General features: G+C 36.5%; 1 protein-coding gene and 1 long non-coding RNA gene across 9 annotated transcripts; one reads left to right on the forward strand and one right to left on the reverse strand.

Moving 5' to 3' along the window:
• Nucleotides 1-42,251: 42,251 nt before the first annotated feature.
• On the reverse strand, nucleotides 42,252-112,351 carry TMEM161B (transmembrane protein 161B). 8 transcript variants are annotated; one of them, XM_079918772.1, is made up of 12 exons: nucleotides 112,227-112,351; nucleotides 91,522-91,625; nucleotides 79,992-80,075; nucleotides 77,779-77,876; nucleotides 74,159-74,315; nucleotides 54,848-54,999; nucleotides 54,343-54,403; nucleotides 53,703-53,843; nucleotides 50,345-50,458; nucleotides 46,242-46,416; nucleotides 45,144-45,240; nucleotides 42,252-43,975 (listed from the first exon to the last, which is right to left on the reverse strand). In XM_079918772.1, the coding sequence occupies exons 1-12, from the start codon at nucleotides 112,227-112,229 to the stop codon at nucleotides 43,698-43,700; spliced, it is 1,464 nt and encodes a 487-aa protein (XP_079774898.1). In that variant the 5' UTR covers nucleotides 112,230-112,351; the 3' UTR covers nucleotides 42,252-43,697. The 8 variants fall into 8 exon arrangements, with proteins under 8 accessions (XP_079774898.1, XP_079774900.1, XP_079774901.1 ...); XM_079918774.1 differs by lacking the exon at nucleotides 112,227-112,351 and adding an exon at nucleotides 82,770-82,835; XM_079918775.1 differs by lacking the exons at nucleotides 77,779-77,876; nucleotides 112,227-112,351 and adding an exon at nucleotides 82,770-82,835.
• A 3,276-nt stretch (nucleotides 112,352-115,627) lies between these two features.
• On the forward strand, nucleotides 115,628-143,761 carry LOC307185097. Its single transcript, XR_013827882.1, has 6 exons — nucleotides 115,628-115,989; nucleotides 136,087-136,234; nucleotides 137,451-137,482; nucleotides 138,056-138,174; nucleotides 140,158-140,529; nucleotides 143,630-143,761. It is a non-coding gene; the product is annotated as an uncharacterized lncRNA (long non-coding RNA).
• The last annotated feature ends 418 nt before the right edge of the window (nucleotides 143,762-144,179 follow it).

Raw genomic sequence — 144,179 nt, forward strand, 5'->3', positions numbered from 1 at the left:
TATATGATAGTTTGCTTTTTCTAGAATTTTATATAAATGGGATTATACAGCATGAACTCTTTGCTTTTGCCTGGTTTCTTTCACTCAGCTTAGTTTTTTTTTTGACTTGAATAATATATACATATATTTTTATACAGCAGGTTCTTATTAGTCAACAATTTTATACACATCACTGTATACATGTCAATCCCAATCGGCCAATTCATCACACCACCATCCCCACACCCCCGTGGCTTTCCCCATGTATGTTTGTTCTCCACATCTGTGTCTCAAATTCTGCCCTGCAAACTGGTTCATCTGTACCGTTTTTCTAGGTTCCACATACATGTGTTAATACATGATATTCATTTTTCTCTTTCTGACTTACTTCACCCTGTATGACAGTCTCTAGATCCATCCACATCTCAACAAATGACCCAATTTCATTCCTTTTTATGGCTGAGTAATATTCCATTGTATATATGTACCACATCTTCTTTATCCATTCATCTGTTGATGGGCATTTAGGTTGCTTTCATGACCTGGCTATTGTAAATAGTGCTGCAACGAACATTGGGGTGCATGTGTTTTTTTGAATTATGGTTTTCTCTGGGTATATGGCCAGTAGTGGGATTGCTGGGTCATATGGTAATACTATTTTTAGCTTTTTAGGGAACCTCCATACTGTTCTCCATAGTGGCTGTATCAATTTACATTCCCACCAACAGTGCAAGAGGGTTCCCTTTTCTCCACACCCTCTCCAACATTTCTTGTTTGTAGATTTTCTGATGATTCCCATTCTAACAGGTGTGAGGTGATACCTCATTGTAATTTTGATTTGCATTTCTCTAATAATTAGTGATGTTGAGCAGCTTCTCATGTGCTTCTTGGCCATCGGTATGTCTTCCTTGGAGAAATGTCTATTTAGGTCTTCTGCCCATTTTGGGATTGGGTTGTTTGTTTTTTTAATATTGAGCTGCATGAGCTGTTTATATATTTTGGAGATTAATCCTTTGTCCGTTGATTCATTTGCAAATATTTTCTCCTATTCTGAGGGTGGTCTTTTTGTCTTGTTTATGGTTTCCTTTGTGTAAAAGCTTTGAAGTTTCATTAGGTCTCATTTGTTTATTTTTGTTTTTATTTCCATTATTCTAGGAGGTAGATCAAAAAAGATCTTGCTGTGATTTATATCAAAGAGTGTTCTTCCTAAGTTTTCCTCTAAGAGTTTTATAGTGTCTGGCCTTACATTTAGGTCTCTAATCCATTTTGAGTTTATTTTTGTGTATGGTGTTAGGGAGTGTTCTAATTTCATTCTTTTACATGTAGCTGTCCAGTTTTCCCAGCACCACTTATTGAAGAGACTGTCTTTTCTCCATTGTATATACTTGCCTCTTTGTCATAGATTAGTTAACCATAGGTGCCTGGGTTTATCTCTGGGCTTTCTATCCGGTTCCATTGATCTACATTTCTGTTTTAGTGCCAGTACCATATTATCTTGATTACTGTAGCTTTATAGTGTTGTCTGAAGTCAGGGAGTCTGATTCCTCCAGCTCCATTTTCTTCCCTCAAGACTGCTTTGGCTATTCGGGGTCTTTTGTATCTCCATACAAATTTTAAGATTTTTTGTTCTAGTTCAATTCCTTTAGCATTTGTTGTAGAGCTGGTTTGATGGTGCTGAATTCTCTTAGCTTTTGGTTGTCTGTAAAGCTTTTGATTTCTCCAACAAATCTGAATGAGATCCTTGCCGGGTGGAGTAATCTTCGTTGTAGGTGCTTCCCTTTCATCACTTTAAGTATATCATGCCACTCCCTTCTGACTTGTAGAGTTTCTGTTGAGAAATCAGCTGTTAACCTTATGGGAGTTCCATTGTATATTATTTGTCATTTTTCCCTTGCTGCTTTTAATAATTTTTCTTTGTCTCTAATTTTTGCCAATTTGATTACTACGTGTCTCGGCGTGTTTCTCCTTGGGTTTATCCTGTATGAGACTTTCTGCACTTCCTGGACTTGGGTGGCTATTTCCTTTCCCATGTTAGGGAAGTTTTTGACTATAATCTCTTCAAATATTTTCTCTGGTCCTTTCTCTCTCTCTTCTCCTTCTGGGACCCCTATAATGCGAATGTTGTTGCATTTAATGTTGTCCCAGAGGTCTCTTAGGCTGTCTTCATTTCTTTTCATTCTTTTTTCTTTAGTCTGTTACACAGCAGTGAATTCCACCATTCTGTCTTCCAGGTCACTTATCCGTTCTTCTGCCTCAGTTATTCTGCTATTGATTCCTTCCAGTGTAGTTTTCATTTCAGTTATTGTATTGTTCATCTTTGTTTGTTTGTTCTTAATTCTTCTAGGTCTTTGTTAAACATTTCTTGCATCTTCTCCATCTTTGCCTCCATTCTTTTTCCGAGGTCCTGGATCATCGTCACTACCATTATTCTGAATTCTTTTCCTGGAAAGTTGCCTATCTCCACTTCATTTAGTTGTTTTTCAGGGGTTTTATCTTGTTCCTTCATCTGGTACATAGCCCTCTGCCCTTTCATCTTGTCTATCTTTCTGTGAATGTGGTTTTTGTTCCACAGCCTGCAGGATTGTAGTTCTCCTTGCTTCTGCTGTCTGCCTCTGGTGGATGAAGCTATCTAAGAGGCTTATGCAAGTTTCCTGATGGGAGGGACTGGTCGTGGGTAGAGCTGACTGCTGCTCTGGTGGGCGGAGCTCAGTAAAACTTTAATCCACTTGACTGCTAATAGGTGGCGCTGGGTTCCCTCCCTGTTGGTTGTTTGGCCTGAGGCAACCCAACACTGGAGCCTACCTGGGCTCTTTGGTGGAGCTAATGGTGGACTCTGGAAGGTCTCACACCAAAGAGTACTTCCCAGAACTTCTGCTGCCAGTGTCCTTGTCCCCACAGTGGGCCACAGCCACCCCCCACCTGTGCAAGAGATCCCCCAACTCTAGCAGGTAGGTCTGGTTCAGTCTCCCCTGGGGAGTCTCCTTCCTCTGGGTCCCGATGTGCACACCACTTTGTGTGTGCCCTCCAAAAGTGGAGTCTCTGTTTTCCCCAGTTCTGTCGAAGTCCTGCAATCAAATCCCAGTAGCCTTCAAAGTCTGATTCTCTAGGAATTCCTCCTCCCATTGCTGGACCCCCAGGTTGGGAAGCCTGACGTGGGGCTCAGAACCTTCACTCCAGTGGGTGAACTTCTGTGGTATAGGTGTTCTCCAGTCTGTGAGTCACCCACCTAGCAGTTATGGGACTTGATTTTACTGTGATTGCACCCCTCCTACCATCTCACTGTGGCTTCTCCTTTGTCCTTGGACGTGGGGTATCTTTTTTGGTGAGTTCCAGTGTCCTTCTGTCGACGATTGTCCAGCAGTTAGTTGTGATCCTGGTGCTCTCCCAAGAGGGAGTGACAGACGTCCTTCTGGATGCTGAATTTCATCAAAAGTTTCTTCTGCATCTATTGAGATGATCATATAGTTTTTAATCTTCTATTTGTTAATGTGGTATATCACATTGATTGATTTGTGGATATTGAAAAATCCTTGCATCTCTGGGATAAATCTCACTTGATCATGATGTATGATCCTTTTAATGTATTGTTGGATTCAGTTTGCTAGTATTTTGTTGAGGATTTTTGCATCTATGTTCATCAGTGATATTGGCCTGTAATTTTCTTTTTTTGTGATATCTTTGTCTGGTTTGATATCAGGGTGATGCTGGCCTTAAAGAGTGAGTTTGCTACCTGAGGAGACAAAAGACCTGTATGCAGAAAACTGTAAGGCACTGATGAAATAAATTAAAGATGATACAAACAGATAGAGAGATATACCACGTTCTTGGATTGGAAGAATCAACATTGTGAAAATGACTATACTACCCAAAGCAATCTACAGATTCAACGCAATCCCTATCAAACTACCACAGGCATTTTTCACAGAACTAGAACAAGAAATTTCACAATTTGTATGGAAACACAAAAGACTCCAAATAGCCAAAGCAATCTTCAGAAAGAAAAACAGAGCTGGAGGAGTCAGGCTCCTGGACTTCAGACTATACTACAAAGCTACAGTAATCAAGACACTATGGTACTGGCACAAAAACAGAAATAGATCAATGGAACCGGATAGAAAGCCCAGAGATAAACCCACGTACCTATGGTCACCTTATTTTTGATAAAGGAGGCAAGAATATACAATGGAGAAAGGACAGCCTCTTCAAAGTGGTGCTGGGAAAACTGGACAGCTACATGTAAAAGAATGAAATTAGAACACTCCCTAACACCATACAAAAAAATAAACTCAAAATGGATTAAAGACCTAAATGTAAGGCCAGACACTATAAAACTCTTAGAGAAAAACATAAGCAGAACACTCTATGACATAAATCACAGCAAGATTCTTTTTGACTCACCTCCTAGAGAAATGGAAATAAAAGCAAAAATAAACAAATGGGACCTAATGAAACTTCAAAGCTTTTGCACAGCAAAAGAAACCATAAACAAGACGAAAAGACCACCCTCAGAATGGGAGAATATATTTGCAAATGATGCAACTGACAAAGGATTAATCTCCAAAATTTACAAGCAATTCATGTAGCTCAATATCAAAAAAAACAAAGAAACCAGTCCAAAACTGGGCAGAAGACCTAAATAGACATTTCTCCAAAGAAGATATACAGATTGCCAACAAACACGTGAAAGGATGCTCAACATCACTAATCATTAGAGAAATGCAGATCAAAACTACAGTGAGGTATCACCTCACACCATTCTGAATGGCCATCATCAAAAAATCTACAAATGCTGGAGAGGGTGTGAAGAAAAGGGAACCATCTTGTACTGTTGGTGGGATCGTAAATTGATACAGACACTATGGAGAACAGTATGGAGGTTCCTTAAAAAACTAAAAATAGAACTATCATACAACCCAGCAATCCCACTATTGGGCATATACCCTGAGAAAACCAAAATTCAAAAAGTGTCATGTAGCACAATGTTCACTGCAGCTCTATTTACAATAGCCAGGACATGGAAGCAACCTAAGTGTCCATCCACAGATGAATGGATAAAGAAGATGTGGCACATATATACAATGGAATATTACTCAGCCATAAAAGGAAACGAAATTGAGTTATTTGTAGTGAGGTGGATGGACCTAGAGTCTGTCATACAGAGTGAAGTAAGTCAGAAAGAGAAAAACAAATACCATATGCTAACACATATATATGGAATCTTAAAAAAAAAAAAGGTTCTGAAGAACCTAGGGCAGGACAGGAATAAAGACACAGACGTAGAGAATGGTCTTGAGGACACAGGGAGGGGGAAGGGTAAGCTGGAACAAAGTAAGAGTGTGGCATGGATATATATACACTACCAAATGTAAAATAGATAGCTAGTGGGAAGCAGCCACATAGCACAGGGAGATCAGCTCGGTGCTTTGTGACCACCTAGAGGGGTGGGGTAGGGAGGGTGGGAGGGATGCAAGTGGGAGGAGATATGAGGATATATGTATGTGTATAGCTGATTCACTTTGTTAAAAGCAGAAACTAACACACCATTGTAAAGCAATTATACTCGAATCAAGTTGTTAAAAAATAAAAAATTAGAAGTTAAAGAAAAAAAAGAGTGAGTTTGTAAGTGTTCCTTCCTCTGCAATTTTTTGAGATAGTTTGAGAAGGGTAGGTGTTAACTCTTCATTAAATGTTTGATAGAATTCACTTGTGAAGCCATATGGTCCTGGACTTTTGCTTATTGGGAGTTTTAAAATTATTGATTCAATTTTATTACTGGTAATTGATCTGTAATAAAATAGAAGAAAAGTAATAAAATAGAGGAAAATAGAAAAAATATTTTCTATTTCTTCCTGGTTCAGTCTTGGAAGATTGTACCTTTCTAAGGATTTGTCCATTTCTTCCAGATTGTCCATTTTATTGGCATATAGTTGTTTGTGGTAGTCTCTTATGATCCTTTGTATTTCCGTGGTGTCAGTTGTAACTTCTTTTTCATTTCTGATTTTATTGATTTGGGTCCTCTCCCTTTTTTTCCTTGATGAGTCTGGCTAATGGTTTATCAATTTTGTTTATCTTTTCAAAGAACCAGCCTTTAGTTTCATTGATTTTTTTTTTTTTTTTTTAGTCTCTTTCATTTTTTCTGCTCTGATCTTTATGATTTCTTTCCTTCTTCTAACTTTGGGTTTTGTTTGTTCTTCCTTCTCTAGTTCTTTAGGTGTGAGGTTAGGTTGTTTATTTGATATTTTTCTTGTGTCCTGAGGTAAGCTTTTATCACTATAAACTTCCCTCTTAGAACTGCTTTTGCTGTGTCCCATAGGTTTTGGATCATTGTGTTTTTGTCATCATTTGTCTCTAGGTATTTTTTTATTTCCCCTTTGATGACTTCAGTGATCCATTGGTTGTTTAGTAGCACATTGTTTAGCCTCCACGTGTTTGTGTTCTTTGCAGTTTTTTCTTGTAGTGATTGAAAATAAGGAAACACAAAAGACCCTGAATAGCCAAAACAATCATAAGAAAGAAGAACAGAGCTGGAGGAATCACACTCCCTGACTTCAGACTATACTACAAAGCTACAGTAATCAAATCAGCATGGTACTGTGACAAAAACAGACACATAGATCAATGGAACAGGATAAAAAGCCCAGAAATACACCCACACACTTATGGTCAATTAATCTATGACAAAGGAAGGAAGAATAAACAACGGAGGAAAGGCAGTCTGCTCAATAAGTGGTTCTGGGAAAACTGGACAGCTACAGTACGTGTAAAAGAATGAAATTAGAATATTCTCTAATATCATATACAAAAATACACTCAAAATGCATTAAAGACCTAAATGTAAGACCAGATACTATAAAACTCCTAGAGGAAAACATAGGCAGAACACCCTTTGACAATCACAGCAATATTTTTTTTGGATCTGTCTCCTAAAGTAAACAAAATAAAAGCAAAAATAAACGAACAGGACCTAATAAACTTAAAAGCTTTTGCACAGCAAAGGAAACCATTAACAAAACGAAAAGACAACCTACTGAATGGGAGACAACATTTGCAAATGATACGACCAATAAGGGATTAATATCCAACATATATAAACAGGTCATACAACTCAACATCAAAAAAACAAACAACCCAATTTAAAAATGGGCAGAAGCATTGAATAGAGACATTTTTACCAAAGAGGAAATGCAGATGATCAACAGGCACATGAAAAGATGCTCAACATCACTAATTATCAAGGAATGCAAATCAAAACAACCATGAGAGGGACTTCACTGGTGGCACAGTGGTTAAGAATCCACCTGCCAATGCAGGGGACACAGGTTCGAGCCCTGGTCCAGGAAGATCCCACATGCCGTGGCGCAACTAAGCCCGTATGCCACAACTACTGATGCCCATGCACCTAGAGCCCATGCTCTGCAACAAGAGAAGCCACCACAGTGAGAAGCCCACACACCGCAACAAAGAGTAGCCCCTGTTCACTGCAACTAGAGAAAGCCTGTGCACAGTAATGAAGACCCAATACAGCCAAAAATAAACAAACTAATTAATTATTTTTTTTAAAAGTCTGGGAGTTAAAACTTCATCAGGGACCAAAATTAAAAACAAAAAACAAAAAAACAACACCATGAGATATCACCTCATACCTGTCAAAGTGGCTATCATCAAAAAGAACAGAAGACGGGCTTCCCTGGTGGCGTAGTGGTTGGGAGTCCGCCTGCCGATGCAGGAGACGCGGGTTCGTGCCCCCATCCAGGAAGATCCCACATGCTGCGGAGCGGCTGGGCCCGTGAGCCATGGCCACTGAGCCTGTGCGACCGCAGCCTGTGCTCCGCAACGGGAGAGGCCACAACAGTGAGAGGCCCGCGTACCGCAAAACAAAAAAAAAAAAGAAAAAAAAAAAAAAAAAAGAACAGAAGTAACAAATGTTGGCAAGGATGGGGAGAAAATGGAACCCTTGTACACTGTTGATGGGAATGTAAATTGGTACAGCCACTATGGAAAACAGTATGGAGGTTTCTCAAAAAACTAAAAATTGAACTTCCATATGACCCAGCAATTCCACACCTGGGTATAGATCTGAAATAAAAAAAACAAAAAACACTAATTCGAAAAGATACATGCACCCCAACGTTCAGAGCAGCATTATTTACAATAGCCAAGATATGGAAACAACCTAAGTGTCCATCAACAGATGAGTGGATTAAGAAGATGTGGTATATGTACACAATGGAATACTACTTAGCCATCAAAAAGAACAAAATTTTGCCATTTGCAGCAACATGGATGGACTTGGAGGGCACTATGCTAAATGAAATAAGTCAGAGAACGACAAATACTGTATGACATCACATATGTGGAATCTAAAAAAATATAACAAACTAGTGAATATAACAAAAAAGCAGACTCACAGATAAAGAGAAAAAACTAGTAGTTACCATAGAAGGGGGACAATATAGGGACGGGGGAGTGGGAGGTAAAAACTATTGAGTGTAAGATAGGCTCAAGGATGTCTATTGTACAACATGGGGAATATAGCCAATATTTTGTAATAACTGTAAACGGAAAGTAACCTTTAAAAATTGTATAAAAATTAAAATTTTTTAAATTATATAAAATGTGTAAAAGCTTCAGTACTTTTCATGTATTCAGAGAGAATTGTCTTTTGAATAGTCCTGTTGAAAAGCCTTCCCATATTTCTCTATGTCCCCTCATCCTTCTAATTCTTTTTTTTTTTTTTAAGGGAAATAAACATTACTCATAGAGCAAAAACCCCTATGGTTAAAGGATCCCTCTCCCCTCAGGGGTAACCTGCATCCCGAAATTGGCATGCATCCTTCCCTGACATGTTTTTATACTTTTACGATGTAGTTATGTACCAACAACTTTTGCGTTTGCAGAGCTTTTTAAAAGAGATTAACATTACATTAATATCACAGTTCATTTGCAATTTGTTTTTTTCATCCAACATTGCTTTCAAAACAATCCATTCATTTTTAACTGTTGTAGAGTATTTCATTGTAGGAATATGCCAGTATATTAATTCATTGTAGTCCAGACAGATATTTATGTTGTTTCCACAGCCCGTGTTACACTGTACCACATTTATCTGTTATATCTCTTCTCCCTGCAAGATCATGAGCAACTCTAGGACAGAAAACTTCCAGAATTCCTGTTCCTCTCCCTAACTTCCAGTACACCTGAGAATCACGGTGCACATAATGTGCTTTGCATGTAAGACGATGCTGTGTACCTGGCATGGAATAAGCACTCCGTATAAATGTGTTCAATGAATAAATGCTGACAAGATATTATTTCATCTTGTGCTCTGTACTTACCTCTCCACAGTGTTAGATTTGAGGGGGAAGTGACTCAGTTTTCACTAGAAATTCGTGTCGAAGTAGACATCTATGAAACAAAGTCACTTCACAATTATCCTGCTTTCGCATTAGAGGATCTCAAAGCACTACATAAACCGCGATTTCCTCCAGTGACACTTTTCCCTTCAATGTGCCTCAAGGTCAGTTCAGAGCAGTATTCAAAGCCTGAATATCCTTTTCCGGTGGCTGGCTGGCTGGCTGTAAAAGACCGGTAAATCAGAGTCTGGATGTAAGTTAACAGTAACAACCTACTACTCCCAGGTCTTGTTTTTTCTTCGAAGATTTGGTTTTTCTTTTCATGGGTCTTGTTTGCGCTCTAAGCGCTCAGCTGTGCCACTGGAGGCGCTGACTTTAAATGGCACACCTCAGCAGGCCTTGCGCCCCCAAGCCCTCTCCTCCACGCGCCCGCCTCTCACTCTCCCTGATTCTACTAAGCAGCTCTAACGCTGTTTGATCTCACCTCCAATTCTTTGCGGTTTAAGGAGCTGTGTAGCCTTGATGCACAAGACAAATACGCACTGTAGCTCTGGACTTACAGAATCATCTATCATTCTGCCTTTGGACATAACCAGTACATTGTGTGTTTCACAGAAATTAATCTGGTGCTTAGGAGGAGAAAGGCATTTCAAAATCAGTCTGCGTGCAGAACCTTCCTGCAGACCCTGCAGAGGCATTTTCAACGCCTTTCGCCCCGCCCCGGCTCAGCAAGTCTCAAACTTGACCTTCGAGAGGATTTCAAGGGTAGTGCTTTCCTCCCTTTCCCTCGTAGGCCTCCTTCTGGGAAACAGCTGCCCGGGACCAGAGCTCTGAGAACCGCCCGTCTAGGCGCTGGGACACGGCAGGGAAACCAGAGGAGGGGCGGGCGGGAGGTGGGGAGGGGACTGAGTTGGGGGAGGAGGACGTTGGGGGGCTGGAGAAGATGGAGGGAGGAGGAAGATCATCTGCATATGCATGAGGCACCCAGCACTGCCCTCTTCCCCGGCAGCTGCTCGGGGCGGGAGCAGAGGAGGGAGGGGGTGGAGAGAGGAAGAATGAGGCGGGGGCGGGGCGGCAAGAGTAGCGGCTGAGGCGGACTCAGGTTTGGAGAACGGAAGAGGTGATTTGCATGGAGCCTGGTGATTGGCTGTGGGCTGGAGGTTGGGCCTGAGAGGCGGCTCCTGAATGGTTTAACGGACAAATTACAGGATTCATTTGGCTACAGAAAAGCCGGAGAGGGCCAGGTCTGCGCAATATGAAGCCTGGCCGCGAGGGGGCGAGATGTCCCATCTTTGTTCTAGTTAAAGGCTCCTTTTCTCTCCTCCCCACAAGCCCTCCGCCCATCCGTGTCCCCACCCCCCACACACACAGACACGCAGAAAGTGCAGAGAAATCCTGTGATCCAGTCAACTGGCTCTGCCCCGTCTATTAAGAAAGATGAAAACTCCTTTCTCTTCCATCTCCTTCATGGGAGACCACTTTTCATTTCAGACTATCACAGCAATAAATATTCCTCAAGGAATAAAAAAGGCACTTCGCCAAAAGATAAGAGAACATATATGAAACGGGTGGATTATAGAGACAGACAATTCATGTAGGCAGGGGAATAGGCACACGTATGTAAATATGCACATAATCACCCTCAGAACACAAAACATGGAGGGGGGCAGAGACATACAGGAGAGAACACACATCACTCACAAGGTGCTCACAGGTTGTACACACTCTCCCATACACCCACTGACCAGCACACCACCGCACACACACACACACACACACACACACACACACACAGACACGGACCTCAGAAAAGGCATCCAAGTGAATTCACATGCAGTGGAAAGACTGCCGACAAAATATGAGAAGAATTTAAATGGCTCATCCCCTCCCCCTCCAAAAAATACTCAAGCGGAATGATTCTATTTGCATAATACTAATATACACAGGACGCAGACACAGGCAACAACAAAAAAAGGCTCCATTTGAGGCACACACCAGAGAATGCGTGTACACACGCGCGCGCGCACGCACACGCCCGCGCAACTGTGGGCGGGACACACCCACAGCCTGTGTCCTCCGCCCACGGGCACAAGCAGAAGGCAGATGCCATCAACAGCGCTCAGTACAGTTTTCCAGAAAACACTAACGCGAGAAAAACGTAAGAAACCCACCCTGCTCAGCCACAGAAGCACCATTAGTGAACCCAGGTTTTCTAAATACACACACACACATACACGCTTGTCAGACGAGAGTTGGGTTCAAAGAAATAGTGGATGCACAATAGATAACAGAGCTAGAGCATGTCATCAGGTTAAACAATACTTTGAAATTACTTCAGCCTGAGATGGCTTTCTGGGATGCTCCTGAAAAATCATACCTAAGAAAAATCAAACATTTTCATTTATTCTGCTTTTCCTTTATTCTCCTTTCCTTCTTATTTTTAAGACAGAATAGGAGAATCCCCCTTCCGCAAAGGAGGATAGCCCCTGTTTTTGTTTTGCGAGCTCCTGAGCTCTGCCGTTGATTTCCCTGGGAGGAGAGTGCTAGGGAGCTGTCCTCTCCGCAGCCTCCCAGCCAGACAGCACCACAAAAGGCATTATTACACATTCCAAATAACAAGAGCTGTCTATATATTTACAAATCTGTTCAAATATTTAACCTCTTAACTTGCTAAATATCCCCTCTTCTCCCTTTCTCTCTTGCGCTCTCCCCTCTCTCTCTCTTCCTTTTCCTTTCTCTTTCTAAACAGGCTGGAGACGGGGAAGTGCCCTTCTGGGGTCCAAAATGTGGCCAGGGGTGCTGGGCTTTACCTGACCCTCTATGAATGCCAATTTCGTTTCCAGGAAATTGCTCCTTTGCCTGCCAAAAGATCGGGTTCGAACCACCAGAGCTACCCTTTCTAAAGGACAAGTTTTGATGTTGCCTCTCAGTTTTTAAACTGCCGCCAAAAGACAGCTCCTAAATAGGAGGGATTTTCCTGACCCTTTGGAGTTGCCAGTGCCTCCAATCTGGGAAGTTTTCCTCTACACTGTACCTCAAACCCATCGAGGAACTGGTTAGTAGAGGGGCAACTTGTATAATCCAGAACCTTCTAAAGACAGCCAGGGAGTTTCAACAGTATTTGGTGACCCAACCAAGGCCAGGGTTTAGGCACATGCCTCTTGCAGGAACCAAACTGGAATGCCACCGTTGAGAATTTCTTACTGCCCAAATCTTTCTTCATGGGGCTGATAAACTCACTCATGAGGGCCAATGTAGAATGTAAAGTTGTATAGTAGTGGGCCTTTAATGCAGCATAAACCTTAGATTAAACCAAAATCCAGGTGTTCTTACTTTGATGCATAAAGGGAAAAGAAAAGTTGTGTGTGAGCTCAGCGGGAAAGGAGCAGGCGACCCGCTGGGGCAGGGACGCTGTTCACGCCCTACCCTCCAGGCAGGTGACCTGGGTAGACTTGCCTTTGAAGGACCCACAAGTACCCTTACTCTGGAGTGTTCCGGCTTCATCCAGGACCCTGCTGTGACACAATTTAAAGTGCCCTAAGGGAGCTTCTCCGCGCCATTCTGGGGTTTTCTTTTCGTAAAAACAAAGAATTGCAAGGAAAATCCGGTGCCTTTAAAGTTGACAGCAAAAGGACCACTTCCTCTGGGCACATTTCCTCTGGCCTCAAATAACTTTTTTATGTATTTTGTTTGTTTGTATGGGGGTAATGCAAAAAGTGAAAGTGCAGTTTGGCGAGATAATGAGATGTATGTCTCCATGTCAGATTTGTTCGGTTGACCATATTTCAACTTCACCATCTTCAGACGTCTGTTCACCTCTGAGGCGCCCTACCCACCAGTGGCCAGAGAGCACCTTAGACAAACCAGCCTTCACCTCGGACCCTAGCCCTCAGCGGACTCAAGTTGGGGATACACCTCTGAGTGGTCCAAGAATTCCTTGCCCTGGGTATCTGCCAGTCGCTGACTCTCCCAAAAAGCTGAACCGCGCCCGCCTGCGCAGTAATGACCTTTGCTCGCTGCTGTCGCGGCTGGCATGCCGAGCCAGGGGCACTCAGGGCCGCCCAGGGCTTTGGCAAGGGGAAGGCGGAGGGAGGGAGAAACTAAGGTGTACTTTTGTTTTAAAGAAGTTTGCTGAAAATCTTTACAAATGCTAAATAAGAGAAGGAGAAGGCTGAGTTTTGTTCTTTTTGTTTTGTTTTGTTTTGTTTCTGAAAAGTATGCTTACTCTTTGTGCCACGCCAAACCCGGAGGAAAACGTTGGCACTGCATTATTATGCTGTGTATTCTGTAAAATGCCATCTATTTGCATGATCATGAGATGGTCAGGACATTTCTCCCCTACTGCACAAACCCCTTAGGAAAACTGTGGGCAGTTTAAGAGTTTTCTAGTTTTACCCTGATTGGAAAAGATATTCATCCAGAGACATTATCTAAATCTGCGAAAGAATGAGGGCTGCTTGTTATGCGTCCTTCGTCTCCAGTAACGTGTGCCACCCAATTAGAAGCAATTTAAGCAATCAAGGCCGTTATGAGAGAAGGGGGTGTTAAAAATAGGTTTTCTATAGCCTCAGCACTCTAATTCGTAAGAAAATCTAAAATTACATATGTATCATTTCTTATATGAAATAAATATATAATTCCAGTGTCTCCTGTTCGCTCTTTTTTCCTCCATGGTCCCTCCCCCATCGCCTGCCTTCCTTTTGGAAATTCATAACAGAAGCGAAATGTAAAGCTCCGATGAAGAAAAGAGACTAGGGTTTCTAAAAAGTCTTTCTGAGACCAAAAGAGAGGTTCTGGTTGGGTCTTGGCCCAGACTTTCCCCGGGCTCCTCGCTGTTGTAGCGCCCTTGGTAGTGGTTGCTCTCTGACTTCCAATCCGTGGTGAGCGGAAAAATCCCAGAAGTAATGCCCAGAGCGGAGGGATCCCACTCCTGGAATCGAGCTATATGACCCCAGGGCTCCCGGGGGTCAAGGGCTGGCCGACGGAGACGGTGCGCTCTGGTCACTCGAGGCAAATCAGGATAGATGCTGACACACGCGTACATCTTGGGCGTTAGGGGTGCAGAAAAAGGGCAAAGAGCGTGTGTTGGGATACAGAAGGTAAATAAAACAGGTACATGTTTCCAAACAGAACGGGAAAAGTAGAAATCAAAAAAGTAAATCAAAACAAAAGATAGACCGCAAAGCAATGTCCTCTAGCAGACGCAAGAATGCAGAAGTAGGGTGTGCCACTTCCCACGCATTTCCCGCGTTCCCACCGGGCCTGCGCGGGAGGAGGGGGTCCCGGACCAGGGGCAGGTGCGGGAGTGGCTGACTCTCGCGCCTCTTCCCCACCCCCGCCGAACCTGGCCCTCCCAGCACTTCGATTTGAGAGGCAGTTTTATCCTCCCCAGCTCTCCCCAGAGAGCTTTAGAGAGCCAGAGAGAGCGGGTCAGGAAACGGACAGAAGCGAAGCTGTCAGAACTTCCAGGAAGCGAAGGGCCAGTCCCCGTGCTTCCTGCAGGCAACGGGTCCGGAGTTTTTTATACCTTTGGCCACGCGGGCCCTAAATTCTCTGCAGCGAGTTGTGCTCAAAGCCAAACGTCTAGGACCTGAACCCTGAAAGCCCTGGCAGGGTGTGGGGGGCGGAGAAGAGTAGCACCCTGAGCCTAGCTCTGGGCCCAGAGTGGCAGGAGGTCGCCCCTGCACTCAGGAGCGTACAACAGCTGTCTCCAGAGGGCTGAAGGCCTCCAGAGTGGGAATTAATCACGTGGTAGTAACACCCTTCAGAACCCAGTCTTCTGGAAGGAGCTTAAGGTCAAAATAACATTCCCTTTCCAAAACTTCTAAGGGTAGAACATGAGTGAAATGCGGACGGTTCTTGTCTCAGAGGTGCCACTGTTTTCCAAAACAATAGAAGTTCCAGAGGAGGCAGCGATGCCTCAACAGGACAAGCTGAGGATCAATGTCTGGGTTTGTCAGAGTGTGAGCCACAGACCAACTACCACAAAAGCAGAGGCAGCCGCCAGGGCCCCTCTCCACCCGCGGGCGATTCTTCACAGAAGGTTCTCACACACAGCTATGAAACTACTGCAATATCAAAATCCTTCATAATAGCACCTAATTTATTTCCTATTTGTTCTGCTTGTTGGTATCTGTTTCATGAACCGAAACCATTTGATTTTTAGCAAATTGATCAATTTAATAATTCATAAATTATTTCTATTTTCAAATAATCTTCTCTGGAAAGTAATGATGAAAATTTTTTCTTGAACTTAAAGCTTCATGAAAATTTCTTTGAAAAAATAAATATACTCTATTTCTACATAATTGAATTAGAAATAGGTGACATTTTAAAATGTATAGATATTAAGAATATTTATGCTAATGAGGTTTTCTGATTTGATAAATATAGTTACAAGCATTTCTTCATTTAATTCTTCCTTTTGCTACCTAATGCCCTAATATGTTAGGGTAGAAATCAGAATAGATATTATTGACAAGTAATGGTACCCTTTAAAAAGTTAAATTTGTCCTTTAAATCTACTCTTTTCATATACCAGTTTGAAAGTTTAGTACACACATACACTTATATGCATAAAATATAGCATTTTCTCTGCTATAAACTAGCTGGGTGAACTTGATGAAGTCTTTTGTCCTTACTGGGTCTTGGCTTTGTTAATTTTGGGAGATTGAACTAAATAATCTACAGTTCAAAAACTGTAGAGTTTATGAAATATTTTACTTCAATATATTTTGCAGTTATATAAAATTATAGGACAATATTAATATCAAAATAAATATTTTCCTATTTTATACAAATAGTCTATATTTAAACTGTCTACTCTATGTAATACTCTATGTTTTAACTGTCTAAGAGAACTTTCTAACCTGATCCATCACCCCTAACAGTCTAAGGGTCCATGAATGTACAGGAAGGATCATAAAGAATTTTGTATCTTTATGCATATATCTACACTTCTGTAAATGAGGTCATATCTTCACTAAATTCCCAAAGTGATTCATGATTCTAAAAAGTTTAAGAACAAGTGATCTATACTGGAAGATCTATACTGAACAAAAACACAACCACCACCCCAGCAATCCTTGCATATGCCTTCCTTTGCATGTACGAAAGGGTTGGTTCTTAAAGTAATTTAAGGGCACCAAATGTTATGTGAACTTCTACAATAGCACCTGATCTAGTTGTGGAAATGAAGATCTCAGGAATGGTGTTATCTATAAGAATTGTATGCCCCTAAAAAGAGCTTAAATTTTTCCTCCAGCTATTAAGTTAGTGAATTAATACCTTTGATAATTTTACAACTTTCTCTGGAAGACAGCTAGTTTATTTCAGCAATTATGAGAATCAGAAACTATGCAGAGAATGTGGTCTCTGAGACTGTCCTTGAAATTTCTTTTTGTCCAATAATAAAGAATTTTTTCTCAGTTCTTTTCCTCCTCTCCCCCCATCCCTCCTCTATTCCCAATATCCAGTCCACATTTAGGACCATTTTTCCAGACTGACATGAGCTTATTTAGTCTGAGCAACATTTTCAGGGCTCATCAGCAGCAAATTACACCAACAAATTTTTTTTTTTTCAGTTTGGCCCGAAGTCTATGAAATTAATTTCTATGTCAACCATTACAACACTTCCCTTGGAAATATCAGTGACTGCACAAGCCACAGACAGATCAAGTGTAGGTGCTCCATCATCTGAATGGGGTTGGGTTATGTTTTCAATTGGAACAAGGTATTAAGTGATTAAACTGTGCCAGCAGACATAGCACTTTTATCAAGTCCTTTTCTTTCCAAGCAGGCACAGGGATAGTCAATCTCTGGCCCTGAAAGTCTCCAAGGAAAACTTGGAATGCTTCAGGAAATCATGTTTGCAATTAAAGCACGGCATTTTTCTCCTCATCACAGAATAAAAGCTGAATACCATTTTTGAAACTTTACCTTTTTTTTTTTTTTAATTTCAATAAGCTGCTTAAGATCCTCCTATTCATTGACAGGATTTTTGGCACTATTCTGCTGCACTAGTTCACAACCATTTAATTGCTAAATGTTAACAGATTACAAGTGACTTAACAGAGGCACATTCAGAATTCCAGACATCATTATCTTAATTCCTACCACAGCCATATTCACACAAGACAGAAGATTAAATACCAATTTGGGCACCATATTTTGCCTGCCCTTTTGTTGACAGAGGTAGAACGCTGGAATGTCTTCACCTTATTTCCATCAGCATACCTGGCACAAGGCTCAGAGAATAAGTGAATTAGTAAATGAATGAATGAATATGCAGGCTACGGACTTCCCTGGTGGCGCAGTGGTTAAGAATCTGCCTGCCATTGCAGGGGACAAGGGTTCGAGCCCTGGTCAGGGAAAATCCCTCATGCTGCAGAGCAACTAAGCCCATGTGCCACAACTACTGAGCCCATGTGCCACAACTACTGAAGCCAGCAAGCCCAGAGCCCATGCTCTGCAACAAGAGAAGCCACCGCAATGAGAAGCCCACGCACCGCAACAGAGAGTAGCCCCCGCTGGCTGCAACTAGAGAAAGTCCGTGTGCAGCAACAAACACCCAACGCAGCCAAAAAAAAAAAAAAAAAAAAAAAAAAAATACAGGATACCTAATGTCTATTTGACTACTTGGAACCATAGGAGAAGTGGCAGTTTTTTAGTGATTCCTATAATGGGTCCTTTATTATAAGTGCTCTTACATGAAAAATACAAAACGAACACAACAAAATACTAAATACATATCATAAATCTGAAATAAAATTGTTAAGCTGTTCATTATCATAAAATTCTTTTTAAGTCTTCCAACCGATGGAAATGGGGTAAGTAAAATCTAAACTTCCTTGGGAAGATCAGGAGGTTATAGTGTCAGGCATTGTTCTTAGTGCTTTGTGTGGATTATCTCATTCCATCTCCCAGGAAAACCTCTGAGATATGGACTATTATGACCATTTTACAGGTGAGGAAATTGAAGCCCAGAGCGGTTAACTTACTGCTCAGCATCGTATGATGCTGACGACTGGTCTATGTTGGAGCCAAGATTCAAATAGAGGCAGTTTGATTACAGAGACAGAGCTCTTAACCATTAGATGGTACCTAACACAAAACAGTGTTAAATTGATGCTCATATAATTTGTTGAAAGAAATATACAAACATGAGAACTAAATAAATACTCAGAAAAATAGCAGGTACTTGCTTCCAAGAATCCAAGGATTACACTTATATTGCTAATGGCAAATAGGTAGGTAGGTAGGTAGGTAGGTAGATAGACAGGCAGCATAGCATGGACTGGAGAGTCAGGTGAGCTGGGTTCACATCCTATACCCCCCATCCTCCCCACAGCATGTGGGATCTTAGTTACCCCCAGTGACTTAACCCATGCCCCCTGCAGTGGAAGTTCAGAGTCCTAACCATTGGACCACCAGGGAATACCCTGGATTCACATCCTTAACTCCCCATTTTTTGACTGTGAGACCTTGGGCCAGTTACCTGACTTCTCTGAGCCTCACTTTTTCAACTGTAAATTGGCATTAAAAATACCAAGCCCACGGAATTGTAATGAATAAACATAATGGATACAAAGTACTTGATATGAGTATATAATAAATGTCAGTTATTATTATGTAGACATAAAAGACTGAATTGTATCCTAATTGCAGCTCTATTTTGAAAATTGAAATGACAATATTCAGTTAGGTTAGGCTCCCCTAGCTACTTCTACAATATCCCATGTTTTTTTACATTCTGATATTTTCATAGAATGTTACACTTAATATGTTCTGTTACACTTAACATGAAACCAAACAGTTATGTTCTTTGTATGTCAGAGATAAATTTGCAAACAATCTCCCTGCCTCCTACTAAAAGTACTGTCTTGGAAGTGTTAAGAATATCTCATCTGGAAGAGGCCTGAAATATAAGGAAGATTTGTGCAAGGGCATGAAGGAGCTTGAAAGGAAAGTAGACAGTCTTCTTAATCTGGTCATTAATTTTCCTGTAAGAAGAGCTCTCTCTGCCCCTTATTTTTTTTATTATATTTATTTAATTATACAATACTTACTTATTTTATTTTTTATTTATTTATTTATTTATTTTTTGCGGTACGCGGGCCTCTCACTGTTGTGGCCTCTCCCGTTGCGGAGCACAGGCTCCGGACGCACAGGCTCAGCGGCCATGGCTCACGGGCCCAGCCACTCCGCAGCACGTGGGATCTTCCCGGACCGGGGCACGAACCCGCGTCCCCTGAATCGGCAGGCGGATGCTCAACCACTGCGCCACCAGGGAATCCCTATTTATTTATTTTTTTGCCATATGGCAGGGCTCGTGGGATCTTAGTTCCCTGACCAGGGATTGAACCCGGTCCCTTGGCAGTGAAAGTGCCGAGTCCTCACCACTGGACCACCGGGGAATTCCCATATTTTAAATTTTTAATCAAAGTAAAGCATATGCATGGTTTTAAAAAATAGTATATAAAATGAAAAGCCACAGTCTCCTGCACTAACTTTCTCTACTTCCATTATAGCCCCTCATAAAGAATAACTTTAAATATTTTAAGCTCTTTCTGGTTGTTCTTTTGCTGGTGATTACCACCATATTGTTAAATGTTTATACATCTACCATGGGAAATGTAGATATAGGTTACTATCCCACACCTTTTCCCAATATAGTTTCATCACTATTTTTTAGTTTCTACATTGTTTGCCTTTTAAATTCTAAATAATACATTTTCACCTGTATTTCTTGATACAACAACCTCAGACAATATCCTTTCATTTCACACGTTAGCTCTCCTCCCATCTTTCACAACCCAATTAGCATTCTTTGTATTTACCTTAACAAAATAGATGACATTACATTCTGCTTTTTTATTTTTTATTATTTTTTTATTTTGCAGTACACAGGCCTCTCACTGTTGTGGCCTCTCCCGTTGCGGAGCACAGGCTCCGGACACGCAGGCTCAGCGGCCATGGCTCACGGGCCCAGCCGCTCCGCGGCATGTGGGATCTTCCCGGACCGGGGCACGAACCCACGTCCCCTGCATTGGCAGGCGGACTCTCAACAACTGCGCCACCAGGGAAGCCCTACATTCTGCTTTTTTAATTCATAAAATTAAGTTTATGAACATTCTTTTTTTTTTTGCGGTACGCGGGCCTCTCATTGTTGTGGCCTCTCCCATTGCGGAGCACAGGCTCCGGACGTGCAGGCCCAGCGGCCATGGCTCACGTGCCCAGCCGCTCCGCGGCATGTGGGATCTTCCCGGACCGGGGCACGAACCCGTGTCCCCTGCATCAGAAGGCGGACTCTCAACCACTGCACCACCAGGGAAGCCCTAATTGTCTTTTTCTGTTTCTGAAATTCCTATTTGTTGGGAAAAGATTAATTCTTTCTCCCTCACATTTTCATTATTTTTTTCCATTTATTTTTCTACTTGTTTTACTTTCTTTTAAATTAAATTTACTTAATTTTATTATTCAACCAACTGATTTTTTTTAGTCTGATAATCACATTTTTAGAATTTTTTAAATTTTTATTATTATTTATGTATTTATTTTTGGCTGCGTTGGGTCTTCGTTGCTGTGCGTGGGCTTTCTCTAGTTGCAGTGCACGGGCTTCTCATTGCAGTGGTTTCTCTTGTTGCAGAGCACGGGCTCTAGGCGCCGGGCTTCAGGAGTTGTGGCTCACGGGCTTAGTTGCTCCGCGGCATGTGGGATCTTCCCTGACCAGGGCTGGAACCCGTGTCCCCTGCATTGGCAGGTGGATTCTTAACCACTGCGCCACCAGGGAAGCCCTGATAATCATATTTTTAAATAGCAAGAACACTAACTTGATCTATAATTTCTTTTTCATAGCATCCTATTCTTTTATGGATGCATTATGTTTTGTAATCTTTCCGTGGTATGAATTAGAATTTTTAAGGGTTTTTTTTGTGGCTTTTCTTCCTGAATTATCTGTTTCCTTCAGAATGTTGCCATCTCCCTGCCTGTTTCTCTTTTTTTTTAATGACTGGTTTTCTTGGCCTTTGTCACTTATATTGCTGGCTTTTCTCAAATGATTAGAGATACTTGTTTCTGTTTATTACTAGGAAATAGTAAAATGGCTCACTGGTAAGCTCTCTGAACACTGGTAGAACCCTTTTTACTAGCAGTTCAATAAATGAAATGTGATTGGGCAGCTGGCCATTTTATTGAAGAACACACTCTTGCCATAATTCAAAGGCCTTGTTCTGGGGTGTCACTGCCTGCACTTTGACAATTTCTCTTGTGGAGGCTCTTCATTGTATTTGCATGAGAAAGGTATAATTTCCTGTACTCTATACACTGGGGTGGGGGCTTTGATGGTATATATAATCAATTAAATGCCTGTTTTTAGTCACACATCTCACCCCCATCCTCCCTCACACCTGAATTTCTGAGTTCTGAGCCTTCCAGGGTTCCACAGGGCAGACTGGCCCCATCTTTGCCTGATTCACTTCAGCATATATTCTAGGTAGTGGATGCTTCTTTCCTGGTACATCAGTTGCCACTCCTGCATCTGTTTTTCAGATTCTAGAACATTTCAAAATCTCTCTTTTGCTATTAGACTCTTATGTTCTTTAGTTTATACTTTTAAAGATGATTTTCTATAATTTATTAATGTTTTAGGAGGGTTAGACTGCCATACTGAGTCAGAAGCTTATGTTTAAAAAGTTAAAAGCTTTTTTATATTGCTTATACTTATTTCATACTACACCTGATTTATTGCTTTTTATTGGCAGTTTCTATTTAATCATGAACCCGAGTTTAATTTACAGTATAAATTGGAAAGAAAGTTAGTTCTAAGACACAATCTCTGATGATTTAAATGACCAAACATAACTCTTTCTTTTTCAAATTTATGCTTCATAATATAAAATGGATATGAAATATTTATTTCTAGGGGGTCCTATGTTAGTGTTAAGAGCCTAGAAAAGACAATGTTGGATTTATTGAAATTTAGTTATACCACACATATTTCAAAAGCTACTTAAAGAAACTAGAAAATCCTACTTGTAGCAAAAGCATACACACCAACAGTTGGCATTCCATTACTAGACAGATGTAAGTCTGCTTATCAACAAACAGAGAATACTGGATCCTTCCTCAAAAGTAACTTCAGTACCATGACAATGGTCACAGCAGTTTACTTGATACTACAAATGACACACATTCTTTGATCCTCATTCACTTATTCACTTTATAGATCAGTTCCACAGGGATTGTGGTCACATCTATTTTTCACTTGTGCATCTGCAGTGCCTAGCACAGCTCTTGCACATTGTGGTCAATTGATAAACATGCATCAAGTAAACGATGAATGAACTATGTGTCCAGATGAGATCCTAAAACTGACAATCCGTTTTGGGAAACTAGATGTATTAAGATGTATTAGGAATAAGAGTCTGCAGTGTGTGATATATGTTATAAGGGTCACCTGAGCAAGTGCAATAATAGGCATTCAAAGAAGGGAAAGATTGCTTTAAGCCAGGATGATTGCAGTATCAAGCAGAAAATGAGGGATAGGATTTTGATAGGTAGAAATAAGAAGGGAAGAGCTTTACATGGAATAAAGGGTTTAAGTCAAAATAATATCTAGCTTATAAAATGTTTGTAGTCATTCAATATATTTAACTTAAAAAACAAAAGCCTGACTTACAGAATTCAAAAGTAATAGTTTCATAAAGAAGCACTGAATACAGATTAGATTTTCTTTCTTAGATCAAAGTTACTGAATCGACATTTAGACATAATCATCTTGGTATATAAAACCACATTCCTGAGGCAAGGTTAAAGAGCTTCATACCACATCTGCTTGGCTTTGGGGCCGAATTAAAATATACTGCTAATTCAATATGCAAATGTCCCTTATAGTTTTTTTGTCTGCTTTTGAAAGAAGGACAAAATCTCTCATTCCTGATTATTTTACTAAGTTTTGGCAGTTTCAATTTGTAGCTCTTAAATTTTCTTAATGAAAACAGAATGCCTGGATATTTTAATATTTGTTTACAAACATCCAGGTGCTTGCACGTTAATCATATAAAACAGAGTGGATCAGGCAGAACTAAATGAATCTGGCTGAAATTCCTCAACCAAGCACTGCCCACAACAGACTGAAATTCCTCAACCAAGCACTGCCCACAACGTTCAGCTGGGTGGGTGCACACACTTGCAACAGTATTTATGATCTGGGGCCCATCTGGAGCAGAGTTGGGAGTCACCATCAATTTTGATTTTCTGATAAGAGAAAGCACATCTCAAAAAAGCTATATTCTAACATGTTAAGCCCTCTCCTAAAAGGAGTACATCATGCTTTTAAATAAAATGAATGATCAACAGTGTGGTGGTAAAAAGCATACTGGTGAGATAAGTCTTGAAAATGTGGACTCTAACCTCAGCTCTGGCAAGAATCACCTATGTGAGGTAACCAAGATTTTTCAAGCACTCTTAATGTTACCAACTACTCACATACTAGACAGCTACCAAAGGCCACCCTCCCCCCATCCCACTGCTGAACTGGTTATGCCTTGGAACTCACTTCTCTGCATTTAGTTTTTCCTGATTTAAGATTACCTTCTCCTTAATGAACTAGCTGAGTTCTATCAATACAACTCTAGCTCTAAATAAATTAAATGTTGTCCCATTTACAGCCATCACATGGAGAAGTCATGTACTTTTCAGGACACCTCAGCTGTGTAAATCCATTTTAAAAGGCAGAATTATACACGTGCTTTAGCGGAATCCCACATTACAAGTCAACATCTAAAGCACCTGGTCATTTTAAATTTCAAAGATTATGCCTATTTTTCCTATTTTACATAAGCAGGGCTTACTGTTGCTCTAAGCATGTAAATCAAAGTCCAGCAAAATAGTGTAAGCTAATGGCAAAGCAGAAAATTATCATTAAAACCTGCTATTACAAAGTTACTGACTCTCTCAAAAGTACCAACTATTTAAACATTAGTCTCCATGCGCCTCAAAGGGACTAAAAAGGTCATCTTCTCATCTTTCAGTGTCTCAGCCACCTTGCCCACTCTTATCCCGCTTATTTTCCACTCCACATATACCTACACCCATTCAGACACTAGTATTCCAGTGGTTTTTTAGACCAACAGTTTATAATTCTGGCAAAGCCATAAAACAACAGAAGGCTGCTCTGGAGTTTGCAGCACTGCCAAAATGACACCCATGTGTGAGCTCTTCTTTTGTGGCATGCAAGTCTCCAGAACAGAGGCTCTGCTGCTGTTAGCAATGCAGTATCTCTGGGGGGAACACTCAGAGCCCCCAAGTGTAAAGGAGCTACACCTGGGAAGATTATGAGAGCATTTGGAGGCTGTGCATAGTACTAAAAGCTCTGCCGAATTGTTCCACTGCAGCTGCAGTCAGCAACAAATTGAAGCACTTTATAAAATTTGTAGCTCTTCAATAATTTTGAATCACTTTAAAGTGCTCATGCTCCAAACCATAAAGTCTTTCTTAACCATTGCAAGCTTATGAAAGGCACATCATCAAAATGACAGTAATCAACTCCTTCAATTTTAGGTGTGAAATTGTTCTATGTTTTTTCTCCTTGTTTTCGTTGTTCACCAAGTGCCAAAAGAAAAAAAAAAATGGTCATAAGGACACAATGTAAAAAATCTCCATTTTTCAACAGCACCAAGTAATCAAAATTCTAAGAAGTTCTCAGATTAAGAAATATTCAATTTTAGGTAAGATCCCTAAGGGGGGAGAAAGAGAGACAGAGAGAGAATTATATCTGTCCAGGATCCTAAATGAACAGAAAGAGGCAATTCACAGGTACAAAGAAGACTGTTGATGCAAGTTTTGGGGAATGCCCTTGAAATAACATGCTCCATTTGTCAGGGAAAGTAAGAGGTGGGATGACAAAGGAAATGGATTATGCACTTTATAGTGTATGAGTTTCTTCTTGAGTTAAAATAAATTTCCTATGGCTTAAACCACCAACTGAAGAACACTAAAACTCATGTTGACGCAATTTTCTAGTTTGCTTTTGTCTTTAAATTATTGAATTGATCCCATTCAGATTACGTCCTTCTAGATAATGGATTATATCAGCCCTGGTTCAAACTTGTTCACTACCAAACCAAGTAAATCCACACATTACTTTCTAAGTGAAGGTGTTGCACCAGACTAGTGTAATAATGTCTTCCATTTCCTGGGACAGCTAGAAATTATCTTAGAAACATTCTATGTCCAGTTTCAGCACAACTCAAATTTAGTTCACTTGAAAGCATGTATTAAAATGAACATATCCTTACAAATATGAGGTTGCAGTGACACATCACTTCTGCTCACTACTCTAGCTCACCCTAGTTGGCAGAACGAGTCACATGGCCCTGCCTAACTGCCAGAGAGCTGGGAAGTATGGGAGAGCACTTACATAGTTGAGAAGCAGTAAATATCTCTGCCATGGGTTCTACCCAAAACAGAGCAGATGTACCCTACTAATTTTTAAAATCATACCAAGTTTTTATACAGAGCTTACTCTCAAGTCTATGATGACCTTTTTTTTTTTTCCAAACATAACATTTGTTGAACCTTATTTTTCCTTCCTTTATTTATATAGTTGGTGGAACTAGGAGCAGGTTCTTTCTCATCTAAACAAGAGCTCAAATTCATTAAGGGCAAAACACAAGCAACTTTTATTCTTTTGAGTCCCAGTGTGCAATGGACTAACTATGTCCTTCCCCAATTTTATGTAGAAATCCTAACCCCCAATGTGATAGGAGGTGAGGCTTTCGGGAGGTGGTGATTAGGTCCTGAGAGTGGAACCCTCATGAATGGGATTACTGCCCTTATAAAAAAGATCCCAGAGAGCTCTCTTGTCCATTTCCTCCCAAGTGTGTGCTAGGACACAACTCAAAGACAGCTGCTTGCAACACAATGTGGGCATTCTGATCTCAGACTACCAGCCTCCAGAACCAAGAGAAATAAATTTCTGTTGTTTATATATGGCCACCCAGTCTATGGCATTCTGTTATAGCAGCCCAAACAAACTAAGACACAGTGGGAAAGAAACAGATCTCTAGCTGAAGGGTCTGGCCTCTTCCCACTGCACGTCGGCTGGTGTTCACACCAGTGGTAAGAAAGGGCGATGAACTTCTTCCACAGCCTGTGGAGCCTGAGAGAACATGACCCTTCCTTGTCTAATCAGGGAAAGAGTACTGCCTTCAGCACATCAGCAGGTATGACAGGCTTGGGCCACCAAGGAAAGAGGGCCCTCAAACCTTCTCTATTTACAAGCCTACTGAGTATAGCTCTGGCTCTTAACTAGAAGTTGATTTGCCCAAACCCAAGTAATCTACCACTGCTATGAAAATATATAGCTAACAAGCCAATAACACATATTATATATACAGTATTGGGGCCTTAATTTAAACTAATAACCCAGTTGCTTCAGACAGCTTTGTATTTATGACTTGACATATTTCAATTAATTTAAGATACATTTCAACAACAGAAGAAAACCTCTTTTCAAAGCAGCGTTTGGATTTGGGCCTCCGAACCCCCCAAAAAATCAACAGCCGACATTTACCAACCCAAAAGCATGTAATTTTTTTTTATCAAAAAATAACATTGATTTGACAAGGCTAACACACTTGAGTAGAACAGACTGATGTAGTAAAACTGTTCCATGTAAGTGAGTTTTCATGTGAATTAGTGTGAACCTAAGAATGTAGTGGGAAACAGCTACTATACAAGTTGCAAAGAGCTCCAGGGGTTCTCAACTACGGGAAGGGTGCCTTCCTAGGAGGCAGCTAGAAACATATAGGAGTTCTTTGTTTTTTGCTCTTCAGTTATCCCAAGTTTTTTTTTTTAGCAGGGGACCTTCAGTGGCAATAGTGAGTGGGGAGTCAGGGATACCAAATATCTTGCAGTGTGTGGACAGTCCTACAATAAAGCATTTCCTGCCAAAAATACTGAGCTAAACAAATGCAAAAACTTAGGATAAAAGAAATCAAGCATGGACTCTTTTATATTCTTCTTCCAATGAAGCAGAACTCTCCCTATCACATACCCAGAGAAATGCAGATTAGTCTCGAAAAAGATAAAACGCATCAAGAGATTGGAGAAATGTGAGACAAAAGTTAATAACATCTTAAGTTAGTTTTTATTCAGACATTTAAAAAGTAATCTTTGATCCCCTCCTCTTCTCGAATGTGAAGCATTAGGTGGGCTGAGCAAGACAGACATCCATGCTGGGAAGACGGGGCTCTGCCATTGTCAGTATATATCAAAAATAAATGAAAATAAATATAATTGCATTTGTGTATATACGTTTTCGTGTCTGTGTGTGTGCGCGCACTCATACTCCTATATTCCATAGCTCTATCCATTGTCCACTGAGAGGGCTTGGGAACGACGACAATCCAACAGCAATAAACACAACTAAATGCTCATCTCATGGTTTCTAAATACCATTCCCCACCAAAATAAACCAGGATTTCTTAGAGAAATGATTGATACCAGAGTAGGGAAAGTATGAGTCTGGTATATCTTCCTGCGCCAGAGTGTAAGGGAGCTCAAAGAATGATGCGGACGTGTCAAAGGTCAGAGAAGCTAGCTTGAAGAAAATTTCACCGGCAACATCTGGGACAGTGAGTATCAAAATATGTAACAGATAATGAGTGGCTCACTTAATAAACATGAGTCTATATGATTTAAATAATTAATGAATTATAAGTTTGGTGAGGACCAGGATATTTATAATGTTTCAAGGTACCTCTCCACAAAATACTTATTAATTACAAAAGGATAAAAACATCTTTACAGTGGCAGATATCACCTTAAGGGATTAAAGAGAAAATCATCAGGAACTATGTGTCAGCTGATAGGCAAGACTCCACTTTTCTCATAATCCTGCCAAAGTTGAATAACCTGAATTTACTCATAAGGAAACATCAGACAAATCCAAACTGAAGGTCCTTATATAACCTAACTGGCGAATGATCTTCAAAATGGTTAAGGCCATGAAAGCTAAGAAAAGATTAAGGAGCTATTTCAGACTAAAGGGATGACAACTAAACTCAGTGGATGATTCTGCACTGGATTACATACAGGACATCATTGGGACAAGGGGCAAAACTGACTGTGGTCTAAAGTTTAGATAGAAGTCACATATCAATATCAAATTCCTGATTCTGATGGTTGTATTGTTATATAGGAGAATGTCTTTGGCAAAGAAACACACTAAAGTATTAGTGAGTGAGGGGGCATTTTGTGAGCAATTTACTACGAAATAGTTCAGCAAATTAAGAAAAAACAAAACAAAACATGCCCTTTGTTCTGTACTCAAAACTGTGATGTAAATTTAAGAGTCTCAAAATAACTAACAGTAATAATAACCTTTCTTTTTTAAAGGGTTTGTTATAAATCAGGCTATTTGCTAAGTCCTAGGAATAATACAGGAGCAGGAAAAAAACCCTCAGTTCCCGCCACTTAGTGCTTATAGTCTGGCAGGGAAAGCAAGAGTTGAACAAGTAATTATAAGTGCAAGAGAGGAAGCTGTTCAACTGTAGAGACTGAAGGAAGGTCCCCCCTAAGAAGGTGATCTTTATGCTAAGGATATAATGATGTACAGGATTAGCTGGGTGATGGGTGAAATGTGTACTGTGGGGCATGAAAATTTTGGACTTTGGCAACAGGTATCACTGGTATGATATAGCTGTGTAAAAATCACCAGACATGCAGTGAAACTGATTATTTACAATGTTCACCATCAATACCAAAGGACTTTAAAGTGTAGAAACCAATAATTTAAGCTCTTCAATAAATGATTAAAATGAATTTGAGATACGATTATTGTTTAACAATAATGTAACAATAATGTGTAAAGAGTAGATCAAATTTTAAAAGAAAAATATGCTATAACATCTTGATTTTAAATAGCTCCTGCCCTCAAAGGAATTCAACATATTTTCACTTATTAGTCAAATTTTAAGCATTATTGTTAGGGAGTGGTTTATCTATACTATTTTACACTTGGGGAAACTGAGGCAAATGACTTTCTCAAATTCATATCATTTATCAGTTGTAGGGCAAGGACTATGTCCTTAATTTTTAAACTCCTACTCTAATGCTTTTTTAAATTACTTGCATTGAAAATATATTAGCCATATTATCATGGCATAAAAAAGAAGAAAATATTTTATACTTTTCATCATAGAACCAAATATATTTACAAACTAAGAATAGTGCTGAGTACTCAGTACAAATATAGAATTACTTTAATCAATGTCAATTTGATTATTTTCTCCACTATAAGCCTCACTCTCTTCTGTCCCAGCTCTTTTCTTTTTGATGACTATTCTAGAGAATTTCAGACTTTTCCCTTTGCAACTCATTCTCAAACAGAAATGAGCTCCTTCTTCAATGATTCTTAACCTATTTTTAGCCACAGATTTCTTTGAGAATTTGCCAAAAGTTATGAACTACTTTCTCCTCGAAATGTTCACACACAGAAACATTTGCATGAAATTTTAAGGAGTTTGCTGAGCATTCTCCCTTCTCAAGGTCATTCATGTACCTCAGATCATGTGTCAGTCACTGATTATTTCAACTTTATTTTCGTGACAACCCTGCATGGAAGGTATTGTTATCCTCATAATACAGAAGAGGAAACTGGGCCATATGAAGCTGTATAGCTGGAATTGGAATCAATGTGTCTTTCCTTCCCTAGGTCCTTTCACCTACATATTCTTACCTACAAAATAGGCCTCAAAACTCACCCAACTAAATCTAAAGTCTTACATTCAGCCTTCACCCATACAATAAGCTTCCTCCGCATGCCAAATATTTTAACCATTTTGCCACTCATCTGAGAAAAATCAAGTCTAGGAAAGCTGCCAAACCTCTCAAGAGGTTTACAGAATTATTATTTTAATGGTTATCCTCATGCTACGTGGTCTCTGGAGGCTGCTTCCTAAAAACCAGTCTAACTTCTAGGGTCCCGGGAAGCTAGTTTTAAAAGCTGCCCAGTGAGGAAGGTTCCTTTGTCCACAGCTTCTATTTATAACTACCATGCTGACGATAACTAGGGATATGGCTTGGCTTGGCTTTCTAAGTACTCAGCCTCCACCTTCTGACCTGTTAATCTCCTTGGTGACAAAGTGCCCTCATCTCTAGGACCATTCCTGCACCTCTCATCCTCTCTCAGTATTAAACAAAGACGGAACTATATGGCACTCAGGCAGCATTCTGGAATAATTGGCTACACATAACTGAAACTCAAGTAGGTGAAAACACTACTTCAACCAGGCAGTTACTTTTTAAAAATTTGCATGTGTAAATGTGAAATAAAAATGTTACCTTCTTGTACTTCTGTGCTTTAACAGGCAGAGAGACAAATTATTGTTGTTTGATTGACTGACTACTAGAGCAGAAGAGTGAATGAGCTGAAGTCCCATAAATGAATTTAACATGGGTAGATTCAGGTTTTGTGGATCCTGAAGCATAAACAATTTGGGGGACTTTCTTTAAGAAAAATACATAATTATGTATAAAAAATTAGGTTAAAAAGTGAAGTTACTGGGAATGAAAAATCACATCAAATCACAATTATTACAACCTTGAAAATAACACAAATGTCAAAAAATCCAGAAAAATAACATAATATTTTTATTAGGTGACATACCTCTGGCCCATCTCATGACATGATGCTGGATGAGTCAGCATAGTGGGAGTTAGGCATATTCTAGAAGTCAGCCCTATACTTTGATGGCCAGCAATAATTATACATGGAAGTGACAGAAAGCCACATAAACATACCCCACTAAACCTGAAGGACACGTATCTGTAATTCAGCTCCCCCTTTAATGGATGTCCCAGACACTCCAACACCATCCAACCTCAGGAACAGTGTAACAAGGGGAAGTCTGAGTTTGAGCCAACCATCTTAAACAACTGCATATTTTGCAGAGAATGTTTAACTTTGGAAGAAATACAGGAAAACAAGCTGCTACAACTTGAATTTTGTCTATTAGAAAATAATTGTCTTCATTTCAGACCATCACATGACCTTTGCCTTGGCAATGAATGTAGAAAGACACTCTGCTGTTAGATTGCCCCTCTCTCCTCTGCAGGACAGAAGTCATCCCTTTCCCTACTGTCCCTAATCTGAATCCCAAACCTAGGCTCCATTATCTTTGTCTCTGGACAAATGTATGCCCTATACATTTAGTGTTTTCTGCTTTTTCATTAGCAACTACAAAGATAAAGAGATTTATTGACTTTTCTCATGGAAATAGAACCAAAAATCCTAAAATTTATATGGAACCACAGGACTCTTTTTTTTTTTTTCTTTTTGGCTACATGGCACAGCATGCGGGGGAATCTTACTTCCCCGACCTGGGAAGGAACCTGCGCCCCCTGCAGTGGAAGTGTGGAGTCTTAACCACTGGGACCACACCATAAAGCTGGAGGTATCATACTCCTTGATTTCAACAAAACAGCATGGTATTGGCAGAAAGATGGACACACAGATCAATGGAACAAAATTGAGAGCCAGAAATAAACCCACACATATACAGTCCATTAATTTAGGACAAAAGAGCAAAGAAGATACAATGGAGAAAGGATAGTCTCTTCAATAAATGGTAATGGAAAAACTGGACAGCCACATAAAAAAGAATGAAACTACACCACTATCTTACACCACACACTAAAATTAACTCAAAATGGTCTAAGACCTGAAACCATAAAAATACTAGACTAAAACATAGGCAGTATGCTCTTTGATATCAGTCTCAGCAATATCTATTTGTATATGTCTCCTCAGGCAAGGGAAACAAAAGCAAAAATAAACATATGGGACTACATCAAATTAAAAAGGTTCGGCACAGCAAAGGAAACCATGAACAAAGTGAAAAACAACTTACTGAATGAGAAGATACTTGCAAATCATGTATCTGATAAGAGCTTAATATCCAAAATATATACAGAACTGATATAACTCAACAACAAACCACCCAATTAAAAAATGGCCAGAGGATCTGAAGAGACATTTTTCCAGAGAAGACATACAAATGGCCAAACACATACATGAAAAGATGTTGATCATCATCAGAGAAATGAAAATCAAAACCACAAGGAGATATCACCTCACACCAGTTAGATGACTATTATCAAAAAAGCAAGAAACAACAAGTGTTGGAGAGGATGTGGAGAAGAGGAAACCAACATACACTGTTGGTGGGAATGTAAATTGGTGCAGCTACTATGGAAAACAGTATGGAGATTCCTCAAGAAATTAAGAATATAACTACTGTATAATCCAGCTATTCCACTTCTGGGTTTTTAACCAAAGAATACAAAAACACTAATTTGAAAGACATATACACCCCTATGATCATCACAGTGTTATTTACAACAGCCAAGATATGGACAAGCCTAAGTGCCCATTGATGGGTGAATAAAGAAGATGTGGTATATAAATATGGGGTACTACTCAGCCATAAGAAAAGATGAAATCTTGCCATTCATGACAACATGCCTGAAACTTGAGGGTATTGTGCTAAGTAAAACAAGTCAGACAGAGTAAGACAAACACTGTATTAATTCACTCATATGTGGACTAATAATAAAAAATAAACAAACCAAAAAAAACCAAAAATAAACACAGATACAGAGAACAGAGTAGTGATTACCAGCAGGGAAAGGGTGTCAGGGGAGAGTGAAATGGTTAAAGGGGGTCCACTGTATGGTGACAGATGGAAACTAAACTTTCAGTGATGAGCATGCTGTAGTATATACAGAAGTTGAAATAAAATGTTGTACAAATGAAACTTACATAATGTTATAAACCAATGTTACCTCAATTTAAAAATAAATAAAAATAAAATAAATAAAATTGATAAATTAGGGAAAAAAAGGAGTTTTAGGAGAGGGATTCTGAGATAGACCGTCTCTTCTTTCCTCTTCATTCATAAGCATTTCTGCTCAAAGCAAATTGATAATTCATATTCCCAGACTTCTAAAATAGTTTAAACAGTATTTCATATTGTTATCCCCATCTGTGATTCTAGAATATATCTTTTCCTTTCAATATTACGCCAACTGCTAAGTTTGAGGCTTCTGCCTTGATTGCTCTTAACATTAAGAGTATTGATAATTCTTAACATCTTGATTTTCTTAATATTTAGCAATTTAGCCACACAAACTCCAACTTTCAAAGCAGCTTTTGTCCTTCATGAAGTTTTCACCAAACTTACATTAATCCTTAACAAAACACTTACCATCCTATATGGCAATCATGTCTCTCAACTAGATTAGGAGCCACTTCAAGGCAAAGAATGTCTTGTTCACATTTACCTGCACATCACACATTACAGTGGCAAACAGTAACCACTAAATGTTTGCTCGGTAAACTAATGCACATCTGACTGAAGGATACACATCACTAAAACATACACTTAGTTTATAGAGGTATGACTATCAATGAGAACACCTGAAATCTTGCCTTGCTTTTTTAATTTGCTATTGCCACACAAGGTAATAGCAGTTGTAGTAGTTGATGGAGGTTTAAATTATTATCAGATAACCTCCAAATATTAGTCAGCGGAACTTCCAACTCTTGTAATCTAAGAAGAAAAAAAACCCTAGCTCACTACATCCTAAAATCCAGACTAAAAACCCATGATTAACATTTTTTGGGTTTCATTACGGAGAGTTTTCTAGCACTCACCTTCTGAATCCATTGCCCCGAGCTGCCACACTCTCTAGGACCTTCATTTCCTACCTCACTGATGAGTTGATAAGAGCTCTTTTCTTGGATTCTGAACTTTGGAAGATCCTGGCATTTCCTTTCACTGCCGAATGCCAGATGAGGTTGCAGGAACTCTTTGCTTTTATTTGGTTCTTCTGCTTTTATTTCCTTTGCTCAAGAGCACCAGAAAGTATCAGAAACCTATATAGACTCTTAAAAATATGTACGGGTAGATGTAAGATAAACACCATAAAGCAATAGTATTTTGGCTGCTCTACTCAGGAGGAGGAGCAAACTTCTGTAAGAGTTTTCAGGAACTGAACTGGTAAAGTCTATGGCTCTCAGACTCTTATTTCAGGGACTAATAAACTTTTTATTGTGGTAGTATAATAGTAGACCAAATCTGCTATCAGTATCATTTCAAAGCAAAAGATATTTTAACATCTCAAACTCTAGAAACAATCTTAAAATAAATAATAGTCCTTTAAATTGTATCAACTTAGCTTCATGAAAAACAGATTACATCGTCCATTACATTCAGAAACCCAACTACGAGCTCTGTGCTTACCCACTTGGCATTACTGGAGTCTAATATTTACGTATTTTAAAACATTTAAATTTTAGAGCAATTTTAGATTTACAGAAACATTTCAAAGATAGTACAGAGAGCTCTACATACCTTATAACCAGTTGCTCCTATTATTAACATCTTACATTAGTATGGTACATTTCTCACAATTAATGAATCAATACCATACACTGTCATTACCCAGAAGTCTAGACTTTGTTCAGATTTTCTTAGTTTTTACCTAACGTCCTTTTTCTTTTCCAGGATACCAACTAGGATACCACATTTCATTTATTCGTTATGTCTCTTTAGTCTTCTCTTGGCTCTAACAGTTTCTCAAAATTTCCTTGGTTTTGATATTCTTGAAAGTTCTGAGACATAATGGTTAGGTATTTTGCAGAAGAATCCTCATTTGGGATTTTTGTGATGTTCTTCTCATGATTAGACTAATGTTAGGGATTTTAGGGAGAAATGCCAAGAGGTATACATGCCATTCTCATCACATTAAGGATACATACTACTAACTTATTGTTGATGCTAACCTTGATCACTAGGCTAAGGTGATGTTTATCTGGTTTCTCCACTGACAAGTTAGCTTTTTTCCCCTTTCCATACAGTAGTCTTTGTAAGGAAATCACTTTGCATGTATTACTACTCATTACTCTGCTGAGTAGTATTGCATTGTACAAATATACCAATGTGTTTATCTATTCTACTATTGATGGATACCTGGGCTGTTTCTAGTTGGGGCTATTATGATTAAAGCCGCTATGAATTTTCTTATCAAGTTTTTTTGTGAGTGTGTTTTTATTTCTCTTGGGTAAACACTTAAGTGTAGAATTGCTGGGCTGCTGGGTAGCTGTGTTTTTAGTTTTATAAAACACTACCAGAACTTTTTATAAAGTGGTTGTATCACTTCCAATGTGGCTGCACCACAAAGTATCAATATGAAAGTTCCAGTTGCTTCATATTCTTATGCCCATTTAGTGGTGTCAGAGTTTTAAATTTTAATCATTTCAGTGGATACATTCTGGTATCTCGTGGTTTTTTAATTAGCATTTCCCTAATGACAAGTGATGTTGAGCGATACATCTTTTAAAATAATATATGAATGGAAGGCTGTCTCTGAACAGACTCTTGGTGGGGTAGAAAAGGTCCCCAGTAAAAAACTAAAACTTAGAAGCTGGGGCCTTTCACTTCCAGCCAAGGTGAAGTTAATAGAGAGCAGATGCACTTTTTAATTTTACAGAACTAAAAAACTGAACAAAATACATGAAACAACAGTTTTCAGATACTGAACAGGGAGCACAGGACAGTGATTCCTGAGGGAAAAAAAAATTACAAGGTGAATTCTGCTCCAGCTTACTGACTGAAGCGTTCAAGCCACAGCTCTGGGGGGGGGGGGGGGGGGGGGAACAAAACAAAAAAACAAAACCTTAAACTGAGCCCAGTTGTCTCCATGAGTTGTGAGAACCCGGTGAGGCAACTAGAAATCATAGAAGAGTATCAGAAAGGAGAGCTGTAAAGAGAATGAGCTCTAGAGATTGGCAGTTCCTTTACATCTTCAGCTGAGTTCTGATCAATAGATGCATTTGAGGAAATCACGCAATGTTGGGGGAAGAATCACCAGAAAGGAACAGGCACAAAAATCCTTAGGACTCAAAAAGGGGTAGGGATAGTTCCTGTTCCCACCAGCCAAAGTGAGAAAACTTTGCAACACATGGGGCATTGGTGGAATACTCAGAAGAGTATTTCCTCAGTAACGGGTAAAAATTAACACTAAATTAAAAGCTGCTCTCATTTTAAAAGCAAGCCTCAAAGAGTCAAAACTGTCTCCTAGGTTTCCAAGTAACTTAGCCACATTCCAGAACAAAGCTCAGAAATATTTAAAGAAATACAAAAATATCTAGTACCCAACAAGGCAAATTTCAGTGTCTGGCTTCTAGTCCAAGATTTTCAGGAATGCAAACAAGCAAGAAAATATGAACCACAATGAGAAGAAAAATCAATCAACAGGCACAAGGTTCAAAGTGATACAGAAGATGACATTAGTAGACACAGACACTGAGTTAACTGTTATAAATATATTCTATATGTTCAAGAAAGTACAGTATAAACATGTTAAGGAGAGACATGGAGAAAATAAAAATGACCCAAATTGAACCTCTAGAGATAAAAAATACACTGGATGAGTTAAATACCATATTAGACACTGAAAAAAAAAAAAGAAAAAAAAAGTAGTGAACTTCAAGACATAGCAATAAAAACTATCCAAAATGAAACAGAGGGGGGAAAAAGAACTAGAAAAAAATGAACAGGGTATCAATGAGTTGTGGGACAAATTCAACTTTTTTTTAATAACAGACAAAAAATGTTTTATTGTTCTGCAAGCCAGTTAAGTAAGTACAAACACCATACTTCCAAATTCTCAAGTAAAGTGACAAGACCAGAGAGTGGTCTTCCATTAAAATGCTAAAACTGAAATCTACTACTTCTGCCAAGAACTTTAATATTCTCAAGCAGAATCAATACTTTAAAAGGCAAAGAAAACTATTATCAAATTTACTGCATATGTCTGATCATATAATTGAAAAGCCTTTTGTGGCTGACCCAGGTAGTACTATTAATATTTTATGTAACCATCCTAACTTTTAAAGATCTAACACTCTTTTCTTTCAACACTTTCTTCTGCAGAAAAAGCTACCAAAAAATTATTGTAAAATCCAACAGTGCATTGCAACTGTGTTCCTACTTCTTTCCTCAGGATGGAAAAATTAGTCAGTCTTTAACTTGACCTGAGATAAAAACCTAGTGATCTAAGAACCTCAATGAACTCAGTGCAATAAATATAAGAAACTGTAATAAGGACTACCATATTAAAATTGCTAGAGATTAAGCACTTTTCCATGTGCTTTTTTGTTAACTGTGAAGTATCTATATTTCTTGCCCATCCTTTGTTTTGTTTTTTTTAAATCGTTCTTCATTTACCTTGAACATTAGTCCATTGTCTCACATTTTGCAAATATTTTATCAAACTATGACATGTTTATTTTCTTAACAGGTTTTTTGATGAGCAGAAACTTTTAATTTCTTTGAAATTTTATTTGGGCTGGCTAAAAATTTGTTTCGGTTTTTCCATTAACATCTTACAGAAAACCCGAACAAACTTTTTGGCCAGCCCCAATAGCACTAAAATAAACTTTCTGGTTAAAATGGTTTGTGTCCTAAGAAACTTTTGCCTACCCCTAAAAGTATCAAACTATTCTCTTATGACTTCCTCTAAAAACTTTATAGTTTTAGCTTTTACAATGAAAAATATGGTCCCTCCCTCTTGAATTAATTTTTGTGTGTAGTATGAGATAGGGATTGAGGTTCATTTTTCTAAATGTGGATGCCCAATTACTCTAGTGCCAATAGTTGAAATGACTGTTTTCCCCACTGTTGCAATGTTGCTCTTTTAAGATTTTACTACTAAATTTAAAAAACTGTTATTAAAATTTTTTAAATAAAATTTTGTTTTTTTCTATAATTCAATTCTTTTTTTTTTTTTTTGCGGTACGCGGGCCTCTCTGTTGTGGCCTCTCCCATTGTGGAGCACAGGCTCCGGACGCACAGGCTCAGTGGCCATGGCTCATGGGCCCAGCCGCTCTGGGATGCGGGATCTTCCCGGACCGGGGCACGAACACATGTCCCCTTCATCGGCAGGCAGACTCTCAACCACTGCGCCACCAGGGAAGCCCTCTATAATTCAATTCTTTCTCTGATGTAGCTATTCCATTTCAACAGACAATTAAGTTGACAGACTATCAAGTTGACAGACTATCAACTTTAGACATCAGCCACTTGTCCAAAACAGGTACACAGACCATCTCCTATAATGATGGAAATTTAAATACGTGGAAAAAAATTACATTTCACGCTCTAAGGAATTGTTAAAAATAGAAAAGACAGAATGAGCTTACACATATAGGGTAAACAAAACACTATTACAATAATTCCTATATCTTATCATTACTACTTACTCAAAGTAGCCCTACTAACACAGTTTCATTTGTTTATTAGTCTTTTGAAATTTCCTATTCATAAGTACAAATTGTTTCACTGTAAAATTACAGAAAGAAAATACATTCCAAACAAACTAAATAGATTTTAAAGCTAATTTTTGTATAGAGCACTATTTTAGAAATATATATCTCCCTCATATTTAATACTTCAGCAATGGGTACTTAATATATTCAAACTGTGCTATATATGTATTTAAATTTTTGATAAGATGTTATTAATCCAAATTCGTCCTCAGCTATGCTACCCTTTGCATAATTACATTTGTGTAACAGATTATCTGACAGATACAGAACTATGGGTAAAATCTGTCTGCCATATACATATCATATTGTCTGCCAAATGGACATATCTTCAACTCTTTTGCAACCCTTTGAGTCTTTAAAAGTTCTACTGAAATAAAATGTAAAAATGTCCAAATTAAGTTAAAAAGCACTCGACAGAAAAGCTATAAAAAGGAGACTCAAGAGATTATACTTATTGCATATTTTAGTTCATTAGTAAAGAAGCAGCATTTAATTCAATGGCTATAATCCTTCCTATACAATGCACCAACTGAAAAGGGGAATATACAATATTGTCCATTTCTTAAAACATTTCTTTAGTGACCTCACACTTAGCAAAGTCCAAGTAATCAGGGTGTTTTGCTGACCAACGAACCACAGTGATATTAGAAGAAACCCTATGATGGTACTCATTTTCTTCAAAACATTATTCAGAAATCATCTTCTCAGTGAGGCTTTCCCTCAATGCTCCATTTAAAATTTTATCCCTACCCTCCAACTTCATTTTCCCCCTTCCCTGATGCCCCCCCATCCCCTGCCTATTAGATCTTATCACTATCTAACCTATCCCACATGTGATTCATATTCATCATTGCTTAGTGCCTGCATTTGCCCACTAGACTCTTAGCTCCTGGAGAGCAGGGATTTTGATATGTTGTTTACTGCTGTATGTAGGGCAGTTTCTGGAATATTATAGGCACTCAATACATATTTATTAAACAAATAATTGAGTACAAACCAAAATACTCCCGGAGAAAATGTTCTTTGTAAAGTCATTCTCAACTAACAATAAATAAATGTCCTCTAACTAACATGATCTGTAACCATTCCTGAAGCCAAAAACAGCTATTCATTTTTCTCATGCTAACATAAACAGAAATAAATATCAGATTTGGAAATGTATAGCCGTACATTTAATGTAAACTATTTATTTTATTTTACATGTGATAAACCTGAGGTCAATAGTGATGGTAATTCAGTTTTGTTTAATTAGTATCAGTTAACGCCTAGTAAGTGCAAAAAAAACAGATAATTGCAGGAAGAAATGGGATGAGAAGAAATGCTTCCTGATTCTTAGATCAACATTCTTGCCAGAAAATTGTGCTGCTACTTCATTTATAAAATGGGTAGCCTTTTGCCAAATGGGAGAAAGGAGGGGAGTAGCTACGTACAGGGAGTTATAAGGAAAAGGAAAAAAGAAAAAAACAAAAAAAACAACAATAGGATAGAAAAATACAAACTCTCTGAATCATTAAAGATAGGCCCTTCCAATGTAATCTTCTGTAGCTAAAAAGGAGATCAATGGTAACAAAATAGAATCATATGAACAGGCTATATCTGGTTTTCCTTTTTCTTAGGTACAAAATAAGTAAAGTGTTTACCATTTTAAAGAAGGGAAAGGTTACTAACACAACATTGTAAATCAACTATACGCCAATGAAAATTTTAAAAAAGAAGGGAAAGGTTGACATTAGCTCTTTGATCATCCTTAATGCCCATGTCAGAGTTTTCAGGGCGTATAACCAGCTCATCTATAAACTCAGGGTATAGACATAACGCGACAAATGGGAATTAAAAGATGAGATTGTATGACTATTTGAGACACTGAGTTCAAGCTCTAGGATCATAATCTGATTCTTTAAGCCACCTAAAGCTCTGTGAAGACAAAGGATGATCCACATTCAAAAATCACTTAGTTTTATTTTGCTGAATAGAGCCATATACCACGACAGACCATTTTCAATTATGTGATGGCTCAGAAAGTGTGTATGAATTCAGAGAATGTTGGGACCCCATGCTTTACAATACTGAGAAGTTAATCTTTCATTTGAAAGAATAAATCTATCCAGTGAAGTTCCAATTACAGATTTCATAATGAATTCTACTTATTGCTTCCTGGACCTATCAATTCCATTAATAGATGAATATCTCTTCTGAATCAAAACTCAAGAAGAAATGTCACTATTTTACCAATGATATTTATATTAGAAACAGTAAGACAATGAGCCCACACTGCATGGATGCACTGGTCATTTATGCATAACACTGAAATTCTAGGGAAAATACCAAAGATAATCAAAATGCATGCGGTATTAAGACAAAATTATATGCTTTTCATTTCAGACAAATCAATGGGAGTAGGAAGGAGAATAAGCTCTAATTTTTATAGTGCAATGGGCGGGGGTGGGGGTGGGGGGGTGGGGGGGTGGGGAGGGCTGGAACCAACAAGTTGTCAAGCAATATTCTACAGATCATAGTAAAAGCAAGATTTTACGGGTTCCTAGTTGACTTGGCAAAAATATAAAATAAAAATAACTGACTTCTGAAGCATTTATACTGACTAAAGCCCAATATAAAAAACAAAAGATCTACTGGCCTAATTTGGGGTATTCAAAAATATTATTTGCAATCATTTTGCAACATATACATGTATCAAAAATCATTATGTTGTACACCTAAAACTAATACAACATTATATATCAATTATATCTCAATTTAAAAAATATTACTTGGTTTACATAAAGTACAAACCCTTTTGCACTTAACATAATTCTTGGTACAAACACAACATGCTTAGATAAAAGTTAGTAGTCGTAACTATCATTCTCTCAAAATTTGCTTTAAAAGGCTAAAAAAACCTAAACCAACTCATCACTTCAGTTAACAAGCAGTTTGTGTAAGTTCATAATATACTTAGGGAGAATTCAAGTTTAAAAAGAGTCAATCAACAGTATTTCAAAAATACGTTATTCCGTCCAATAATGAATTCTATTCCTTTCCCTCCATATTACTCCACTATACAATCACTGAAAATCAAAATAATAACTTTAATTATAACTTTCACAGTATAGCTTTTTAATAAGAATGGTTATAAATACCAGGTGAGATTTTTTGCAACTCCAACATGTAAGAACTTTCATAAACAAAATAAATGTCACACTTCACTGTAATCTTGTTATAAGATACTTATTTTAGTGATGCTGATATCTCAAGATATATTTGGAATGCTGCTTTTGGAAATACACATGAACTATCATTCTATATTATATTCACAATTCATTTCAACCAAAGAGTTTTATCCAACTTAAGCATTTACTTTATCACTCAGTCTTATTTAAAATATCATCTATTTTCAAAATATTTAACCTACACCAAAAGACAAGAACTTGCTGTACTGAGATTATTCAAATGAATATGAACCACAAGCCTTCAAAGTAATTCCAAAAGAAGAGTTTCAAAATTGCTTTCAATAGTGACAGTAGCACTGAAACATAATACATAGCCTCTCAAGACAGTTATATGAAAGAATATTTACCAGTAAATTCTATTCATTTGGGAAAAAACCCAACAAAACTGTTTATCTCTTATATTCATTCCCTATGGAAAAAAGCATCCCCCAAATTTACTTTTTTTCCCCATTTCATTTGAATTTTTCATTCGAATTACTTTAATTTCTGCCCTATAAAGTAAAAACACTACAAATAAAATAAATAAAAAATAAAATACAAACACTACAAATTAAAACAAGTCCTATTTAACATAGGTTTAAATAATACTGGTAAATCTGTCAAAAGGTTCTAATTATTTTTAAATGACAGAAAAAGAATTTTAATTTGGCAGCAACCACCTAAGTATTTATAAAATCGGAAGTACTCTCACACATAGGCAATACAAATAAATCGCTTGCTCAGATGAATTTTCAAAATGTATTTTAATCTCGTTCCAGAAAGAAAGAAAATTTCTAGATACAAATACATCTCATTCAGTCACATTTTAAAATACATTCAGCAACTTAAAATATTATAAGAACCCAATATTTTCATCTTTTATAATCTCAATATATTATATATTTAATATATAATATATATGTACAATACATACAGGTAGTCAGCAGGATTACAAAGTAATTTTTTAAAAGTTTGATCAATATTGATAAATATCTTTAGACTATTAAAAAGAACTATATTTAGGATCATAGAATAAAATAAAATATGGGCAGTCCAAACCTAATGGCAAGACTGCAAATGTTCATGTAGCCAATTATTTTAAAAGATCCCTCAAGTTGGCTAGAATGCATTTTAAAACAATATTCTTGCTACTCTCAAGCAGCAGTACTTGTAGATATTAAGCATGTACAACTCCATTAAATTTAAAATTACTATGCAGCTTTCTTTACTGTAATATACAGTAGCTATTCCTTTCTGTTGGATTTTGCTGTTGTTGCTGTTTGAAGGGTGACTCGCATAGTACCAACAGAAGTGACTTTAGCTTCTTTCCCTCCTCTAAAGCATGGCTCAGTTTGAAGATTGTTCTATAGGCAGCCATTATGAATATTAACAGTACCTTAATACCATTAAGAGCAACCAATCAATAACTGGAGTCATATGAGAAGTTTCAAAGACTGATGGAGGTTTCTGTAAACCAAGGTCATCAGAAGTATTACACTTGTAGATAGCTCTCTCACATCCATTAATACAAGGAGTTAAAATTCCAACGCCACAGTATAGCAGTTAACAATCTATTCTATAATTTTAAATATTAATACCATTAATCCACCCTGAGAATACAGAGGAAGTATTTGAAACAAGATATTCTGATATGGTTTTCCTTCCTTTGTATTTGCTTTCTTCTGGTTTTTGTCAGACCTTCAAGGTACGAGTATCTGAATTCAGAGTGTGACTTCGATATCCTTTTTTGTTAACTGAGATTCACGCCACAGTGAGATACTGGTGATAGAAAAGCCCAAAAAGGCTTGTAGAAAAGAGACAAGCAGCAATCCACCAGGTCAGAAAAGACAGAAGTCCTCGAAAAAGCAGAGGAGTGAAAATGTTTTTTAAGCTGCTCAGTGCCACTGTTATTTGTGTAACAGTTACCTTCATCTTCCCATCAGCAGATGGTAATTCAGAGTAAACAGAATTGGAGGGTGGACTATTATCCACTGGCAAGGTAGAGATAGATTCTGGATAAATCCCCCAGGAATGATTACCTAGAAAATTCAAGATGCAAATAAAACGTGAAAAGTAATTCCAAAGCTCGTTATTTAGAAAAAATAAATTCTTTAACTTATATTTAAAATTAAGAACAAAAAGTTTAGTGGCACAACAAATTATTCAATGTTGAAAATAAAGTAAAATAATAATCTTTCTACACACCTGGGGAAAATTCACTTAACTTGACCAGATTATAATCTAACCTTATCAGTAGAGGTGCACATAAAAGCTAAAATCTAATTTACTTTTAATTAACTGCACTAAAATCTGGTAAAATAACAAAAACATTTTTTTTTCTTGTATAATCTATGAATCAACTACCTCTAATGGAGTGACAAGGACAGACTCTATAACTTCTTAGAATCTTTTCTACCTCTAGAATATCAGAATAAATTCTTTCTCAGAAACTCTCTCTGATGTCAATGTGAGAGATTATTAATAGCTTCCAGAAATATTTTTATCATATACTTTCCTATTTTGGATAGAAGATGTGTCACAGAATTTACAACTGAGCTACTCTTTTATGTTCCATAGAGTCCTGAAGGACATTTACAGTTCTACTAAAGCATCTATAAGCCCACCCAATAATGCTTTTAGTTCCTTTGGCTTCTAAACCCCCAACACTGGCAGACTGCCTGACCTAAGCAAAGAAATGATCAATACAACAATAGATTCTTGAGTAACACCACAGATGGGCTGGATTGCTTAGTGAACAGACTTACAGAAGAACTTTGTTCTGCCACTGAGAAATCTTTACTCTATCAACGTAAGTTATCTGAAGCAGAACTCACCAAAGGGTTCTGTAATTCATAAGTTTACAAGTACCTTGTAATAATTTAAATGTTATGCACTAACAAAATCTTAAATCACTCTCTTACAACATAAAATATTAAGACAAAAAGTGCTCACTCCAGTTACTCAGAATTAACCTTTAGCAAACAATTCTTTTAACATTGTAAAACGATATGGGCCTGAATTTTCAAAATCAAGATGATCAATCAATGAATCAACTTCCACAGCTTAAAATTTCGTATGTATCCTCTTAAAATTTTTAAAGAGAAAAACAATTTTAAGAGGATTATTTCTTTGTAGGTAACAAAAAGCATTATTAACTGTAGGTAGAAAGTAAAGCAACAAGTTTCCCAGTTGTCAGGGTATGCCTACCTAGAGTTTTCAAAAGCAGGGTTGTGTGAAGCAGCATGACCAGAGGAGCCACATACTGCAGTGCAATGACACAAAGGTAATAAAAGACTCGAGCGACCTGCAACCAACAACATTCTTAAGTTTCTAACACGGTTGACATGTTATGAATGAATTAAACTTTCATATAATTGTCAAACTGAATTGCTTAAGAGATGAATAATCCTTTCATGAGAAGAAAGCTAAATGGTAATAAATTTGTACTTCATTATAAATGCCACCAGACTGACTTCAGAAAGGCTCAGTTCGAAGGTTCTTTAAAATGTGAAAATATTAAAATAAATTCCTTAAAAATATTTCTTAAGTGATTAATACAAATTGGAGAAACAAAACCACTAAAATTCAAATTGCTTACATTCACTTACTATTTCACATATAAAACAAAATGCTAAAATCTCTAAAGACAGACACCTAAAATATCAAACTAAATAACAATAACACTCATATATGAGCATAAATAAAAACATTAATCCCCATTTATATTCGACTGAGGTAAAACTACAAAGTATGAAAATACATGAAAGGTAAAACATAAAAAAAGTTGTTTGAATCTTGATAGATACTTCTTACAATGAAATTTCGAGATTAAAAAACAGAGGACCCAACACCACATTTCTTCAAAAAGACACGATCAGGTTATAGGTCCAGTCCATTATAATGGTAGATGGATTCCTAGCACCTTCCTTCTCTGGAATCCCCATTAAGTTAAATTTTATGCTTCATGTTCAAGTACTTGGAATAATGTTAAAAGGAATACATTTAGTCACTAAAACTAATATTTCCTACTCTTTAAGTCATAAAGCTATACAATATATTGTGATGTCTTTCAAATCAATTAGGGGAGTCCCATTTACCAAAAGTAAATATACCACAGCTTTGCAACCCAAACTGTATGATACTTAATGTACTTAAGGCAAGAAGGGAATTGAAATCCTTTCTTCACCTAGCACCAAAATCAGATCAAAGTCTCTGACATGTCAGTCTAAGATTATCCCATCTATTTATAGTCATTTACAACTCAGTATTTGCTATTTTTCATTTTGACTGCAGTATAAAACTTACCATTTTCTGAAGCTCAACCGTGCTTATTCGCCCTGCTTCTTTCTTCATCTGATCCACACATTTCTGGGCTAAGTTTAAGTAAGCTTGCAGGTGACTACGCATCATGGCCAACCGCAAAGCACACAGCAGGATTATTAACCAGAGTCGCAGAGTATCGAATGTAGCTTCTGTCATTCTACAGATCAAAAAGTTGATATGGTGCTCTCAAAGACCAAAATATGCTAGCATGCTAGTTATATGTGTTAATGTTCATCATTTAAGATATAGGGAAATCTAGACTTAGCTACAGATGGAGATATAAAAAGTATCCCACTCTACCACAGACTTACCTGCATGATACTTTCACTTGCTTAACAGACAAATGTATCATGAAATAAAACAGTACGAGATAAATCTAGCAGAACAAAGTAGAGCAACACTTGGGATTCTTTTCTCTAACTACGCTCCTCCATGGGGGGGAAAAACGGCTATAAAACGAAAAGGGAAGTTGGGTGCTCTTAAACTGGAGACTATGAGAAAGAAGGAAGGAAACCAGAGGAGCTTGCGGAACTATCAAGTTATCAACCCATCTATTTCTGGCTAGAGTTTTGTTTGGTTATATAAATACCTGAGTAGGATCTTTCACTCTGCTGAATTCCTGATTGGGATCAAGAATTCTGATATACTGACAAAATCAGATGTTCCCTAAACGACTTTAGAAAGAAGACGTAAATTCTGATGTCCTTTTGGGGTCCACAGTTTCTGCTTTGATAAAAGATAACATTGTAATTTGAAAATAATGCCTACCCCATGCCTGACTCTATTCAAAGCTCTAGCACACATCAGGCGCTTAATATGTGACTGTTGAAATGTGTGAAATGTGTGATCTGCCAGACAGGATCTGGAATTTATAGGCGTCTCCCCCAAATTCTTAAGACCATGAGGGTAGTATGGATGGCTATAAAGAAGACCAAGTGGAAAAAGATAAAAAACCTTACAACACTTTGCTCCAAAATAGGCTCCATTATCACCCCTTCCTTCTGTCCAGTGTAAGCACCTAGGAAAGGGACTAAAACTACAATATAGAAGTTGCCTGTGGAAATAAAGTTGAAGAACAGTACAGGAAACAGAAAAGGCAGAGAAGATGTGAAAGTGTATAGTTTGGTTTGAACTACTTATGAAGTGGAGGGAAAATAGGGATGGAACAAAGGCTTTATTATGTATGTTCTCTTTTGGTTTCCTTTTTACAAGGTCATGAGTGAACATGGACATAAAGCTCCAATAGAGATGTACTGTTGGTTAGGAAGCATAAAGGCATAACTTTTTTTTTTTTTTTTTTTTTGCGGTACGCGGGCCTCTCACTGTTGTGGCCTCTCCCGTTGCAGAGCACAGGCTCCGGACGCACAGGCTCACGGCCATGGCTCACGGGCCCAGCCGCTCCGTGGCATGTGGGACCTTCCCGGACCGGGGCACGAACCCGTGTCCCCTGCATCGGCAGGTGGACTCTCAACCACTGTGCCACCAGGGAAGCCCAAGGCATAACTTTTTATCAATACATTTACACTGTAATGAACAATGAGATTAAGGTATCAGTCATGTGAGACTGACAGTACACAAAAGTCAAGACCATCCACAGCCTTGAACCTTTCCAGGGGCTTACAGACAATACTGTGCTCCCTGGTGTGGTACAACCAGGAGGCTTGACTGGCAGTATTCTGAAGACAGCTATTACGCATGCTTTGAGGGAGACAGATAACAGGAATGAAGTGAATGGTATAAGGCAGTGAATCAAAACATATCTGCTCTGTTTATGAGGAGTTCAGGATTTAGATAACAGTCCCTAATTAAATAGTACTGCTAACTCAGATTATTTAACCAACTTCATAAGGATTTGGTAAGTTGAAATGATGGGGTATCTCAAGAAAGAGTCTGAGCTGGGACAAAATATACAGGTAAAGAACAGGCAGAAGAAATTTCTCCAAATTCCTGAAGCCATTCTAGGGTTCACCACATATGTTCTCTTCTGGTTTTCTTCTCACAAGGTTACCCACATATGGACTCTGCTTGCTCACATTTTATTTTTTTGATGCCGAAGCAGAACACATGGGTGGATGAGTTTAAATATATTTCCAGATTGAAACTGCATTCTATCCATTTTTGCTTCTGACTACAAATAAAGGCCTTTAACAAACCATTTAATCCACATGACAGACGAAGAACCTGGGATGACGGGCAGCCATTTCTAACATGGACTTTGGAGTTTAAACAAAAATTAAAAATCACCTGTCTAATCACTTAATGTAATGATCTGACAAATAAAAAAAGAATAAAATGGAGCAGAGATATGACTGTAATTCTGTTTCATTTATGAAGGTCAGAAAAGGGAATGGGACAAAGGAAATAAAGCTATAGGAAGAGGACTCTAGGTCTTCATGTGCAACAAAATTTTTCCTGTTAATTTAACATACCAAGGGGAAAATTCCTTCTTCCTACTTCCTTTAAGCATAGTATTCACTACTAATCTGTACATAGTTTTGTAGGCTACAAGTGGGGAAATGAATATTGGTATAACTACTAAATTCTTTACATACACCAGATCTGGCTGAATAACCTTAGCCAAATTATTTAACCTCTGAGTCTGTTATTTCATCTATAAAATGGAATGAGAACAGCGATCATAAATAGAGAATTACTGTAAGAATGAATGAGATAAAATATGTAAAATATCAATACCCAGCATAATAACTGGTATATGTCACAAATGCTAGTTTCCTTGTTTTCTTAATTAAACTAAGGCAAATATAAAATCAGAAAACATAATTACAGAAGTATAAAATCCAACTTCCATGATCACACTTCAAGGAAGGACTAGGAATGCTTTCAGCATCAAAGATGTGGGTTAAAAGTTTATCTGAGATTTGGTCTGGAACCCTACGATCCTTGGGATTACTTTTAAATACTCAGTGAACCTGTCAAGTTAAAATTACCATTAAAGCTTACTTGTGTGGGGGAAAAAATGTTATGACTTCAATGTATACTTTCTTAGTTCAATAAGATTAGGTGTTAAAAAAAAAATCATGGTCATCACCGATTCTACACTTCAAGACAAATTTGTACCAGGATCTAAAAGAAATACATAATATAAAATGCATACTGTGGAATCATTGACTAGTCAAGATTTTCTATTTTAATTTTGATGAGGCAAAGCAGTGAAAGGAACATTTATTAAGCACTTACTTCCAGCTGGTTGCATTACATGTGTTCTTTCATTTAATTCCAATGATAACCTTGTGAGGTGGATACTATTATCTTCATTTTCCAGATGGGGAAACAGAGGTTCAGTGAAGTAAAATAATCTCCCTCAAATGACAGTTTTAGTGAGGATCAGAACTGGGGTTTGAACCAGCTCTGTCTGAATCTTTTTATTACTCTAACATAGTTCCATAAGGCTAATGAGTTAACATATCAAGTATAGTTATTAATGCCTTTTAATAAATTGTTTCTATGTTACCTTCCTCTGTTAAAATACAGTTGTCTAATTGGGGAAATACGACCTAATATTTGATTAAAATGTTAAGGTTTTATTTTTAATTTTAATAGCTATGATGATAATATTGTCATGTAGAAAAATATCCTTATTTTTTAGAGATGCATACTAAAGTTCTTAGGGGTAAAAATGTTATGCCTCTAATTTACTTGCAAAACTACTTCATCAAAAAACAAAGCAAAAAACAGTGAAGCAAATATGGAAAATGTTAACAACTCTTAAGGGGCTAAATATATGAATTTCCATTTATACTACTCATTTTTTCCTCCATAATTTTCACAATTAAGAAAACAGTAGGAGAAATGTAGTGTCTTAAAAAAAGCAGAAAAACTTACAACTGTACAAGATAATATTAGTGCAGAGTAATAATCATCCAAAACCATTAATGAAGATCACAAAAGGTAAAATGATGACTTATAGTTTCTATTTTATAATATATTTTTAAACATTTCTATTCATGTTTTAAAAATAGTGTCCTAATGTTATCATTAAAAAATGTAAACACAGTAAATAACATTTTAGAAAAGTTTTGATTATATAATGAAATAAAAATTAGCCCCCAAATACCCATACTTACAAAGGGACACTTTCTTTACCCAATGGTGGGTTCATAATGTAGTCTTTGGTGATTGGTTTTACCCAGAGCAGAACCATAAATAAAGGTGCCAAGAAGTTGATATGAAGTAATGTTCTGAAAGTATTTAAGAAATAAACATAAAAATCCAGAAACAAAATACACTAATAAACTACAGAACCTTGGGACTTAAAAAATGAAGGTAGGAACTTATTTTCAGTATTCTATATTAAGGTACTATTGTCACCATTATTTTATATTTATCACTACTACTTAACACTGATTTGAGCCCTTGTAAAAATACCTCATTATTTTAATTGTTCAGAAGAGAACATTCAGATTGAGGAAAGTTAAATGACTTGCTCATGGCAATATTACAGGTTAGAAGGAGATCTAGCACTAAAATCTAAATCTGTTCACTCCTATTCTAGTGTTCTTTAACAATCTCCTACTGTATCCCTGATTTAATACACTGGTACTTAAATGATTCTCTAACTTTGCACAATCAATGAATCCAATGGATTTTCAGTATAGGAGTCATCTTTTGATACTTTTCAGTCCAGCTAAAACAAAGTGCCTTCTCATTATTTACAAGCAAGAGACAGTGATTAGCAAGGTCCATAACACTAGAAGGCATATGGCAGACGGAAGCTACTGCAGCAACTTACTTATAAATGAGAAAACTTTCAATATGTAATGAACATGTAAAAGGTCTTAATTACATTGTTAAAATCATAAATGACTCACATTTTTATTTCTTCCTGAAGCATTATGAACATACCTGAAATTAATTTCCCTATCCTATAAAAACCAAGGAAATTTATATTTCTCCTACAAGGCAAAATACCCAATACAGCAAAAGGTTTCAGGTGTGAGATGTAATGTCATTGTTAATTGTCGTCCCAAGTTTGTATCCTACAGAGATAGATGACTGGTAAAGACTGTCCTTATTTCAGAAAGACAAAATTCTTCAGACTATTTTATTACCATGTACTGCTTTTATTACCAACCATGCTGGGGGAGCTAAACTGGAGGGTTTAAAATACACACACACACACACACACACACACACACACACATTAAAATACCACTACAGTGCAAGTGATTTATGTGAGCAAATGGCCAGATCAGGAAACCATGAACACCTGACAGGGAGAGGTGGAACTCTGGTTCTAAGCTCTGGCACTAAAACAAGTACTACTGCCTGGCCATGGGGGTAAAGAGAATGCTGCTCTTTGTGCCAGTCATGCTGCTCTCACAACAAAACTAGCTTCCCACACCCTGTATCCGGGCAGGTGTGTGTGTGTGTGTGTGTGTGGCAGGGGGGCGTGGGGTTGGGGAGTTTGCAATACACTGCATCCGGGCAGGTAGGGTGTGTGTGTGTGTGTGTGTGTGTGTGTGTGTGTGTGTGTGTGTGTGTGTGTGTGTGTGTGTGTGTGTGTGTGTGTGTGTGTGTGTGTCAGGGGGGCGTGGGGTTGGGGAGTTTGCAATACACTGCATCCGGGCAGGTAGGGGTGTGTGTGTGTGTGTGTGTGTGTGTGTGTGTGTGTGTGTGTGTGTGTGTGTGTGTGTGTGTGTCAGGGGGGCGTGGGGTTGGGGAGTTTGCAATACACTGCATCCGGGCAGGGGTGTGTGTGTGTGTGTGTGTGTGTGTGTGTGTGTGTGTGTGTGTGTGTGTGTGTGTGTGTGTGTCAGGGGGGCGTGGGGTTGGGGAGTTTGCAATACACTGCATCCGGGCAGGGGTGTGTGTGTGTGTGTGTGTGTGTGTGTGTGTGTGTGTGTGTGTGTGTGTGTGTGTGTGTGTCAGGGGGGCGTGGGGTTGGGGAGTTTGCAATACACTGCATCCGGGCAGGGGTGGGGGGGGGGCGTGGGGGCGTTGGGTTGGGGAGTTTGCAATACACTGAAAATAAAACTCCAAATTCCCAAAGGGAAAAATCTTAAGAAGCCACATTTTACTGAGAAGGAAACTAAAATGTGCCCCCAACCCCAAACCACCACTAAATGCTTTAAATGTTTTTATAAAGTGATTCTTTCATCCCACAGCCTGGGTAAACCATCGGGTGCAGGGGAAGAAAGCAGCAGTATTAGGTATGCAGTGTTGCTAGGGAACACTCTAGTATCAAGGAGCAGCCCACAGCGGTTTCAGTAGCTGGTGAAGGGCTCCCCTCCACCCACTCTTTCAGCTTATTTAAATCATAACACTGGGGTTAGTGGACTGAAGTGTGTGTGTAGAGAGGAGGGGGAGAATCAGGTTTTGTTTTAAAAGGAGCCATTAGAGAGACGGATGGTGGGAGAAAGGCAGGATGTAGCCAACAGCATGCTGAGTAAAAGGAGTGGAAAAAAGGGATGAAGGAGTGTGTACTGGGAGGTAAGAATAAATAAATACACACACAAAGCAAATAAAGAAAAATGGAGGTAAGGAAAAACACAAAAAACTTTCAAAATTAAAATAAAGGAAAATGACATAGGTAAGAGATAAGAATGTGAAAAGAATAGAGAATCAGCATCATTAAATATCGGCTTTTAAAGAACAGAAATGTTAGGAAATATGATTACTCAGAGAAACTTAATGACTATAAATACATATATCAAAATGGAATATTCTCAACTTAGGCTTCTACTGCAAAACAAAAAGAGGACTTGGAAATTTGGATCTGGATATGAAATGAAGATAAAAATCTGTCACTCTGCCAAGGTGTCCACACCACCAACAACAAAAAATCTGTGACAACCACAAATAAGATAGTAAATGGGCTCTGAACAATATGCAGAGATTCGAATACGATTTCTCCATTTGAAAACTAAAATAGTAATCTATGATATTTAACACTGTACGGTATTAGCCATCCCGAACTAAAATAATCTTGCAAACAGATCAATAATATAAGGAAAACAAAACATTCCTTATGTATACAGATTTACTTTCAAAACATTTTTAAATAGAATACTTTAAATAAAAAATATTAAATTATTTAAATAAAATTATATGAAATTTAAATAAGTATTTTTAACTTAAAAATTCTGATTTAAAGAAATTTCCATAGATCCTTAGATTAGTGGCAAAGATTATAATATCATAAACATTCATCTCTGAGTTCAAAAGAACTAACATAAATACTGATATTTCCATTTTAACAGATAAAAGAGAAATTTAATAATTTAGTGGGGTTTTTTTACATAGGACTTAAAATTTAGAAGTGAATGAAAGAAGCTTGCTTATAGTAGAAAGAGGAAGAAGTGTGACATCAAATGATTATTAATTTTCAATACAATAATTTATGATTTCATTACAATAATATACCTTCATTAAGATGAAAAACATATATTTATCTGCATGTGCTTATGTACATTTTCCGCTTACTGTGTAATTTTTTCTGTTGCCAAATTCAGGGCATCCAGATGCATTTGAGCCAGCCGTAATCCAGGAAATGTCAAAAAAGCCCCAATGAGCGAACAGAAAATAGCCAGGAAAAATTTGAAAGTAAGTTTTGAAACAGGACCCCTAAAAATAAAATTTTTAAAAAAGCTGATAAACTTTTGAAGTTAACTTTCTAGAAATTTCCATTCTTCTAATCAATTACTTTACAAACCACAATAGTAACAGTAATACAAACAAAGTAAACTCCTACAAAAAGACTGCTCTTATTCAATCATCCATAAAGGATTTTGATGAAGTATAAAGTAAATCAGACATCTCTTAAGCCACAGTTTTAACAATCTAACCTACATGTTCAACATAGAAAATAACATGCGATTCATAAATTTCATTTAATCTCTAGTAGAAGAGGAATTAAGTTAAATAAGAGCAAATTCAAATGAGAATTCTATAAAAGATACTTTATACAAATGTAAAAAACATGAGTAAGAATATTGCTAAAAAAGAGACAGTCCTACTTAAAAAAGAACTCCTTTCACTGATTAAAAACAAAGAACCACTTATAGTAAATGCTATTTTACCAAAAATGGAAAAAATTAAATCTGAATAATAATTAAAAACTTACTGAGATTCTAAACCTTGCTTTTCAAGAAACTGCATCGCACTGTCTGAAAAATTTGTAAACCCTGTAGGGGGAAAAAATTTACTCTTATCATAGGGGTAACACAGAATCTTTGGAAATAAAATGCTAGAAAACAGAACATCTTAAATTTTGAAATGATGAGCATAGCTCTTTTATGTGCTAATTAGTATGTCATAATGCAATAAAATTTAGTTATTAGGAGAAATAGTCTTTGAAAACATCCCTTTGATATTTGTACATTCCATGAGTATGCATAAAATTTGCATCTTTATCTGTGTGCATCTTTATCTAACATTAGCATTGGTGAAACTTATTTAACTTTAAGGAAAAAATGGGAACAGCATTTTTGGAAAAAGGTAGCAAAAGCTTAGCTAAAAAAATAAACAAAAAAAAGATCTTAAGAATAATAAAGGTTAATTATTTAGAACATTACAGAACATACGCCTCAAACCTAATTTTAAAAACTTAACAGATATGAAATTATTACCTGTTTCGAGTCCAAATTCCAGATAGTTTTCTGTTACAATCAAGACTGCCATTGCTTTCACAAAGAAAAAAAATCCAAAGGTAACACAGACTGATCTTTCACCACCATCTTCTACTTTAAAATAGTGTGTAGTTAATGAAAATAGAACTTTGCTGCAGAAGGAAAAGTTCAGGAAAAACCACAAATAACTTTGTGGAACTTAAACACAACCATCTTTACAGGGCCTGAACTCCAATAAAATTTGACTACAACATTCATTTTGATGCTACAACATGCTTATCTACAAAGTGCCGTTTGGAAGTAAGTGAAAAACTAATTAAAATCTGAATAGTCTTCCAGAAAATAAGACATAAAAACAAAGCAAATCTAAGTGAAGTTTATAACATTTTTAAATTAATAAAAAGTGTACATACATATACTAAGCTGTAATTAGGGAAAGAATGTATTTCTACTTTATCTAACTCAAATTTACTAGGAGGTTATTACAATAATTTTATGAAATAGGTTCTCAGTGAAACTATTATGAAATAGTTCTCAGAAAAGCCAAGGTACCAGTTATCTTAGGGAACTACCTTTTATTGGGTATATTTGTCAAGTAGTTTATATTTAGAATTAAACACACATCATAGGAATCATCTGTAAATCATCCACTAATTCAAAATTTGAGAATTACTAATAGCCAATGTGTAAGCTGTGGCACAAAAACTAAATAAGCATCTAGGATCAGCATTTCACAGTATGATAAAACAAAATACTTTAAACAAGTTCCTGTTGAGTACTCAAAAACAACCAAAGGCTCAACATGCTCACCTATTTTTAAATATTTAAATTTTATATGAAAGTACTAAAGAGACTATTTTATCTGAGCCTTTCCCCCCTTAGTAATTAATCAAATCAAGAGCAAATCAGTGGATGATCCATAGCTAGAATCCAGATTTCCATTATACCAAATTGTTCTCCTTGAAAGCATAAACCCACCAACCAAAATAAGGTGCTTGGCCAAAAAAATCTAGAAAAGCAACTTTTACATTAATTATATATCAAGCATAGGAAGTAACAGCAGCTGTCATTTAGTAGTACTTGCCAAGTGCTAAGCATTACCAATTAACTCATTTCATCCTTACATTAGCCAACTATTATCATTACTTTTCCAGACTTTAAAAAACTATGGCACAGATAGGTTAAATAGCTTGCTCAAGATCACACAGCTAGATCAGAGGCAGTTGGGATTTAAATCTAGGCACTCTGCATCCAGAGTATGTTCAGCTAACAACTTAGTATACTGCCTCTAAGATACTGTATACAGCACCTAAGCTATGTGGTAGTTAGCAGCAACACATGAAATCATTTTCAAAATAGAGCTGCCTTGACAGAAGTAAATAGTTCAAACATCCTCACAATCAGAAGTATTCTTTTTTTTTTTTTTTTTTTTTTTTTTTTGCGGTACGCGGGCCTCTCACGGTTGTGGCGTCTCCCGTTGCGGAGCAACAGGCTCCGGACGCGCAGGCTTCAGCGGCCATGGCCCACCGGCGCAGCCGCTCCGCGGCATGTGGGATCTTCCCGGGCCGGGGCACGAACCCGTGTCCCCTGCAGCGGCAGGTGGACTCTCAACCACTGCGCCACCAGGGAAGCCCAGAAGTATTCTTATTAAGGAATGGATGGGCAAGGATAAGGACGCTCGTCCTTGCTCTTTAAAAGGAAGATGTCCTTTGCTGCCTATTTAAAATATGCTAATATAGTTATTACCCAGTCTCTATTAAGATCCTACCTAGGATACTGGATATTAATGTAGAGTCCCAGCTGCTCTAAAGCTTACGGGCACCTACCCTAAGTACGCCAACATGAAGGTAATACAGACAGATGACTTTCTTGCATCTTTCAAATGCAACTTGAAATAAATCTCTACTAGAATGTAAACTCCATATCAAGGATTCTTGTCTCTTGCGCACTAGTTAGAGCACCAAAAGAAGTGCCTGGCACATAGTAGGTACTCAAACAATCAGTGAACAAATTTTGCCATAGAAATAATGTTTTACATGGTAGTTTAGGTAACCTGAAACTATTAATTCTATGCTTTAACGGTAAATAGACCTTTTGAAGAATGAGATAAAAACAATTCTTTCTCTGGGATAAGATACTCAAAGTAAAAAAATAATATAGAAAAAGTTTTAATCTAAGATCTGTTTTTATCAGTGGTAATAACAAAAATAAAAATTATTTACCACTCAGGGTTATAAATTTAAAGGATGTTCTAAGTTTTATAAAGGCTTAGGCTTTGTTTTCTTAAGGCTTATTTAGAAGATAGTTCCCTCTTTTAAATGTCAAAAAATAAAATGAAGTATAAGAATAGCTCATTTTTATCCACCTATTCCTGGGGCAACGAGGCCCTCAGAAGTGTGTGATGGGAAGTGTCTTTATTAACCTCCTTTAGTCAAGCACCTCATTTTTCAATGAGTATCATCCCCCTTCCTGACTTTCACTGTTCTCACCTCAATTAATCCCACTCTAGCTAATCTCCCTTTCACACAAACCTCTCTGCTCTTTCTCAAATTCCATGATTCAAGATAAATACTCGCTAAAATTTATTTTCCTAATTACTTACTAGCAATAGAATTATTTTCTTTGGAAAAATATGTGGTCTTGTGTGCTAATTATAGATCAAATGAACTTTCATGGGCTAATCTGAAAGGAGATGCCATTTATAGCATTATTTCTCTAAAAAGAAGATTATTTTATTTCCAAGCATTTCAGAATACAATCTACATGCAAGGTGAAGGTACAATCTAAAAATTGCTGTATTAGGAATTTATTTCAACTTCTTAATATATTTCTTTACAGACTACTATAATATTACTTATAATGCTACATTCTATAAATTAAGTACCTGATTTCCTTTTAAGACAAACAAAACCAGATCATGAAAAGCTAGATGATACCCTTATTAAGTTTTTGATTAAAAAGACCTCTGCATGTTTTCATATTTTCTATAACAAATACATGCTTTAGGATCCATATAACCAGAAATACTATAGAACTTAGGCATACACCTGAAGACATTTACCAGGCATGTTACTTTCATTCTAAATGTCTTCTTAAATCAACTATACTCCAATGAAAATTTTTTAAAAATCAATACCTTTGTTATTACATTTAGAGAGAACTATCTTTTTTAAGAGATTTGGAAATTAAAAATCCATATAGTTGGGGCTTCCCTGGTGACACAGTGGTTAAGAATCCACCTGCCAATGCAGGGGACACGAGTTCGAGCCCTGGCCCGGGAAGATCCCACATGCCATGGAGCAACTAAGACCATGCGCCACAACTACTGAGCCTGTGCTCTAGAGCCCACAAGCCACAACTACGGAGCCCACGAGCCTAGAGCCCATGCTCCTCAACAAGAGAAGCCCCCACAATGAGAAGCCTGCGCACCACAACGAAGAGTAGCCCCCGCTCGCTGCAACCAGAGAAAGCCCGCGCACAGCAACAAAGACCCAACACAGCCAAAAATAAATTAAATTTTTAAAAAATCTATATAGTTGAAAAAAATAAAAATGAATGTCTTCTTATATTTACCATAACTCAGGTTACACAGTCAAGTATTTGAACAAATTACTTCTTTTTTAATTAATTTTTTTATTGGAGTATAGTTGATTTACAATGTGTCTTTCAGGTGTACAGCAAAGTGAGTTATACATATACATATATCCTCTCTTTTTTAGATTCTATTCCCATATAGGTCATTACAGAGTACTGAATAGAGTTCCCTGTGCTATGCAGTATGTTCTTATTAACAAATTACTGCTCTAATGTAAAAATTAAAACTAATAAACATGGAAATGCCACTGGTTTACATTATTTCCTCCACCAAATATTCAGCACCCTGACACAAGGTTATCTTGCTCAATTTAACTCTGCAGTACTCTGGTTATAGAGTACTGCAATACGCAGATATCTGAAACTCTACTGAAGTAAAAGAGCTAATCCACATAATAATAGATGTCAGTTTTTCTATGATATTGAACATCAGGGGAAAAGGGAAGCTAAATTATTTTACAACAAGGGAAATAAATCCTCAATTCTTATATATCTGTAAAACCAACAATCTTTGCAAATTATAGTAAGAATTTAAAGAGTGATATTTACACTCCAGTTCTTACTTTGTAATGAAGAATTTTGTGGTATTTCCATGTCTTATTCCTTCGAAATTCTTTCTAAAATCACCTAACATTATTGTTCAAGTTTTCCCTAAACATAGTTGTCAATCCTCTTCCTATTTTGGCTAACAACTACTAAATCATTTATAAGCAATAAGACTATACTACATCACTGCAGAAGTTGGCATGATTTTGTTATATTAAGCTTAAGTAGGGCTGTCAAATTGATAGGATGTCAATTTCAATTAAAATGATTGATGGGGGTTTAACAAAGCACATTTAGTTTCCATGTCATTTTAAGATGTGATGTGAATTTTTTAAACTTTTCTATAACTTTATCATTGCATATATCCTACCACTATTTTCTCCTCCTTCTCTGTAAGAATATCATTTACTTCAGACTTTTTGCATTTATGCTCTCACATCAAAGACACTGGTAGTCTACAGTTGCTTAAAGTAAAAAGACTTTACAGGGAAAAAAAACTGAGAAGACTATGTATCCAGGTCAGAACTCTGACAGTAATCAACAGGCTCCAGCTAGGGGAGATAAAGGCAGGACCTGCCCCACCATCAGCACACACCCATCCCATTAACCTGGGTGAAGATATATTGTTTGTAATGAAAGATGCCTCTGAGAGGAGTCAGCTGTGTGTGCAGGTAGGAAAAAAAAAAAAAAAAAGGTTACAAAGCATAACTCTAAACCATCTTGCATAAACTAAGCTCTTGGAAGAGTTTTCTAATTAACCAAAGTAATAAACACATTGTAGTTTAAATTTACATTATGAATAATTTTTTTAGTAGTTCAATTAATAAAGAAAAACTACAAAGTTAAGACTTCCCTGGTTAATCTTCTGAACTTCTCCTTATAGGAGAGAACAGCATTATAAGAGTCTATAATACAATTATTTTTAAAATTATGTAATTTTAAAAGCATAACCTAATTATATTTATGATTAATAAGTGATATTAATCACTTCAGTAAGAGTTAAGCCAGGTTAAGTGTAAACAATACAAAAGCAAATAACAGAAAAAAATCTGATTTTTAAATAAAGAGGACTACTGGAGCTTTTCCCCATGCAAATAGTAGCTTTTCTTATAATGAAGTAGAGTACCAAGTTTTCTAAGACAGCAAGTTAAGAACAATATTACAAGTCTTAAAAGAAACTTCATCTAACTTTCAACACTCACGATGCAGTTTTATGAAACACGAAACACTGTTTTAAGAGTGGTGATAAGATTCTAGAATACAGATGCTCAAACTTTTCTCTCCAGGATATTCTGAATCCCATGCTCCTTACTCATCTATCTCTTCTCTGAAACTTAAAAATAAAAGAAACAAAGCTAGTAGTTCATTTTACTACTATCAAACACTACAGGTCCATCTCTTTCTTGGCATTCTAACGAAGAGCTTACATATTAGGAGATAACAAGGAAAAAGGAAAAAGATTTAAAAACAAAACATAAAAACTCCAATACCACAAATGAAATGCTTTTGAGATTTAGCTATGATCTCTCTCATTGCCTGAGGGCCCCAAGCCCAGGTTGGAAAAACAGTGCTTCTTTTTACTGAAAATGGATACTAGCGTCTATAAAGATACAATTTCCAACTCCTTCACTTACACTAAAAAGCAAAATAACACCTTTAGCCAAAAGTGGTATCAAATGACCAAAATGAAATTTTTCAAAGATTATACCTACTGCCAAATTTTGTTACCACAGATTTATTAAATAAATTACAAAATATGTCAACACTAAAGGAAAAAAAAAACAAAATTAGATGCAACCAAACCCAGGTTATAATGCCTACATCTTGAATTCATACTAAAGAGTAGATAAATCTTAAAACCAACTACTTATTGAGCTCTATGTTGGAACAAAACCTTCCCATAACCCACAGTGTAAACACACAAACAATATTCTGATATGTAATACTATGATCTAACTACGCCCATATGTTCAAGCTTTCATTCAATAGTCCCCAAACCTCCACTTAAATCAGAACAGTGTATTTACCGTTGCCTAAATGTAACAGTTATACTGTCTTGGATCATAACTTATTACCTGAACTACCCTCTTCCCTTCCCTCTAGCTAATCAAAGGCTCAGCTCAAGCTCCACATCCTTCACGAAGCTTACCATTTACCTCTTCTGCCCAGACCATTCCCTTCCTCTTTTGAACTCGCAGCACTTACTACTATAACTCACTTGCCAAGTACAAGCTACCTTGAACTGTAGTGTGACACAGATATAAGAAAGCAGAAAGGGTGATGAAATGATCAATCCAGGAGGCACAATATCCGACTAACAAAAGTGAGAGGGAGAAACAGAACAGGGGATGGGAGGATTACAGAAGGGAAAAAACTATCAGAGACATAGTACAAGATAATTTCCAAACTTGAAGTTTCCAAATTCAAAGAGCCTACCAAAAGCCCAGCACAAATAATGAAAAAAGATTCTCAAAAAGGCACATGATCATAAACCTTCAAAAACCAGACAAATAAAGAGAAGACTGTAAAAACCTTCTGAAAAGAAAAATAAAGCAAAACAAGTCATATGCAAAAGATTAAACATCATGACACTGTACTTCTTAACAGCAACTTTTGACACTGAGGACAATGGAGCAATGTCTGCAAAATTACGAAGAAAAATACTGACAACCCAGAATTCACTATTCAACCAAAATATCAATTAAATAAATGAGAGCAGAGAATTAAGACACTTCCAAAACTGCAAAGTCTAAAACTGGTTATCTCACATGTGCAAAAAGCTCCACCAAAACATTCGAACAAACCAAGAAAGAGAAAAACACTGATTCCTAGAAATGGCAAATTAAACTTGGGAGAAAGGCAAAGGGAATTCCTAGGATGACAACAAAAATAAGTCCCAGGATGACAGTTGTGTAGCAAGCCAAAAGTTCAACCAGTTCAGATAAAAGCCAGAGAACAGAGGTCTTTGGGAAGGGTTTCTCTATGGGGGTGGGGGGTGGGACGGAAGAGGAACTAATACAAATTATAAGTGACGTTGTGAAATAACTATATTGAAAAGCTAGTGGAATTAATAATAAACACACAGAAAAGTGAATTTAAAAAAATTAATTAATGAAAAAAACTGCAAAAGAAGATATAATACCTTATAATGCTCACATATGAACAATATTTATCTAGGTATAATAATCAGAGGGCTTCCCTGGTGGCGCAGTGGTTAAGAATCTGCCTGCCAATGCAGGGGACACGGGTTCGAGCCCTGGCCCGGGAACATCCCACATGGCGCGGAGCAACTAAGCCCGTGCGCCACAACTACCGAGCCTGTGCTCTAGAGCCTGCGCTCTAGAGCCTGTGCGCCACAATTACTGAAGCCCGAGCACCTAGAGCCCGTGCTCCGCAATAAGAGAAGCCACCGCAATGAGAAGCCCGTGCACCGCAACAGAGTAGCCCCCACTTGCCGCAACTAGAAAAAGAAGCAGCAACAAAGACCCAATGCAGCCAAGATAAATAAATAAATAAATTTTTAAAAATCACTGAACTGATTTCAGCAAAAATTGTAAAGTAACTATATTAAGAACATAAAAAAGAGAAAACACAGAGGATGACAGTTTAAGAAAAATCCTCAACTATTACAAGTGATGAATTGTCAGTAGTATAAGCATTATATGTAGAAATATGAAAAAAATTTTAAAGCCTGAATAAACAGCTAAAACAGGACCAGAAGAAGTGGCAAGAAGGTAAGGGACTCTTGGTTTTTAATACAACACTTTTAGAACTTTTTGTCTCTATAAACAATGTATATATAGTATTTAATAAAAGTTAACATTTTGGAAGATTCAATCTAGATTTTAATAAAATCTTGATCTACAATGTACCCCCACTCTGGAAGAAAGTACATTATGTCCTAGAGTTTAACAGAACCTAAACTACACACAAATTCACAGTGTAAAACACATATGCACTTATTTCCATGTCCTATGAATTAAAATAGTAAAATGTTAATGATGATTAACATTAACCAACTTTTAGAAAAGTTTCCCATGCTTGTTAAACACTATGATCATAAAAACCTTAAGATTTCAATACAGTCTAAGTCTTTCACTGGCAAAGATGTGACATACATACACCCAGGACAGAACACAACAAGTATTTGATCTATTTTATAGAGAAGTAAATAGGCAGCTTTTCTAACAGCTATACATTCCCTACAAAATAAGAAAAAAATCTGAGTATTTTCCAGCAACAACCCTTAACAGTTCATTCCTGGTCAAGAAGAAACTGGCCAAGAGTTACACAAAGATTTGCTGAACCAACTGAAGTCTATTCTCGGATTTTATTTTGTAGATGCTTCATTATGTTTCAATTCAAAACTCAACTGCTTATCCTACCAAATTTTTAGAGCAATGTGTATTTTATTCAATTAATACATAACAGACCCAAACAGTAGTACATGGTAGTAGACTAAACAAAAATCTCCTAAAAAGCAGACTTTTGTTAGCATTAGACATATCAGAATATAAATCTGGCTTTTTTTTTTTTAAAGAGACAGGAGAAATAACTACATTATGGTACCACATTTAGTTCCTCACTAACAACTGTGGTAACTTTCTTTTGAGATCACTTATAGAGACTTTCTGTACTAGCTAAGAGATTAACAAAGTTTCTGGTTGAGATACTTATCAAATTTCTCGAATACTTACATAACAGATTGTTTCTAAATAGGAAGAAACATCCTTTTATTCTCTAATCCCATGAGTATGCTTATTAACAATAAGTTATTCATATAGAAAAATAAATAATAAACTACACATGAAATACTATAGAAATGGCTTTCAAAATAAAATTTCTCTAAGAGCTATTTCCTTTGATCTGATCTTTCTTCACTAATTGTCCACAATTTACAAGCAAATTAGATATAGTTATTTTTAACCCTTTTGTACACAAATACAACTCAATAATGTAAATAACATTATAATACCAAAATTAGGCTTCTATCAGTACATGTATAACAAAAAACACGTACTAGGTAAAAATATAACATTTATTTACTTATGACAATGGAAATAATGGCCAAGTACCTTCACTTGAGTAAATGCTTCTCCTTACTTTTATCTTGCTATTATTACTTTCATAGATCATCCTGTACATTAGACTTTCATAAAGAATATATTAGTAAATATTCAAAACTATAAATGCAAAACCATTGATGCAAATAGTCATTTTCTTTTCCGTTAATAATATTCCCCCTTGTTAATTAACCCCTCAGTCCTAGCTAAACGGGCCACCTACTTTGGTGCTAGCTTATTTTGCTTTATATTATAAAATCTCAACCCCTGAAATAAAGAGAATGTTAGGGAGGGAATATATTTTTTTCTGCCATGTGGCTGACATTTTTAATGTTCTAATTTAATGTCAATGTATTTCACAACTGGAATTAGCCCAAAATTTATAGATACAAAAATTACAACAGAAAAGAAAAATCAAGGACAGGTAGGAAGATTTACACGGTAGGAAGCATTTTAAATATATTTATCTTTGAGCTGGAGATAAGAGCTTTGAAATAGTGAACAGGCTTAATTTTTAGTTCTAAAAATGGCAAGTTTCCCTCAACTAGGATAACAACTTTAATAACATATACGTGTCAAAGCACTACGATGTTTTAACATAATTTATACTTACATTGCTTTAAAGACCCAATTTTCATATTAAGAAAATGTCTTCTACACTGTAACATCTTGAAATTATTCAAAGATATTTTATAAATACTCTTTTGAGAAGGAAAGAAATACAAAGAAATCGTATTCTGATAAGAAATGTTCCCAATTTTTTTGCCACTATACATATCTAGTGTATAGTAACCTAAGGAATAAACAGAGGATTCACAGACGTTTTTCAAAATTTTTTCACAAAATGTATAATTACCTTTTTAAAATAGATCACGTTTCCACTCAACTAAGCAATTTCCATGTAAACTGCAAGTTTTCTAATATGTGAAAAATTATATTGTTTTTGTGACCACTAACAAAAAAAATAAAACCCTAACTTTTTTCCTATTCAAATGATTAAACCTAACACATCTAGTTTTCCATAAGAAAAGGCAAATGAAATACTCAAAACATTAAACTTTGCATTCTTAAACTTTGCTGAAGAGAAACCTAGAAACTATACCAAGAATCTGCTACAGAATGGACATTAAAAACTAACAATAAAGTAATTCTTATGAGTTACCAAATAAAATCCTTGTCAAAATAATCTGATCCTGTCTTCAAATGTTAAAAAAACAAAACAAAATTTGGGTAATTTTTAACTAAAACATTTTTTCATGTTTTCTTGGAGGTGAAGGTTCGATTACTTTATTTTAGTTAAAATTCTCCCAGATATAAGCCAAAAACTACTATGCAACTTTAAAATCCATCCCACAAAACAGCTTACAGCCAGCCTCAACCTAACCAAATTATGGAAAGAAATGATGGCCAAAGATTTTTGAAAGCATAAAAACAAAGGCTTTATTAAAAAATAAAAGCAAACAAAAAACTATTAATTAATCTTCTGATTAAAATAGAGCAAAACGATCAAACTTACACTTACATTTTTAGATTCAGAAGGAAAATTATCATTTCCTAGCTAAAAAAAAAAAGTCATACTTAACTATATATTAACAAACAGAAAAAGTCCTATCTCCCATGTAAGTTCTCTATGTAACGCTAGGTTTCTGACCTGAAAGGTGAATAATCTGACAGCACTAATGTCACAGAAGATCTCCAAAAGTTTGTTAAAGAATCAAGTTTTGACACAACACGCTATGTACAAATTTCCAAGACAAAAAAAGTACCTTGGCTCAAATTCAATAGCTTTGACTCTGTTCCCTTCTCACTAGGAAACATGATATCTTATGCAGTTCACTTCAGGGTTTAGTGTTTCATTTTTCTTATTAATCTAAAGCAGAACATTTTTGTAAAGAATACAGTAATTTAGAATCGTTTAAGGAATTCAGAAGAGGTGACTAAGTTGTACTACTTTGCTGTAGTTGTCTATTTCTTAGAGCAAACAAATACAGCATTTAATTTGTAGACCTTTAATTTACAAATCTACATATAGAACTGAATATTTAACACAGAAAACCTAAGAATTTATTTCAATTTAAACCATTCACAACTTTTTGCTTTGTATAAAATTTGCATGTCTGGCAACCAAGACAAATTAAAATTTTAAAACATAGCCTTAAAAACATACATAATAGGGTTTTGTACCTTAAACCATCCACATTGTAAAATACAAGAACTGTGGAAATGTGACTAATGATCCAGTCCTTTAAGCAAATATAATAGGACTACTGAGAAGCTTTATCATTCTTTGTAGAATAGCTTTCTTCTCACTCAAATTCACGTAATTGACTCAATATTACTCTACGATACAGCTTATTCATAAGAAAAGGTTCTTTTTTTAAAAGAAATCCATCAATTGTAGAATATTTTAATTTTTAAAAGTTTTACTTCCACCAAAGGACCTCTGGATTTTTTGCAAGCACCGTTTTTACCTTTTTACTTTTCTTTATTCATAAATGAAAATTACATGCTTCATATTAGGAAATCAGTAGACATTTCTCCAGTGACTCTAAGATGTTATGGGCCATCATACAGGAAAGACAATTACTACAACCTCTCCATCCTCATTATAAGGCTTTCTTTACCCCTTACCTTCTACATACCATGTAACTTGGCATAAGTGGAACCGGAACACACAGACTTGGACAAATAGGTGGTTAGAATTACAAATGGGCAAGGGAGTAGAGCTGAGAATTTTTATGGGTTTAGGAGTAAGACTGGAAGCAGGAGTCATAGCTTAGATGCATGTACAACTCAGTTGAAGCAGAAAGCAGAGCTGATGACAAGGGATGATGGGTCAGTTTTAGGTTCCAGGGTTCAAGATTTTAGTGTCACATATTTTAAAAAATCATTCTTGTGCTTTTAAAACTTTCAAGATTATGTAAAAATTATAACTGTTGTCCGACACAAGAATGTCAAATAAAACTGATGGGGAAAATGACCACAAAAATAAAACCATTTTCTTCCTCACTTTGAAGTGAACCAATTATTTACGTTATATGTGTCTAATTTGGGGACCACTTTAACAAAGGACATTTCATCAGTAACAACTGCAGAGAATTTGAGTCAACTGATGTATGTGTGACTCTGGAATTAAGTGGAGCCATTGTCCTATGTAATCAATGGAGACATGTGTTTGACTAATAAGTAGGCACATACAATAAGAAAATAAAGAGAAGCCAGACAGAGGTCACTGCACCTAGACTGTTCATAGGGTGTGAAAGGCATACCAGATATGTTATAACTAAGATAAAAGATAGGCTATTAACAGACTCTTCCTTGGTGTTCATCTGGATATCTGGCATTTAATTCTGGTTTCCTGCACGCCACTGAAGGCAGCAGGTCATTTTCTCACATGCTACAAGTTCGAAAGAAAATCATACACACAATTCTACTTTCCTTCTTCTTCTCTACCCCCTTTGTGGAGGGTCAAAGTTGGCAGAAAATAGCTTGGATTATAAAGCCCTTCACCAGTTTCTGTCTTCTCTGGGATGGAGAGACAGCCAGCTACTAGATTCCCGCAGGGATGCTATTGTTTGGTGCCTTTCACGAGTGTGCTACTTAAAACTAAGCAGAGCCAGTTCAGTGCTAAAGACTGTTTGGGACCTCTGCTCTCATATTATTAGGCATTACTGAGTGAAATGAAAGATAAAAATTTATTCACATAAACAATAATTTGAGTAGTTATTAAGAAGTACGTTTTTCTAATTTCTCTGGTAAGTAGGTATTAAGGGCTGTATCACATTAAATAAAACTGGGTATCAAGATACACGTTTCTACACAAATATATCATAGCTACAAACCATGAAGAGAATGAAGCAAAAATGAGAATATTCCATAATAAACAATATTTCAGAGAACATAAACACTCAAAGTATGAAAAAAGTAGCAAGACATACATTCAGCTAGTGCTAATTATCAAGTTAAAATATTTTTAGTGTGTTTCATATGATGATGTCTAGGGATGGTCTTTATTCTGACTGATATTTTCATATATTTAATACTATAGAACTAAATAGTAATATTTTAAATACTTGAATTTAATCTGCTCTTTAATCTGCTCTTGAATAAGTACAACACTGAATATCTGGGGATATTTCTCAACTGACACGCATGATCAGTATTTCTACCCAGTACAATATAAACCTTGTGAAGACATCAACTCTTAAGGCTTTGTTCTGGCTCTTCTACTCTAAATTATACCTAAATCAATCCAAAACAGTCAGTAGAGAGATAGCACAGTGGTGTCAAATGTCAAATCATATCATGTATTTTAAATGGTATCCACTAACAGCTTTTTTTTTTTTTTTTTTTTTTTTGTGGTACGCGGGCCTCTCACTGTTGTGGCCTCTCCTGTTGCGGAGCACAGGCTCCGGAAGCGCAGGCTCAGCGGCCATGGCTCACGGGCCCAGCCACTCCGCGGCATGTGGGATCTTCCCAGACCGGGGCACGAACCCGCGTTCCCTGCATCGGCAGGCGGACTCTCAACCACTGCGCCACCAGGGAAGCCCCACTAACAGCTTTAAAAGACTGTTCAGCAGTCTCTGGTTGAAAATAAAAGATATAAGATATGTATTAATTCTGCTTACTCCCAAAATCTGACTAAATAAACTACACAGGAAGGAAAGTAAAACTCCTCAAAACAAAGAATAGGAAAAGAGATGACAGTAGAAAAAAATTTTCAACAAATTTTGGAAGACATGAAATAGATGGACAAGCAGTAATTGATTTAGGTTTCAGTTTTCTCTACTATGCTGGATCTACAAGGTGAGGAACCCAGTGAGAAGAAAGCCAATTAATTCATAACACATGATACAAACAAAAGTCAGGAATTGCAAAAGTCAGACAGCAGGTACCTCTGAAGGTAGGGTTGCAAAATGTATGAAAACAAGATGATTGGCTGAATGTCTGTATTAGTGTGATTAGACTTCCCAGATCTTCTGTCTTGCCTAATTATAGAGATTTGATGATGGCTTTTCCCCAATTCTGGCAAAACCCAGAAGAATTAATTTTTAAAGATATTAAACCAGAGAAGATTGGGCTTGGGGGTATTATGTAAAACTTAGGGTGACAATGAAGAGCTGAAAACAAATGGTAGGGGGAGGACTCAGACATGCAGTTAAATTAACGCCTGCACAATGAATGTTGAGTCTCAAAGCCTTCTTCCCCAATCAGCTCTCTTAACACTGTTAGATCCCACAGATGGGAGAATGGACAATTCTTCTCTGGAGACAACGATAGGCCCAACAACCAGCAGATGCTGATATTTAGAGGTTCCCGAAGAATGCTTCCAGGTCTCTATTCAATCATCCACTAAAAAGTCTACCAATCAACAAGCTCCAGCCACATGCACAAAACTTCCAGTTTTTAACCCCTCCTTCTTGAATATAAACAGATACTCAAAGACCACAAGACATTCAAGAACAATCTTTAATACAGTAGAGATTGAAACAAAAAAGGGGGAGGAGGGAGACTCAGAAAATAAACAATGCAAGGTGCAAATTTAAACTTAAAAGCCATTAATATTCTTAAAAATAAAAAGATATTACACATCCATGATACAAGAGTGCTATGAAAATGGAACTTTTAAAAGAAAAAGTCTTTTAAAAAATGACATAAAAATTCAACAGAAGGCTTAAAAGAGAAAACTGAGAAAAATCAAGAAAATAGTGCAAAATAAATGGAAAGGGGAGATAAAAATTAAAGAATCATTCAAAGATATCCAACATCTCACTAACCAGAGTTCCTAAAAACAAAGATAAAAAACAGAGAATCTTACCAAAGAGATACTATAATACTTCTGAATAGAAATAGCATATTGAGCATATCCACTTAATATTTGCCTCTCCCTAATTCCCACCAAAATGACAGTAAAGGAATTTGTTTTTAAGTACAGAAATACAGTGAATAGGAAGAGAAAAAGCAGTAAAAATCTGAAGCAAAAAGCAGGCAGATAAGTGGTAAATGACTAAAGAGAATTAGGAAGCTCAATCAGAAAGTCAAGAATGCAACCTGCAGAACTCTGAGAAAGGATAAAGAACTGGTCAGATACCAAGTAATTATCTACGTTGGGGTGAAAGTGCGAATATGTGTGTTGGAACAGGAGATAGTAAAACTAAGTACCTACTAAAGGGATAGTAAAACTAAGTACTTACTAGAAGGAAGTACTTTTAAAAAGTAACCAGTTCAAACTGTCCCCTCCTAAAAGAAGACTGGAGATTTATGCTTTGGAGAGGTTAAAAAAGATGATCTCTGGCCTATCAAGATTATCCAACAACTTGCCTCACCATATGCTCAGAGCTTCCATTCATCCTTTTAGTGCCTCACACTTAAATATAAACAGGCAAATATCGATCACTGGATCTCTCTAAGTCTTTAATATGAAAGACAGTGACCAAACCAAAGAAACTAAATCAACTCAGAGCAAAAAGATACTTGGTAGAAGGAAAACTTTTACAAAATCTATCAATATCTCAAATATACATGAGAAGATAATGTAATCTTAAAACAAGTATGGGACTTCCCTGATGGTGCAGTGGTTAAGAATCCACCTGCCAATGCAGGGGACACAGGTTAAAGCCCTGGTCCAGGAACATCCCACATGCCGCGGAGCAACAAAGCCCATGTGCCACAACTACTGAGCCTGCACTCTAGAGCCCGTGAGCCAGAACTACTGAGCCCACATGCCACAACTACTGAAGCCCGCACGCCTAGAGCCTGTGCTCCGCAACAAGAGAAGCCACTGCAATGAGAAGTCTGTGCACCACAACAAAGAGTAGCCCCTACTCGCCGCAACTAGAGAAAGCCCGCACGCAGCAGTGAAGACCCAACACAACCAAAAATAAATAAATAAATAAAATTTTTTTTTTAAAAAAAGTATGATCCCGTGAGGGGTGGGGGATAGAAACGGAAGAAAAAGACGACTTGAAAATTAAAAATTATAGCAGAAATTAAAAACAAAAATTCAATTAAAGGTTTGGAAAGGTTGGAAAAAACTCCTAGAAAATTAAAATATAAAAATATAAACATTTTTTGAGAGACAGAAGATAAGCACCTTAGAGAACAAGTCTAGGAAATCTAATATCTGAACAATAAGCATTCAGAAACAGAGAAAATGAAGAAAAGGAAATCACAAATAAAATAATTCTAGAAAAATTTCTAGAAGTCAAGAATATGAGTTTCCAGATTGGTGAAGTCCCAGCACAATGGATGAAAACAGATCCTCAACAGAAGGCGTATCTTCATAAAATTTCAACATACCAGGCAGCCAAAGAAAGACAGTAAAGATTCCATACAGGGGGAAAATATTGGACATATGAAAAATCAGAAAGGCAACTGGAATCCTTGAAGAGCAAGAATGGAACTTCAAAGACAGAAAAATAATGCCTTCAAAACTATAAAGAGAACGATGTAAACCTGGAATTGCATTCTCAATCAAAGGATCGATTAATTTTCAGGCAGGGTAAAAATATTTTCAGGTGCGCGAAGTCACAAAAAATGCATTTCCCACACAACCTTTCTGAAGATAATACTGAAGGATACGCTCCACCAAAGTGAGAAAGTAAACCAAGTAAGAGGCAGACATGGAATATAAGAAAAGGAGTCCCAGTCTGAGACATGTAAAGAGAATCCCTAAGAAGATAATAACTGGTGCTTCCAGGGGAATAGCTGTGCATCAGTTGGGAAACTTAACCAATCCAGAACAGGGCCTATCTGAGGGCTCCTGAAGAACTCTCTCCAGGAAGATGAAACTGACATACCACCTGATGCTTCTGAACATACTGAGCTTGCAGCTGAATTAACAATATGTACAAAGAAAACAATGCAAATGAAAAGGCAAGTATTTATCTGTGAATAGCATTTACATGATCATAACATAAATAATGAATATTTCCTTAAAATATGACATTACTATAGTCAGAAGATAAGGTGAATGGGAAATGATCAATGGTAGGTGACAACCCAGGCAGATGTTCTAAGTCCTCATTTCCAGAGTGAAATGACAATATTTAAAGCCTAAAATTAAAATCAGGCAGTGGCCTTGTATGCATATGGAAATATGGATATAAACATCAAACAGAAAGGAGCTAGAAAAAGTTGCCTCCAGACAGGTGGAAATTTAAGAGAGAATGTTTAATTTCAATAAAAAATTTTTTTAAATATAACAAAAATATTGCCCAGTATTAAAGGAAATGAGTTTCCAGTTGAAAAGCTAAACCTAGAACTTAACACAATTAATGATGAAGTTTCAGAATACCGTAAGGATTCCGGTGAAAGAGAAAAAGCTTCTGGAGGGTGAATGTGAGTGGGGGGGAGGGGAGGCATATGCCAAGAGCAAGACGGCATCCAATTGCTCAAGAGCCTTCAAAACTCTGAGGAAAAACTATTTCTTTCTTAGAATTTGTACTGAGCCAAAATATAAACTGAATATAGGAAAAAAAATAAAGATAACTCAGGCATGCAAGATTTCCAAAAATAAAAAATATACCACACTTTCTAAAGACACTATAGGAGAATGCACTCTACCAAAACAAGAGAGTAAACCAAAGAGGAGATGATGTTATCCAAAAAGGGGCACAGGGAATTCTTGGGAAGATAGTGAAGGAAATCCCAGGATAACAGATACACAGGAAGCTGAGAGAACTGAGGGCTCTAGGAGGATATTTCCATGGAAAAACAGAATAGAAATGATGCTATCTGGCAGCCACTATGGAAAACAGTATGGAGGTTCCTCAGAAAACTAGAACTACCATATGAACCAGTAATTCCACTCCTGGATATACATCCAGAAAAAACAAAGACACTAATTCAAAAAGATAAGTACATCCCACTGTTCATAGCAGCACTATCTACAGTAGCCGAGATATGGAAGCAATCCAAATGCCTATCAACAGACAAATGGATAAAGAAGAGGTAGTATACATATATACATACATATACATATACACACACACAAAATGGAGCATTACTTGGTCAAAAAAAGAATGAAACTCTGACATTTGCAGCACTGTGGACGGACCTAAAGAATATTATGCTTAGTGAAATGAGTTAGACAGAGAAAGACAAATACTGTATGACATCACGTATATGTGGAATCTAAAAAATAATACAAAAAGGGAATTCCCTGGCGATCCAGTGGTTAGGACTCCGAGTTTCCACTGCAGGGGGTGTGGGTTCGATCCCTGGTCGGGGAACTAAGATCCTGCATGTCGAGCAGCATGACCAAAAAAAACAAAAACAAAAACCAATGAATGTATTATGTAAAACAGAAACAGACTCACACATATAGAAAACTAGTGGTTACCAAAGGGGAGAAGGAAGGGAGGAGGAGCAAATTACAGGTATGGGATTAAGAAATACAAACTACTATGTATAAAATAGATAAGCAATAAGCATATACTGTATAGCACAGGAATGGAGTATAACCTGTAAAAAATGCTGTACATCTGAAACTAATAGAATACTGTAGATCTACTATACCTCAATTTAAAAAAAAAGAAAGAAATGATGTATCTGAACTACTGAGATTTAGAATTCTGTAGGAGAGTTTAGCTTCGATACAAGAAGAATAGAAAATTGTTCAAGGAGGGTAATGATACTACAATGCTTAACTATCAATAATATTTTCATAGGTGTAACTAAAACCAACTACTGATTTAAGTAAAAAGCTGTCTCCTTAGTATTTGGAAAGAAAAGAAGGAAAGGAAAAGGAAGAGGGAGAAAGATGCAATAATACCTAAAATTAAGGAAATACCATTATCACGTAAGATTTAAACATATGGAAGGAAATCTCAAAAGAAATACCTAAAAGAGGTAAAAGTGGCTCCTCTGTGACATGAGTCAGACAGGAAAGGGAAGGCAGGGAACTGGTATCTTTCCTTGTATTTCACTTTTGAAACTATTTACCTCTATTTTGAAAATTTTTTTCAACTAAATAAAGAGAATTTCAACAAAGAAAAATTCTCTAATGATCTAAAATCCTTTTTAAATCACAGACGAGATCTAATGGTGTTAGCTGTAAAAGGAAAACAAATTCATAAATTAATATTAATGATGTTTTGAAGGATACATTGCAAAAGACAAAACAAGCAGGCACCAGACTAAGCTGATATTCATTTCCTGTGTGGGCTTCATAAAATTGTAGTAGACTTCAGTTACTAGATACACAACTGTAGCAGCCACTGTGAAATCCACCAGCCACTGATATTCTGGAAAGTAATGCAATGCTGAAAAATAAAGGTGTAAGAAAGAAAGCTTTACTTAACCTTTCATAAACAGCTTAGGAGGATTTATCTATAATTAACTTCAAACATGTTAGATTTTATTCTGTTTGATGATTTGCAATGTAAGGTTTGCAAATACGAGAATCTAAAAATGCAGGAAATAGATCAAGAATGCTGGCATCCAAAACTAAATTTTAATACCTCATAAATTAAATAATTAAAATAAACCTGAAATGATTACCAAAAATTATTTAAATTGTTGTTAAAAATAAATGATTGAAAAATGAGTTGGTATTTTTTAACTACTCAGCTTCTACAGAAATTATAAATCACGATTTTTTTAAAAGAATCTGAGCTATAATATTTTAGCTTTAGAATACAACTTGATGTAGAACACTACAGGTTTATTTATATTCATTTCTGTGAAGCAAGAGAGTTGAACATTATGTCACATTTATTAACCATACTAACGGAGGATTAGTAATTTTGTGAGTTACTGCAGATTAAAATAATAAATTAAATAAATGTACGTTTTATTCTCTCTTCTACTCCTACAAGAAAAGCTGATGAAATGCCTGTCAATTTTCCATATAGCCATACTACTTCAACAAACTATTCACTGACATTAAAATTAGCATTGTCTGAAAGTAAGTATAATTCCATCCCCTTTTCTTCTCAGATATGCTGGTTTACTTCTGCCAGGGAGCAGTCTAAAATATCAACATCATTTTGTAGAAGGCCTCCTAAAAATGTGGAAATATATCACATACTAAAATAGCATTTCCTACATTCTCACTGGCACATAATAAAATGATCTACATTGCTTTGGAAAAATTTTAGTTGTAAAATGTAACACCTGAGGATATTTTGAAATCAGAATTTACAGAAAAAATGTTTTAAAAATAAAATACCACTCAAAATAAGACTTATTTAAAATATCAAAACAAACTAACCAAACTTACATTTCTATGAGGTGACAGCAAAAATTCCAAATCCTTTTATAATTGGGTAAATTATTTGTTTGCTTCAACTTAATTTAACAACACTTAATTTGCCTTCAAGTTATTTTAACTGCTTTAGCTTTTTTGCTGTATTACACCTAATAGCTTCTGAACATCACTCTGAAAGATTTACCCTACAGTGGTTGCAAATTCCTGCTCTGTAGACCTCCCTCCTCCCCTCTAAAGTCACTCAGTGGAGCTTTTTAAATAACTTTCTGGAAGGATAGCAGAGAAATGGATGGAACAGACAGACAAATATCTGTTTAACTAAAAGTTTTCAGTTTTTATTAACAAAAGTTAAAGTAAATGTTCTAATTCTCCATGCCTGCCCGCACTCACACAGGCTTCCCTCAGGGAACTCATTCACAGCAAACAGCCAAGTGACATTCAAATGTTCTTACATTCTTTAAGAGGTTCTTGTAATAGAGAGCTAATACAAATTGAGAGACTATAAGATAGTTATTCAGATATCAATAATATATACATTCAACAAAAGAACAAATTATATATTCTTGGCTATACATTTAACTCAAGTATTATATTCTTCTTTCTGTATTCAATAATGTAATTATATACATGCTTCTCATAGAATATTGGAATACAAAAAAAACTGAGAGTTCATCAATCCCAGTGGTTTTCTGAGAGTCCCTAAAGTTCAGGCAGAAAACCTTCTACTTTTACCTAAACACAGACACAGAGCATGCAATCATGGATGATTACATAAATATAAATAAAAATCTCGCTGTTATTCTGATTAACTACAATGATCTTAATGTTATGTGATCAGTTGTTTAACTAGTACCATTTGCAGTTAGTTCTCAAAATTGTAAAAGTAAAACAAAATACTGAATAAGCTGAAACCACATTACCCCTAACTTCAATTTTTTAAGTTTATTTAAATAGTCTAATTCTCACTAAATGGCTCTACCACATTCAGTGTGTAACCCTGGTCAAGTTATTTAACTCCTCTAACTAATGAGCTAAAAAAAAAAAGTCAGTAACAGTTACATACCTCATAGAACTGTGAGGGCAAGTTTATACAAATAAAGTACTTATAACAATGTCTGATAAGTACTCAATTTAAACTATTATTAAGGTTAATTAGCTGATAACTATTCAATAAACATTAATTAGTAAAAATAACAAAAAATTGTCTTAGAAATCAGGAAACGTGTATAAGTATTCTTGTACAAGTAAGCACACATATAGGATTAATAAAACAAATGGGACAACTAATCAGAAAGTTCAAGTGCTTTTACATGTTTTAAATTTTGCATGAAAAATAGTTAAAAAGAAAAAAGAGGATGACATAACCAGTCTCAACAGTCTGAATGACACCAGACAACTGATTTATATTGTTCCTCACTGACATTTTCTAGGACACCCTTTCCATATATATACATACAATCTTTGTAAATGTAGAATCGACTTTCAAATGTATTGAAGCCACCTTGTATCACAAAATAATTCTTTATGAGATGCTTAAATGAATCTATTAAGGTTTTTCTGAGGTGGTATCATTTAACCCAAGAAGGACCAAATTACATAATGATACATTACACAACATTACCAAAATTACTTTTTTAAATGTGTTATTTTAATTCCTCACTTATCATGTAAACCATTAGTTCTCAAACCTGGTCAAAAAAAATCAGAACCACGTGGAACATTTTAAAAAATACAAATTCCCAGAAGCCAGTCTAGATTTACTGAATCTCCAAGGGTAGGTATGGGGGTATCTTTATTTTTAAAGAACTGCTTAGGTGATTCTGACATTCAGCCAGGTTTGAAAACTAGTGTTCTAAACAATATCACCTTAGATGCCTTTCTCTTCTAGGATCTGGATAATTTCATATAAATTTCATTTTAAATTTAAAGTCATCATAGTTATTATACAATTATAAACACTGATATACAGGAAAAAAATTGAATGACTTATTCAGAGATATCCAATGGGTAAAAATAAATCTTGAATAAAGTTTTCTATTCCTAATTCCTAATCTAATTCATCATACTAAAACCACTTTCCTTTCCACTAAATGCAGCATAAAGTTGAACTGTTGTAAATACTGGTAGTTTAATACAAACATACAAATGCATTTCTGCAAGCAACACTATAAAACAAATAAACTGGTATAGATGACAATTTAGAATAGAATTTGAGATACTGAAAACTGACTGTAATCTCAACATAAACAAAAACTGTGTAACAAACTTGTGTAAGACAGCCTCTTCTAAAAAATGGGAAAAATAAGGCTTACTACAAGTTAGGTGGATAGAAAGACAAATTCAATTCAGATGAAGTCATTCTGAGCTTCTAAAGCTCTGAGAAAGATTTCAGTCTATATAATGGACTTAATGATTAGGAAAACAAACAAAAAAATCTAACAACAATAGATAAAGTACTTTCACTAGCATAATATAAAACTGAGATTTACAGAACACTTTACCCAGATTTCCCTTACCTAAAGTATCCACTTCTGTAACTGACTTTGTTTCTAGATGGAGATCAATATCCTTTGGAATGGTTAGTGGCTTACTTTCAATGTGACCATTATATTTCCTATAAAAATCAGACAAGTGACACAGAAAACAAGTTACCCTCACTGTTATTCAAGTGTTTGTATCAAACTAACTACAAATGAGGTTATAAATTTCACAGTGAAAAAGAACTTCTAATATTTCATCAAAAAGGACGTAAGGCACTCAAAAGTAGTTTTTAAAAGGGGAACTACAAAATATGGATGTAAATTATTATGAGAATATACAGATTACCAATGAAAGAGTTACCTAAACTAGTGACAGAAACAAAACCTTGATTGCTAGCTTAGCACTGCACCCCATTTTTTCTGCTCTCTCTTCTGTAGATTTAAAGACAGCCCTAACATCTCTTTCCTTAGGCACAAGAGTAAAAGGAAATGAAGACAAAATGCATTTCACTTTGAAATTATACACGTATACACACACATACATATAAACAGACCCGTAGGTATAAACAAGTCAGAGCTGAAAAAATATATTAAGATTTATGTGCATGAGAAATCCTGAAATATGAAAGGCTAGCTCAGAGTTGCTTTTACTAAGAATCATGGATGGAGGAAAACAACAGAATTCTTCAGGTGCGTGTGTATTATTTCCAAATTTAATTTTTAAACACAATCAAACATAAATCAAAAGCAATAAGCTTTCAGTAACAATAATTATAATAACAAGAAACAATTTCGCATTTGTTCTTGATTAAGTATAAACTGGGAAAACCTCAGTAAAAATTTTAATTCACGTCAATAAATCAAATAATAATTATTGCTACTAAAACAGAATAGTGTTGTTAGTGCATCTTTCTGTAAACGTAAAGCATTTTCAACATATAAAAATTATTGTAAAAATAACAAAATTATTGACAAGGCATATAATAAGAATTTAAATGTTTATAGAATAAATACTGTACTACATAACTAAGTTTTACAAATGTTGACTATGGTAGCTGTGAAAAGGCAAATGTGGAATAGTTAAAAAGAAACACAGAAACTAAAAACTGACCTGGATTAAAATCCTGACTCCTAATAGTTAAGTGAACTTGAACAACTCATTTAATTTCTTTGATCAACAGCTTCCTCATTAGTAAAACATAAATTAAATTACAGTGACTATTTAGGGTTACTGTGTGGATTAAATAAGACTGTGTAAAAGTGTTTTGAAAATTATAATATTAGGCAGAAATACTTTATTAAAGAACATAACCACTGGAATACAGAGAAGGAGGATTTGCACTTAATATTCCAATGAGCTTCAAGGTATATTTGTAATGATAAGTGAAAAAGAAAATGGTAGCAAGATCAGAAAAGACAGCCTTTTCAAACTTCCAATTTCATGTCAAATAATCATTAATCTTCAAAGAATTTTTTTTAGCATCCATAAATCCATTAGCCCACATTAATAGAATTTTTACGATATACATGAGGAATTTGGTGACAATATGTTGTCACTGACATTTTATAATATATTAGAATCACAGAATCAGAGCCTAAGAAGTCCTCCCCAGCTAAGGAAACTAAGGCCCATTTAGAGAGGCTAACGAACATGCACTTTCCTTGAAAATTCAATATAAATAGGGATACAAAATTTTAAAGCTGGAAGAATCTTTCACAGCTACTATGTTTGGTCCTTCTACTTCACAGATTAGGCTGCTGTGGTCTATTCAGTGAGGTTTATTAGCAGGCAGTTTTCTTCAGAAACTTTAAGTATAATATTCAAGAGCCTAATGGGACCTAAGAAGTTAATACTGTCTACCCCTTTTATTTAAAAAATGAGAAAACAGAGGTAAAAAGCAAATGAATTTGCCCAGTATCTGAGTGGTAGCAAAATCTGGAAAAGAACCCAGACCAACTGGTATCTTTAAATGAGTTGTAAAGACATGGGTTACAGGTCTCCCCTATTCAATCCCCCACTAACAATTCTTAAGTAAAATAGTCACTTTTTTGCTTATATATTAGATTAATACACATTGGGTGCTCTTAAAGGGTGATTCAATATTATTTTAGATCATGGATTTTGATCTCAGATTTACCAACTGTTTATAGCATAATCTGTAAATGTTCCTTTAACCAAAGTATCAAAATATATTTACATAAATTCTATTAAATATTTGACACCTTACAAGCTTGACAGTATAACTTACCTATCTTTCCTGCTTTTCCCTTTTTGCTGCTTTCCTGCAAGAATTCTTAATTCTTCTTCTGTAGGATGTTGATACCATCGCAAACTAAGAAAAAAGTAATTCTTTTAAATAAAGAATTAAGATCACCAGAATTATTCACTTATTCTACAAATATTTGAGTTTCCTAATTGTGAAGACACTGCAGGGAAATATCAGGTGAAAAACTCTAATCTGAAGCAGATACTACTGCTTAAGTCTTAAAAGGTTTAGATTCAAATCCAGCAACCACTTACCAGCACTTACTAGATGCCAGACCCTGCAATGTTGTTTGTAGGTATTTTTCTTACAACTGACAGTGTATTAATATATATTAAGATCATACTGGCTTACTTTAACAAACCCTGCAGGCAAGCTGACAGAAGCACATTAGAATTCTCCACCCATTACACGGAAGGAATTGTTACTTGTATTAAAAAGAGAGTCCTTTGAATGCCCTCAAAACTACAAAGTAGTCTTTGCTTTCCTTTTCTTTCTTTCCTCCCTTTAATTTAGTTGGAGAATTCGCGAACTTTATGTGTATAAGGATTCAAGTGAATTGCTGTATTTACAAAACCCTTTACTCTTGGCTATAGCTAATCCTCTTCAGTTAGGGCTCCAAAAACAACTGACTGTATTTATTACCCCCACCAGCCAGTCAAAACAGCCAAACAAGTCATTGTTATTCCTTCCCAAGCCCCCACCTGGTCATTCTCAATTTCCTGTCTCACGTGAACTTTCTGCCGGCCACCTAAATTTGATATTTGGGTTTTACCTTCAATATGCCCTTTCCACATACTATCATTAATTTGGTTCTTTAACTCTTAAAATTCTAAACTTGCCTACTTCCCTGAAAGGACCTTAGTTCAGCTTATCTTCCTCTCTACCTCTGACTATGGCAAACCTCCCCTTCCTTTCCCCTGGACTAAAGGCATTCTGATCCCACCTTTATTTATTTTTTCATAATGCAAATCCTATCAAGGTATATATGCCTGCGTAAATCCTTTCCAAGACTCCTCAGAGTAAAGCAGTGAGTAAGGCAGTTAGGCAAGGACTCTGACCAAGGTCCTGCTGTTACTAAAAAGAAACAAGACACCTAGTATTGATAGATCTTTCAAGTTTTCAACCACAAAAATCTAGATTTTTAAAGTGAAATACCCCAATTTTTAAAAAATGCTACTGCTGATTTGCTGTTTTAAAAATACTGCTGAACTGGCAATTTGAGTAATAACTGGATATTTAATGATGTAAAGAAATTATTGTTAAAAAATGTTTGCTGTTAATAATGGGATTACAGTAATTTTTAAAAAGCTCATATATTTTAGAGATATACACTGAAATATCTACAAATGAAATAATAATAATATTTGCTACAAAATAATGTTGGGGGGAAGCAGAGATGAAGGGGAGCATAGATGAAACAAACTGGCTACCAGCTATTGTGATGAATACACAGGAGCTTATTATATTTGTTATATATTCATGATATTATTCTGTCTATATTCGTTGTATACTTTTAAACGTTTGCATTAAAGCTAAAACACACATTACAAGGCCAAATATAGAGTTTGTGACCTCCTATTTTCACAGCCTTTTACAATCTGACTACTGTCTGCTTCACCAGACTCACCTTCAAGAATTCTCCTTTTGTACATGACATTCTACCTAGACTAAATGACCTTTATTCCACAAATTCTTTCATCCCTTGGCATTTCTGCATATATTCTTCTCTCTGCTTGTGAACACCTATGCTACTACTGGCAAACTCCTAATTTACCTTTGATGGTTTATAAGGCAGTCTCTCTGTGGTATAATAAAGAATATACCTGGTCATTGTCCCCATTTCTTGGCACAGAGTTTAAAAAGCCCTTGAAATTTTCTGACTGATAAAGGAGTCTTTGTTATGCTAATGTGGGGACTCAGGGGGGACCTCTAGATAGCTTCTGGAAGGGAGGCAGGTCACCAGAAATACCAACCACATGATTAGAGTTGGAACTCTCAGCCAGCTGACCTCCAAGAAGAGGAAGGGGGTTGAAGATTAAGTTCAATCACGTGGCCATTGATTAAAAATCATGCCTATGTAATGAAACTCCATAAAATCTCTGGACACAGAAGCTCAGAGGAGCTTCCTAGCTGTTAAACACACTAAACTGCCTGAAGGGTGACATGCCCTGATTGCACAGGGACAGGACATGGAAACTGCTCCTTCCCAAACGCCATCCGATGTGTAATCTTTATAATAAAACTGTAATCACTGCACTTTCCTGAGTTCTAGTTGTTATACAGAATTATTGAACCTGAGGGGGTCATGGGAATGCCCTAATTGGTAGCCAGTAGCTGGTTGTCAGAGTATGGCCCAGGGATCCAAAGAACTTGCAGCTGGCATCTGAAGCAGCTGGCATTCTTATGGAGGACTTTGCCTTTAACCTGTGGGATCTGTGCTAACTCCAGGTAGTTAGTGTCAAAATTGATTTGCAATTGGTATCAGACCGGTTAGGTTAAAATGGAATATTCCCCTAGCTGACAGATTCTTGGAGTGAAGATTTTATGACTTACTTGTTTTTGTATACTTCAAAACTAGTACAGTGACTGGCATATAGTAAGTGCTCAAAAAGGATCAATGAATGAATTCAGTTCTCCTCTTAGTTTAAGGGTTTTAAAATAAAATATATATATCCCAACCCAAAATTCCCTAAACTATACTTAACACGGGTAAGGAGGCACTTCCTGAAATTTCGATTGAAGTCCAGAATTTTAACTTACAGTCGATTCTTGTTATTCGCGGTAGTTATGTTCTATAAAGTCGCCGCGAACACTGAACCATTGTTCCTAGGGGAAATACAGGGTTAGGTTCCCACGAGCCTCTGGTCACAACATCTTCATCAATCAATCAATACACACCCTTGTTTTATGTGTGTTTCTGTTTAAAGTACCTTATTTAATATATACTGTTGAATCACTAATACTAAATTCATGGCCAACAGTAATAAAACTCATGTGTGAGCAAAGCTTTTCTAATAACTGTAATCATAAGTATAGTATTTTCCTGATTTCTGTGAATATTTCTAGTGAATTTTCTCTATAAGGCACATCACAGCCTTCTTGTGCTTAGGAACACTAGATATCAAGCACTTCAGCACTACATGTGGGGGCCATTTTAAACAGCAAAGTCACAAACAAAAAGCAAAAGGATGAAAAACATGGCACTAAATAGACCACAAAAAGGATACGTGTTTACAACATGAGAGGTACAACAAGAAGGCCTCAGCTAGGAACCTGGGCCTCAGCTGGGAACAGGCCACTCAAATTTTTTACCACTCTGCATATGTCTATAAATGACCTTGAAAGCACCACAAGTATGGGTTTTGGGGTTACAAATAAATTTTAGCAAGTAGGCAAATCACAAGTAGAGAATCTACAAATAATGAGGATTGACTGTATAACATTTAGGAGAACACATAAGCAATAACTCATTTATAAAGACTAAAATTAGTTGTTTATTTCTTTGAGAAATAATTATCAGTGAAAGACTCTTAGTACTATAGGAAAACTTAAGTTACATTTAGAGTCCTGTAATAATAAAATATTATAAGACCCTTACATTTTCTAGGACCCACTTTCTTTTAAAATATTCTCAAACTTGTTTAATCTTATTTTGTGAATCCATTTTCCTAAAATGAATTGCATTTATTATGTTTAGGTCATCTTCATTAGTAACAATTACTGTTCAAAGATAGAATCTAAAAGTACTGAGTGATCTCAGGGACACTTCCAGTCTGTTACTCATCTATCTATCCATCTACCCATTCATCCATCCACCCATTGATCTATCAGACATTTATGGAGCCCACTACGGTCAAGTACTCTGCCAGGCAATGGACATATAATCACCCATAACAAAGCCAAAGTCCCTGATTTCTTGATGTTTATATTTCAGTTGGGGCAGAATTTAACCAATATTTAAAAAGACAAACATCATATATACTGGATACTACACAAAAGAATCATATACTTAGTGAGAATGAGAGACAAGCCGTAAGGTATTAGGTTACAAAACCTCTCTGAGATGACATTTGCCCAGCAAACTAAAGAATAAGAATGGAGTGCGAGAGCATTCCAGGCAGAGAAGAGTATGTCCAAAAGCACAAAAGCATGAAACTCAGAACAATGCAGTAACCAAAAGGGCAAGGAGGCAGTAGCACCATGTACAAGGAGAAACACATGAGGAAGGCTGAAGAGATAACAGGGAACAGGTCATGCAAAGCCTCTTGGGTCCATACGGAGTGTAGATTTTATGCTAAAATAATGGTTTCAAAGCAAGAGAAATAACTTGATTTACATTTTAAGATTTCTTTTACTGCTCTGTGAATTAGAACAAGGCAAGAATAGCACGGAAATATATTTCAGAATCAACAGTTCTTGTAAGGTAAGGAATGGAAAGAAAGGATGGAATGAAGGATAATATTTACACTTCTGATTTGAGGAAGATGGTGGCACATTTTCTGACATGGAGTAGAGCAGGAAGAAATCAAGAATTTAAACATGCTGGGTTTTTAAGTACCTATGAGACATGAAGTGAAAATATCAAGAGGGCTACTGTATATTAGAATCAAGAGCTCACAGATAACCTGGGGCTATTACATAATTGTGGTATTTAAATCCACAGGCATGAATAAGGTCACCTAAGGGGAAAATAAAACATGGTAGAAGGCTAAATAGTTACTAAGGAAGTGGGAGAATCCAGTTCATGACAAGTATGTAACAAATTCAGCGTTGATGGAAAACAGGGAAATAGGCCCCAAACTAAGGAATAGATATGGGAGGGGCTTTGTTTTTTAAGAAGGAAGGGAGGCAGAGTTGTGACTCTTATTTGTTGTTGCTATTATTTTTAATGGGAGACCTTAAAAAAAAAAGTGTGCTAACAGGAATAATCCAACAGAAAGGAAGCAATTAATGGCAAAGAAGAGAGGAAAGGGCCAAAGAAAAAAAGTCAGGGTGAAGGTTAGAGGGAATGGGATATAGATCACAAATGCTGGAGTTAGGTCTTGATAGCAGGATACCTCCTCCATAGGCCAAAATTAAAATATATACACATTAAAAAAAAAAACAAAGAGAGGCTGCACGTGTAACAAGGGTTGTGGGTTTGATGGCATGAAGATGAGAGCAACAGGCTCCAGTTTCAAGAGCTTAGAGTGAGGCTGAGGCAGGCATGTATAAATGAAGAGAGGATTTGGGTTGAAAAAGCTGTCCGAGAAGTGGAACACACAAAGACTGCCAGGTAGCATGTAGTAGCCATCTAAGGACATGAATTCAAAGTAAAACCTAAAGGTACAGTTGCACAATTTTCTTCAACAGTCAATGCTTCATACACAGTTTGATTTCATATCATATGATTCCCATCTACTATACTTTAAGTTCTGGTCTCAATTTTTGGTCTTTTCCTTTGCAAAATGACTTGCAATCTGCTTGCCCCTGATGCACTAGGCCTTTCAAATATGGGCTTAGAAGACAGATATAAAAGTTTATCAGCCTTAGATTCGATGTTAAATAACGGTTACAAAACCACAATTAGAGAAAAATGCTTTATGTTAAGCAAAAGAAGCATGATGTAAAATTACACATGAAATAATCACATCCATGAGGGGAAAATATGAATAGAAAAAATTAGACGGAAATACAACAAAATTTACACAGAGATTGTCTTTAGCTGAGAGGAATATAGTTTGCTGCCTCTTATTTTTCCTTTTTATCAATTTACCATCTTTTTCTACATCATAGGCATGTATTGTGTTAGTAATAGAAAAAAATTTAAAAACAGTAAGTATTAATAGAATCTCACTACAAAACTGAACCTCTTACATTTAAGTTAAATTGTGTTTTATGACATTTGCTTTGGCTATTTTCACTTATATTCAGACTGTCAGCAGTGTCTCAGATAACAAAGCCAACTTGGTGTTATACTCCACTAAATCACTGAAATAATTTTTCAATAATTTTCTTGCATAAACCTTTTACACAAAGTAATATCAGGCTACAACCTTTCTTACTAAGGCAGTTCAAGAGCACTGAAAAAACATATACCAGAAAATACAGAATGTACTGACCTAGATTCTTTAAAAAAAATTTAAGCAGCGATGCCATTTCAAGCAAACTACTTAAAAATTTTTCAGAAGTAAAAATTTCAGAAATTTAAAATGAAAATCTGAACATGAACAAATATGGAAAAGCTTAGTATTGAGAGAAAGCTAAAAAAACTTTAACACATAAATAATCATACAAAACTCTTTCACAACATAGGCCACAACATAGTTTTAAATCTCTAAATAATAATTTAGAAGTGAAAAAAAAAAAGAACACTAAGGGAAAACAAACACCACCTAAAACCTAGAAAACCTTTCAGTACAAGTAACTAAAGTATCATTTATTATACATATACATTCTCTTGTTATTTATTGGAAACTTTACTAGAATATCATGACATTCTGGAGCTGGAAGTTAAGACAGCTAAGGGAGGAAAGCAAGGACTCAGGCATTCCATAAGGGTAGTAGCTTAAGGTTTAAACCTTTCCCTTAGGTCATAGGTCCCACCTACTGTGCATTTGAATAGTAGGTTTCTCTCACCAAAGGAAATTTGTAAATTCTTGGATCAGGCAACAGGCAAAAAGAGTTAAGAGCAATTGAATAGGGTGTTTTCACACCTTCTTTACCCAATATAGGATGAGACAAAATCAGAATAAATCCAACCGTAATATATTTTGAGTCAGGGACATATGAAGGGAAGTAGCTGACCAAAGTGAGAGCCTAGGGGAATAAAGGGGTAGAGAAAAATGCATAAGGTTTGAGCTGAACAATCAGGAAAATGGAAAGCAGGTTCAGCAAGGAAGCTATAAGGGAGAAAAAGCAAAATCCTACTCCTCATGCAAAACCCACTATTCAAATGTACAAAGAATGTAACCTATCACTTACCTCTCCATGAAAAGAGGGGCCAAGCAAACTTCAAAACAAAAACGAACTTTAATTACATTAGAAAGTAGAGAATACTTTGGCTACAAATCAGTGGTATGCTGGACATGATAAAGAGCTAACGTCTTTAGGCAACCTGAGCAATGGTTAGAACGAATGTTCCTTGCGTTAGGGAAAGCAATTCACAGTAAAGGTAAAGAGAAACCAACTTTCCACAATTTTTCTTTCCTTTGGGGAGGAAGGAGAGAGTAGAGCAACCAAGAGCACTAGACTCTTTGCACCTGAGTTTTTCAAGGTCGGTAATACTTGCTCACAGGTTATGGCAAGAAAAATTTTGCTACTTAAATTCTTGTTAAAGCAGGAATGGCTCAACAGTCTGATAGTTATATAAAAAGGCATGTAAAACAAGGAGAACTAATAACATTTTCTAGAAGAAAAACATTTGTCTATTAAAAAAACTGGAAGAATGCAATACAAAATAATTATAATTTAGTAATGTGGAATAAATTTAATCTCAAATGGTGAGGAGAGGTATAATTGTAACAGAAGATATTTCTTAAACTCTTCTTCACACTTAGCATGATTTTGGTAATCAGAAAAATGCTGATGTGCCTTTTAACTTAGAATAAAAGGTGACTGTAATCCTAGAGAAGCCAGAAGAATAAGTAAAGAGTAAGTAAGTAAAGAGAAACCATATACTGCTTATAACCTGAGGATATCTTCTAGAAGGCTAAGCACAGCTAGGGAAAAAAGGTAGAAAAGAAAACCTTCAATAAATTACTCTATAAACTGCCAGCAGAAGTCACAGTGGTTGTAGGAAAGTTCAACTCCACCAAATTCAAACCTTGGTTCAAGTATGTCTGTTCCAGGACAAGGGTCTGGAATTTGATGAGCAGCCATAAATCAAACAATTACTAGACTATGAATCAGACTTCCAGGGTAAAAGGCCTGGATCTGTTTCATTTTTCAGTATGTAAACAGGAGTAAAATTTTCTCGTCTGTAAAAATGGTGACATGGGCTTCCCTGGTGGCGCAGTGGTTGAGAGTCCGCCTGCCGATGCAGGGGACATGGGTTTGTTCCCCGGTCCAGGAAGACCCCACATGCCGTGGAGCGGCTGGGCCCGTGAGCCATGGCCGCTGAGCCTGCGCGTCTGGAGCCTGTGCTCTGCAACGGGAGAGGCCATAACAGTGGGAGGCCCGCGTACCGCAAAAAAAAAAAAAAAAAAAAAAAAAAAAAGTGGAGACAATATCACCTACAGCAAAGAAGGACTAGGCACTTACCAATCCTGCTTTTACTTCCTAGGTACAATGAAAAGTGTATTTCCCAACCTGTTGTGCACTTTGGCCTTAACCAGTCATAGGGCTCCAGACTATGTAATGTGGGCAAAAATGATATATCTACTTCTAAGCTTGGCCCCTAGAATCTCCTGAAAAATCCATAGCCCACTCTCTCTCTACTTGCCAACCGGCATAGCATCTAATAGAAGGACTCCAAGCAGCAGAAGGAACAAAGGAGCCACAAGACAGAAGAAGCCTAGAATCCCTAAGTAACCACCTGAAGGATAGCTGAATCCTTGAATCATCATTTTGTGAAGGATCTACACAGAGAGCTGCCTGACTGACCCCTCTCAGGTACCCCCATTTGACCCTGATTCCTGTCTGAGGAACTGAGTGAGAAACTTTTATTAAGTTCAGACACCAAGATTTCTGAGGTCATAACATATCCCAATACATCTCCTTCTTCCAAGTTCAGAGTGTAGAGATCCAAATGAGATAACAGAAATAAAAATTTTATCAGTACAAAGTTCTATAACACTGTAAAGGTAATATTAATGGAATTAAACCAGGCTAAAGACTATGCATTATTTTTTTGAAAACTAGATATCTACAATACTAATTACAATATATAAATGTTATTTAACAAGAGCTAGAAAACTACTCAATTTTTAACATAAAAAATCAGCAGGTTAATTTATAAGCAAAAACTGCTAATTCCTTCAAGGTACTGACTTCTTCAGGAAATTGGCAGGCTTACTCATTAAGTCAACATAAGTCAAACAGGTGCCACTTCACACCTTCCATTCTAAAAGAGACAGAGGTTGATGAGAGATATGGACAGAAACTAATTTACATGATAAAAAGAGAAGCCATAACTTTTAAGGAAAATATGAATACTTACAATTTGAAGATATACTAGTGGAATAAATATTAAGTCGACAGATACCGAAACTAAAAAGAAGTTTCTTCTGTCATACCCATGATTAACCTATCGTGGTATCTACACATCTATTCACTTGAATAGTTCTATTAAATAGCTATTCAATATAGTCACTCCCAAACCATCCTACACTATTCATAATTTTAAAAGTCCTCATAAGCCTCTCCCTTTAAATTTCTTCAAGTATTTTAGAGCCGATAATCTCAGAAGGCCCTCAGATCTTTCTCCTTCAACTCAGCCACATGGTTTAAAATGGTTTAAAATGCAAACTGTCGTTTCTGATCAATAATATTTTTACATAAGCAATTTAGCAGAGATTTTAGATTTTCTTAGTATTAAAACAGTATCATTTCATATCACAAAAGGTTGGCAAAACAATAATTATCCCAAAATGATAAAATCAATATTCTTATTCAACAGAGTTAGGCAACAACATGGAGCAATATAGCTTCATGACCTAAAAATTTCAGAATTAATATTAAAGAAAAATAGATGATCTTAAGAACACAGAGCAAAACAAACAAAAACAGAAAGGAAATGAAACTAACTACAGCAGAAGAGTAACTATTACTAGAAAATCCTGATTGGCATCCTTGGAACCTGATTTGGAATTAGAGACAGCATTAATTACCACTAAAGTTAATCTATTTATAAAAGCAAATCAAGATCACGAAAAACATCAACTTCACGTTTATTTTTGAAGGTTGAGCACCTCTTCAAATTAGCAATATATATACTTATGACACATACTTGTCAAATGAGTAAAGATTTTAAATATATTGTTCCAATATTAACAAAGAGAATCAGTTTTCAAGCTCTGAAGTTTTAGTTTTATAGAAACAAATGCAATGCAGATTATGTGAGAAAGTAGAAGTTGCCTATAGACTAAAAAGGCACATGACTGCAAAGATCTTTAAAGCCGAAAGAGACCTGGAAGTCTCCCTGGAGACTCATCATAAACAAAATCTACAAGTGTGCAATTCTTAGTAGAAAACAAGCTACCTTAATATGTATTTTACTTAGTTTATTAATTCAGATTCCTTTTATTTAGAATTAATGGTATTTTCCAGCAGATGTTCACCCTCTTTCATGATCTACGAAAAAGGGTTTTTGCTAAGCAAAAAAAGGAAGCAAGATTGCACAGGGCATAAACGTACACAGTTAAAAACTAGTCACAGATGATTTACTTTTTTCACTTATAAATAGCTTTGATGAAGCTTTTATTTAACTTTACTAAAACTTTAGTCATTATTTACTTTGCTAATAAAATACACATTTTTAAACTGCTGTTCTCTCATGCATTCCACACACGTGTGTGCCTATCAGTATTCAAAAAAACTTTTTAAGCAGTCTAAATAATATTTTCCTATTTAAACACTGATATGGAAAAAGTATAAAGCATTAGAGAAAAAGAATATACTTGAAACTAGAAAATAAATTTAAGCTTTATGGATAGAATTGCTTATTATTGGTCTTGCAATATATGAAATCATTACGAGGATAATAGCTATCCATTGCTTTCTAACTTCAAACGGTCTAATAAACAAAAGAAAACTGATATACAAATCAATAATAGAATTTGGTTATTTATTAGAGACAAATAATTGGAGTAAAACTATAGTCATGGTACCAAATCTATAATTTACCTTTCATAATTATACAAGATTGTGGCATGTATTTCTGTATGCAGAGTTTTACGGCTTTTGCCTCACTACGCCTCCTATATTTAACTTCTTTACTTTTGATTTTATTCTTTTATTGTACAAATTTCAGCAAGGTAACTTACCTCCTCTGCAGAAGGAGGGGACAGTAGTAAGCTTAAAGTGCAGTAAACAAAATTAAAATCCTACAAAACAACTTCATCGCCTCCTTACTAAATTAAAGTTTAAAATTATTTTCAGTAAAAAAAGGGCCCCTAATTCTCATAACTCTCAAGTAAGTCACCAATAATAGGATATGTGCTTTGAATCACTTTTTTCCAACAATGGTAAAAATATTTAAGCACTTCGATTTATAGTCTCTTCCTCTTGTTGACCAACTTTTGTTAAAGGTAACTAGAAAAGTCATGTGATAGTTCCAGTGGCCATGGACAGAAAGGGATAGAGAAGGAAGGGACTAAATTCTTGACCATGACCCAATTACCTTTGTACTAAACAGATAAACTACTAATATCTCAAGTAAGAGAAATAAGGAAGCTAGATTTTCCTCATTATTTTCTTTTTTCATGTTTTTAGAAAATTGGAATTAGCACTTAACTTCTAGGAAGTTAATCAGCCTGGTAAACTAAACAAAGATTTGAAAGTGCCAGTCAGAATCAGCCTATCCTTGCCTTACCTGCCATTACAGAGTAGCCATCGAGCAAGAGAATAGTGAGGTATAATCTTCTGCATGACACTGGCCATCACCATGGTAACAACCAGCTGTATACCTATCACACCCTGTGTAAAGAAACAAACAAACAAGTTTAACAATGAACGAATTTAGATTTGAGGACACTGCTGAAAAGCTTTCTATACATTTTGAAAATTATACTTTAAGAAAGATGGATTTACTACCAAAATACATATTATTCTGCCATTTAGGTATTCAAGACCACATATGTTTAAATTTAAAATACATGATCCCCTCTCATAATCCTCTACAAGTTAAAGTAGCATACACATTCAAAATCTATTCCCAAGAAACGTTCTCCATTACTTAAGTGTACCAAAATGAAGTGAAAAATGGTGATTTTGTTTTTTTCATCCTTCTCCAAAGTTACTCTATTCAACACACTTAAAACACTACCTTGGCTAGGTCTAAAAGCAGTATGCATTTTTTTAAATTCTAGGGTGGTAGTGAATGACTAAAGAGCATTAACTATAGTAAGTGTGATGGAAGAACTGGCCTGAAAGTCACTAGAAAAAAAATTTTAACTAATACCGTCATCACCAACTTCCAGTGGGTGGGCCTTCAACAAGGTCCAAAAATGCCCGTAGTTTGCTCTCATCAATCCCTCTCTTGTTCTCCGTAATACCTAATTCAAACCTTCTCCCATCTCCTCACACCTCCAACTTCCCTCAAACTTTTTTAAAAAATTCTTTTTATTGAAGTATAGTTGATTTACAATCACAGCAAAGTGATTCAGTTATACATACATACATATATACACACACGTATATTCTTTTTCATATTCTTTTCCATTATAGGTTATTTCAAGATATTGAATATAGTTCCCTGTGCTATACAATAGGACCTTGTTATTTACCTATTTTATATATAGTAACTTGTATCTGCTAATCCCTAACTCCTAATTTATCCGCCCCCCCAAACTTCTAACTCTCTACTCAGTAGAGAACATCTTCCAGTTCACAGAGAGAAAAACAACAGCATCAAATGAGAACTCTCACTTGCCATGGACAAGCTCACAATCACTTGCATCTGCACCCTTCTTCTTCCACACCCTCTAGAAATAACAGAGCATCTTCAGTATAAAGCAAATCCCTCTATCTATGCTTCAGAGCAAATCCTCTCATTGATTTTCAGGAAACTTAATCAATGAATAGCTTCCCTCCAGTATCTTCCTTAATCTCTTCTCTATTTAAATCCTTCCTATCAGCATTTTAACACCTTTCACCTTTCTAAAAAATACCAATAATTTTCTCTTATTCTACAGCCCTTCCCTTCTTCAAATACGTAGCCACTTTGCAAAAGACTTGTTTTCACTGTTTCTATGTTCTCATATGCCCACACAGTTCCCATCTGACTTCTGCTTCAGCCCATTCCATTAAAACACCTACAATCACAATCACTTCACCTTGCCAAATTATCCTTCCTTATCTTAAATCTCAGCAGAATCCCAACAAGGTCTACCAAATCCCTCGCTTTACTCCCACCTAGATGACCATTTCTTTATACTCCTCTTTGTTGGCTCTTCCTCTATCTAAGCAGTCCAAAAATAAAGTTGAATTCCTTCCTCAATGCCAAACAAGTGCATTTAAAAAAATGTTAAAATGTTTTTTAAAAAGTAGTATAGTTTATCTGGTTTAAGAGCATGGACTCTGGACCCAAACTGCCTGGGACAGAATCTGCCATCTACTGGCTGCATGCCTTCTGGACAGGTTATTCAAACATTCTGTACCTCTATTTCTCTTCTATAAAATGAAGCTAATAATTCAACCTACCTACTAATCAAGCTGTGGTTACTAATTGTGCCTGTTACAGAGTAAGCAGTCAATATGAATTAGTACTATTGTCATTATTATCACTACTATTGTGGGATAATTTTTTTTAATTTCAAGAATACAAGAGACTTTGCAAAAAATAACCAATGTTACTTCTATAAAAAATAAATTTAAAAAACAAAATAAATGGAATCATACCATAAAAAATGACATGTCTCCTAAGTGATAAAAGAACACAAAAAAATTTTGCAAACATCAGGTTTCATCAACTGTTCAATAGGTTGTACACCACTGTAACAAATGCACTATCATGATGTGGGATATTGATACTGGGGGAGGTTGCACACATGCCAGGACAGGGGATACGGAACCCTCTATACCTTCTGATCAGTTCTGCTACAAACCTAAAACTGCTCCAACAATATGAGATTTTAAGAAAAATCAAATCAAATTTATTCACAGAGAAACAATATAAACAATGTCAAAAGACTAACTGGGAAAAGGTATATGTAAATCATATCACAAAGGGATAATCCACTTGTTAGATATTATATAGAGTTCTTATAAATCAATTAGTAAAAGAACAAATGCCTAATTTAAAAAGAGAACAAAAATGTACTTACTGTTCTTTAAAAAAGTAAAATGGCTCTTAAACAGGACTGTTTTTAAAATGCCTTTGAAACCTGCCTCAACTCTGGTTTCACTGTGCATATTTTAATGCCTTAAATTCTATCAATTGGGTTAAGATTCAGACCATTTTTACATTCACCTAACATCAAAGGTTACATTTTTACCTTTTTTCTTTCACATTTCCTATCACTTGAATTTACTATCCTATTTTCTGTGTAGATTGTGATAGAAGTTCTGCAATCTCCATACAATGAATGCCGCTACAAAGAACTCTTTCAGGCAGAACAAGGCCAAGAAATACATTAGCAAGTAGGTCAGAAGGTTAGTCTATTTGAGATTATAGACTTAAAAGCAAAAGATAATTTTTTAGCCAGGGAAAGTTTTGTGGACAAAACTAGAACCTCAATCTAGCCTTGAAAGAAATGTGATAGTATCACAGTATCTTCAAGGTCATCTAGTACAATCTCTCATAAACATATATAACAATTTATTAAAGTGTAAACTCCTTAATAGCAGAAATCATATCTTAGTCACACCTAATAAATGTTACAGGTATTAAATGGCATTTCAGAAAGACTGATCTGGAAGATATATATATATGATGGACTGTGATGAACTGGGAAAAAGAGGCATCTTGCCAAACTCTCTCCTCTTACTCCAAATCACTAAGCATAAACTGCTGATAAACCCACTACTGAAGAATGTAAACCATGTGAAGGCAAAAACAATCAAAAATCAGCAAATTGGACTGACTAGAATTAAGAATAGCAACTAGGCTTCTGCAATGATCCAGACCAGAAATGATGACACTTTAAATTACTGTGGTTATCTCTGGTACTCAGAAGAAAAATGCATTTTAAGGATATTGTTGAAGAATTCAGAGACTGATGGTACATTGAGGCAAAGGAGGAACTAAAGAGATCAACCCCAAGAAAGGCAAACTCATTCTCAATGTTGTAGTTAATGTTTGACTAAAAAACATTCAATGGAAAAGTGTAACTTCACTCCATTCATTTACCTTACTATGCAATTTCCATCTTTTTAAATGAAAATACTTTCTCAAAACCTCATCTACATACTGGCTTAAATATATTGTATAATAGAAGTTTTCTTCCAACTTTCTAATAGAAGTCAATAAATCTTTCTGAGAATGAATCAGCTGTTAGGTGACTATATATGTGGTACTGAAAGAAAATATGTTGCTTTTTTCCCAATACAAGAATCTACCTAATTTTTTGGAGAAGTAATTTTTAAATTATATGGAATATATGTCCCCAAAGTTATTCCTTTTCATACATATTTAGAAAAGAGTCCTCGGAATATATTTTCAAAATGGCAACCATTTTATAGAATTATATGTTATCAATTTAATATATTATTAATACTAAACTTAGATCAATTTTTGAGACATTACTATACAATTGACAATTACAGTGTTCATGCCAGGGATTAACATATTAAAATATAAAGTACTCAATTCATTAACTAAGAGACACAATCATTTGAAATTTAAAAACAAGTCATTTAAATAACCTGCCTTCACTGACCAATTTAAATGTCTATGTATGTCTAAGTTTATACAAAACAGAATTTTTGAAATGTTTAAAAACCAAATTTCCTGAATATTTTTCATTATTTTTAATTAAAAGATAATGCTTAGGGGCTTCCCTGGTGGCGCAGTGGTTGAGTGTCCGCCTGCCGATGCAGGGGACACAGGTTCGTGCCCCGGTCCGGGAAGATCCCACATGCCGCGGAGCGGCTGGGCCCGTGAGCCATGGCTGCTGAGCCTGTGCGTCCGGAGCCTGTGCTCCGCAACGGGAGAGGCCACAACAGTGAGAGGCCCGCGTACCGCAACAACAACAAAAAGATAATGCTTAAGTAAATTTAAGCATAAACAAACATAAATTTCATAAGAAAAAACTATTAAACTGGGTAGATATGCGCTGAAACGATAAAGTCCATCATGGCTGAACTCTCAAACACACAACCATATGGGTCATTGACCCAAGTGGCCTTAATGGTTTTATTAGGGCCTCAAAACAATAACTTGACCAAAGAGATGGTTTCTGTCTGGATTCATTGCCCCTAGGCCCCAATTCTCTTGATAACCGGAACTGGGGAAAGTCAATTATGAAATAGCTCATAAGCACCCAAGTAGGGTGAAACACTGGGGCAACTTAGGTTTCAACCTTTCCACATCTATTAACCTGAGGCCATGAAGAGCAAGAAAAAGTTATTTGCCTTTAGTCTACAGAAGAATGATCATTTCAATTTTTGTTAGTAATCGTTTCTGGGTAGGTTAAAAAAATTCTTACCAAGGAAAATTAAACAATTCTCCAAGAAATAAAATATATCAAACAGCAGTATTTTACCTTGCTTGACAATAAAACTCCCCAAACTTAAAAACAAACATCTTGCAATTTATTTTTTAAGATTTTTTTTTGATGTGGACCATTTTTAAAGTCTTTATTGAATTTGTTACAATATTGCTTCTGTTTTATGTTTTGGTTTTTTGGCCGCAAGACATGTGGGATCTTAGCTCTCCGACCAGGGATCAAACACAGAAGTCCCAGCAATTTTAAAATTCAAACTTGGAACAATATTATGTCAACCTCGGCGGAGTTGACATTTTGTTTTGTTTCATTAAACTAGCTCTGCTGTTGACAACAGACTGAAACAAAGTATACATTGTTTAGCATCAGAAGGCAAATCAGCATACATACTTGGGACTCACACCACCCAAAGGGTTTTAATTATCACCCCCCTTGAATAAGTAAGATGGGAAAAAAAAGAAAGAGGCTGTTACCCAATGATGTTGCTATTTTCGGTTTCTTAACTTTTTACATATTTTAGTGATAGCTAGACATGTTGAAACAGACTTCTTAGAGATGCTCAAATGATTTATACTGTAAAGAAGGGGCGAACTTTGTTATTTCAATCTAGATTCACATAAAACTTAGAATTCACACACTGAGCAGTTAAGCAAACCATCTCTGTACAATTTACAAATGAAGAAGTCAGGGTCCAAATAGCGAAGACCACAGAACTACTCAGTCACAGACTTATCCAGAACCCAGACCCCTAATTTCCAACCGAATGCACTAAGTCATTTCAGTGCATTCAATGAACATTTATCAAGTAACACACTTCAGGCACTGAACCACCTGCACACAATAGGGAGAAACAGCACAGTCCCTGACATCAATGAGCAACCAGTCCACTAACAGAGTAAATGGACCCTTACAATACAAAGTTATGAGACAACAGGTAGAGGATTCTATGAGAACACAGCAAGAGAGAAGAGAGAGAGAGAGTACTGAGGGCAAAAAGCTGTGAAAGGGGATTGTGGAAAGTAAAGCATGAGTCAAGACTCGGTGGAATCAGCTTGATGAACCATCAGTGATATCTGCTTCCCATAGGATGACAGTAGTCCAAAACCAGATACTAAAGCGCAAAACTTACAGGTTTAGAATTTAGCCTGGAAACAATAAGGAAACCCATGAAAAGTAATATAACCAGATCAGTATTTAAGAAAAGTTGCTCTGGATACCATGTAAAGACTGGATGAGGGATAACCCAGCAGCACTAAGACAACTGCCCAGGTATGAAAGGAGGAACTGCACTAAAGGTAGTAGCAGTACTGCAGGAAGGAGAGGTGCAGCCTCTCTTACGTTGGTGATAAGAACTATATAGAATCACTATATATTATAGTGACAAATGAGTTAGGGTCTTGGCCAAACAATGTTAAAAATCTATAAATTCAAATTATGTCACTACAGAAATTATTTATTTATATCTATAAATGAGAAAAGCAAACAAAAATTTAATTAACAAATATAGGCTGTCTGCCTAACATACATCCAATATCTTACTGGCTATTATTAGAAACTTGGCAAAGGACTTCTGTGTTTCACTGACTATTATAACCCAAATACTCAGAGCAATGACATTTAGAATAATTCAACGTACATAGTAGGGTTGAAAGAATGAATGACACTACTACAAAACAATCTGTCTTAACAGAACTTAAAATCCAAGATTATCATATTAGGTAACAACAAATATTATTAAGACAATGTTGGAGCACAAAACTGCATAGTACTATGAAAAACAGTTACAAAAATTCAAAAAATTGAATACAAAAGTTTCATAGAGTGGATGAGTAAACTGAAATCAAGGAAGGGACTTCCAGGCTAAATGACAAATGTGAACAGAGTAACCATGGGACAGCAAAAAGCTTAACTCAACCAAAGCAGACTTTAATATATGACAAAGAATTGTGAGAAATCAGATGAAGACAGAATTTCAGATTGTTAAGAGTCTTAAAAACCAAGAGGAGGCATCGAGCTGAGGTGTCTATAAAGATCACCTTGGAAGGCTTTTTAAACAGTCAGGGGTAGGAAAATAAAATAATACAAGTAACATATAAGGAAAATTAGACACAGCAATATATTGAGCAATTAAAGAGAAAACCTAAGACTAAGGTAGAAACAGTTGAAACTAGGAAGGAAAGAACAAAACTAAAACTTGGTCAGTAGAAAACCAATCAGACTTTTGAGTGTGACTGACCACGAAGGAAAACACCTATAGAATAAAACAGGAATGTCTCAAAGGTTATTTCAGGATGTTTTAGTTTCAGTGACTGGCAGAATCCTAAAGCCACTGACAGAAAAGTTGTAGGCTGAAGGGAACTCAAGGAAGTGGACTAACAACACTACCACAGGCCTCCCACCTTGGCTGTATCCTCAGCCATTCAGAACACACACAGAACATGTTTCTCTGGTGCAACCAATTCTACATCAGACAGACTGGCAATAATCAGATTTGTAAGAGTTCTAACAACTAATATACAGTGAAACATAAGCTATCAAGTGAATCAGATGCTCAAGTTCACTAAGTGCTCCACTCCATTACTGTCTTAATGATACACTGGAAGTCAAATTATAAACAGGCTGCTTGGTATGTAGTGATTCAGAGCAAAAGGCATCATTGAGGGATATTTCATTCACATAGCAATGAAGTCTGAAGAAATACACAAAACAGCCCTCTAGAGTATAAAATACTCCAACGCTAAATAGTTCTGGATAAGTATGTCCAATTCTGGCTATTTAAACTGCTTTTCTAGACTTTCAAACGACAAAACTACTTTCCAATCCTATTTCTTCAGGCGAAAACCTATCTAAAATTTTCTCTATCTTTTGACATGCAAATACCATTGATTTGGCTACAATCTAGTCTACCTTAGGTCTTGCAAACAATCCACATCTAAGATCAAGGTGAGAGGACAACTTATTTCTTCCATCACGTGTTGATTTTATCAAACTCTTAAAATGTTAACCACCCCTCATGCCACCTACAAATAACATGTGATAAGTGGTATGGTAGAGGTCAGTGCCCAGCGTCATGGGAGCATTCCAAGAAAGGGAGTGATTAAATCTACATTAGAGAACTGGGAAAGACTTGTTCACAGAGGTGACATCTAAACCAATGTCACAAGGTTAAAGTAGTATCCCAATGTCAGACAGGAAAAGAATACAAGTTTAGACAGATACACCTATTTGTACCAAGAATGTAAATGGCATGAGCTGAAATAATGAGCAGTTCCACACAGCTAGATTTTGGTATGGGTTGCCCAAAATGGACTCTTCTGCAGGTACTCAGAAATAAGTCAAGGATCCTAAGCCTGGAAGTAACTAAACCAAATATATTTTGGAAGGATAACTCTGCCACTACAGTGGAAAAATCAAGTGGAGGGAGGGTAAAAGTAATTGGAAGCAAAGAGCTAGATTAGATATCTGCTGAAATAGTCCAACCAACACCATAAAAGCCTAAACTAAAACAGCTTCAAAAACAAGAGCAAAATTAAAAACATTTTTTTAGAGGAAAAAAAAGGAATTAGGCATGAGGTTAATAATTATCTCTGCAAGAAAAGTATCAATAGGTAAAGATTAAACTTAAGTGATTATGTAAAGATAAAATGAGAATAATGGCCATAATTATTCCTTGGAAAAATTAAGCAGTAAGAGGAAAATATGACAGTTACTAGAAAGGTTCACATATAAAAATATACATTTGTAAGGGGGAAAGTACACATACTTAAGGCAAAAGGGAAGGAACCAATATAAGGGGGCTGCTAAATATTCTAAAAAGGAGTTAACTGTGGGTATTGCTTATGAATCAGAAAGAGATGAGACTGAAGGCCTAAGTTGAAAGTAAAACTTTATGAGACCTTGTTCTACTGAACAGAAGCACAAAAGGTATAGAGACGTATTAAAGTGAAAAACTGAGGTCTTCAAAGGTTACATAACTTGGCTGGGGTGGGATAAGGAAAAACTAGGTCAAGACTTTTGATGTCCTGCTTTCCACTGGACATAGTCATTTTGGAAAACTCATTACATATCATTTCAAAGTCCTCAGATCATTCCCTAAAAACCATGATGGGGTGGGGAGTTGATCTGTAAACCAAAAGAGGGGAGGGGCAGCAAGTCGTGAGAATTTTGACATAAAAGTTAACGGAAGAATTGAATGAATAATTGCCAAGCAACTACAAGTCTGCATGACTCAGTAACTCAGGTACAACATCAGAGAAATGAAAGATGTGGAGTTAAAGGTTAAATCTGCAGGATAATTAAGTAGCTGGTCAAGAGAGCCAAAGAAATGACCAAAGTGGACAAAGTTTGAGAGATCTTGAAAAATAACCGCATCCAGGTCAAGATCTTGGCAATGTGACTGAGAGGATGTCCAGAAACTTAAGAAAGGTCTGATGAACTTATACATGTAGATGACTGACAAACCCAAGCTGCATTTTTAAAAACAATTACTTCCAGTAAGTTCTTTAATAGAATTGAGGGCTATCTAAATTTCACCCAGAAGAGAAATTCTTCCACATAATGCCAAAGCAAATAAAAGCATACAACAATCATGAATAGGCAGGGAGAATTCCTCCCCGCAGACCATCCCTAGAATCCCAGGGTTCATTATACAGGCTATCAATGGCCTTTATCTGGTTTTATATCATAGCTCCAGCCCTTACAGACACAGTAAACAGACCTGAAAATAAGGAGGCCTTTGCTAAACAAATGAAATGAAAATAAAAGGTTTTGGTAGGAAAGCAGTTAACGAATATGAATAAAGTCACCTATTGATATTTAACAGACATATTGATTGAATCATATGAAATCAGATATTTGTTTTGACCTACAAAACAGCAATTTCATATGGTTCAAATTGTTACTACAAACAGAATTATATACACATAATATATAGAAGGTAAATTGACAGAAAGGGAATTGGAAAACACAATCACCAACAACTATGATTTGAACTCAAACGACATGGGTTTTCAAATTTAAATGTTTACAGAATTAGTCTGGTTTGCCAACATCGATGTTTTGCACCACAAAATTTAATTTCTTTAGAGTAAAAAGTACAAGCAGAAATTTTTATTGTTTCCGAATTCAGAATAAGAAATTTAATGTACTTTAAAACTAAGGTCCAAAACCACAAACCTTCAATAAAATGCCTTGGTTCACCCTAAATATCTTAATTAGACCTACAACATAGTAGAATGCATGAATTTGACATAACTATATTCAGTAATAGCAGTCCAGATTTTCTGCTGAAGATGATGATAGAAAGCCGTTTTTCAGAATTTGATTAACCTCTGAAAAAAACTTTAGATATTTTTCTTATGATATAAATTGATAAGGCAAAGTGGGAGACCAACAAGAAATAGAGTGCAAAGGGGCTTCCCTGGTGGCACAGTGGTTGAGAGTCCGCCTGCCGATGCAGGGGACACGGGTTCGTGCCCCGGTCCGGGAAGATCCCACATGCCGCAGAGCAGCTAGGCCCGTGAGCCATGGCCGCTGAGCCTGCGCGTCCGGAGCCTGTGCTCCGCAACAGGAGAGGCCACAACAGTGAGAGGCCCACATACCGGGGGGGGAAAAAAAAAAAAAAAGAAATAGAGTGCAAGGATCAAGATGCTTTTTCCCAAGAATACGGGACACTCTAATTAAATATAATTCATAAACCATTTTATTAATTTCAACATCATATGTGTTGAAATTAATAGTTGTTTATTTTATTTTTTTATAAATTTATTTATTTTGGCCTGCATTGGGTCTTCATTGCTGCAAGCGGCTTTCTCTAGTTGCATTGAGCGGGGGCTACTCTTCTCTGCAGCATGCAGGCTTTTCATTGTGGTGGCTTCTCTTGTTGCGGAGCACGGGCTCTAGGCGCGCCGGCTTCAGTACTTGTGGCACGTGGGCTCAGTAGTTGTGGCTTACGAGCTCTAGAGCGTAGGCTCAGTAGTTGTGGCTCGGGGGCTTAGTTGCTCCGCGGCACATGGGATCTTCCCAGACCAGGGTTCGAATCTGTGTCCCCTGCATTGGCAGGCAGATTCTTAGCCACTGTGCCACCAGGGAAGTCCCTAGTTGTTTATTGTAAAAGATAACTTTCCAGTTACAGTAGGTTGAATAAATTATGCAATATCTCATGTGAAGCAATACCATAGTCATTAAAATGATGAAAACTTAAATATTTTTAAAGATGTTAACAAGCTACTTTATCTCTAAGCAAAACAGGCATAAATGTTTTATTATAATACTGATAAGTAAAATACAAAAGGTTTAATGTAAGACATCCCTAAATTCTGCCACTCTTCCTTAACTGTAAGAGTATTTTCTGACAATATAAAAAATGTCCCTACATATCTATACTCAAAAAAGCTATTAGTCAAAACTAATAAATTTATATTTGACATTTACAAATCATCTTGCTTGTTCTAACCAATTCCTCCTCATTCCTCAACATTCATTTCCTCTATAAAACCTTCCTGGCTACTAAAAAATATATGCATAACTCCAAAACAGACTTTATCATGCTGAGCTGTAATTTAAGGGTCTCTCCCCCACTAGAACTGTACTTAACTCATTTCTTAGCCCCAACCCCATTCCCAGGAAAGTGCCTTGCAAGACAGGCTTTCATTACAAGTCAAATATTTACTTTTTAGATGAAATAAAAGGATAAAACATAAATTTGCCCACTGTTCTTCACTATATTCAGTTTCCTATACATGCCAAACACTGAACTTTATTCACAATAAAGAAGAAAATAATTCACTTTAAGACTGAAAGACAATATATCATGCACTCTGCATACCTCAGAGTTAAGAGCTGTAGCTATTTTAGGGGTGGGATAGAGAGGGTGGGAGGGAGGGAGAAGCAAGAGGAAAGAGATATGGGGATATATGTATATGTATAGCTGAATCACTTTGTTATAAAGCAGAAACTAACACACCATTGTAAAGCAATTATACTCCAATAAAGATGTTAAAAAAAAAAACCGCGAAGAGTTGTAGCTATTTTTACAAGATAATCCTCTCAATTTAATGCAGTAAATATTGCAAATACTTTCAAACTTTGGTAAGTGTGCTAATAAAGCTTTATTAAACAATTCAAAATAAAAATTTCAGCTTACCTCTAAATTTTAAGCCAAATACAAAAGCCAAGAAAACTTAATGTGCACCCCTAATATTAACTGTTAGAAAAATTCATTCACTGTTAATATTTTAATATGTTGGATAATCAAACACTAGAATCGAGGTAGTTCTGTCACTAACTAGCATTAGTACAGCAATCAGAGAAGCCCTCTCTAGGACTCATTCCTTATCTACAAAATGACAGGAGTTGGCAAATGATCTCCAAAATCTTAAAAAAGCCTACTGATGATGACTGTAATACTTTAATTAAATAAACAACAGATTGTTGGCATTCACATATTTACCATTTCTTAAGCCACCATCAAAGCCTGTGATATGTGGTTATTGCTAATGGGAATGAATAATTTTCACTTCCTCATAAGAATTAAATGAGCTAATATTTATAGGAGACCTACATAGAAATCAGAGCTCCAAGTTAATGTAAAGGAGTACACCTAGCCCGCTGCCCAGCATTCTTACCTCAAATAGTGGTTTGCAGGAATTTCTCTTAGATTTGTGAACGCCAGAGGTTCTACAGTCCTTTTTTTTTTTTTTTAAACTTAGCTACTTGGCCAGTTCTCTTATTAAATGATTCATTTTCTTTATGATTTGAAAAAATTTTTAGTGACTATCAAGAGAAAGAACTATGATGACCATAACTACTTCTGACAGTAATGATTGAGAAACTACTGAAGTCAAGAATAAGTACTCAATAAATGTTAGCTGAAATCAAATTAAAAAATAGTTTTAAAGAACTAATGTCTCAGTTAAAGTTACTATTTACACTACAATGAATTTTACCGAAGCTTTCTTATCTGTCCCTCCTGACTGGAATATATATTTCGTTGGCAATTCTAATTGCAGTTATCCAGATTCTTTTCAAATTCATTTTTGGCTTAAAATTGGACTAGGAAGGGCTTCCCTGGTGGAGCAGTGGTTGAGAGTTCGCCTGCCGATGTGGGGGACACGGGTTCGTGCCCCAGTCCGGGAAGATCCCACATGCCGCGGAGCGGCTGGGTCCGTGAGCCATGGCTGCTGGGCCTGCGCGTCCGGGGCCTGTGCTCCGCAACGGGAGAGGCTGCAGCGGTGAGAGGCCCGCGTACCGCAAAAAAAAAAAAAAAAGAAAAAGAAAGAAAAATGGCCATAGCCTTAGCAGTGCCTTATCTGTGACATTAACTGATGGCAGTCTACTATCATATATTTATAATATGGAGCTTGTTGAAGTTCCTACTTCCTAAGTAATTTCTACTGTTGGAGAAAAGTCTCCCTTTCTCTAACCAATGTCCCTTAGTATTTCCATCTCATCTCTTCTTCACAATCCAAACCTCTCTAATTCCAAAAATTTATTGCAAAGATTCATCATTATCATCTAGCACTTCTATTTTTTTCCCTAAAGGATCTTTATAATAAATATCTAGCTAGCTAGATAGATAATTAGTTCATGGTCTGTCAGAAGTTACATGGGGAGATAACTTTTACAAATTCTTCTAGCAGGAAAAACCTTTACTAGAGTGCTGAATGTCTGGGAGGGAAGGCAAAATACTCTACAAGACCACATTCTTCTTTGCAACTCAGGGAGGGAACAAAGTTCTAGTTGCAAGCAATAGGTAATCCAAGTGAAAAGAAAAGAAGCAAGCCAATCCTGAGAGCCCTCAGGAAAAGAAATGGGCTGTGAGACAGGCTTGGAACAAATGTGACACACTACATGCTTAAGCTGATAAGAAATTCCAATTCACCACAGGTCCTCATCCCCAGTTCTCTAATTGCTCCACACTTCATCAGTGTTACTAGTTCAACCCCAGGCCTAAGGGAAATTAATGCTTTGGCGTGAAGGAGTGCCAGTTAAGGTAAAAGGAATATGACAGAATCCTTATTGTGACTTACTGCAGCAGTGTCAGATGTATTTAGCATCTGAGTTAGAAATGCCAATCATTAGCGCTACACATGACAGTAATAATTAATTTCTCTAATACCATGAGATGTGATACTAGGTAGTAACTAAGTTGGGAAGGATTTTCTAGAAATATAATCACTAATTATAATATTACTTCTATAGGAAAATGTTTTTGAAATTCAATCCTTTCATAAGTTAAAACTTATCAAAGATAAACAATAAGATTGGCACAACAGTACAGTGGCCAAACAGCCTGATTTAGAAGTCAAATTCCACCACCAATAGATGTGATTTTGGATGAACTACTCTAATGTCGCTGTGCCTCCATTTCTACATCTGTAAAACAGAGGTTAAAAAAAAAAAGGAGGTAAAATACGGAGATTAAAAAAAAAAATAGTAGGAAGTTAAAAAAAAACCCAAGACTGAATAACTTTATAAGTATTTAGTTAAGTTAATATAAGTAGAGTAGATAAATATTAACTTTAAATAAATGCAGCTATTATTGCTATTGAGGAAAAGTAACACTCAATTTCTTATCTACCTGACATATTTCCACTTACGCTTAAAGACCTAGTCATTTGTGAAATCCTTCTTAAACTCCATACAAATTGAATATTCCCTCCTTTGTTCCCTCAATGTACATTTAACTAAAAGTACATCAATAATATTCACAAAATCACACATCCAGAATCACAGAACCTTGAAACAAACTATGGAGGTCATCTAGTTCTGGTTCAAGCAGACTTTCAATATCATATATTTATTGTATTCTTCCCAAAGTCATTTTTAAAGATACGCATGTTTGAGCAGTTGGTTTTTGTAACATCTTACAATTTTTAAAAAATAAATAAAACACTATAGTCAGATATTAAAATCCTGAGCTTCAACATCAAAGTATCAAAGGTGAAATTATTTCAGGTTTTCCTAAATCTTTGTTTATGGTCAAAACACAAAAGATATTTAATTTACTTTAACAAAAGAATTACTAAGTCTGTTTAATGTAAGTAAAGATACAATGTAAAATCAGAATACTTTGAGTGAATAAGTTATATTCTCCCAAGATCTGTAATAACTTAAAAGACTAAAAATATGTGTCATAAAAAATGTAATCTATTCAGTAAAATATAATATCATCTACTAATATACGATTTTAAAACACACATTTCTATTATTTTTCTGTTCACTGCATGGAAAGATGATAATACATGGCTTTATTGAAAGATTCCCACTATAGTTAAAGAAACTATGAGCTTTGTGCCTGACACTATAACACTTTTTTAGGGTGCAGTTCATAAACACATATTCAAAGATACCAGGTATACAGGCTGAATACATATATGAACTCAAATCTATTTCAATGTCACCTCCTCATTGTGGCTTTTCCTGAATGCCCTATCTAAAATAACCACCCCAATCATTTCCTTAACTCTGTTCTACCTTTCCTTATTGTATTTACCAAGACTAAAAAATATTATGTCTCATTTGATTATTGTCAGACTCTCTCAATAAAACATAAGGTCCATAAAGACAGGAATGTCTCTGTTTTATAAACAGTTATATTTCTGTTGCCGAGAACAGTACATGACATACAGATACTGCTTAACAGACAATGAATGAATGATTGAACAAATACTTTTGAAGTAAGAGCATGATTTTTAAGTGTTTGGTGAAACAAAAGACATAATCATTTCAGTTAAAAACAAGAGAATGTTCATCTCACCAGGACCTTAAAAAAAATTTTTTTTTCTGTAACTCAAGGGTAGGTGGTACAGAAAGAGTAGGAGGGCAGTGTACAAAACGGGTTTATTTCTTCAAAGTTCCTTTGGGGCAAGTTGGTGTTCATTCTTGACTTAGTAACATGGGAAAACCATGGCACAATAGTAAGAAAATAATAAATTCTCTCTTAAAAAATGAACACTTTAGAATATGTTCTCATTTTCTAAAATCAACTGTATTTGCTTTAAGCTTCTATCCCAGAGCAAACAAACGAATTAATTATCTAAAAAGTGGACAGAGCCCAAAGTATAAACCAGTCTTAAGAATCACCCTTGGGGCTTCCCTGGTGGCACAGTGGTTGAGAGTCCGCCTGCTGATGCAGAGGACGCGGGTTCGTGCCCTGGTCCGGGAAGATCCCATATGCCACGGAGCGGCTGGGCACGTGAACCAAGGCCGCTGAGCCTGCGCGTCCAGAGCCTGTGTTCCGCAACAGGAGAGGCCACAACAGTGAGAGGCCCGCGTACCGCAAAAAAAAAAAAAAAAAAAAACAGAATCAACCTTGAATCAACCAAATGCTAACCAAGAGAACAGTCTCTATGATTATTTGAACTAAGCCTCTTTTGGAAAGAATTAGTAAAGAAGAGGAAGAAAAGTCAGAGAACTGAGAAGAGGCCCAAATCTCTGCCACTAAGTGGCAAACTAATGAAACCTGACCAGAATCCATCCTTCAAACTGTACATTCTGGGCCATAAAACATTTAACTAATTAAAAGGATAGAAAACATACATTGTCTGCCCTCAGATCACAATGGGATTAAACTAGAAATCAGTAACAGAAAATAATTGGAATATCCCAAAATACATGGAGACTAAATAACACAGGGGTCAGAGAGGAAATCTCAAGAGAAATTAAAAACATTAATTTCTATGAACTAAATGAAAATGAAAACACAACTAATCAAATTTTATGGGATACAGCAAAAGCAGTGATTAGAGGGAAATTTACAGCATTGAATGCATATATTAGAAGAGATCTTAAATCAATCACCTAAGGCTCCACCTTACAAAACAAGAAAAAGAGCAAACTAAATCCAAAGTAAGCAAAAGCAAAGAAATAATGTGAATTATTTTTAATGAAATTGAAAAGAGGAAACCAACAGAGAAAAAATCAATAAAACCAAAAGCTGGTTCTTTGAAAAGATCAATAAAATCAATAAGCCTCTAGACAAGCCAAGTAAGAAAAAAAGAGAGGACACAAATTACTAATATCAGAAATGACAGAGGAGATATCACTACAGATCCATGGACATTAAAAGGATAATAAAGAAGCACTACGAACAAGTTTATGCCCATAGATTTTATAACCTGGATGAAATTAACCAATTTCTGAAAAATACAATTTGCCAAAACTGACACAAGAAATAGACAATCTGAATAGGCCTATATCTACTAAAGAAATTGAGCCAATAATTAATAACCTTCCAAAACAAAAAGCACCAGGCCCAGTAGGGTGGACTGGTGAATTCTACCAAACATTTAAGGAAGAAATTATACCAAGTCTCTACAATCTCTTTCAGAGGACAGAAGCAGAGGGAATACTTCCTAACTCATTCTATGAGGACAGCATTACCCTACTACCAAAACCAGGCAAAGGCATTACAAGAAAAACAAAAACTACAGACCAGTATCTGTCATGAACATAGATGCAAAAAGCCTAAACAAAATACCAGCAAATCAAATTCAACAGTGTATAAGAATTATACACCACAACAAACTGGAATTTATTCCAGGTATTTGAGGCTAGTTCAACACTCAAAAATCAATTAAAGTAATCCACCACATCAACAAACCACACATCTGATTATCACTCAGCACAAAAACTTCAATATCTCTATCAAAGTTTCTAATGTCTGCATTAGAGTTCCTTCAAAGTGCTTTAAGGACCACGAGTTTCAGACTTAACTGTAAAACTCATTAAAAATTAAATTCTCAGACTCCACCCCCTAATAATGGAGACCAGATAAGCATTTTTATCAAGCATCACAGGTGAATCCTATGTGAACTTAAGTTGAGAACTAGTGTCCTAATACACTTTTCAAAACTCAGTTGAAGTCACCTATTACATGACTCCCCCCCATTAGAATTAATTTCTTTTCTCTGTACTATTCTTTGAACACATTACATGTATTTCTCTTGTAACTTATACCACATTATCTCTTCCCAACAGCCCTCCCCATTCCCCAAAAAGAAAACTTTCTCATTAACTCTGATTAAGGCAGAGGTTCACAACCTTTTTTTCACAACTAACACACCACAGCACAATCCCACAGTAAAAGTTACTAGAGGATGTTACATAGATAAAATAAGCCATGCGATTCCTACAATTCCAGGACTTAGCTCTAATCTACTTTTCTCCCACAAATCAGCCTAAATGGTGTAAAGATCTATTTGATTAAAGTTGGTCTATAACTTTCAAAAAGGTAATAGTTTTATTCCTTTAGTAAATTTTCTATGGACTATCCATTCTCACAACATGAAAGCAAAAAAATTAAGAGTGAATACTCAGTATTCTTGGTCTGGATCATGAGTTTATATCGACTAAAACAAAAATAAAATCAAGGTATAAAATAAAAAAGACTTTGCTTTCCATTCCATAATTGTATTTAAAACAGTAGTAAATTACCTGATCAAACATATTGACAAAGATTCCAAGTATTACCAACCTGATATATTAAAAAATGAAAAGGTGAATGATTTAAAAAAAAAGAAAATCAAACTTGAGGATGGGGGGACAGGACAGTGGAAATCAGACTAAATTTTACTTAATCAGAAACTTTCTGAAAATTCTGAAAAAAAGTCCTGGGTGAAGTCACAAAATCATAAATATTAGAGTTAAAAGGTGTTTTAATTCCTATCAAGTTCCACTTCTCTTATCTAGAAGGAAATTGGAATTCTTATCTATGTTGAGTGATTTTGCCCAATTCATATAATAATGGGCAGAATCTGGGTTTTCTGACTTCTGTGCCCTTTTCATTATATTAGGACCAAGCAGTGCACAAGACCTCAATTCAACTAAGCTGAATCCTAAACAAATTCAACCCTTGTTCACTTCATATAATAGCTAAACCCTTTCCTTTGAAGGATTCCAGGCAATGACCACACTTGCATATACAGACATTATCAATTTCATAGTTGGGGAAGGTAAAGCTGCAAGCTTAGTAATTAACTCAGAACTATAAGCAATAACAAAATGGAGAGTAAACTATCTGGCTCCTGGTGACATTCTCCAGGTGACATTCTCTTAAGTGGCATTTTGATAAACATCATGAGTTTACCTTAGCTTAAAACAAAACTACCTTTTTTTGAGCTGGCGGGGGAGAGGGGTTCTACTTCTATTACTACAGAATACTGACAAGTTCACATTCAGCTTCTTTGTGACAATTTAAAGTTTTTAATTACACCCTATCTTCAACTTTTCAGACCAAGATATCAAATACTAAGCTGAAATTTAAGAACTGGAGATTTGGGTTATAGTCCAGACTGTGCCAAACTATCACTACTTTAAGTAAATCACTGCCTATTTCTAGACGTCAGATCCTTCCCTCTATTAAATTGGGGTTGGGGGGAGGGGGGAAGGTGGTTACGGTAGTTATTATCTTTGGTGCCTTCCAGTTCTACTGTTCCTTATCTTTGTCTAATTTCATTGATACAAAAGGAGGAAAAAAAAACTGTTAATGATTACAAATTGTACCATTCACTGAGGTTTAAAGAAACAAACACACACACACACACACCGGTGCCCGAAAGAGTCAGAGGTTAGCTGGTAGAGAGCACCAGGAACCACATTATTTTGAAATTCTTTTGTTTCACAGTCAGTTAAGTTTCTATAAATCATTCAAACGTGAATCACCATACACAGCAGCTGAACAATGTCAACACTTGATCCTGAAAAAATATGGCAAACTCCAAATTCCAAGACAGAATGTCTTCAGATGAGGATTTGAAATCTTTTATATAGTCAAGTAACTGACAATTTTGAACATTACCAAATCCCTGTGATATTGGGAAACAGCAAAGGTTAAGAAATCCTCCCATTGCCACCCTTCTGTGATCTGGAAATGGCTTACTGCAAAGAACCAACAGTCCCCATAGGACTTAGGTGAGCAAGACTCAGGAATTACCCACCCACCTTGTTTACCTATAACAAGGGCAGACATAGCACCTGCAAATTCCCATTCTTTGCTTCAAAACTGACTAGTTGAACTGCTTGTCCCCATAGAGCAACCGGAACAAAATATTACCCAAATTCCAAGATCTCTTCCCCTAGGTTCCTGAACTTTGGCCCACCCTCAGTCTGAAACAGGATATAACCCCCCAACAGTTTTTCCTCAGAACAGGTTTGCGTGGGGGTAAAACTTTCTCTGATTTACAGTCCAATCGTACTACCCTTTCATCTCACTTCCCCACACCCAGTTCTTTCTAGCCTTGTTTCCTCCTGCCCTTTTTAAAGGAGAAGCTCTTTTTCCTAATCTTTGAGACTCTAGCAGATCTTATGGTCAGGGCACTCTCCCCACTCCAATAGTTCCCTCGCCCACACCCTTGCTATTCCTTTCGAATATAGACCCTGCTTATTAAGTCCAGATTTTTTATTTGACACCTTTTCCAACTCCACAAAGGCTGAGTTTGAAAGACAAACTGACTTTGCCGTTTCTTTACTTTGCCCTTTCTCTAAGTGACAGGTGCTAATCCTTTACAAGAAGGTAATGTACTGTGTCCACCTGGAAAGCCTATAGGCATTTATAAGATATGAACTTCTTGGCCACTGCCCTACAGCTGAGAGTAAAGGGAGGAGATCATCAACGAGGCAAGGTCAACTCTGGGACCACCTGGCCCACGGCCATACACAGTAAATGGGCCATGAACATTCTGACTACCTATTCCGTACTCCTGAACAGATCTCGCGGTTGGGCAGGACATATGTTGCTTCCTCTAGGGCCCCGGCGCCCCGAGGCAGGTGGTAGGTCCTGTCCTACCGCTCACCCCATTGCTCCCGCCCGCTCCATCCTCAGCTGGGCACCCGACCGGCTCCCTTCACAGGACTGACCTCCCGGCCCCTTCCTCCCGACTGTTGTTATTCCAGCCCTCACAGGAAGACTCACCATGGCGCCAAGGACAGGTCGTGGACCAGACGCCCAGGAGTCGCCGGGGCCGTCCAGGACCTACCCTCACCACTCTACAGCCGGGATCCACTCGACACCGCGAGAGAGAAGATCTTCCGGCTCTGCCGGAAGTTCAGCCTGAGCGGGACAGGAAGTCCCTCCCCTCTGCTGAACGCCGGCGACCCCACGCCACGCAGAGGTGAGGCTACGCAAGACGTCCTTCATTGCCACTTCCGTGAGCGCTAGGTTAGAGGCTGGGGGAGGTGCTGACCTTGAGAGCGCACGCGGGAGGCGCAGGCGCAGCACAGGTAGGTAGGTGGGCGGGAGGCGCGCCGCTGTTGCGCCTGTGAGGATCCAGAGGTGGGTTGGGTGGTGTTGGCAAGAGCGCACCCTCTCTCTACAAGGTGATAGAGATAAAGGTTGGTGAATGAGGTGGGAGCCGACTCAAGATCCAGCGGATTTCTTGCGGGAGAAAACCACAGTTAAGCCCCGCTCTTGCTGAGACAACACTGAAATTGCCTCAGCTCAGCCACGCCCTTTCTCTTTTTACCTTCTCGTTTTTCTAGCTGCCTTTTCTTGGAGACTTTCCTTACAGACCTGTCCCTCTGTCGTCTCTGCTCCCTGCTTTAGTGGCTCTTCCAGCTCTATCCTTCCTCAGGGCAGTGGAATTTGTTCGTGAGAAGTTTCTTCATTACAGGTACCAGCTAAAGCCAGAAGGACATCTACCAAGAGCAGAGAAACCGGCAAGAGAATTCTGCCTATTTAATACATTCCAGTATGGAGGGTTTCCATTTAGATTAAAAAGTATATGTCATCAGATGGAAAAAAGTCAAACTCCCGTATACCTTCTAATGTTGTGCTGTTTTTGTTTTTTTTTTCCCAAAAGACAACTCCCATATACCCTCAAAATGTTGTGTTGTTTTCTGTACCTATAAACTCTCTATTTGGTTATGCATAGTACTAATGGCAGGCTTGAAGTGCATTATACAGAGTACCTTTAGCCCAGAAATTCATCTCACAATTTAGGGATCCTTGCTTAAGTCTCAACTGTATCTGCAATTTCATCTGTGGGATCTCTTTTTGCCATAGGGTCTAGTTTTGTCGTAAAGCTGGAATTGGAATGGGAGACTAGGAAGCTTCAGAAGAACTTAAGAAAATTGGGTTGGCAGGGGTGGTTAGAGATGTTAAGTTTTACCTTCCTTACCAAAGTACCTGAAGAGCACAGATACCCAAGCTATAAATGGTCGAAAGATCCTGAGAATCAGAGTTCCCAGCCATCTAAAAGAAGCATGCACAGGGCAGTTACTCTATATTAGTTTTCACTTTAAATTTTATTGGGAGATGCATAGTGTGACAGTTAAAAAAGATGTAAGAATCATAAGTACTAACACTGGAAACAGCTGGAGGTGGAGTGGGGCTGGGAAATATTTTGTGAAACAGATCCTGCTGAGGTTGAATCCAGAACTTCGCTGAGGGTTCGTTCCACTTCTGCTGTATGGAACAAGGTTGGAAATTGACAAGCCCCAGGGCACTGCAGATGGTAACTGGGAGAGAGGAATTGGAGTCTGTCGGCAGGTGTGTCTGTGGAAAGCAGCTGAGATCCTTGAGGAAGAAAAAGTGGAGAAGGAAAGTGGCTATAAGTCTGTCAGTGACAACACATCCTGCTAAGTCTTACTCTCCTTTCTGACACTGTGGGTCTTACATCTGCCCTAGACCTGGCAGCCTCATTGAGGTTCACAAAGCATCTCCTATGTGGCAGTAAGACTGAAATTATTAGGTTGGAATCCATTCCTGCCAGAGTAAACGAAAGGAAATCACAGTGTTTGTTATCTGCTGATCATTTTAAATAGATCATGGGATTCTGTGTTCCTTATTTGGTATATGGCAAGTTGATAAATAACTCTTGGTTAATATCCTTTAATGTTTCTGTTACAGTGTGAAAAATCTGTTATAAGTAATTTTTTTAAGATTAAAATGTATGCATGTTTTAAAGCTGCAACCTCCCAGTCTTTTTTTTAATCCCACAGAGTAATTATAATGTTGTGTAAGGTTACATGCCTTAAAGTAGAGGAATTTACCTATTTCCATTACTTAAAATAGATGAGAGTCTTAGACAAAGGTACAAAAAAAGGGGAAACTAATGAAAGGGGGGAGAAGATGTGGATGATGGAGATTAAGAAGAAATTTGGTTGTTTTTGTCAAGGGAGTTAGGAGTCAAATCTTTGATTTAAAAAAATCTTGGTTGCTCACTATTCAGGCTTTGTGATGAGTTGTCCTGAGTGAGAACTGTTCCCTAGTACTTAAGAACACTAACAAATAGTTACCTCGTCCTTCAGGACCTCCACCTATCTGGAACGTTTTCAACCATTAAGACCTATCACTTTCTTGAAGTCTAGCTCCATATTCTTTGCAAAATGTTTTCCAGATTAGCTCCCCTGATAAATTTCCACTGCTTTTTCTTACTTTAGTAAATATAATAACTTACGCTTTCTTGTGCAGTGCCTTTGTAATCCCCCCACCTCTGCGCAATGTATATTGTTTTCCTAATTAGACATAAATGCCTGGGACCTTCTTGTGTTGCCCACCCTCTTCCCCTTGAGAAATACCATTTAAAGGAATGTTGTGGACAAAAATCACTTCAGTTAAACTGCCCTTAAAATAATTTATGGACAAAAATGTTAGCCGTAGGAATACTTATCATCATAAAAAATCAGGAAAAATCTTTAACAATTAGAGATTGGTCAAATTCTATCATATATACTTAGTGGAATATTATCTAGCTATTTTTTAAAAGCCATTAAACTGGCCTTTCTAATGGAAAATGTGACCAGTATGATTGCTCTGACATGAAAAAACTAAGTATAGAACAAAGAGTAAAAAAGGAAGTAACAAAAATATATCAATCATCGTTACTGGAATTACCACTCTAAAACAACCTTTCTGTAAGGGGGTAATTTTTTTTTTTATTTTTTTTACTTAGGAGTAGATGAAAGGAGCTTTTTTTCCCCCAAAAAAATTTATGCTTTGTAACATCCACCTATATTACTCTCACCTTTCTAATTTGGGAAAAACATACAAACACACATGTTCTTCAGAAGTATATTGCAACTTTTTGATAGTTCAGTAGCCTCCCTCTGAAACTTTTCTCTATTGTTATTATAGTTATATCTAGGACTGTACTACATATCTGACTGGTGGAAAAACTCCTGCAAATTTTACACAAATTATACAGTGCACATTTTCAAGGATTACTAACGTACATAAATGAGATCTTGATATCATTTGATACCTTTTGGTATCAGGAAGGTCTTTAAACAGCCACCACGGAGAGCAATAAAACCGTTAGAAAAGTTTAAAACCTAAGTTAGCTTTATTCATTCTTTAAGTATTTGAGTATCTACTCTGTCCTAGTCACTGTTCTATAGTTGGGGAAACTGTGATAAATAGAGCAGACATGGTCCCTACTACATTTTAGTGATAACAGACCATAAATAAATAAACAAGAAAAATATAAGTTAGTAATAGTGCTAGGCAGAGAATTAACGTAGATGAATATTTTAGATTAGGTCACTAAGGAAAACTTCTAAAAGAGTGTTTTTATTTAAACTGCTATTTGACAGGAGAATCCAGCTTTGCAGAAATTGGGGAAACCGTTGCTTGCAGAGGGGACAAAAATGCAAAACCCTGAGGCATGAACTATCTTGGAATATTTTGGGAACGAAAAAAAGGCCTGCCTTGTTGGAGCATAGTGACTACAAGAAGAGTAAGTTTGGGGGTAGGAAAGAGCTAAATTATGGTTGCATTGAAAGCCAGGAAAGGGTTTAGATTTTATTCTAAGTGTGGTGGAAAAAGCATTTTAACCTGAGGAGTTATAGGCAAGAATATATTTTTAAAATCTACTTTAATGATATTTTTGTAATTGAAATGTTTAGTTGACTCACATGTAACACAATTACTAATATACATGGACATAAATCTATTATATTACAGTAAGTCCCCTACATACAAACCTTCAAGTTGTGAACTTTCAAATATGCGACCATGCATTCACATGTCCAGTCACATGTTAGTTCACGTGTCTGGCTTACATTGTCATGTGCGTGCATCCTCTACAAGTGGTTGTGCTTTTGTGTACTTTACTGTACAGTACTATATAGCTACCCAGACATCACTGGATTGTTTTTTAAAGAGAAAAAAGGATAGAATTGAATCTAGCAATGAACCAGAACTGTGCCATCAACGTCAGGCATGAGTGAAATTGCAGCTTGCCCTCTGTCTCCTATTGCCAATGATCCTTTAGCTCTACCATCTCCCACCTCTTCTCCCTCCTCCAGTCAGTAACTCTTCTTGCCTGTTCACTCAATGCCAGCCCCTGTATGCCGCTGTTGTACTGTACTACTGGACTTTTCAAGGTACTATTCTGTAAGATTAAAAATGTTTTCTTTATTTTTTGTGTTTGTTTTTTATGTATTATTTGTGTGAAAAGTATTATAAATCTATTACAGTACAGTAATGTATAGACAATTGTGTTCATTGGGCACCCAGGCTAACTTTATTGGATTTAATGAATAAATTGGACTTAGGAATGTGCTCTCGGAACAGAACTCGTTCATATGTAGGGGACTTACTGTATTTGCTGTTTGTCCCATCTCTCCTATGTTCAGTTTCTCCTTTTTTGCCTTCTTTTAGATTGATTATTTTTAATCCATTTCTTCTACCCCATAAGCCTGACAGTTATGTATTATTTAGAAATTTATATTATACTCTTCCTGGACAATGTAAGGACCTGAGAACACATCAACTTAATTTACTGCCCCACTGCATGTTATATATATTGTGTTTACTTAATATATACTTCCTAATTCCTTAAGACATTATTATTTTTATACAATTAATGTGTGTTTATATTTACTCAAACATTTACTTTGTCTGTTGTACTTTATGATTCCTTGAGTTTCTAAGCTTCTATCTGGGATCTTATTTCTTCTTCCTGAAGAACATGCTCCAGTATTTCCTTTGTAGATGGCTGCTGGTAACAAATTCAGTTTTTGTATCCTGAAACTACTTATTTTGCCTTCATTTTCAAAGAACATTTTTGCTAAATGAGCAGCTATTGTATTTTATCATTCTGAAGATACATTCCATTGCTTTTGGCTTCCAATTTTTTTTGAGAAAAAATGTTGGTTTTATTTTTGCCCCCTTAAAGTGATCTGTTTTTTCCTTTGGCTGTTTATAAGATGTTCATAGTAAAATTGAAGCAGTTTTATTATGATGTAACTAAACGTTGTTTTCTTTGGTTTTTTATTAATTTGTTTTCTTTTTGAGGTTTGTAATGCTTCTTGCATCTGGGATCTCATATCTTACTCTGTTTTGGAAAGTTCTCAGCTCTTATCAGTTATTGTTTCTGCCCCACTCTCTGCCCTCTCCTCTCCTGGTACGCCACTTAAATGAATATTCAGTCATTTCAATTTATCCCTTATGTTCCATTTATTTGTCTCTGTATGGTTCATTCTGGATAATTCTTACCTTTCAGTTCACTCTCTTCTCTTTAATAGTCTCTAATCTCCTGTGAAACTTACCTGTTGAAGCATTTATTTCAGTTATGTTTTTGGTTGTTATCAGTTCAAGCATTTCTGTTTGGTTCTGTTTTATAGTTTCCAGTTAGCTATCCAGTTATCTGTCTCATTCTGATCTTTTATCTTTTCAAACATATTAAGCATAACTACTTTAAAACTCGTGTCTAGGGGCTTCCCTGGTGGCGCAGTGGTTGAGAGTCCGCCTGCCGATGCAGGGGACGCGGGTTCGTGCCCCGGTCCGGGAGATCCCACATGCCGCGGAGCGGCTGGGCCCATGAGCCATGGCCGCTGAGCCTGCGCGTCCGGAGCCTGTGCTCCGCATCGGGAGAGGCCACAACAGTGAGAGGCCCGCGTACCGCAAAAGAAAAAAAAAAGTGTCTAGTAGCTGTGGGGTCTGCTGTTGTCTGAAGCTTCCTTGTTTCTTTGTTGTGTTTGTTGTTTATCATATTATCTTACTTTTATGAGTTTTTGTTTATATTATTTTTATTTATAAAATTTTTGTTGATTTATGTTATGTTATTTTTGATTGAATGCCAGAACTGGTATATGAAATTATACTTTGAGGTCTAAAATGATGATAGAAAGGATTTATGTCTCCTGGCAGGGGCTCTGGGCACTAGTAATCCAAAATCACCTTAATCTGGTCAGTGGCTGAGATGACTGGAAGTTCTACTTGTAGTTCAAACTTTTTCCTAAGGTATAGACCTTTGAGATCTCAACTTGAAGCCTGTAGAGTTAACAAAGGCAGGCTCTGAACTCCAGTTTTTGTCTTTTTGACTCACTGAGTTAGTCAGATGGTCTGTTCAGCTTCTCAGCTATCTTCTTCTCAGGAATCAGCAGGTAACCCCAGAAAAAAGCTATAGTAAATGCTGGGTTCAACAACTCTGGGTTTTTCTTCTTCTGGATTTTCTACTGCCTCATTGGCTCTCTCTAATGCCTTCAGATGTTTGTTTTATATTTTGTCTAGCTTTTCTAGTTCTCAGAAGAAGGAGTACAGGCATACCTTGGAGGTTTTGTGGGTTCAGTTCCAGACCACTGCAAGAAAGCAAATATCACAATGAGTCACATAAATTTTTTTGTTTCCCAGTGATTTAAAAGTTATGTTTACACTGTACTGTATTCTATTAAGTGTGAAATAGCATTGTCTAGAAAAAAGTACACTCCTTAATTTAAAAATAGTCTATTGCTAAAAAATGCTAACCTTCATCTGAGCCTTCAGTGAGTTGTAATCTTTTATCTGGTGGAGGGTTTGAAATACTTTGAGAATTACCAAATGTGACACAGAGACATGAAGTGAGCAAATGCTTTTGGAAAAATGGTGCCAATAGACTTGCTCAATGCCGCATTGCCACAAACTTTCAATTTGTAAAAAACACAGTATCTGTGAAGCACAATAAAGTGAAGCACAATAAAATGAAGTATGTCTGTACTGAAATACAGATTTAGAAATGGATTCACTCTTAAAAGGGATATTGATTTAAGACAGATGACATTGTAGGCCAATGGGAAAAGCAAGAGCATTTCAATAAATGGTACTGGATATCCATATGGAAGAAAATTAAATTGGACCTCCCTAGTTAACACCATACAGAAAAGTCAGTTCCAGGTGAATTAAAGATTTAAATGTGAAAGGAAAACCTATTAAAACTTCAGAAGACAAGATAGTGAGATATCTTTATGCTCTTATAGTAGGTAAAACCTATAAAAAGAAAGAATTACATTCAAATACGTTTTTAAAATCTCTGTTCAAAAGATATCATAAGCCCTTGGAGTAATAGTTGATTTCATTTAGGTACAGGAAATGTACACAATGAGCCTGGAACATTTTGTTGTGCAGTTTAGCAAGGAAGCTGTCATAGGCTACTAGGATCATGTCAAATGGAGTCAGGAGCCAACTGAAAAGCATTCCTCTGGCCAAAGATGGAACACTTTGAGTATCAATAAGGACACACAGGTTCACAGAAATTCTGAAATCCCCTTGAGCACAAACTGGGACATACCAAATGCAATGGATTGGAACATCTGAAATTATCAAATGTCCTTATATTCATGAGTTCTTAATGATAATAAAACTAACAAAAAGCATCTAATTGATCAACACTGAAGGATGTTCTGGAATCATTATTTTGAAAACCAGTTTTTAAAAAGGTAATTATTTGTCCTGTCTTTCCTATATGAACTGTACCACAGGTAAGTAAATGAGGGGAAGTTTTTTATATAAATGTATTAATAAATGAAGAATGAATGATAAAATTAGAAAATTTTAAGATTCCTAATGAATAAATAGGTTTATTCATTGTATATCAACAGCTGCTAACATGACAAGTAAGGAAACTTTATATGCCTCTTAATGGAAAAACACACCATCACCTATTAAAAACTTGTGCCAAAAAAACTGAACCTGATATTAGGAAATACAGAGAATGTGTTAAACACAGTGGCTGTGCAATCAGAAATTTTTCATCTATGGAAATCATGGGACAAATTAACTTCAACAAATATGTTGCAGGAGGGAGAGAAGATGGAAACAAATGTAGATTAAAAAGAGACTCACCTAAAAGACACATGAAGCAATGTGTGAACTTGTATTAGTTATTTATTGCTGTATAACAAATTGCTCCAAGACTTAATTTAACAGCTTAAAACTAAAAATACTTACCTCTTACAGTTCCTGAGGGTCAGAATCCAGGAGTGGTTCAGCTAGGCCTCATGGCCCAGGGTCTCATGAGTTTGCAGTCAAGCTATTGGCTGGACTGCAGTCTTCTGAACACTTGACCTGGTCAGAGAGGATTCACCTCCAAGATGGTTCATTCACAGGGCTACCTGCATGTCCTCACAACATGGCACCTGGCCTTCCCCAGAGAAATTGATCCAAGAAAGAGACAAGCTAAAATTACTCAAAGTGATGCATTACTTGTCCTGTATTCTCTTAATCCCACAGATCATCCCTGATAAGAGTGTGGGAGGAAATTATGCAAAAGCATGAATATCAGGAACCCGGCTACCACAATTTGACCTCCAAAGAGTCACATTCTTCCAGTATGCCAAATATACTCATCCTCCACCTGAGCACCCCCAAACTCTCATGCCATTACAGCATTAACTCAAAGTCTAGAAATGTAAATCAATTCTAGGTGTAGATGAGGACTTGTGTGTGTACTTCCTTAAGCACAGGTCTTTAAATAGAGTTCCTCTTGATCTGAAGAGCTGTATACTGAAGACACACAGTATCTGCCTCCACACACTTAATTTAAAATAGGGCAACCACTATGGATGTGTGTTTAAAAGGAGGGAAATGAGGTACACATGTTCACAGAAATTCTGAAATCCACCTAGGAACAGGTTGGCAGTTTCTTCATTAAGATTCAAGGCCTGAGAGTAAATCTCCAGGTCTAACTCTACTTTAGTCACTTGGATCCACCCACTGAGTCATCCTTCATTTTCCACATTTACAGCTAGGTACTTGTCTCTGCCTATAGAAGCTTAGATATCCAAAAGCCTCTTTTGATTTGGTGCTCTGTCCCTTTCAGTTCTGGCGGGCAAACAACATACTAATATAATCCTCTTTTAAAAGTCTCTTTTAAAACATTATATTCTGCTCATATAATTCTTTTATAAACTTTGTGGATCTCCTCTGAATTTTATTTGAGTTCACGCCATTAGACAAAGCAATACCCATAAATATCTTCCATATAAACCCTTCTCTACATTGGGCTTTTGATGCAGCACACCCTTAAAATTCTTAGAACCTATCACTTGAGAAGTTTCATCAGGTACATCCTTTATGTCTGAATAAAAATACTCTGAAATACCATGCTAGAGCTTTCTGAGGTCTTAAAGGGCTTTAAAACTACATCCTCAACTTCATATTTTCCTGTTAGTGCTTTGCATTTGTTCTTTCTTTTTTAAATAAATTTATTTATTTATTTATTTTTGGCTGCATTGTGTCTGTTGCTGCGCATGGGCTTTCTCTGGTTGCGGCGAGCGGGGGCTACTCTTTGTTGTGGTGCATGGGCTTCTCATTTCAGTGGCTTCTCTTGTTGCAGAGCACGGGCTCTAGGTGTGTGGGCTTCAGTAGTTGTGGCTCGTGGGCTCTAGAGCACAGGCTCAGTAGTTATGGCGCACAGGCTTACTTGCTCCACGGCATGTGGGATCGTCCCAGACCAGGGCTCGAACCTCTGTCCCCTGCATTGGCAGGCAGATTCTTAACCACTGCGCCACCAGTGAAGTCCCTGTATTTGTTCTTGTTCTGAGCCATTTACTAATTTTAACATCATCTGTCACCTAGAGAGACTGGGAATCTTCAAATCCCAAAAGTTCTGTCTCCTTTTTGTTTAACAGTTCTTGCTTTAACATCTCTTCCCTCTCACATTTTACTATAAGCAACAATGAGAAACCAGGTGATGTTAAAGAAACATCTTTAACATTATTCTGGCTGGACATTGCCTTAACTAGATCACCCAGTTAGTTCATTAGGCATATTCTCTACTTTGCACATAACTTCAGGTGACAAATTTGCTAAATTATTGCCACTTTCCTCTAATTTCCAATAAGACTTTAAATCTGTAAGACCTCATCTGCAGCCTCCTCAAAGTTATCATGCATCTACAAACACTCTCCTCCAAGTCCTTCCAGCTTCTGCCCACTGCACTTTTTTTTTTTTTGGCGGCACTGTGCAGCATGCAGGATCTTAGCTCCCCCAACCAAGGATTGAACCCGCACCCCTTACAGTAGAAACGCAGAGTCTTAACCGCTGGACCACCAGGGAAGTCCCAGTCGCTCTTCAGTTTTAGGTTTTTGTTATGTCAGCACACCACTTCCAGGTGCCAAAATCTTTATTAGTTTTATATTGCTTTATAACTACCCCCAAAACATAATTTTTAAAATAACAAACATTTCTAACTCATGCAGTATCTGAGGGTCAGAAATCGAGGAGTAGATTAGCTGAGTAGTTCTGGCTCACGATCTCCTGTGAAGTAACAGTCAAAGCTGTCAGCTGGGGCAACAATAATTTAATGACTTAACTAGTGCTAGAGGATCCACTTCCAAGATGGCTTACACACATTGGCAGGATGCCTCAGTTCTTCATTAGCTATCTGGCACAATACCTCAGTTTCTCACCATATGCCTCTCCAGAGAGCTGCCTGCCTCCCCCTTAAGCAAGTAATCCAAGAGAAAGAGACAGAAGCTACCACGCCTTTTATGTCTTTTTTGATCTACCCTCAAAAGTGGCATACATTACACAGATATGTGACCCACAGGTTGATCACAGGTATATCCGGAGAAAAGCATGGTCCGAGAGGACACATACACCCCAGTGTTCATTGCAGCACTGTTTACAATAGCCAAGACATGGAAGCAACCTAAATGTCCATCGACAGAGGAATGGATAAAGAAGATGTGGTATATATATACAATGGGATATTACTCAGCCATAAAAAAAAATGAAATAATGCCATTTTCAGCAACATTGATGGACCTAGAGATTGTCATACTGAGTGAATTAAGTCAGATAGATAAAGAGAAATATCATGTGATATTGCTACTGTGCAGAATCTGAAAAGAAATACAAATGAACTTATTTACAAAACAGAAACAGACTCACAGACTTAGAGAATGGATTTATGGTTACCTGGGGGTGAAGGGTAGAGAGAAGCAATAGTTAGGAAGTTTGGGATTGACATGTACACACTGCTATATTTTAAAAGGATAACCAGAGATAGCCTCATCCACCACAGGGCAGACAGCAGAAGCAAGAAGAACTACAATCCTGCAGCCTGTGGAACAAAAACCACATTCACAGAAAGATAGACAAGATGAAAGGCAGAGGGCTATATACCAGATGAAGGAACAAGATAAAACCCCAGAAAAACAACTAAATGAAGTGGAGATAGGCAAGCTTCCAGAAAAAGAATTCAGAATAATGACAGTGAAGATGATCCAGGACCTCAGAAAAAGAATGGAGGCAAAGATGGAGAAGATGCAAGAAATATTTTAAAAAGACCTAGAAGAATTAAAGAAAAAACAAGCAGAGATGAACAATAAAATAACTGAAATGAAAAATACACTAGAGGGAATCAATAGCAGAATAACTGAGGCAGAAGAACGGATAAGTGACCCAGAAGACAGAATGGTGGAATTCACTGCTGTGGAACAGAAGAAATAAAAAAGAATGAAAAGAAATGAAGACAGCCTAAGAGGCCTCTGGGACAACATTAAATGCAACAACATTCGCATTATAGGGGTCCCAGAAGGAGGAGACAGAGAAAGGACCAGAGAAAATATTTGAAAGATTATAGTTGAAAACTTCCCTAACATGGGAAACGAAATAGCCACCCAAGTCCAGGAAGAGCAAAGAGTCCCATACAGAATACACCCAAGGAGAAACACGCCAAGACATATAGTAATCAAATTGGGAAAAATTAAAGATAAAGAAAAAATTATTGAAAGCAGCAAGGGAAAAATGACAAATAACATACAAGGGAACTCCCATAAGGTTAACAGCTGATGTCTCAGCAGAAACACTACAAGCCAGAAAGGAGGGGCATGACATATTTAAAGTGATGAAAGGGAAGAATATACAACCAAGATTATGCTACCCAGCAAGGATCTCATTCAGATTCAATGGAGAAATCAAAAGCTTTACAGACAAGCAAAAGCTAAGAGAATTCAGCACCACCAAACCAGTGCTACAACAGATGCTAAAGGAACTTCTCTAAGTGGGAAACACAAGAGAAGAAAAGGACCTACAAAAACATACCCAAAACAATTAAGAAAATGGTAATAAGAACATACATATCAATAATTACCTTAAATGTGAATGGATTAAATGCTCCAACCAAAAGACACAGGCTCACTGAATGGACATAGAAACAAGACCCATATATATGCTGCTACAAGAGAACCACTTCAGACCTAGGGACACATACACACTGCAAGTGAGGGGATGGAAAAAGATATACCATGAAAATGGAAATCAAAAGAAACCTTGAGTAGCAATACTCATATCAGATAAAATAGACTTTGAAATAAAGAATGTTACAAGAGACAAGGAAGGACACTACATAATGATCAAGGGATCAATCCAAGAAGAAGATATAACAATTATAAATATATATGCACCCGACATAGGAACACCTCAATACATAAGGCAAATGCTAACAGCTCTAAAAGAGGAAATCGAGAGTAACACAATAATAGTGGGGGACTTTAACACCTCACTTACACCAATGGACAGATCATCCAAACAGAAAATTAATAAGGAAAGACAAGCTTTAAATGACACAATAGACCATATAGATTTAATTGATATTTATAGGACATTCCATGCAAAAACAGCAGATTACACTTTCTTCTCAAGTGTGCAGGGAACATTCTCCAGGATAGATCACATCTTGGGTCACAAATCAAGCCTCAGTAAATTTAATAAAATTGAAATCATATCAAGCATCTTTTCTGACCACAATGCTATGAGATTAGAAATCAATTACAGGGAAAAAAATGTAAAAAACACAAACACATGGAGGCTAAACAATACATTACTAAATAACCAAGAGATCACTGAAGAAATCAAAGAGGAAATAAAAAAATACCTAGAGACAAATGACAATGAAAACATGACAATCCAAAATCTATGGGATGCAGCAAAAGCAGTTCTAAGAGGGAAGTTTATAGCAGTACAATCCTACCTCAAGAAACAAGAAAAATCTCAAATAAACAATCTAACCTTACACCTAAAGGAACTAGAGAAAGAAGAAAACATAAAACCCAAAGTTAGTAGAATGAAAGAAATCATAAAGATCAGAGCAGATGTAAATGAAATAGAAACAAAGAAAACAGTTGCAAAGATCAATAAAACTAAAAGCTGGTTCTATGAGAAGATAAACAATATTGATAAAACATTAGCCAGACTCATCAAGAAAAAGAGGGAGAGGACTCAAATCAATAAAATTAGAAGTGAAAAAGGAGTAGTTACAACAGACACCACAGAAATACAAAGCATCCTAAGAGACTACTACAAGCAACTCTATGCCAATAAAATGGACAACCTGGAAGAAATGGACAAATCCTTACCAAGACTGAACCAGGAAGAAATAGAAAATAAGAAAAGACCAATCACAAGTAATGAAATTGAAACTGTGATGTTAAATCTTCCAACAAACAAAAGTCCAGGACCAGATGGCTTCACAGGTGAATTCTATCAAACATTTAGAGAAGAGCTAACACCCATCCTTCTCAAACTCTTCCAAAAAACTGCAGAGGAAGGAACACTCCCAAACTCATTCTATGAGGCCACCATCACCCTGATACTAAAACCAGATGAAGATATCACAAAAAAAGAAAATTACAGACCAAAATCACTCATGAATATAGCTGCAAATATCCTCAACAAGGGCTTCCCTGGTGGCGCAGTGGTTGAGAGCCTGCCTGCCGATGCAGGGGACACGGGTTCGCGCCCCGGTCCAGGAAGATCCCACATGCCACGGAGCTGCTAGGCCCATGAGCCATGGCCGCTGAGCCTGCACATCCGGAGCCTGTGCTCCGCAATGGGAGAGGCCACAACAGTGAGAGGCCCGTGTACCGAAAAAAAAAAAAATTCCTCAACAAAATACTAGCAAACAGAATCCAACAACACATTAAAAGGATCATACACCATGATCAAGTGGGATTTATCCGAGGGATGCAAGGATTCTTCAGTATATGCATATCAATCAATGTGATACACCATATTAACAAATTGAAGAATAAAAACCATATGATCATCTCAATAGAGGCAGAAAAAGCTTTTGACAAAATTCAACACCGATTTATGATAAAAACTCTCCAGAAAGTGGGCATAGAGGGAACCTACCTAAAGGCCATATATGACAAACCCACAGCAAACATCATTCTCAATGGTGAAAAACTGAAAGCATTTCCTCTAAGATCAGGAAGAAGACAAGAATGTCCACTCTCACCACTATTATTCAACATAGTTTTCAAAGTCCTGGCCACGGCAATCCAAGAAGAAAAAGAAATAAAAGGAATACAAATTGGAAAAGAAGTAAAACTGTCACTGTTTGCAGATGGCATGATACTATACATAGAGAATCCTAAAGATACCACCAGAAAACTACTAGAGCTAATCAATGAATGGGGTAAAGTTGCAGGATACAAAATTAATGCACAGAAATCTCTTCCATTCCTATACACTAATGATGAAAAATCCGAAAGAGAAATTAAGGAAACACTCCCATTTACCATTGCAACAAAAAGAATAAAATACCTAGGGATAACCCTACCTAGGGAGACAAAAGACCTGTATGCAGAAAACTCTAAAACACTGATGAAAGAAATTAAAGATGATACAAACAGATGAAGAGATATACTATGTTCTTGGATTGGAAGAATCAATATTGTGAAAATGACTATACTACCCAAAGCAATCTAAAGATTCAATGCAATCCCTATCAAATTACCAATGGCATTTTTTACAGAACTAGAACAAAAACTCTTAAAATTTCTATGGAGACACAAAAGACCCCGAATACCCAAAGCAGTCTTGAGGGAAAAAAACGGAGCTGGAGGAATCAGGTTCCCGGACTTCAGACTATACTACAAAGCCATAGTAATCAAGACAATATTGTACTGGCATGCAAACAGAAATATAGATCAATGGAAAAGGATAGAAAGCCCAGAGATAAACCTACACACGTATGGTCAACTAATCTATGACAAAGGAGGCAAGGATATACAATGGAGAAAAGAGAGTCTCTTCAATAGGTGGTGCTGGGAAAACTGGACAGCTACATGTAAAAGAATGAAAGTAGAACACTCCCTAACACCATACACAAAAATAAACTCAAAATGGATTAGAGACCTAAATATAAGACCAGACACTATCAAACTCTTAGAGGTTAACACAGGAAGAACACTCTTTGACATAAATCACAGCAAGATCTTTTTTGATCCACCTCCTAGAGAAATGGAAATAAAAACAAAAATAAACAAATGAGACCTAATGAAACTTAAAAGCTTTTGCACAGCAAAGGAAACTACAAACAAGATGAAAAGACAACCCACAGAATGGGAGAAAATATTTGCAAACGAATCAATGGACAAAGGATTAATCTCCAAAATATGTAAACAGCTCATGCAGCTCAATACTAAAAAAACAAACAACCCAATCCAAAAATGGGCAGAAGACCTAAATAGACATTTCTCCAAAGAAGATATACAGATGGGCAAGAAGCACATGAGAAGCTGCTCAACATAACTAATTATTAGAGAAATGCAAATCAGAACTACAATGAGGTATCACCTCACACCAGTTAGAATGGGTATCATCAGAAAGTCTACAAACAACAAATGCTGGAGAGGGTGTGGAGTAAAGGGAACCCTCTTGCACTGTTGGTGGGAATGTAAATTGATACAGCCTCTATGGAGAACAGTATGGAGGTTCCTTAAAAAGCTAAAAGTAGAATTACCATATGACCCAGCAATCCCACTACTGGGCATATACCCAGAGAAAACCACAATTCAAAAAACCACATGCACCCCAATGTTCATTGCAGCACTATTTACAATAGCCAGGACAGGGAAGCAACCTTAATGCCCATCGACAGACGAATGGATAAAGAAGATGTGGTACATATATACAATGGAATATTACTCAGCCGTAAAAAGGAATGAAATTGGGTCATTTGTAGAGACGTGGATGGATCTAGAGACTGTCATACAGAGTAAAGTAAGTCGGAAAGAGATAAACAAATAGCATATATTAACACATATATGTGGAACCTAGAAAAATGGTACAGATGAACCAGTTTGCAGGGCAGAAATAGAGACACAGATGTAGTGAACAAATGTATGGACACAAAGGGGGGAAAGTGGCAGGGGTGGTGGTAGTGGTGGGATGAATAAGGAGATTGGGATTGACATGTATACACTAATATGTATAAAATGGATAACTAATAAGAACCTGCTGTATAAAAAAAATAAATAAAATTCAAAAATTCAAAAAATATATAAAGAAAAAAAAAATAAAAAGGATAACCAGCAAGGATCTACTGTATAGCACAGGGAACTCTGCTCAATGTTATGTGGCATCCTGGATGGGAGGGGAGTCTGGGGGAGAATGGGTGCATGTATATATATGGTTGAGTCACTTTGCTGTGCACCCGAAACTATCACAACATTGTTAATCAGCTATACTCCAATATAAAATTAAAAGTTTAAAAAAATGCTTGATATGATTTGTTATCAACAATGTGAATATCAAAAAAACATTAAAAAAAAAAGGTGACATACCATTACACAGATATGTGACCCACAGGTTGATCACACATAGGAGATTACACAAGCGTGTACATACCAGGGAGTAGGAATCATTGGGTACCATTTTGGAGGCCTGCTACCACAAGACTTTATCTGGATCATGATTCAAACTTTAAAACACACACACACGCTTAAGATGATTGGAAATTTGGATGCTTATTGAATATTTGATGATATTGGGGAAGTATTGTAAATTTTTTTGTGTGTTTATAATAGTAATTTTTAAAGATCCCTATTTTTTAGAGATGCATATTGAAATATTTAGAGATGTAATGATATAATGTCTGGGATATACTTTAAAATACTAAGAGATGGAGAAAGTGAGTGGTAGTATAAATGAAGCTGAATTGGTTATGAGTTGATAATCCTGAAGCTGGGTGATAGGTAAATCAGAGCTCATTATTCTATTCTGCATATTTTTATACTTTAATGTATGTTTAAAATTTTCCATAATAAAAAGTAAAAAAAAGAAAAAAAGACATCATAAGGAGAGTAGAAGACAAGATACAAACTGGGAGATCTTTACAACCCATATTATTGTCAAAGGGATTAATACTTGTAATAATAATTGTGTAAAGAATTACTACAATTTAAATATTTTTAAAAATAGATAATGCTCTTAACTACCACACTATAAATAGGTAATTCATAATTACCTATTACCTATAAATAGGTAATTCATAGGTAATAGGTAATTCATAATTCATAAAGGAGGAAACCCGAAGAGATGTTCAACCACATGCTGAATATCATTTCACACTCACCACATAAGCAAAAATTTTTAAGTCTGACAATATCACCAGAACACTTATACGTTACTGGTTGGAGTATAAACTGATATATCCATTTGGAAAACAATTTGGCATTATCTAGTAAACTTGAAGTTGCATGTCTCTTATGGCCCAGGAGAAATGTGTATCAGGATATATGAGAAAGAAAATTCCTAATAGTATTATTCATAACAGTAAAAATTGGAAACAACCCAACTGTCTATCAACAGTAGAGTGGTTAAATATATTACGTATACTCATACAGTAGAATACAACAGTGGGAAAAATGAATCACAAATCCATGGACATGGATGAATCTCTAACAACACTGAGCAGAAAAGCAATTCACAAAAGAACAGTACAGTAGGATTTCACTTCTATAAATTAAAGAACCAGTAAAAGTAAACAATATTTTGTTTAAGAGACCAAACATAAGAAGTAAATCTATAAAGCAACAGGATCGTAACCACAAAATTAAGATAGTGATCTTCTCTAGCTGCAGAAAGAAGGGAATGGACTAAGGCAGGGGAACACAAGAAACATAGAAGTAGTGTGATTATACGTGTTAATTTAGTCAGAACAGTCCTGGTTTGCCTATATCCCTGGTGTAATAACTAATAGCACTCTCTTTTACTCTCAAAAGTGTCCTAGTTTGGATAGTAAATTAAATGTTCATCCTTTTTAAAGTATCTTTTTTCCCTTTAACAGGATGGAAGGCCTATGGATCTTCACTGTATAATTCTTCCTTACATCACACATGTATTTTACAAATATCCATTTGAAAATAGCCAATATTTTATAATGTAATTTTAGACAGTGACAACATGGTTAAAAAAAAGAAAATCTGTATGTAGAATAAATGTAAATAGGATTTGAATGAAACCCTTATCGTCTGGGTATATGTAGAGATAAATAACGTACTATATGCCTGGCATTGTGTTAAGCCATTTACAGATATTACTTCATCTTCATAGCAAGATTTTTGGGTAGGTATTATAATATTATCTTCATTTTACACATGAAGAATCTGAGGCACAAAATGTATGTGTAACGTAGCCAAAGTCATACCATGACAGAGCAGAATTTGAACCTAAGCAATGTGACACCAGACTACATGCTCTTAACGCAATGCCAGAATCCATAATAGATATTCTTAATCATTTTTTGTGCTACGGATCCCTTTGGCAGTCTGGTGAAGCCTATAAAGCCCTTTTTAGAATCATGTTTTTAAATGCATAAAATATGCATAGGATCATGAATGAAACCAATTATACTAAAATACAGTAATCAAGTTATTCAACAAAAGTGTGCTGTACATGTGCTTCTTTATTAACGTTGAAAAACAAAATCTAGCAGAGGGTCGAATAATATCTATAATTTTAAAGTAGTGAACACTAATTATATCTTGAGATTTCTACAACTATAGTAATGTGATGGGAAAATATTTGTGATTTTTATTGGTGAAAAAGTCAGCGGTACTTCAGTAACACTGGTTTGTTGCCTATGTTCACAATTGAAAGAAATGCTAAATTTCACTTAGAGGTTAGCAAAAATTAGGTTATAATATTTTTTTCATAGAAATTCACAGCCCTCTGTTTTGTGACCTTAATTCAGACTTCCTAACATATGTTTTACTTCAGAGAGGTCATATTCCCCAGCCTATCTTCCACTTTCTGGTTTGGGATTATGCTCAAAATGAGATACACAAACTAGTTTACTAGAAATAAAAAGTATTTCTCCATGTGATAGACTTGAATGGGGAATGAGAAACAGGAATGTGTTAGAATGACTAGGTGTACACACAGACAATGGGAAGCTTGGAACTGCTTTAGAGTGTTTTATTTAAGAGGTTTTAAACTGGTTCCAAACATGTACTGTCACATGCAATTATTCATAAAAGAATTCATTATTGATACCACAATACCCTACAGTATACTATTTGTCAATACATGTAGCAATGCAACAATCAAAAAAGAAAATTCAAATAGCTGGACACCTCCTAAAAGTTTCATTGGGCTAAAAGCAAAACATCTGACAAGTTTTTGATTTGCCTTTCTCATGATTTGATGTCCCAGCAGAGCAACTAGGGAACCTAATTCTGACCAACAAGGAGGAATTGCTTGGCTAATTGGAAGTGACATAAACCTTGAGAGAAAACAACCACATACCAAGGATAATTATAAGAAGGTAACATGGGCCTTAAAGCATAGTCAAGAAATCTGAAGCTCCCAAATGAGGTGAGACTTGTAAAAAATGCTGAGAGGACAAAGAACGGGCTTTTTAAAATTCTCTTCAAAGGCAGATGATGAAGGAAGGGAAAAGCCCACTTACAGCTGCTGGTATAAGGTTAGATCTGAGAGAGAAAACAGAGTCCCTAAATATTATTTTCTTCATTCTCTACAAAGGAAACTTGAGAAGCAGCTTGACATAGTAGAAAGAACTATGTGTATTTGTGGGGTCAGGCAAACTTGGATTTAATTCTCTGTTTCAACACTTAATAGTTATATTACCCTGGGTCTCCTTTTCCCCATCTGTAAAATGGAGATAAGTATATCTTTCTCATAGGATTGTTCTGAGTAGTGGAAGTAACACATTCAAAACACTGAGCCAGGCTCATAGTATTGACTCAGTAAATAGGAACTTATTAATATTACTCAAAAGAGTAGTATAAATAGTGACAAGAAGCAATACTCTTCCCAAATAGAAGAAGGAATTCTAAGAAGTACCTAACAGTTCCAATTTAGAATCCATCATCTGATATGAATGGCTTATATCACAGGCTCTTGGCGGTGGAGGGGCAGGGAGTCCAAATGAAACTTGAGAATAGCTGTTCCCATCTTTGAGGAATTATGGGAAACAGAATAGGTGCTAGAACACTAAACATGGGCAAATGTCTGCCTTCAAGGTGAAAAGTGGAAATATAAAACCTGGAATTATTTGGGATGTTTCCTCCCACTGGTGTAATATTCACTTGCCCAGGGAAGGGGAAATTCCAGAAAAAAAGAAGCAACTGAAACAAAGGAGTAGATTGAATTTTCCAAAGTGCTCAATGTGAAGATGCAGTCTTGAAAGCTAAGGTGATGAAGAAAGAAGAGGTTTCTTGAATTTCCTCAAAGCTTCAAGAGGTAAAGCTTAAAAGAAGAAGGAAAAAATGGTATGCTTAAGCAAAATGTAGTGGGTTGAATAGTAGCACCCAAAAAGATATGTCTATGTCTCAATCCCTGGAATGTGTGAATGTTACCTTATTTGAAAAAAGGGTCTTTGCAGATGTAATTAAGTTAAGGATCTGGACGTGAAGAGATCAACCACCCTGGATTGTCTGCTCAGCCATAAATCCAATGACAAGTATCTTTATGTGACAGACTGAAGAGAAGACAGAGAAGAGGAGGCAGTGTGACAACGAGGCTAAGATTGGAGTAATACAGCCACAAGTGAAGGAATACTGACCAGCTCTACCAGACGCCGGGGGAAACAAAAATCAGATTCTCCCCTAGGTCCTCCAAAACTGCGGCCCTGCTGACGCCTTAATTTCAGACTTCTGGCCTCAGAACTGTAAGAGAATACATTTCTGTTGTTTTAAGCCACCAGTTTGTGGTAATTTGTTACAGCAGCCCTATGAAGTTAATACACAGATTTTAAAGAGAATTTCAAGATTAGACTTCCCTGGGTTGAAGGGAATGGGGGATTGTGAAATGGATGGTGGAGGGTGAAGAAGGTCTGAAGGACTCCTTGGAGGAAATATGTGAACCAGGGTGGAGTTAGCAAATTACAGACCCCACAGTCTTTGCTTTGACAGAGATTGTTAGAGTTTAGAAGACACCTGACAGGGTTACCATGCACTGCCAGAACCAGAAAGCCATGTGGCAGCCAATCTAATATTCAGAGTTCCCTCAAAGAGTATTTCATATCATCAAAAAGAGTTTCTGTTTGACTGACAAATGCTTTTCACTCCCCACTCCCTTGATCTGTAGCAGGAGTAACAGCTGTCTGTATGCCAATAGTTTTTGCAATCCTATCCAAACTACCCATAGGAAAAGGTACTTTTTCATTAGTCCCTGGCAGTCTCAAACACTCAGAATCAGAGAAAAGATCATGGACAACTAAAGGGGTTCCAGTGATATAGAATGGAAATCCATATCATTTGGAAACCTTCCCTTCAATCTTTACTTGATTGGGACTTTAATCATTCAATTGAGAGTCCCTTACACCTCTAACCCTCCACCAGGACTACTTTGATTTTAGGCAAGAATCTAAAAGGAATTATTAAAAGGATGCTCTGGGAGCATCTATAAGAGAAAGCAGTAATCAATCAAATACAGTATGGGTTTACCAACCAGAATCTGTCTAATTTTATTTTCTTCCTGACAGGGATACTAGACCAGTATGCCAATAAAATGCAGTAGGCAATATTTATCTGTGCCCAACAGGCATTATTGACACTTTTCATCATTTACTTACAAGTAAATTGGGGAGGAAAAAAGGCTAGATGATAGTACCTTCAGGCAATGACTTAATACCCAACGGGTACTGACTCCTGGAGGGCAGTTAGCCTCTCCAGTGGTTTTTAGGGTAGAACAACGGTCCCTATATGGGTCAACACTGTATTTCACTGACTTGAGAAAACCCATATTTATCAAATTTTTACCTGATTCGAAGTTGGAAAGGGTAGGGGGTTTAACAAACCTTAGAACAGCTTAATGTTGACTCTGGGCTAAATCCTAGATAGCCATAATTAGAATTCAAAAAATTTGGGGAATCTGTAACCATACAAGCAGAATCCAACAAACTAATAGGGATTTTTAAGTTTATTCACTCATTTATATATCATAAATTTAGGGAACATCTATTCTCTGTAAATGTCTATGTTAAGCTTTAGAAAGATGATTAAGGTATTGTCCTTGAATTGCACTAGTTTAAAATATGGTAGGTGAAACAGACTTGTAAAGAGATAAGATATATTACAATATAAATGTTCACTGTAATGCCTTATATTTAGCAAAAAAAATTTTTAATTAACTACATTTAATTGTTTGGGATGGCCTGGCATTAGCATATGTAAAACGCCTTTAAGAGTTTGATAAGCTGAACAAAATAATATTTGTTAAGAATATTGAGAGTGGGCTGATATTCTAGCTCATACAAATCGATCTTCTAAAAATTAACAAGGACTTAAACACCCTAAGGAGGAAATACAAATAACCAATAGAGATATAAAAACGTATTTTAAAATTCATTCTCAATTATAAGCAAATCAGGAGAACAAATTTGAAAAAAAAAATCAATAAACAGTAGTATTCCAAGCTTGCAGAGGTGTGGTGAAATGGATGCATAAACTGCCGGTGTATATTAATAAACATTTTATGTGTATTAAATGGTAACTGTGGAAAGTTATAGTAAGACAAGTCATACTATGCAATGCAGCTATTTTCTTCTAGGAGTCTACTTTAAGAAATAATCTAAAATATACATAAGGCAATCCATAACAGCAGTTTTAATAATACTAATAAAAAATTAAGATGAATAATTTTTTTAAATGTACAACCATATGATGGAATGTATAATCAGAATTATGTGCTTAAAAAGAGGATATCTGCAATATTATATTACATTGCATTATATATATTTATTATATTATTATTCAACTAGAAGTCTAGGGATCACGACTTTTCACTGTTAACCTTCTTAAATGGTTTGAGTTTTGTGCCATTTGCATTGCAATACATCCAAAAACGAAATGCAATTTAAAAATAAAAGTATTCAGCATAAAATTTTAAAAATACACTTACGAATATTGTCTAACGATGTAAGGAAATACACTAAGGGAAAATAAAATTTTATTATTTCCTGTAGTGAATTCATATAACTGGAGAATGTATATAATTCTGGTTGTGTTACAAAAAATATTTTGTTTGGTATTTTTCACCATAAGAAACCTAGGACCAGTTTACATACAAGCAAGAAGGATGGTAAACAAGCTCATCTAAGAATGATTGGAGGAAAATGTGAATGTTTGACCTGGAGTATATATGTGAGAGCATGATGGCTGTCTTCAAGTATCTGAAGTACTGTCGTATGGAAAAGGGTCCATGCTTCCTCAGGAAAGTCTCAGAGGATGAAACTAGACCCACTGGCAAGAGCTATAGTAAGCCATTTCAGTTCAATGTCAAAACATTTACAGACTTGTTTATTTGTTTATAGGCCATTTCAGCTCAATGTCAGGAAACACTTTCTAATGGAATGGGGCAAGGAATGAGTGAATTTCCAGTCACTTGAAGAATTCAAGCATAAATTGTCACCTACTTGACTGGACATAGAAGAGATTCAAGCATCAGAAGTATGACTTTTGGTATGATTCCAGCTGTGTGAGAAGTCATTTAACCTTTCTGGGACACAGTTCTCTAAAATGGGGAAGTTTGACTAAATTACCTCCATGTTCCTTTTGAGTTTTAAATTGTTTTGATTCTGCATTGGTGTAATTACGTTTGGTTGATTTTTCCGGATTTACTTGATATCAGCCTTTTATCACTTGAAATACATCACACTATACTTGTGAGAATTAATTTAGATGTTTAAAAAAGTATTTGTAAAAATGCAAAACTTTATGTAAGATTTTGTTATAGTTCAACATCATTGGCCATTAGGAAAATGCAAATTAACACCACAATGAAGTACCACTACACACCTATTAGAATGGCTAAAATAAAAAAATACTGATAATACCAAGTGCTGAAAAGATATGGAGCAACTGTATCTCTCATACTTTGCTGAGGAAAATGTAAAATGGGACAGCCACTCTAGAAAACAGTTGGTAGTTTTTTATAAAGTTAAATATATACTTATCGTAAAACCCAGATATCCATCTACTGGATATTTACTCTAGAGAAATGAAAACTTACATTCACTCAAAAATCTGTACATAAATGTTCAAATCAGCTTTATCTGTGATAGCCAAAAATGAAACAACCCAATACCCTCCAATGGATGAATGAATAAACTATAGTACATCCATAACATGGAATACTACTCAGCAATAAAAAGGAACGAATTTGATACATGCAACAATTTGCATGGATCTCAAGGCCACCGTGTTGATGAGAAACTAATCTCAAAAAGTTACATATGGTATGATTCCATTTACATAACATTCTCAAAATGGCAAAATTATAGTGATAGAGAAAAAATAAGTGGTGCAAGGAGTTAGGGTTGGGGGGAGGGTATGACTATAAAAGGGTAACATGAGGAAGTTACTTTGGGGTAATGGAATAATTAATAATTTCATATCCTAATTGTGGTGATCACTACATTAATCTATTACGTGCGATAAAATTTTATAGAACTATACACCAAAAAAAAATTACATTTATCTTCAAGGTTCTGGAAAGCAAGAAAATTTTCATTATTCACTTTTTTGTTTACATGGACTTTTTATGTTTAGCTTTGGACTGTCTTATAATCAATAATATAGAATGTTTTTCATATGAAACTTTTTTATTGAAGAGTGCTGTAGAAATAGGGTGTAAGGTGTATTTACTTAACAGTAATTTTATTCTTTTTCTTTAAAGGAATAAATGGTCAAATGTGAAAGTAAATTCAGGTAAAGCTCACTTTTATTGATATTTTATTCTTATTTTTAAATTTTACTATCCCATTTTTAAGGAAGCCCCTGGAAAATATTTTTATATAAATTTTCACAGCTCACTCAAATGTGATCTATATTTTATTTATCATATGACTTAAGAGATTGTCCACACCTTGCCAGGTTCTACTTTAGCTGCTGATTCTATTTATACTGAACTAAATTTACATCCAATCAAATTGCATAATAAACACAGAAGCTTAAAATTAATTCCTATCCTAGGATAAGATCTACACAGAGTTTGTCCCAAAAGTGAATTTCTCTTATAAGTTGATCCTTACAAATACTAAAATATTAGTGTCTCTCAGACAGTATAATACTGTTCTGTGGCTAACATTACCAATGCTCAATATTTTCAATTCTCTTTTTTTCTCTGGATATGCAAAAGCTTACATTTCTTAGCTCTACAAGTTAAGCAGCACTGTGTAACTAGTTCTACTAATGAACAGTGACCCGAGCTGATGTGTTACTTCCAGACCAAAGCATTTACAAGTCTGTGCATGATTCACCATGCTGTCTTTCCTGGCACAGAGAACCCTGAGGTATCATTCAGATGGAGTTACCAGAAGAAGGAAGCAATCTGGAATGTTGAGCCACTACATGAAGGGCTGCCCTGGAGAAACTCCTGGACTCTTAGCAGATTTGCCTGAGTAAGAAACTTTTATGTGATAAGCCTCTGAAATTTTGGCATAGTTTATTACTGCAGCATTCCCTAGCCTAACCTGACAAATAGAATCTGTATACTAACTTTGCCTATGTTAAAGGTTTTCATGGCCTTTTGTGTTTTCCATAGTCAGATGATAGTTATATGTTACAGCTTTTCCAATAATATTTAATATAATTAGCATTTTAATTAATAACCTATTCTATTAGTCTCTACCACCAACTTAAGATCTCAAATTTTGAATCTAAATGAACAATATTTTAAATTATATATACCTATATCTCAAACTTATACCCTGTGCTAATCATTACCAACCAATAAAGAAGGATACATTTGTTTATGCAGTATTTTAATTCATTAAATAACCATTGATGTTTCTAGTCATGTTCCCTGGGAAGTAGACCCTGAGATAGAGATTTGCATGCAGGAAAACTTATTAGGGGGTTGTCTTGGAATTAATACTTGTGGTGAAATGCAGGATTGGATAGAGGAGAAGCCGGGCTGTGAAATAGTTATAACAAAGCCTAAACCAACCCTACCCTAAGCGTGGCTCTGAAGCTAGGGTGGCCCTTCAGAAGTGTTCCAAGTTGAGACAAGGGTACTGGGCCCTTGTATACCCATCAATGATCAGTCATTGGATAAAGACTGCTCCCAGGAAGTAGGTGTGACCTTGGGTAAGGCAATTTCTGGATGGAGCTGACATCTTGACAGCTGTGAGCCACAGCATTCCCAGCAGCTGGGCAAACAAGTCCTGAAGAGGAATGTGGTGTCAGTGGAATCTACCCCAGTGTCCAGTACACCTGATAATCATGATGAGGCATTATCTATCTGTTGGATGATCACCACCACCATCATCACTATCATATTTACAGACAATTTTACTATGTGCCAGGCACGTCTTAAGTGCTCTGAAATTATTAACTCATGTAATTCCCAAAATAACCCTATAATATAATCTTAAATGCTTTGCCTTCAAAAATGAAAATCAGGGCTTCTCTGGTGGCACAGTGGTTGAGAGTCCACCTGCCGATGCAGGGGACACGGGTTCGTGCCCCGGTCCAGGAAGATCCCACATGCCGCGGAGCGGCTGGGCCCGTGAGCCATGGCCGCTGAGCCTGTGTCCGGAGCCTGTGCTCCGCAACGGGATAGGCCACAACAGTGAGAGGCCCGCGTACTGCCCAAAAAAAAAAAAAAAAAAATGAAAATCAATATAGGTGTTTTCTGCAACATGCCCCAATCCCAGAAATGCTTTGCTAATGACCATTCAGTAATCTCCATTGTAAGTTACTCTATCTAATATGAGCAGTCCCATTCAGTAACTGTCATTGGCCAAGATAGTTACTCTTTTCATGGGCTGCATCTTCTAAATCATGATGGCATTATGATGTCTCTAATTTACTTTAAAAAAAATTGAGCATGGATAATGTGATATTATGTGTGAATATATATGTGTGTTAATTTAGGCTACATCATAAGTGCTGTTGCTTGCCCTAATTAGGAGCTCACACTCCCAGGTATGGTCAGCTGATATTTAGCCATAAGGCCATACTCCAGAGGAAGCTACGACAAGTGCTTTAGTCATCCTTATCTCAACCAACACCAGAATTTTGCTAATTAGCATAATAAATATTAGCAATCAGTTTTCATTGGTGAAATTAGTGTTGTTCAAGTTATATGGATTGGCTAATATATTTTAGACATTCCACTTTTGCTGAATAGGGTATAAAAATCTAGCAAGCACCGTAATCTGTATCTTTAGGAAAGGTACCAATATTTGATCCCTAAAATGTCCTGTATCCAGCTATTGTTTCATTGGACTCTGGTTGCCTGAATCCTGTCTCTAAACATTACTGCATCTACCTTAAGTGAACCTTTCATGCATGTTGTAGTCATAGATGGTAGCCAGTCTTCAAACAGATCCTTAATGCCCTTAATACCAATGATTCTTAGTATTTATCCCTTTCTGTAGTTCCCCCACACTGAATAGAGATGACGTGTGAATAAGATATTCTGGAAATGAAGACAGTGCCATCCAAGGATAAGTCTTAAAAGATATTGCAGACCCTGCATTTTTCTCTCTTGGATTATCTATTCTGAAGGAAGTCAGCCACCTTGCTGTGAAGCTGTTACGGAGAGATCCATGTGGGGAGGAACTCAGGTCTCCTGCTGGTAGTCAACTAACTTGCCAGCTTTGTGAGCGACTCGTCTTAGAAGTAGATTCTCCAGGCCTAGTCAAGCCTTTGGGTAACAACAGCCCCAGCCAACATCTTGACTCATGAGAGACCCCGAACAAAAACTACCCAGCCAATTTGATTTATCCCTAATCTACAGAAACTATGAGGTAATAAATATTTATTGTTACTTTAAGTCACTAGGTTTTGAGGTAATTTGTTATGTAGCAATAGATATCTAATACATCATAGTACATAAAAGGACAGAGAGCTGGAACTTAATTGAACTTATAGAAGAGATTGTATGAACTGTTGCGTGTAAGCCTCCTTGTTAATTACTTTTTAAAATGTCTGTTTATATGACGGAATTTGGTCTAATACTTGCTTGCACTGTGACTTAGTAAAAAAGCTATGTCAGAGGAACCACCCCCATCACTTATGTCAAAAATTGGTGGCTACTTTTATCTGTCAAAAAGAACAAAATAGTTGTGCGTGACCAAATTGACTTAGCTAATTTTGCAAGACAGGCCTATTGATTTTTCTGCCTACTACAGCTTGGCTCTATCCATTTCTCTTTATCACCACCATCAGTCCAGTCCAGACTACCTTCATGTCTCACCCTGGACCACTATAACAACCTTCTCACTCATCTAGTCATACCCATTGATCCTCTTCCATCCCACCGTCAATATTAAAGTTAAAGTGATCCTTTTAAAACACAAATCTATTCAAGTAATTCCACCACCACCCCTGCCCTTATTTAAAACCTTTTAGGACTCAGAGAAGGTCATAAGACAAAGACATAGCCTAACATAGCCTACCAAACTCCTGCCCGATCTGGTCCTGCCAACCCTTTGAGTGTTGTCTTGAACTCTTCTCACTCTTGCTCTCTTTGATTGCCCGTCACTGGCCTTCCTTCAATTACTAGTACTTTTCCTGTTCCTACTCACAACAGAGAATTTGTATGTGGTGTTTCCTCTGCCTTGAAATCTCTTCCTTTTCCTGTCTAGTTCAAGTCTGCCTATCCTTCATATCTAGTGCATGTGTCAGTTCTTCAGCAAAACTTCCCCCAATCTCCCTGACTGACTCTCATACATTCCCATCATACATTCCCTCCTTTGTGTACCTGTCACATTGCAATTTTACATTTGTTTGTGTAATTATTTGATTAATGTTTGTGTTTACTGCTATACATTCTCTAAGAGCAGGTACCATATATAGTTTAACTCATTTATGTATGCCCTGGAGCCCAAGAACATACTGCGTATTTGATAAATATTTGATTAAAGACTTAATAACTGATTAACTAATTGAATGAACTCAGGTGGGTATAAATGTTGCTTCAGAGCCAGAGTGCCTACGTTCAAATTCTGGCAGTTCCTAACTATGTAATGTTAAAAAGATTTTACCTCACTGATCTTTAGATTTGTCCTCTGTAAATTGGGAATAATAATTACCTTATAGGGTATTGCAGGGAATAAATGAGTTAATATACATTGAGGGCTTAAAGCCATTCCCAACACATTAAGTGCTATGTATGGCAAGTGCAATTATTATTATTATTGTTATTAACATGCTTAGTCATTTTGTCATGCTAGTTCCTTAGGCCATGGCTACCAGTTCCTTGGATAAGTTCATTCTTTTCTTACAGATAACAAATTCCAAGTGTCTATGTAAAAACAAGAAGCTATGTAAAAGACACAAACTGAGGGCAGAGCTTATAAATCTTTTTGAGCTGTCCAGTTTTGACTTAGGTATAAGGATACTAATATTAACCCCCTTATCACTGGTGTTTCTTTGGTAATTTCCAATTTATACAAAAAGACAAAGCAGTGCTTAAATGAGAATTTCAAAGAGTTCTATAGCTGTCTTTTACTAGGGCACCAAAAAGAATTGAGCCCACCATCTCTCTGAGTTTTTTGCATTGGTTACCTACTTGTAGTTCAAATAATGGCAAGATATTAACATAATATGTAATATTATTGATCTCTTTGGATTATAGACCTTCTATACTTTGAGGCACTGACTTTAAAATGTTAAAGCTACAGGTTTGTAACTTTTGAACACCATATGTTATAAACTGTTGAAATGATGTCTCCCTACTTGATAGTGGAAATGTTCATGCTTAGTGCAAAGGCAGCAATGGTTGGATCTTGTTTAGCTGCTAATGCTTCTTATAGAAGTTGTGAATGCTTGCACTTTATTATATTCAGGGTCCCCACCTACAGATAGCTCTCTTGTAAGCTGCCATTAATTTGGACAATAGGTCATAAACTGAAGGGTTGTTTTAGGTAAGTATTGCAAATGATGTGTTCTGTTCTTTGTTTACTACCAACCATGAAAAACAACACTGTACTTTCCAGAGAAACTGAGATCACCCAGTCCTTGCAACTTAGGTCATTTTCGTTTGGGAGGGGAAAAAAAAAGAATTCTTTTCAACTCCTTGCCAGTTCCTCCTTGCTTTTTGAGAAGGCGATACCTCTGAAAGAAAATAGATCAAAGATACATGGGGCTAAGGGCAGATCAGATAGCTATACTTTGTAGTCTGTTGAAAACAGAGCTAGCTTTACTGGAAAAGAGATTATGTGTTATAGTTATAAGGAACAGAGGAAAGGTTAGAGGGGTTACTAACCTAAAAAACCAACCCCCAGTCCTCTACCACCTTGTCAGAACTTAAAATTCCACCATTAGAAATTCATTTGTTTGCATTTTAAACAGTAATTCCTTAAAGCAGTTACCTGTGGAAAAAAGTGAATTCTCTATCAATTATTTTTCCTGAAAGTGAATTTTGAAAGCACTGAGACCAAGAGGTAACACTAACTCCTGAAAACTCTGATTTGACTGTAGGACTGCTATGGAGAGAAAAGGTTGGAAGAGTACAGGTTACGTTTGAAGAGAAGCTAGAGGGAAATCTGTGGCCATAGAAAACAGTGATTATAATGTGTGATGACTGTGAGGAGAAAGAGAAAAAAGAAGTGGATTTCTTTTTTGATTTGTTGCTCTGGGCATCTACAATAGAAGAAAGAAAATATATTACTATATGATGAGATACAATGAAAATGACACAGACAAAACAGGAGAGTCATGCCTAGAATGTGAGAGCAACTGAACTTTCTTAAATAGCCTGGTCATTAGCTTTTTTATGACCATAATCATGCTAAATTCATTCCCTACTTGTAGAGTAATTAGTATATATTGAGCATCTTGAGAGTAAGACAAAATTTTTAAGTTTTCTGTTTCTGAGAAGCTCTCCATATGTCCTCTCTCCAGTAATTCACTCATCAATGCATAAACTGTTTACCTATTAAACTGAATGTGACAGATTGAGACCCCATCCACTAAAAAGTGAGGAAACACAGGTCCCTTTGTCTTGCAACAAGGAACCAAGGAACATACAAAAAGTAAAGGTAAGATGAATAGATAAGGAAGGAGGCTGGTACAGATTTATACAATTAACTATTATTATGTGCTTAATATTTGCCAGTTGAGCTGGAAAGGAAAAACTATGTGTGAGAAAAATCTATCACCTTGTGATGAGCAAAGAAATTTTTGGCAGGATGAGAATTTGCTGGTGGGTATAGGGAAGATGGAAACAGTAGGAGCAAAGGAGTTGTCCCAATTTACACTCCACCAGCAATGTACAAGAGTAGTAGTATCTGATTCTGAAAATTTTAGTATGTAGTGGTACCTGATTATGGTTTTAATTTACATTTCCCTCATAAATAATGATACTGAATCTTTTTACATATGCTTGTTGATCATTTAGATATCTAGATTTATGAAATACATATTCAAATCTTTTGCCCGTTTTTCAAAAAAA

Source organism: Stenella coeruleoalba, assembly GCF_951394435.1.
Source record: "Stenella coeruleoalba genome assembly, chromosome: 3".
NCBI classification, from domain to species: Eukaryota; Metazoa; Chordata; class Mammalia; order Artiodactyla; family Delphinidae; genus Stenella; species Stenella coeruleoalba.

Bases quoted from the DNA above. Each gene is read 5' to 3' on its own strand.
- TMEM161B (XM_079918772.1), bottom strand. The intron at 74,316-77,778 runs GTAAGGGAAATC...TTTATTTTTCAG, and splicing joins TACAGAAGTGGATACTTTAG to CATTGCATTACTTTCCAGAA. The intron at 50,459-53,702 runs GTAAGCGGAAAA...AAATACTTTCAG, and splicing joins GCAACAGAAAAAATTACACA to AACATTACTTCATATCAACT.